Source organism: Rana temporaria, chromosome 4, assembly GCF_905171775.1.
Source record: "Rana temporaria chromosome 4, aRanTem1.1, whole genome shotgun sequence".
NCBI lineage: Eukaryota > Metazoa > Chordata > Amphibia > Anura > Ranidae > Rana > Rana temporaria.
This window is the reverse complement of record NC_053492.1, coordinates 205,598,973-205,728,660: the sequence shown is the minus strand read 5'-3', so window position 1 is coordinate 205,728,660 and position 129,688 is coordinate 205,598,973. Positions and strand designations below refer to the sequence as shown.

Here is a 129,688-nt window from a genome sequence, read left to right as displayed (position 1 = left end):
GTGAATTGTCCACTTGCCACGTCACCTGCCCATATCACCTGTCCATGTCACCTGGCCACAAGTTATGGATTGTCCACTTGCCACGTCACCTGACACAAGTTGTGGATTGTCCACTTGCCACGTCACCTGGCCATGTCACCTGACCACGTCACCTGCCACAAGTTGTGAATTGTCCACTTGCCACGTTACCTGCCACAAGCTGTGGATTGTCCACTTGCCACGTCACCTGACACGTCACCTGCCCATGTCACCTGCCACAAGTTGTGAATTGTCCACTTGCCACGTCACCTGCCCATGTCACCTGTCCATGTCACCTGGCCATGTCACCTGGCCACAAGTTGTGGATTGTCCACTTGACACGTCACCTGACACATCACCTGGCCACGTCAACTGCCCATGTCACCTGCCACAAGTTGTGGATTGTCCACTTGCCACGTTATCTGCCACAAGCTGTGGATTGTCCACTTGCCACGTCACCTGGCCATATCACCTGGCCACGTCACCTACCATCTCACCTGGCCACGTCACCTGCCACAAGTTGTGGATTGTCCATTTGCCACATCACCTGACACATCACCTGGCCACGTCACCTGACCACATCACCTGCCAAAAGTTGTGGATTGTCCACTTGCCATGTCACCTAGCCACATCACCTGCCACATCACCTGGCCAAGTCACTGGCCATGTCACTTGCCACATCACCTGGCCACGTTACCTGCCACAAGTTGTGTATTGTCCACTTGCCACGTTACCTGCCACAAGTTGTGGATTGTCCATCTGCCACGTCACCTGCCACGTCACCTGGTCATGTCACCTGACCACCTCACCTGCCACTTCACCTGGCCACGTCACCTGCCACAAGTTGTGAATTGTCCACTTGCCACGTCACCTGGCCACATCACCTGCCACGTCACCTGGCCACTTTACCTGCCACAAGTTGTGGATTGTCCACTTGCCACGGTACCTGCCACAAGCTGTGGATTGTCCACTTCCCACATCACCTGGCCACGTCACCTGCCACTTCATCTGGCCATGTCACCTGCCACATCACCTGGCCATGTCATCTGGCCATGTCACCTGTCACATCACCTGGCCATGTTACCTCCCACAAGTTGTGGATTGTCCACTTGCCACGTCACCTGGCCACGTTACCTGCCACGTCACCTGGCCACGTCACCTGCCACAAGTTGTGGATTGTCCACTTGCCACGTTACTTGCCACAAGTTGTGGATTGTCCACTTGCCACAAGTTGTGGATTGTCCACTTGCCACGTCACCTGCCACAAGTTGTGGATTGTCCACAATGCAATGCAAGCAATTACAGTTTTCTTTTATTTTTTTTGTGTTTTTTCATAATTTGCCATAATTTTTGAGATTTCTAATGTAAAAAAATAGGTCACCTTTAAAAACGCTTATAAACTAAAATGCGCCAAAACGCCGGTACCGCGTTTAGCCGCGTTTTGCGTCTGAAACGTGGAAAACTTTTGCGTCTGAACCCATTTAAAAAAAATGCCTAAAAACGCCAAAAAACAAGACTGTGTGCATGGACACATAGGATAACATTAAATGCATTCAGGGGCAGTTGAAAAAAGTGTCCAACTGCCTCTGAACACGCGTTTAACAGCGTCTCGTGTGCATGGGGCCTAAAGTGGTTGTAAACACTTGTATATAGCCAGTGAAGTGACTGGCCTCAGGTGATACAGATACAGATGAAAAAAATTCTCCTACATAAGTTGTACCTGTTTATTTACAGACATCTTTTATTTACAGCCATTCAAAGTGCAGAATTTACACAGGACCCCTTAGCTCTGAAAAGCAGCAGATGGGGAGCTGAAGTTACATCAGTAAGGAGAGGTCTGAGAGCTGTTTGGAGGAAAGGGAACCATTGTAAGAATCCCTGTTATGCCGCGTACACACGGTCGGAATTTCCGGCAGAAAAAGTCAGATGGGAGCTTTTCATTGGATATTCCGACTGTGTGTATGCCCCATCTGACTTTTTCTGCCGGAATTTCCGACTGACTTAGATAGAGAGCAGGTTCTCTATTTTTCCGTTGGAAATTCCACGTTTTTCCCGTTGAAAGTCCATTAGTGTTAAAGGATAAGTTCACCTTCGGGAACATGTTCCACCCATTTTTAGGGTGGAATATGTGACATGATCCCCCCTTTGTCCTGGAAGTTAGTGGGGAGGAAAAGTCTAATCAGAAGCTGCATATTCATATGGCCCTGGCCAATCCCTGGGGGAGAGGTGCCCATTTAATTCTCAGTGAAAGGACTTTGCTTGGACTGTCCAGAAAGAGGAAAATAAAACGCCTCAAGCTGCTACTTCAAAGATCAGTCCAATATTTACTTCTACAAGGACTTGGCCCAAGGTTATGCAAGAAAAGGTGTCCTCAAATCTTTGCTAAGGGCTACTGAAGTATCCTACCATTACCCATTACTAATTCAAGTTCTATAATAAAGCATAAGAAAAAGCAAACCCCTAGATTGGTTAATGAGCCTGAAGAATTATTTCCTACCACTGTACATTTAATGCTGGTGGCAGAATCCTCCATCAGTGAAAGGGGAAGCTACAATCTCCTTATTCATGCTAGGCAATAAGATATCTATAGGATGATGTTTAGCTGCTGCAAAATGCTTTGTCACTAGATGGCGGTGTTGCACTGTCTATAAAGTTACTAAATGACAATAATAATGACTAAATAATAATGAAAAGTTGATCACATAAAAAGAACATTTTGTAACATTTACAAATATAATATGTAAATATTATCACTACTTGGCAGTACTCAGAGATGTATCATTTTATTTTGTAAGTTGCTACATGTTGGTGGGTTGTTCCAGCCAGTAATAATAACAGCTCTTGTTAGGGGAATGAACGGCTTCTACTTAACCACTTCAGCCCTGGAAGATTTGACTCCCTTCCTGACCAGAGCACTTTTTTTGTGTGCTATATACCAAGAAAAGGCCGACAATTTAAAAAAACAAAACAATATTTTTTACTTTTTGCTATAATAAATATCCTCCAATTTAAAAAAAAAATAATTCTTCATCAGTTTAGACCAATACATATTCTTCTACATATTTTTGTTAATTTTTTTTTGCAATAAGCGTATATTGATTGGTTTGCGCAAAAGTTATAGGCCCGGATTCAGAAAGAAGATAAGACTGCGTATCTCCTGATACGCCGTCATATCTCTGAGTCCGGCCGCCGTATCTATGCGGCTGATTCATAGAATCAGGTTCCGCATAGATCTCCCTAAGATCCGACAGGTGTAAGTGACTTACACCGTCGGATCTTAGGCTGCAATCTCACGCTGGCCGCTAGGTGGCGCTTCCGTTTGTATACGCGAGGAATATGCAAATGAGGAGTTACGCCGATTCAGAAACGAACGACCGGCCGGCGCTTTTTTTTACGTCGTTTGCGTTCGGCTTTTTCCGGCGTATAGTTACCCCTGCTATATGCGGCGTATCCTATGTTAAGTATGGCCGTCGTTCCCGGGTCGAATTTTGAATTTTTTACGTAGTTTGCGTAAGTTGTTCGCGAATACAGATGGACGTAATTTACGTTCACGTCAAAACCAATGACATCCTAGCGACGTCATTTAGAGCAATGCACGCTGGGAAATTTTACAGACGGCGCATGCGCAGTTCGTTTGGCGCGGGGACGAGCCTGATTTAAATTTTACACGCCCCCTAGCTGCGTAATTTGAATTCCGCCAGGGGATTTACGATACGCCGCAAGTTTACAGGCAAGTGCTTTCTGAATAAAGCACTTGCCTCAAAAACCTGCGGCGGCGTAACGTAAATCAGATAGGTTACGCGGATCTAAAGATCCGCTAACCTATCTGAATCTACCCCATAGTGTCTACAAACTATGGGAAAGATTTTTTTTTCTTTACTAGTCTGGCGGCAATCTGCGATTTTTAGCAATACTGCGACATTGCGACAGACACCTTTGTCACATTTTTGGGACCATTTACATTTATACAGCGATCAGTGCTCTAAAAATGCACTGATTAAATGTCACTGGTAGTAAAGGGGTTAACACTAAGGGGCTATCAAGGGGTTAAATGTGTGTTCCCTCAGTGTGTTCTAACTGTATGGGGATGTGACTTACTGGGGGGGGGGGGAGACATATCGTCGTCCCTACTCACTGGGAACAAACAATATGCTTCCTCTCCCCTGACAGCACAGGGATTTGTGTGTTTTTCACACACAAATCCCCGTGATGGCGCTCGTGCACGCGATCGCGCGTGAGCACCGCTGGCAACCATGCCCGCCAGCCACGTGCCAAAAAAGGGAAGGGCTTACCCATATGGGATTTCGTCCAGGGGAGCCATTCTGCCATAGTAAATCTGCGCGAGCCGGTCAGGAGCTGGTTAAAGTGACACTAAACAATGTCCTTTTTTTCCTAAAAATATCCATACACATCTATGGCCCAGAATTCTATTGTTTATTAAATTGTTTCTTACTGTGTTTTTCTGGCTCCTTATAATGTTCTCTGTGAGCCCATGAGACTCTCCTTTTCCCCCTTCTGTTCTTTTGGAATGAGCAGTGCATGTTAGCAGGGCCATCTTTACCACAGGGCAAATGGGGCAGCTGCCCAGGGCCCTGTCACTGTTGGGGGCCCAAAGCAACCCCCTTTAAAAAAAAAAATTTGCCATCTGGGGCCCCTAGGGCCCCAGATGGCAACCCCCCTTTTTTTTATTTTTTTTAAATAAAAAGATATATATTTTTTTAATATATTTTTATTTTATTTTTTATTAAAGGGACAATTTTTTTTTTAGAGGTTTTTTTTATTAAAGGGACAATTTTTTTTAGGGGTCCCCATGGGCCCAGAGGCCTCCGGGGCCCCAGATGGCAACCCCTTTTTTATTTATTTTTAAATAAACAAAATATATTTTTATTTTATTTTTTATTAAAGGGACAATTTTTTTTAGAGGTCTGGGGGTCCCCAGGGGCCCGTATTTCCCCAGGGCCCCTGATGACAACCCCCCTTTTTTTATAAAAAACATATTTTTTTATATATTTCTTTATTTCTTTTATTTTATATATATATATATATATATATATATATATATATATATATATATATATATATATATATATATATATATATATATATTATCATTATTATTATTATTATTATTATTATTATTATTAAAGGACCCAGAGGTCCCCAGGGCCCCGGATGGCAACCCCCCTTTTTTATCATTTTTTTCATATTTTATTTCTTTTTTTTCTTTTTTATATATATATATATATATATATATATATATATATATATATATATATATATATATATTTTATTATTAAAGGGCTCAGAGGTCCCCAGGGCCCTGGATGGCAACCCCCCCTTTTTTTTTTATAAATGTTTCTTTTTTATATATATTTTTTTGATTTTTTATTAAAGGGCCCAGAGGTCCCGGATGGCAACCCCCTTTTTTTGTAATTTATTTTTATAAAAAAAAAATATTAAAGGGCCCAGAGGTCCCCAGGGCCCCAGATGGCAACCCCCTTTTTAAAAAAAATATATATATATTTTTTATTTCTTTTTTCTTTTTATTAAAGGGCTCAGAGGTCCCCAGGGCCCCGGATGGCTACACCCCTTTTTTTATATATATTTTTCTTTATTTTTTATTTCCTTTTTGTAAAGGGCCCCCCCTTCTAAATTCGCGGCAGCCCCCCCCCCCCCGCTTCTCAATTTCAGGCGGCAGCACCCCCCCCCCCCCGGTTCTCTGCTCCAGGGGGCCCATGCCTGAAGCTGTGTAAGTGGCCCCATAATTCCTGATCCCTGCCGCCCGTTAAGCCCCTGTGCTGCCCACAAATCAGGCTGAAAATCATCAGCGGCACGCAGCCAGTGACAGTACAGCTTCCCTTCGCAGTGTTTTAAAATGTACAGCACCCCTGGCTTCCCTTTAGACGTGCACTTCTCCCTTCCTGCCACTGGGTGCTGCTTGTATATAAAAGTGAATTAGAATGTGATTTTATAACATCCCCAGTTTGCTCTTCCCGAGGCTGACTTCTTCATGTCCTGCTCCTCAAGGTATGTATGTCACTGTTTGCTAATCTATATTGTAAATAGAAGTTTTCTGTAGAGTGTGCCCAAAGTCTTTATAATATTTGATGATTCACTGCAGGTCTGGTCAGTGTTTTAAAAAGTTCCTCTATTTTACACATGGCATGGCATGGGGGTCACAGCACCGTCTGTCCATTCTGCTTTAGCACCATGGGACCCCATGCCATGCCATGTGTAAAATAGAGGAACTCTTTAACCAGTTCCCGACCCCCGCATGTACATATACGTCCACAATATGGCACGTACAGGCACATGGGCGTACACGTACGTCCTCGCCTATTAGCTGGTGGGGGGTCCGATCGGGACCCCCCCCCGCTACATGCGGAGGTCGGGTCCGCTCGGGGAGCGATCCGGGACCACGGCGCGGCTATTTGTTTATAGCCGCTCCGTCGCGATCGCTCCCCGGAGCTGAAGAACGGGGAGAGCCGTATGTAAACACGGCTTCCCCGTCCTTCACTATGGCGGCGCATCGATCGCGTCATTCCCTTTATAGGGAAGACACGATCGATGACGTCATTCCTACAGCCACACCCCCCTACAGTTGTAAACACATACTAGGTGCACCCTAACTCCTACAGCGCCACCTGTGGTTAACTCCCAAACTGCAACTGTCATTTTCACAATAAAGAATGCAATTTAAATGCATTTTTTGCTGTGAAAATGACAATGGTCCCAAAAATGTGTCAAAATTGTCCGAAGTGTGCGCCATAATGTCGCAGTCACGAAAAAAATTGCTGATCGCCGCCATTAGTAGTAAAAAAAAAAAATTAATAAAAATGCAATAAAACTATCCCCTATTTTGTAAACACTATAAATTTTGCGCAAACCAATCGATAAACGCTTATTGCGATTTTTTTTACTAAAAATAGGTAGAAGAATACGTATCGGCCTAAACTGAGGATAAAAAATGTTTTTATATATGTTTTTGGGGGATATTTATTACAGCAAAAAGTAAAAAATATTGCATTTTTTTCAAAATTGTCGCTCTATTTTTGTTTATAGCGCAAAAACTAAAAACCGCAGATGTGATCAAATACCACAAAAAGAAAGCTCTATTTGTGGGGGGAAAAAGGACGCCAATTTTGTTTGGGAGCCACGTCGCACGACCGCGCAATTGTCTGTTAAAGCGACGCAGTCCCGAACTGTAAAAACACCTTGGGTCTTTAGGCTGCATATTGCATATATACATTAACTGCTTGATGGGCTTATTTTGGGCCCGGCTGGTTCACATGTATGTGTTTTGGCGGCCCACATTCATTTGAATGGGCCGCCATGCCTGCGTTTCCTGCAAAGAAAAGCGCATGCCTCATGTAATAGGCTGCGCACACGGCACACCTATGCCCATCAAGCACTGAAATACAGCACTGTCTGTCCATTCTGCTGTCTGCTGTGACTTATCTGCAGTTCCCGCACTGTCAAACTTGCTGCATTTTTAGACGTTTAGGTCACGCTTTTAAAAACACAGTGCGTTTGTGTGTGCAAGAACTGCAGGTAAGTAGCATGGTGCAAAAGCAGAATGGATTTCAAGGCAACTGTATTTTTAAAATGCTGAATGCACCTTTTTTTCTGCAGGAAACAAAGGCATGGCAGCCCATTCAAATCAATGGACTGCTGTACCTGCACAAATGAGGACCTCCAAAACATACATGTGAACCAGCCAGGCCCAAAATAAGCTGGAGGGGGGCCCAAAATAAATGTTTGCCCAGGGCCCAAACCATATTAAAGATGGCCCTGCATGTTAGTTGAGGTCATGTGTACTGCTCTATGCACACTACAAATCTCATAGTCCATAGGTTACAGTCCATAATATATCTCAGGAGGGAGCAAGAGAGGGTGGCTTTGTTCCTACATACAGTGGGGCCATAAAGAACAAACTAAGCTACCCTTCAATAGGAAGTCAGGTCACAGCAGCAAAAAATAAAAAAAATTGGGGGGATCCAGAAGAGACTGAGCGTAATAGAAGGTACTTTTTTTGAGGGAAGAATACATACTTTATACAGCGTAGAATTTTTGTTGAATTTTTTTAGTGCCAAACTGACAATTTAAGGCTTCACGCATATGAACATTTTCAGACATCTTATATGCCTGATTTAAGGTGCTTTCTGTACCCAGGGAGAACCTCAGTTGATGCATACAGCCTCCCATACAAATTAATAGATGATATGGCTGTAGCCGTGGAAACGCTGATGTTTCTGTGCATGAATTTTAACCTGCTCGTGCGTATACTATGTATTTCCTAAATGCAAAAACTTTCGGTTTGGGAAATACATTGTATGTGCATTCAACAAGTAAACATACTCCCAAGCTGGGAATTGTACTCTACTGTAAATTGCCTAGATTAGGGGTCTCCAAACTTTTTAAACTAAGAGCCAGTTTACTATCCTTCAAGCTTTAGAAGGAGGAGTAGTGCCCCAAAGTTGGTATCAATGAAAGGAATAGTGCCCCATGATTGGTATCAATGGTAAGAATAGTGCCCCATAGACTGTGTCTGCGGTAGGAATAGTGCCCATTATTGGTTTTAGCAGTAGGATTAGTGCCCCATCAATGGTGTCAGTGGACAGAATAGTACCCCATTAATGGTGTCATTTTGGGGAATAGTGTCCCAAGGGCTGGAGAGAGGCAAAAGCAAAGAGCCGCATCTGGCCCCCAGGGTGCAGTTTGTAGACCACTGGCCTAAATGTCTAAATGTGTGAGGCCCTTACTAGTAAAATGAGGTGTCCCCACCATTATGATCATGGACATTCATTACAAAACATCTATAGAAATTAGTTTATCATGGTTGCCATTTGAGTAACTGTGAGGCAGTGGTGCTGGGGGACAAGACAACTGATCCATCTGTACAACTGTGTTGCTGTCAGCAGTGTCTCCAAAATCAGTGCTTACATATCCTACTCTAGCCGTCTTTGACTTTTCTACCAAGAAGAAGAGAGAGACAGCTGTAAGTAGAGCATTTTGTGTCAAAAGTTTGCTTTCTTAATGTGTTTCTGAACCCACAACAGTAAAATCAGTCTGTATATGTAGTAAAGCATGCTTGTTATACTCACTGTGGAACCTAAGGGGTTACTTCTGCACATTGTGTAAACAGACTGTTTGGTCTTGTCTTCTCTGATCTTCCCCTTCTTCTACAGTCCCCAATCCATCCCATGATAGAACTGAGCCTTGGGGACACTAGTGTGTGTATTGCTAGAGAGATTTAATTTTTTTTCTTGGGAAGGTACATGTGATCAGCACAGTGCCAATCAGCGCTGTCCAGACAGAGGGTCGGGGATCATGCAGCCCCATAGGACAGTCAGAGGAGAATGAAAACTCCTCCTACAAGCTTTAACCAGACACTGATATAAGTCACAAGACTGCTATATACTGCTAATGAGAAAGGGTATTTAGCAGTTTATATTTACTAAAATAATTGTCCTGTATTTACATGTTCTGTTTACTGTGAGAGACCAGATATAGTGAATGCAAGGTATTGGGTTTAGTAACACTTTAATTATCACATGATTTATTTATAGTTTCATGTGGAAATGTGTGTGAAAATAAGAAATACTGGCAGCCACCAACACCCCCTTCTGATTACAGCCGTGCTGCTGAAATCTTACCTTACAGTGATGTGGTGACTCCCCAAACTTGAATAGAGCCATACTCGTAGTTCCGTTATAGTACTGCCTATTTTAAGTTGATGGGGAGTTACTGCAACGGCAAGAGCTGTAAACACAGGATGAGGCATCCAAACGGAAGTAGCCACATGGGTGGGAGAGGGGGTCTAGCTGATGATAGGTAAGAACCAGTGGTGACCCATCCATATGGGTTGCCACCCCCCTAATCCATGCACCAGGCCCCTAATTTACATGCAGGGCGCCAGATGCATTTATTCCAATGGGGTTCTTTTCTTTCTATTTTAGAAGCATATGGATAGAGCCTGAGGCTCTAACTGGCTTAAAAAAAAGGTGGGCTCAGGGCACCCACATGTATGACAATAGCGAATTAATATTTGCTATTGTCTTCCTGATTCACCTCCCAACCAATCAGGAAGAGGGTTCGGAGACCCGATTGGCTGAGAGGAGAATCACTTGTATTGGAGAAGAAGAGTTAGAGGAGGAGGAGACACAGGTGAAGCTGCCATGAAGCCGAGGAGGTGGACACGCCTGGTGAAGCCGCCACCCGGAGGAAGCGCTGCCCGCGACCTAGATGGGGTAAGTTTCGGGCTGGTGACCAAACCACCAACAAAGGGGGGGTTCGTCGGTAATACATCCGACCGACTTACCGACCGGGGGTGTGTGGTGGGTGGATTGTTTGCCACCCCCCCAAAAAAAATATAATACCAGCCGCCACTGGTAAGAACCCTAGGAAGGATGGGCTGTTTTGTTTTTGTTTTGTTTTTTTGTTTGTTTTTTGTAAAGATCTAGTTATTCTTTGAAGTTTTGTAGTTGACTACAAAACAGGGAAGCCATAATGTTGGCAAAATCAGTGGACGCAATCAACGACTGGATTAATTAATGACAACTGGCATATTTATTTATACTGCACTCAGACACTGTCACCCCAGAGATTCATGCCTTAAAATAGAGGTCAACTAGGAATTGTTTCACTGAAAAACTGTGGTATGTATTTGTCAGCAATTGCTAAATCTAGCTAAGGCTGACAAATTGTACAGTGTTTAGCAGGGCAAGCCCTCCTGATATGGCCAAGCCTATATTTAGGTATTGCATCATTACCCATCCTTACTAAAGCTTACATTTTTAAGTTTTGCAAAGTATGTATGGTATCTGATTCCATTATGATGGCATATGGCAAAATGTGTTAAAGATACAGTATATTTCTTGGGCTATTAAAGATACAGTATATTTCTTGGGCTATTAAAGATACAGTATATTTCTTGGGCTATTAAAGATACAGTATATTTCTTGGGCTATTAAAGATACAGTATATTTCTTGGGCAGGGGCGGACTGACCATTGAGTCACTCGGGCACTGCCCGAGGGCCCCATGCCACTAGGGGGCCCCATCCGGGTTGCCAGGCTCAGTAAAACCAGGGACAGTATGTAAAAATCTTTGTTTTTTTTAGATCTGTCCCTGATATGTCCGAAAATGACATGCTTTTAATGTGAATATCCCAAGATTTTAGCTGCCCGCCTCTGCACTACCTCCTGGCGTAGTGGCCATCTGTAAGCCAGAGGGGCCCCATACTCTTCTATTGCCCGGGGGCCCCATGAGTTGTCAGTCCGCCCCTGTTCTTGGGCTATTAAAGATACAGTATATTTCTTGGGCTGTAACTTTTCTATGCTAGAAAAGCAATATTGTTACGAAGGAAATCAGATCAAACCCCCACAATAGACTATTGGGAAACCCTGATTAAAGTTTTACTAAACCCTGCTGTTTCGAGGCTTAAAATCTCCATATGATTTGATGCCCTCAATGGTAACAACTATAAAGGCATGGAGAGCAAGTTTAGCGGGGGGGGGGGGGGAACACTCCAAGATGATCTTATCTCCAAAAATTCCACTGTGGAAGAAATGTCAGCTGCCGCATTTAAACTCCATCCAAGATCCAGGAGCCTGGACCAGATTTAAGGTTAAAAAGCTATCTCAGGTAGTGCAGGGAGAAATGGTGATATCCTTTGCAGGAATGATAGACTACTGGAATATTCCAGGAACCTACTTTTTTAGCTATACCGTATGCAATTTGCACATGCTCTTTCTTCTCAGTTTCCTCAAGATTTTACGCAACTAGTGGAATCTGGGCTGGAGGAGATAACTAGAAGGGGAATCCATCAAGAAAATTGGTGGCAGAGCTTTTTTGCCGAAGGAAAACGGTTATGTGTATGTTTTTCATCGAGAAAACTGTCGTGGATCTCGACGAGAAAAAAGGAAAACATGTTCTCTTTTTTCTCGTCGGGAGTCTCAATTTCCTCGTCGTGTTTCTCGTCGGGCTGGTTTATGACGAGAAACAGTTCGTGTGTATGCTTAGAAACCCACGCATGCTCAGAATAAACTATGAAACGGGAGCGCACCTTCGGTAAAAGTAGCGTTCGTAATGGAGATAGCACATTCGTCACGCTGTAACAGACTGGAAAGCGCGAACCGTCTCTTACCAAACCTTTACTAACACGCGGCAACACGAGATTAGCAAAAGCAGTCCCAAGGGTGGCGCCAATGGAATCGAACTTCCCCTTTATAGTGCCGTCGTACGTGTTGTACGTCACTGCGTTTAAGAACAACGAGATTTTGTCTTCACAGTGTGTACGCAAAGAAAGCGTGACAAGATTCTCGACAAGCCTGACAAGAAACTCATCGAGGAAAACGATGTTTCTTTTACGACGAGATTTTCGGTCGTGTGTACGAGGCCTCAGAAATGTTGGAGATGTGGGAACATTCCAGGAAATTGTATCCATATATTTTGGTCCTGCCCCGATATCGTTACATTTTGGACAAGGGTCATAAATGTAATAGCTATAGTGACGTAAGTTGTTTTGGAACAGGATTCAGCGACCTGTCTTTTGGGTTTGATGGGGAATAATATCGCTGCTACTATAGCAAAGAGAACTCAAATAAGCCTATTGATTTTCTATGCAAGAAAAGCAATAGTATTGAACTGGAAAAAAACAGAGGCTCCCTCAATAGCTTTTTGGATGCATTTAGCAAACGATAACCTGCCTTTCTATAGAGAAACATACTGCAATGAAAAGAAAAATATGAGAGTTTGGTCAAGCTGGATAGAAGAACCTACAACGGCCTCTGAGCAATCTAAGGATTAAACAACCGGAATAGGAAAAAATATAGAAATATAGAAAGAAAGTAACAAAATGTGGGTAAAGAAAGCAACATCGCCGGGGTCCGTTGGATGCGCGCACCCTAAAGGTGGATGCCGCACCAGGAACCCGCGGAAAGAACCACACAAAATGGCGTCTGCCACAGATATACTCTCCCCCAGCATGCTCCGTGAGGGAAAACTCCTCCAATTGGCTGCTGGGGAAAAGTACAGGGAAAGGAGGAAAAGAAGAAAGGACAGAATGTAAAACATTGCATTACAATATTGACATTAGTTAAATAACAGGAGACATACAAACATACACAACCCTATCTATCTAGCTGCCCATTCTCCGCAGTGTTGATAGTAGGTGGGTCCAGAAAAACCTGTATAGGAAACATATAAAAGAGTATACAATACACAATATACATCCTGATGTATCAATATAATTTTCTATATACAACCTCCAAGGTCAGAATTGAAACTGCACGCTCACGCCTGAACGCAAAATTTCCCTTCCTCCCGAAGAGTCCTAAATGTAAGTGCTTGAGCATATTACTCTGTTTGCAAGAATATAAACAGTAAAAGAACTTAATATACATTTCTGTCCTGCAATGTAAACATTGCAGAACACTGCCCCTAGCGGTCAGTGCGCTGGTACTGCGGCAGTCCAGTTCAAGTGCAAAGAAGTAGCAGTAAAAGGGAAGTGAAAAGGTAAAATAGTTATTTTCTTGCTGTATCTTCCTGAACTGCTGTGGAGAAGTTGGCAAGGACCCCCCTTCTAACTGACTGAATCCAACCCCTCCCAAGAGTTCTTCACAAAAATGTAAATGTGGATCTGGAGGAGCAGGGGGGAAGGGGAAAACTGGAAAAAAAAACAATGTGAGTGGGGCGAGAATCCTTGTCCAGAACTTCTTTAAAGGTAGCAAGCTATGCAAAGCCTACATGTATTTTACTTATAAAATTGGGGATCAGGCAAGATGATGATGGTGCCATCAGCAGTGGTTGTGGTGGTAGAAAACACCTGGTCTTCTCTTCCAGGCGACTTCAGCACGACTCGATCGATGTAAATGTGACGGCCCCAACTCCAAGCTCGGAGGCAATCTTTGAAGCGCTTCCCCACACAAACAGTGGCATAGGGTGTTTCTCGTTCCTTTTAGGGACGTTCAAGCGGTCCCATACAGCATCGCGACACCATCCCTCTCTTTCCTGGTCAATCTGGTACAAGAGTTTGGGCGGCACATATGGGTATTCGTACCCGTGGAGAGCAGCAACCCTCTGTACCACCAAACGCTGTAGCTTAGACAAACTTGGCAAATTGTGCGGGTAGCCGCGTCCTGGCAGCACTATTGCGTTCGGTGCCCTCTTTAGTGGGGGAGCAACAAGGGCCACAGGGGTGCTGAGCGTGACAGGAACAACATTTAACTCACGACTCCCCAGGTCAAACACTGGAACGTCCATGGACGGCTGCTGGGACCCACGCAATCCGCTCCGGCCGGAGCGTTTCTTCCTCCTTTGAGTATCGTGGAAGGCACCGGATCCTCCGTGACCCTGCGACTCAGAGAACCGGGACTCAAAGAGGCAATCAGGAAGGTCGCCGTCATTAGTTATCCGATAAAGGGTCAAAGTCCGACAATTGTAACTCTTCTGCTGGCAGGTAACCGCAGGGTTTGGCTGTTGTAGAGTCTCTCGGCCAATCCGACAAAGAGCGTTGAATAGATAGGCCTCGACCGCGGCTGCGGGAGGCTGGAGCAGACCCTGCTCCTAAGGAGGCACACCAAATGGAGACTGTAGAAGTGGTTGTCTCCGACGTGGTTTCGGCCTGTGTGCAAATCACTTTAATTGAACTGGTCACGCTGGATGGGTCACCTTCTGGGTCCGGCCGTCCACAGGGCTTACCTCCGATGAGCGAGGTGGCGAGGCAGCCGAGGGTAGAGTCAAGGTGGACGATACTGAGATTATCTCGGGGTCCCGGACTTCTGGTTCCACGATAGCTACCGACGAGGATGGCTCTGGCCACACGATCTCCTCCTCCGCGGTAATGGTGGCGTTGACAAAATTCACCCGATACTCTTTCGGAGCTTGTGTGGGCGATGTGGCCACAAACAAATAGGCCCGGCAGCACTGGCATCGGGCAAAGGGCTGTATCTTCACCGATAAGTCCCCGCAGCGGGACAGGTCAGGCCCAGCATCTCCGTTTCGGCACTGGACAAGAGCACGAACTGTCCTTGGGTAACACCCCTGAAGCGCAGACTGACCTACAGGACAGTTCAGGAACGACAGCAGCCCACAATTTAGCAACTTGTGAATGGGAGCAAAGTAACTCTCCCATTCCTCACTAACTTAGCGTAGTGCCCATACTGAAAGTAAGGGGGCTCTACAATACCTTATTACTTACTTTTGCAGGCTTCCTCCTAGTTGCACAACTTTTCGTCAACAGCTGCTTCTCTTCGCTGTTCCTTTAGTCGCTGTCAATTTGATTTGATGTCAAGACATGCCATTCAGGGCCAGCAGTCTTGCATTGTAACTAACTGAGGATGAAAATGAGCATTAAAAGCTTGCAGTGCGGGGGAAATCCCAGTGCAAGGGACGTTTTCTATTTTTCCGCCTTAAACTTTTTATTGGTATCTCATATAATGTATACACTGTGAAAATGTAAAGTAATGTAAAGTAACTTCCTTTTAATCAAATTATGACTGTTGTTTTATGCTGTGAGTTGCCGTTTGCTGGCCATAAGCCAAATATAGCCACATATAGTCACATATAGTCACATATGACCAGACCTGTATATCTATGATACAATGGTTGTCTCTTCAACATTTCCTTCCACCCTTTGGTACATAAATAAAACCCTTTTAACAAACAAATTGAAAGTGTAATGTTTATTCTTTATTTTTAAATGTACTAAATTTTATAGAGTCTCTCTTCACCCACTACTAAGTCTCCCCAAGCTTCTTACTGCTTGCTGGGTTGTACTTGTACCTCACACATTTCCAGCTGGTGCAGGGGAGGAAACTGATCTAAATGATTAAATAAATATGGATTTTTCTTCAGCTACAGTTTTCAGCTCTGCAAGGCTTTCACTCTTGGGTGAACTATTTTAGGAACTAAATTTAAACTGAAAATAGATGTTACTTGACTGACGGCTCCTTTCTCTGACAGCAGTCCAGTAAATCAATCATGGAATTGCTGCAAAGCAGTCTGCACTAGATGTACTAATTTCCCAGAGTCAATAGTTTTGAGATGGTACCTTCTGAAACATTTTTGGCATGACTTTAAATATTTGAGCTTGAATATGTCACTGCTCTTTTCAATGTTAAAATGGAAGCAGCATTTTAAAATCACTTTTTAAGAATATCCCACTAAAATACCCCAAAATTTTAATTAATGTAAGTGAATCCCTAACTTTCTCTAAAAGTAGCTCATCTTTCCAGTACGAATGGTCCCACGATGCACAAAACGGGGGTTGACATCTGTTAGATGCACAGTGGACCAAGGGGAAGGCAGCTTCCCCTTAAATGGTACCCCACTTCTTGCACTGAGGGCACCATCACTGCCCAAAAAAGCATTGTAATGGCAACATTATGTTCACACAACATCTTAACATAGGTAATGTCATTGCACCTAGCAGAGCTGGAGATGCATGCATGCGCCCAGCACACAAGCTGACAAAGAGGGTAAAAGAGGTGTTTGTCTGGCACCATCCAGGTAGCCAATAGCCTTCCTCACAGACACTGCCCCCTACAAGCTCCCAGCGTCATGGGCATAAAGAATGCCCAGGAAACAACCCCAACAGTCATCAGAAAAAGGCGGAAGGGTTTTATCCATATCAGGTGATCAGAATTTCCATCCCCTCATCTGACCACCAGGGGGTCCCTCATACTGAGACAACCAAAGCCAGCAATACAATCATATATACAACATGTTATTCCTGTCATAATGGTTATTTGCTGTATAAACAAACATATATTGGTGTAATCATACAATAGTATTAGAACTGGCAATTGTGTTTAAATATATAAACTTATATCATATGTAGCACCCTTTAGTGTGCTAGTTTTTAAGTACAGGCACATTTATTTGACTCATGGTAAGTGTGAGTCTGGAATCTGGGTCAGGGTTTATTGCAGGTGAGGCTAGATGACTCATACAAGCAGGTTTCTGGTGCTGTGCCTCCCCCTGATTCTGGAAGTTTGGAGACACTTCTAGAAGTTAGTCGGCTGAGGCCAGGAGGATGGATCTGCATACTTAGAGGAACCTAGCCAATCCCCAGGTGTACTGTCCTGGCAGCAGATGAGTCATGCCAACAGGGAGTTGGGTGAAAGATGGAGTTCCGAGGACACTATCGGTGGCCTTGGAGGGGTTTCCTAGGTCTAGGGGAGATCCCAGCTCATGGCTGGGTTAGGGCTGGCTTAGGGGGATCCATTCAACAGAGTGGAATGACTCCCAACTGTCCCTGATTTCGAAGGACTGTCCCTGATTTGGAGCAATGTCCCTCTGTCCCTCATTCCTCCTCATTTGTCCCTCATTTTGGTCTGATCCATATAGTTGTATATAAAATGCACTTTTTATCTATCAAAAAGTGTTTTCCATTACTAAACCTTACATCTGCATGGGTAGGGAGGTTGGACAGAAGTGGATCTACTGATCGATATCTGTACAACCGTTCTGTAAGATTTTACCCACTTAATGAGCACCGCTGGCAATAGCCCTCATTTTCTGATCAGTATAATAGCTTAGTGGGGAGGATTCCTTCATCCACATCGAGTGTGTGGATGGGGGAATTTAATCTTTTTTTTTGCTGGTTGAACAAAAAAAATGAATCCTCTATGGGCTGCCTCAGGCCCCGTACACACGGCCGAGGAACTCGACGTGCCAAACACATCGAGTTCCTCGGCCAGTTCAGCACTGAAGCCGCCAAGGACCTCGGCGGGCCGAGAGCTCCCATAGAACAACGAGGAAATAGAGAACATGTTCTCTATTTCCTCGCCGAGGTCCTCGTCGGCTTCCTCGGCCGAAAGTGTACACACGACCAGTTTCCTCGGCAGAATTCAGCCAGAAACTCGGTCGGAAGCTGAATTCTGCCGAGGAAACTGGTCGTGTGTACGGGGCCTAAAGCTTTATTACCCTGAGGACGGTCGGGTCATATCGGTGGGCAGCATGAAAATCAGACATTGAATGGCATGCAGAAATTACTGTTTGTCTCGGCTAACGTTATCTCGTTTCCCCAAAGTATTTCTCCTCTGTTTTAGAGTATTTAATAGGCTATTGTTCATTATTTTTGTTTAAACTGTCATTACAAGCAGCCAAAGGAAAACTCCCTTCCTGCTGTGTGATTGAGGTCTTAAAAAAGCAGAGTAACTAAAGGCAACATTAATGCGTGAATGGCTCTGTTACCGCTGCCTTGCATCGGATTTGGATGATTGTATAAGGCTTCTTTCTGGGGTGATAAAGTAAGTGTAAATGATATCAAAGATGTTGGTGTGTAATCTATTAGTGGGGAGTTTATAGTAATCATTTTTTATATACACAGTTATTATTTCTACTGTATTGATACATTTTTGTAATTTTATTTATTTAAAAAAATGACATAGACGTGACAATATATAGCACTGCTTAGTTTTTTTTTTATTAATAGAATTGTAAATGACAAATATGTGCAGTGATCTATAGCCAATTAAAATACTTTACATTTGTTAATCTGGAAAAACTGGAAAATTGTTGAAAAAAAAAAACTGTACTGAAAGAAATACAGAGGCTGACCTCCTTCTAAAAATGATGGTTACCTGGCTGTCTCTGGCTTCCATATTATCTCAGTCACTGACTAAGAACAAGAAAACAGAAATGTCAGTAAAACATTAACGTAAAACTCTAATTAGTTTGGGTGTTTCACAACTGTGGTTCAGAAAAGCATTGAGGTAACAAGATCAGCACATAGGCGTGAGCCAGAGCTGTATCTTGGCCTAGGCCGACAAGGCCTAGGCCTAGGGCGGCACTTTGCGGGGGCGGCGTTTTGACTTCAGTGGGCAGGGGCGCTTTAAAAGCGGTGTATTCACCGCTCCTAATGCGCTGCAAAGAAGCTACTGGCAGGACAGGGTGGGTCTTAAATAGGAAGGGGTGTGTCCTTGACAGGAAGGGTGGTTCGTATTTAAATTAGGAGGCGCATGAGTTTAGTCAGGCCTAGGGCAGCACAAAACCTAAATACACCTCTGGCGTGCGCATGGGGTGTGCCAGGTGTGTTTGGGCACATCCTAATTACTATGTGTGGTGCCAATTCCCCCTTCTTGCTTGGGCTCCCCCTCCCCTTGTTGGCCCCTGCCCGCAGTTCTGCTGGCTCCCCCCTCCCCTCTCCCCCTGGCTGCTGCGGGGGATGTTTAAAAATGGAGAGCGGATGAAGGGACTACTAAATAGGTAATTTACCGGTACCTTTCTTTTCTAAATGAACACAGTGGACACACTCACTGTGTCCATTCATAACTGAAGCATAGTAAACTATGTTTACTATGCTTCAGTCTGTGAATGAACAGGAAGCCGCTAAGAACAAAGCAATCCCTGCCCCGTGCTGCTGAGGCTGCAGAGAAAGGCATCTGTGTTTGAACTTTGGGGTGCACACCCTAATGCAGTAGGCTGGGCACACCTATGGATCAGCATGACAGCCAGGCAACTAGCATTTTCAGAAGAGGAAGTCAGTAAAAGCAGCCTAAATATACAGTACAGGTTATCGCTAATGTTAGAAGTCAAGTGTCAGCACTATACTAACTCACTGACCTAAAAAATATTCATCATCTTACTGATGTCTTTTGGAATAACAAGTGTGTGTTGCATACAAAGGACAGGAACTCATTGTCAGGGCTATTATCTCACATCATCCTTTTTTTTCCCTTCCAGCTTTTATTCACAAATTAATTCATAAATTTTCACAGCTCAGGCACTCATCCCACTTATGTGTTCACAATTTTATCTTGGGTTATCTTATGTTTGGATTCATTAGGAGTAATTGATTTTACTCTGTTTTGAGGCTTGGCATGACAACATTTAAAAGTCATAGAAAAAAATAGGGGCAGTTTTTAGTTTTAATCAGTTTATAGCAGTCAGAGTAATGGAATAAGCATCTCTTTATAATTAAGCTCCTATTGAGTGAAATACGTGAGAGGAGAAACAAGCTGGATTGTCTGTGTGCCACGTTTGAAGTGGATGTAAACCCACTCTCATCCTTTCTAAACTACTGCCATAGTGCTGATCTATAAGGATATAGATGCCTCCTGTCAAATGTCTCCCCTGCAGATTCTGTGGGTGGGTCTGTTGTCCGGAGCTCAGTGGGTGGAGTCGTGATGTCAGTAGACTCCCCGCCCACCTGTACACTCCCCTTGTCAGCATGCATTTTCTCCTGTATATTTCTTACACTAAATTCTGCTATGATCACTAACATCCAGTCAAAACCCAGAAAAGTAACTACATGACTTCAGCATCAGGGGTCAAGTCCTGGGGGAAAAAGTGTGGGAACTCCCACCCAAGATCCACTCCCCCACCAAAAAAATAAAATTATACGCTCATTTGCATAATTACTAAACCGCATGTTTTTTTTTCTTCGATCCACTGTACCTTAGTAATCCTTTGTTACTGGCCGCTTCCTGTATATGGATTCATTGGGTATTCCGTCACTTCCTCAATGCCGCAATGTCTCCTGGGAGCTTTTGTCATTGTTCCCAGGAGACATTGCGGAGGTCTGCCCCAAGTTATCGCGGGATTTAGAAAGAACTTTAAGCAAGTTCTTTCTAAATCCCGCGATAACTCGCGGCAGACCTCCGAAATGTCTCCTGGGAACAATGACAAAAGCTCCCAGGAGACATTGCGGCATCAAGGAAGTGACGGAATATCCGCACACTACCCGATGAATCCATATACAGGAAGCGGCCAGTAACAAAGGATTACTAAGGTTCGCCTGCCCCTGACAGTGACTCGAGCCGGGCATCGCCGCTTAGTGAAGAATTGGCTCGGCTGCTCACAGGTGCTTTAGTCCTGCAAAGGGAACTGCGTTCCTGCTGTGAAAAAAGTGCAGGAACTCCGTTCCCACGCGTTCCCGCAGGACTTGAGCCCTGTTCAGCATGACCAATCATGCTTAGGTGTGGAACAGCCAATCCTGGGAGAGCTGCAGAAGAAAGAAGTGGGGGTGGGAATTAAAAAAATAATGCCTGTCTCAGGCTAGTACATGAGATATGTAAATCACCTGCCACTCACAGCTAGGGGCGTGTACGCTGATTTACGCCTAGAATATGTAAATCAGCAAGATACGCCTATTCACGAACGTACGCCCGGCCGTTGCAGTAAAGATATGCCGTTTACGTAAGGGGTTTTCAGGCGTAAAGATAAACCACCAAAAAGATGGCGCAGCCAATGTTAAGTATGGACGTCGGAACCGCGTCAAATTTTTCAAACTTTACGTCGTAACTCTTCCGTGAATGGGGCTGGCCGTAATTTACGTTCACGTCGAAAGCATTGACGATTTGCCGCCGTCATTTGGAGCATGCGCACTGGGATACGTCCACGGACGGCGCATGCGCCGTTCGATCGAAATGTCATTTACGTGGGGTCACACTTAATATGCATAAAACACGCCCACAGCTTCAACATTTGAATTAGGCGGGCTTACGCCGGCCCTAATACGCTACGCCGCCGTAACGTCGGCGGCAAAATCTTTGAGAATACCATACTCGCCTCTCAAAGTTACGGCGGCGTAGCGTATAGGAGATACGCTACGCCCGCCTAAAGGTATGTGAATCTAGCCCTATGCCTCCAGGTTGCTGTGTTGTATTGAATTTGACAGAAAATTACAGCGCTGCAAATTTAAAAGGAAATGTAATTTTTAATACCATTCAAATGCAATATGATTCAAGGAGTAATTTTTTTTTATTTTGCTGTATTTTTTTCTAATGCAAGTGGAATTAACCTTAATACTAATGCATACAGTAACTGATCCAGCATTGGGCTCTTTGTGTTTTGTAATAAAATCAAAAAGTCAGCCAATGTGCAATAATACTTAAAGGAACACTAAAGGTTCGTTTTTTATTAGATCAATTGATTGCTGTAAGCTAGAGCATTTAAATATCACTTACCTCGTTTTTCCTTTTGACCTCCAAAATACAGTAATCCAGGTTTGAAAATGCCATTTCCTGTCACTCCTCTTCTTGCTTTCCACCAGCATTTGAGCCGTTTTGCATGGTGGAAAGCAGAATGTGCTCACCCCCTCCCTATGACTACAGCCCTGCGTGAAGATGCTCTCTTATCCCTCACAGGCATGGAGGCTAAGCCTAATGGGAACTGTAGTTCCCATTAGGCCGAGACGTAGCAAGAATGAATGCGCACCGCAAACCAGGAAGTCAGTGAGAATAATGATTCAGGAGTGACGGAGGTGAATAAAACAGCTCGATTTCAACAGGTATCAAACTAGTTATAATGCAAAACATTACTTTTTATTTTATCAGCTACTGTCAGACTTTAATTTAAGAGGAAAATATTTTTGTCTTTACAACCCCTTTAAAGCGGAACTTCAGTCATTTTTTCATCTATCCATCTATTAACACTTCTGCCCTTGTTTTAGTCAACTTTTTTTTCGGCCAGTAAATACCTCATACAGCCCACTTCCTGTTTCTTGTCTGGTAAAAAGCCTAGGCTTATGACATCATGCACAGCTCTCTCAACACTCTTGTGAGAGTTTTCCAGGAAGGGAGGGTGGATGAGTCATAAGAGGGCCAATAAAAGTTGCAGAGATGGAGGTGTGCCTCTGTGTGTCTGTGTAAATCCAGGAAGTGAACAGACAGCAGCTTCAGCTGCCCACAGTTAAAATGGTTGCAGCCAGACTTAGTAGAGGGAGATTTCTGCAGCATATTTGGCAAGTACAGAATCACAATATATATAAAATAATATGCAAAGTGATTGGAGGGAAGCTTCAGAATGGCAAAGATGTTTTTATTACAATTTATTTGAGCAGACTGCCGTTCCTCTTTAAAGTTATTTATTACCCCAGCATTTCATATTCTTGATATGTGCCTGCTGTACCATGTACTTGTGTGAAAAAGTGTCCTGTTATGTGTATTTCTTCCTTTGAGAGAAATCCCTGGTGTACCTGCCAGTCCCAATGCTTTCATAATAAAAACTGACCACACTAAGCAGGAGAGAACACCATTCTCTGGCTATGCTGGGAGCTCAGCCTGATCTCTTTCAATGATTGGACTTGTCCTAACCCCCCCTCCGCTTCTCCTCCCTTAATCTTTTATGCAGCTGACAAATAAGGGGGCAGAGGGAATGTGATCACTTCTAAAAAGGGGGGGGGGGATTTATAATGTTTTTTTTTTTTATATTTATATATAGATGTTATGCCTTTTGTTTCAAATTTAAACTGAATGAGCTGCTATACAATATGATTGTTTACAATCACTTTAACTTTGATAACAGAACACAAATTCAAACCTGGAGTCAATGGGGTTGAGTTATTAAAGTCAAATAGACTGTGTTCCTTGCAAGTGCAGTTGCACTCGTTTTCCCCAGTGCTTGGTGAAGGTGGTAAAGCTCTACTGATTTCCATCATCCAATCCTGTGCAAGCAAAAATACTTTTTTAATAATTTTCCTTGCACCTGATTGGGTATTCTTCACAAATTGAAGCTTTACCACAATACACTTATTAAGGAAAATTAGTTTTATTTGCCTTTAGTAAATTAGCCCCAGTGAGACATTTATGCCAATTTTCCTATTGGCTGCCGAGCCAGCGTGGCATAATAAATGCTATGCTCACCCAACATTCAGTGCACATGGAAGTAATAAAGGATTCTCCTGAGGGTCTGACAGTTCCAAATTAAAGATCAACTGAGTTCTTTTAGCGGCATGATTATACCTATCATGCCTTGTACACACAACGGAATTTTTTCATCCGATATTCCGACCGTTTGTGCCCCATCTGAGTTTTTCCATCGGAAATTTCCGACAGACTTAGAAAGAGAACATGTTGGCCCGGATTCACAAAGCACTTACGCCGACGTATCTCAAGATACGCCGTCGTAAGTACAAATGTGCGCCGTCGTATATATGCGCCGACCCACAAACTAAGATACGCCTAAAAATAGGCTTCATCCGACCGACGTAACTTGCCTACGCCGGCGTATCGTGGGTGCATATTTACGTGGCGCTCCCATTGATTTTCTATGCACATATGCAAATGAGGGAGATACGCCGATTCACGAACGTACTTGCGCCCGGCGCATAATATACGCGGTTTGCGTAAGTCGTACGTCCGGCGTAAAGTTATTCCCCATATATGAGGCGCAACCCATGCAAAGGTATGGACCAGGGAACATAAGACGTCGTATTGCATGTAGTTTACGTATTTTACGTTGGATGTGAATATGACTAGGCGTAGGTTACGTTCACGCCGTAGGCAGTGATCCGGCGTATCTTAGGCAGTTGTTTCGAAGTGATTCTGAGCATGCGCACTGGGATGCGTCCACGGGACGGCGCATGCGCCGTTCATTATACGTATCTGTCTGAGACTCAGCCCAGCATTTGCATGGGGTCACGCCTCATTTACATGGCTCACGCCCACTTCCACATATGCCGGCTTACGCCTTAGAAACCCAGCGCAGATTTGGTAGCACTGGCTTTGTGAATCCAGTGCTTGCCTCTCTGCGCTGCGTCGGCGTAGCATATCAGAGATACGCTACAGCGGCATAAATATGCGCCGATGTACGTGAATCCGTTCTCTTTTTTTCCCGATGAAATAAAATTTCTATTGGAAATTCCGTTCGTCTGTATGGAACTCTGACATGCTCAGAATCAAGTCGACGCATGCTCGGAAGCGTTGAACTTCATTTTTCTCGGCTCGTCGTAGTGTTGTACGTCACCGTGTTTTTGGACGGTCGGAATTTGGTGTGACAGTGTGAATGCAAGACAGCTTGAGCGGAATTCCATCAGAAAAATCCGTCTGAGTTTATCCCGACGGAAATTCCGATCGTGTGTACGGGGCATAAGAGGTTTGTGAGCTTACATTATATACATTATATTACTACAGCATGTAGAAAAGGGTTAAGATAAGCCTAGATGCAGATGTCTGCCTCACCCTTATTCTGATATAACCGTAGGAACAGGTCCGGAGTATCTCCATTTATACTGTAGAAGAGATTATAATATTGTCACATTCTACCTTTTTATCTGTTTATGTTTTTTTGTTTTTTTCTTGGCGTCTTTTTCGTCATCTGCCTCCCACCATTTTAGTACATAGAGCCGCACTTTCTTTTCCTCTTTACAAATTAGCCATAGTGTGTTTTCTTGCTCTCCCTCCCTCCCTGTAACATCTGATGCTCTCCTGTCCTTCCTGTTGAAGGATACAATAGGGTTTTGTCATGGTAACCAGAGCATTCCCAGTTAGCAGCCCCAGCTTCACTCCCTCCCTCCTTCGCCCTGCCTCTCCCTCCCCCTCTCTCAGGCCTTATCTCCCTGCAGTTTGCCAAGGCTGGCTAGGATCTGTAGGGTGATCCGGGGATGGGCAGCGGGTGCTGTATCCCTTGGCTCCTGGGCATGGCTCTGGATTCTCTGTAGATGCTGCTGCTCCATCATTACCAGGATGAACGTTGCGCTTCAGAATCTCAGCAACAGCGTGAGTGCCAATGGGGGGGGGGGGGGGGGGGTCTATTTTTATTATTGGATGCAAGCTCTGTCTCATCATACATGTACACTGATGTGTGCAAGCTGATTACTGGCCTTGTACGTACCGCCGGACTCTTTTTACATATCAGCTGCAGAGCTGATTTGCTGATATGCTTGCATTCAGATTTTGCATACACAAACATATAACAAAAATGGCATACATCTCGACACACATCATGTGATACGGCATAGTATAGGCCACAACTACCCATCATTTAAACCGTAATGTGTCCATCTATATTCTTGTTTTTTTTTTTTACGATGCTTTAAATCCTGTTCACATCTTCGAGCAGGCTGCTCCATGTATCCGTACCATTGAGTAGTATTGCTTTCATATAGTGCAGTTGTCATCCCTATAATAGTTTTTAAAGTTTTTAATAATTTAACTGTCCCATTTCGGCACAAATTGATACTCATGTCTGTGTTTCTGGAAAAGAAAGGAACACTTCCTACGTTCAAGCGTAATTCCTATAAATAAATGCAAATCTTGGCTTATCAAAGCCAGTTCTGGCAAACTTTGGTAAACCATTGTGCACGGCACCCGGTGCCGGGACAAGGTCAACTAGAGCTCAGGGCAAATGTGCCAAAGTGCTCCCCCCTTCCCCAAGATGCACGAGCATTATGCGTCGGCAAAAGTCAATCCCCCCAGAGTGCTCAAAACTCATCACTAATCTGCATGATTACCCCCTAAGCATGAATGGCTTCTCTTCCATTACAAATCCGCACCCCTGCTGAAAACGCCCCTCCCAGTACAAATCTTTGCCTCTTACCCCATGCCCTCAACACAACACATCTGCTAGTACACATCCTCTCACCCCACTCCAAATCCCCTTCTCCCAACACACATTCCCCCTTAGTCCCCCCTTCTAGCACAACCCCCCCCCCCCCCAATTTCCCTCCGATCATCCCTACTAGCACAAATACTCCTACCCTAAAAAAGTCCCCATCTAGCACAATTCCACCCCTCCACCATATCACCTCTTCTAAAACAAAACCCTCAATCCCCTCTCCTAGCACAAATACTCTTCCCCCATCCCCCCCTCCCAACACAGATCCCCCTAAATCACCACTCCTAGCACAAATATTCTTCCCCCATCCCCCCCTCCCAACACAGATCCCCCTAAATCACCACTCCTAGCACACCCCCCTAAATTTCCCTTCTCCTAGAACATTTATTACCCACCTACCGCCACCCAAATTCCGCCTTACAATACAAATCCCCAATCTCCTCACAGCGCCCTCCCAATTCACATGATACCAAAGTGCCCAGGGCAGCCGTCCCTCCTGCCCACCCCTTGTACCGGCCCTGATGGCACCTAATCACTTCCCGATTTATGAGATGACAGCAATCAGAATAGTGACAGATTGACACTGATTGATTTCTTTGGATTACATCACTTTTATACATTGCTTGTTATCTTTTCAAACAAGCATTACGGTCTTTGTTTTTTTGCTCCAGATTTGTACTTATGACACGTCTATTATTAATAATTTATTACATAGATAAAATGAACGGCATCTAAGCCAAGAATCCATAGTAAATGAAATGTAGTCTTAGTTTAAATTTTCTCGAGGGCACTTGGTGTGTGGCTTGCTTCCTGTTTAATCCTCAAATTACTTTAATACGAGGGGAGTGCTGCTTAAAGTGCCCCCCTAGGGCAATTTGTCAGCTCCAACTAGTAACAAGGTTAGCGACTATCAGAATCACAGGGGTTCATCAATAACGGCAAAGGATGACATCGAGGCTGGTCAATAGCACCATGATTATGGTCTGCATGACCTGTGTGGTGTGTGATGTATTGAGCAGTGTACCTCTCAGCTTAGGGTGCTGGTTCATTATGAAAGTTTTAAGCTTCCTACAGGCACCAAGGACCTCTGGAAGCTTGTTCGTGCATTATCTGGCCCAGAAACAATTTTTTTAATGAAAGAACCATGTACGGACATACAAGTTTGCACTGGGGACATGTGCAGGTTTGTGCCTATGAAGAGGGGTGCACTCTACAGCCATCTCCATTTTTTTGAGGGAAAAAGTAGTAGTAGGAAAAAAAATTAAACCTTGATGATCGACAATCCCCCCAAGAAGGCTCAGGCAGATGATTTGTGACGCAGTCAGGGAAGGGCTTAAGACATACAAATGTCCCCCAGTTTGGCTGGATTGGGCAAACATTTTCTTTATCCTCTATTATTATTATTATTATTATTATTATTATTATTATACAGGATTTATCTAGCGCCAACAATTTGTACAGTGCTTAATACTTTATAAATTGTAATTGATGCAAATTAAAAACTGAAATGTCAGTATATATATATATATATATATATATATATATATATATATATATATATATATAAAAAGCTACAGACTATATTATCTGAAAATAAAGAGAATTCTCTGTTTTTGTTGCTTTAAACGTTCCATCCTTATTGGCACATCACTATATTTGTCTAGCACGTAGATGAGTGATACTCAATACCTAGATGGATACAAAAAAATATAATGGATATTGTCACAAATGTGGATAATGTTTAGACACCATGAATAATCTCAGATTATCCTAGCAGGGTTCCTGAATTTCAAGTACAGTTGCAGTGTGGTTAAGTGCAGTGAGGCTGCGGGTTATGCGGTCTTTAGTTACAAAGCCTGAGAGATAAACAGGAATAAATAAATGAGTCTCCACCCAGCTCACGGTTTAAACCGCACATGCAATCTGAAATAAATGCATTTCAATGTAGAAAGTTGTTCTGCATATCTTAGATATGTCCATTGATTATAAATGCCTATTTTTTTAAAATTATAATATCTATAATGTAAGCAAATTTTCTTTATATCCCAATTCTTAATTTATTGTAGAGCACACAGAAAACAGTTTACATCATTACTGACCTAAGCAGGATGCAAAGTATAATTATGAAGTCATTTCCTGTGTATGACATAGTAAATGACCAGCTTTTCTAATAGGATGCTAAACTATTCTGCATGCTTTTTCTCACATCACTGAAATAGCAACCTTCAAAGACCACTTTATAGTGTTGCATTTATAGCAATTTTTTTTTACTATTATGGTATTGGTACCATGGTACAAATATTATGGTATTAAGTACCATGTTATCAATGACATGGTCATTTGCATAGAAGTGGACGTAATAAAGAAAGACTGACAATTGTGCATCTAAACATAGCCATTTGTAAATGTTCATTTATTTTTCATTGCCTTATGCATCTTAATGATGCACCTTATAGCCTCAGGGCCAGATTCACAGTCAGCGGCGTAATTTTGTGCGGGCGTAACGTATCCGCTTTACGTTACGCCGCCGCAACTAAGACGGGCAAGTGCTGTATTCTCAAAGCACTTGCTCCATAAGTTGCGGCGGCGTAGCGTAAATCGGCCGGCGTAAGCCCGCCTAATTCAAATTTGGATCAGGGGGGCGTGTTTTATGTAAATCAACTGTGACCCGACGTGATTGACGTTTTTGCCGAACGGCGCATGCGCCGTCCGTGGAATTTCCCAGTGTGCATTGCTACAAAATACGCCGCAAGGACGTCATTGGTTTCGACGTGAGCGTAAATGACGTCCAGCCCCATTGACGGATGACTTACGCAATTCTGATCGTCTGTATGCAATTCCGACGCATACAAAACACGCATGCTCGAAATCAATTCAAAGCATGCTCGGAATCATTGAACTTCATTTTTCTCGGCTCGTTGTAGTGTCGTACGTCACCGCGTTCTTGATGTTCGGAATTTCAAACAACATTTGTAAGGCCATGTGCAACACAAGTTTAATCCCCCTGGCGGTGTTCCCCAGTCTGACTCGGGGTGAGATTTTTTGGCTAAGATCGGTAACCCCGAGTCAGACTCGGGCTCGCCTCGCTGAATCCACAGGCTTAGTTTACTTACCTTGTCCCTGGATCCAGCGATGCCACTGCGCTGTGTGAGCGAGCGGCACCTCGCTCGATTCACACAGTGTCCTCCTGTGCCGCCGATCTCCATTCCCTGCGACGTTACGACGCACGGGAGCGGAGAACGGCGCCAAATTCAAAAAGGTAAACAAACACATTACATACAGTATACTGTAATCTTATAGATTACAGTACTGTATGTAAAAAATACACACCCCCCTTGTCCCTAGTGGTCTGCACAGTGTCCTACATGTACTTTTATATAATAAAAACTGTTCTTTCTGCCTGCAAACTGTAAAAGTGTCCCTTTATGTCAAAAATGGTTTTAGAGCAGCTAGAAAAAAGCGATAATAAATTATAATCACTTGCAGAATTGTGCGATAGCGATTTGTGGGGAAATTCGTCATAAAAAAATAAAAGTAATGACAGCGACAATTCTGCAACTGAGCAAATTTCAGTGATTTTGAGTTGATTACATTATTGAATAATTTTTATTATTATTTGTTATCATTATTTATTATTATTTATTATATTATAATTTATAATTTTGTTTTTAAAAAAATGTCATACCCGGGATGCCTACTAGACTCTTGTTTGGTCAGATTTAAGTGAGTTATTCCTAAGAATTACAGGCCTACAGTATAAAACGCCAAATTTCCTTGCAAATAATGGTACCGCTTTCAGCACCTTTTTTCTGAAAGAATCATACCGCCAGGGAGGTTAAGCCAAAATTCTGTCGGAAAAAAATCCACAGTTTTCTTCCAATCTTGTGCACGCGGAATAAGGCTCCATGCACACTGGGCTTAAAAAACATCTGTTCTCTCAAGAGTAAAAAACTTTTATATAGAACATTATTTGTACAAAGTGTAGACAAGTTTAGAAGAATTTTAATTTTTTTCTGCCTCCAAGCTCCAATCAGAAACATTTTTCTGCCTCTAAACGTTAAACTCAAAATATGCCTTTTAACATCCTAATGTGCATGGACCCATAGGATAACATTGAGTTGCTTCTACAGGCAAAACACTAAGGGCCAGATCCACGTAGACCGGGCGCAACTTAACTTTCCCGATTTAAGTTACACCGCCGCAATTTTTCCAATTTAGTGCCCGATCCACAAAGCACTTACCTGGAAATTTGCAGCGGTGTAACTTAAATCCGTCCGGCACAAGGCGGGCCCAATCGAATGGGGCGAGTCCCATTTAAATTAGGCGCGCTCCCGCGCCGGACGTACTGCGCATGCTCCGTCGGGTAAATTACCCGACATGCATTGCGCTAACTGACGTCGCACCGACGTCATTTGCTTAGACGTTAACGTAAATGGCGTCCAGCGCCATTCACGGACGTCTTACGCAAATGACGTTGATGTTTAAATTTCGACACGGGAACGACGGCCATACTTAACATGGCTTAAGAGAACTAGGGCTCAGCCCTAGTTTTACGCGGCGTAACTCGACGGAAACTACGTAGATTTAGATCGACGGGCCGTTCGGGACGTTCGGGGATTGCCGTAAGTCTTCATTTGCATATTCTACGCCGGCCGCAATGGCCTCGCCACCTAGCGGCCGGCTTAGAATTGCATCCTTAAGATCCGACAGTGTAATTCAATTACACCTGTCGGATCTTAGGGCTAGCTATGCGTAACTGATTCTATGAATCAGTCGCATAGTTAGAAACAGAGATACGACGGCGTATCAGTAGATACGCCGTCGTATCTTGTTTGTGGATCTGGCCCTAAACTCCTGTAGAAGCAAAATTATTTAAGCCAGTGTGCATGGAGTCTAAATGGTTGGGTCTTTATATCTTACATTTTTTTTCTATTGATGTGTATTTTTTCTTTGTAACATTCTTACCCTGCTATTCCAAGAATTAGCAGAGCCAATATAAACTGAACCTAATAGTAACTGACAGGCCAACTACAATTAGATCCACATAACCAGGATAAATTAGTGTAGTTTGGCAGCAATTTCCAGACTCAGTTCTGTTTTGTTTCTCCCTAAACCTGCCTCCTATTGTGCAAACATCATACTGTACTTTTCTGAAGCATGGAGTCGCTTTGAAATATGCGTGCAATAATTGGGGCCCCAAAGCCAAACAATAATGCCTCTGTAATAGCCAGCAGGGAATTAGATATAGTCATTTCTTCAGAACCACAGGGCCCTTTTGCATTCTATATAGACTTGTATATATGGATAAAAAGCTATAACATAGAAGATAAGTTAGTGGCCTACAAACACATTACCTGGGCTAGAATCTATGCTACAATTTAAAATATAACACCCAAATGTGTACAATTTATAGATTACAACAAACCAAATACATATGATTATTACAATTACCAATCATGTGTAAATATTATCTCAAATATACGTAAAACAGAGACATGTCAAGATTATTTATTGTACACAGATATAAGACAATAAAATAACATGGTAATAAATGACCTTATATAAAAAACATGGACCTACTTAGCACCCTGAAAACCATGGGAGAGCTGCCCTGTGTTTAGTAAATTATAACATTGGTAAAGTATATGTAAACCCTCACCTTGTAAAACAACCCATTCAGTTTAAAATAGAAATGAAAGGCAAAACATTTGTGTATACATATTTAAAAAAAGCAACATTATAAATACCTTATAAATAAGTGATTACATAATTCTCAGCTGTATAAGGAGCTCAGAGAGCTAGGGGAGGAGAAACAGCGGTACACTGGTCTTCCCAGTGACTGGCTGTGCCACATCTCCTATTTTTGAACAAAATAACCAACACAATTAGTGGAGTGCTCTCTCCTAAATACTATGCGGTAGATTCATAAAGAAGTTACGCTGGCATATCTATTGATACACCGCGTAACTTCTAGGTTGCTCCGGCGTATCTTTTTTCTGTATTCAGAAAACAAGATACTCCGGAATTTGGCTAAGATCCGACTGGCGTAAGTCTCTTATGCCGTCGTATCCTAGTTGCATATTTACGCTGCCCGCTAGGTGGCGCTTCCGTCGATTTACGCAAGGAATATGCAAATTAGGCAAATACGCCGATTCAGAAACATACGTCCGCCCGGCGCATTTTTTTACGTCGTTTACGTTAGGCTTTTTCCGGCGTAAAGTTACCCCTGCTATATGAGGTGTATCCTATGTTAAGTATGGCTGTCGTTCCCGCGTCAAAATTTGAAAATTTTACGTCGTTTGCGTAAGTCATCTGTGAATGGGCCTGGACGTCATTTACGTTCACGTCGAAACCAATACAACCTTGCGGCGTACTTTGGAGCAATGCACACTGGGATATTCCACTGACGGCGCATGCGCCGTTTTGTGAAAAACGTCAATCACGTTGGGTCATGGTTAATTTAAATAACACACGCCCACCTCTTCACAATTTGAATTAGGCGGGCTTACGCCGGCCTATTTACACTACGCCGCCGCAACTTTCTTTTGAGAATACGGCACTTGTCTGTAAAAGTTGTGGATACGTTACGCCCGCACAAAGTTACGCGCATCTACGTGAATCTACCCCAAAACCTCTAAAAACGACTAAAGAAAGAACAAGGAGAACATATGCGCACTCAATTATCAAAAAAACATTATTACCAAAAATATAGATACTTCTTACCAACATAACCAACCACCCTCCCCTTTTCTAATTAACACAGACAATTGTCTAAAAATTCTCTTGGAGAACACTTAGCCTGTGCCATTAGACAAAACTCTTCCATACATGGGATCCACACGCCTTCCGCCCATCACAAGCTTTCTCTTTACGCGGATGATCTTTTGGTATACGTACAGGACCCCTTCTTTTCCCTACCGTCCCTCTTCGCGGAATTCCGCCGTTTTGGCTCATTCAGCAATTTTAAACTCAACGTTTCCAAGACCGAGGCCCTCAACATTTCCCTCCCCCCTGCCACTATGACCATGTTAAAAAACAATTTCTCCTTTCAGTGGCAAGCAAGGGGGATTTCGTATCTTGGGGTCATCATCCCGTCTAATCTCGCCAACCTATTTTCCCTCAATTATGTACCCTTGCTCTCACGCGTCCGAAAGGACTTAGAGGAATGGGGAGGGTCCTCTCTGCCGTGGTTTGGCCGGATCAACACACTTAAAATGGACACTCTTCCCAAACTTCTATATCTTCTTCAAACTATTCCAATTGTAATCCCCAAATCCTTCTTCACTTCCCTACGCTCTCTTGCCATTAGATTCTTATGGAGTCGTGGGTTGCCCAGGGTGAAGTACAACTTGCTCACCCGCTCGAAGTTGCAGGGTGGAGCCGGTCTCCCTGACTTTGAAACGTATTACAAGGCCACCCATGTAGCACGAGTACTGGAATGGTTCCCTCGTCCGTTTTTAAAGGCCTCTGTTGCCATAGAACAGGACCTGGCCCACGTTGATCTCCGGTCCCTATTGTGGGGATATAGGTCTGACTTGACACGCATGCCTCCTCCATCCCCACTTACACTGGCTTCCCTCAGGATTTGGTATAACAGGGGGTTGTGCGCCCTTTTATCCTCGGACCCCTCTCCACTGACCTCACTGTTTGATAATCCATCCTTCCCTCAGGGTATTGGGGTACCGTTGTTGGGTCCCTTTAGAAGGACCGCATGGCCTCAGGCACGCTCGTTTGTTCACCCGACACTGGGGACGCCGGTGGTACCGGATGGGGCGCACGATTGGCTAACTGCTATACATCTCTCTACACTCACTAAGCACCTACACTCTTCTTCTCAAATACACCGTCCTAGTACCGAGTTTGAACGTCTGTGTTCTCTCTCTGAGACCCCTAGACACCTTCTATCAGCCATATATAGTCTTCTCCAGTCACTCACACACTCCGAGCTCCCGTCTTACACTAGGATGTGGTCCGCAGACCTGGGTGAAGACATCCCACGTTCAGACTGGCAGACTTCGTTTCACTTTACCCATAAGTCCACGATCTCCTGCTACTCGCAAGAAAAGAACTACAAGATTCTCTCAAGGTGGTACAGGGTCCCCTCCATGTTGCACAAAATATTTCCGTCCACCCCGGCATCCTGCTGGCGATGCTCTGCAGCTACGGGGTCATATCTACACGTCTGGTGGGAATGTGAGAGGATCCGCCCCTTCTGGACTCAGGTATTTGAGTGTTATAATAAGACTTATAATGAATCGTTGGTTCCCTCCCCCAAAATTGCTCTCCTCTCCGTTCTGCCTGGCTCCATTGCATCGCAGAAGCGGAGTCTCCTCCGCTTCTTTATGTCATCAGCGAGGCAGCTCATACCGTCCTACTGGAAGTCGACCACCACTCCTCCCTTGTCACATTGGGTCTCAATTATGAATGACACTATGAGAATGGAGGAGATGTTAGCTCTGGACAATGATACCTACGAGAAATATAAACAACTGTGGCTCACCTGGCTCCACTTCTCTTCGTCTGATACTCTGTTGAGCATGTTGTCTCCCGCAACATGATCGTTAGTGTAATGTTTTATGCCCCGGGACAGGTTGGGGCCCCGATGCGGGACCTTCCGCTGTAGATACACCCTCCCTCACCCTCCCTTTAGATTGTCCTGTCGGCAGCCCACGCACTCCCCCCTTCAAATCCCCTCTCACCTGTGTCTCATTCACCTCCTCCCTCTCTCCTCCTTCTCTCTCCTTCCCCCTTCTCATTTCAACTTTCTCTACACTCTTGTTCCTCTTCCCTTCCTTGTTTCTTTTTTTTTTTTTTTTTCTTTTCTCGTCCCCTCCCCCCCCCTTTATTTCTTTTTTTTTTTTTCTTGTTGTATCAATACCGTAGTTTACAGTCGCAGCTCCGCTAAGAAGCAGAGACCTTGTGGTCACGCATAATTTCCTTTATTATTGGTTCATTTTATATACAGTTGTTGCCATGTCTATTGTTATGCTTATTGGTGAGAGTCTAGCTGTAGGCGATAGCCACTTGGCTGATTCTTCCCTCCAATCATTATTGTGACTGTATGCGGACTGTGCCTTCTAATGTTTATTGTCTTTTATCTGTTTGATATGTCGAAAATTTCCAATAAACATATTTTCAACTCTAAAAATTCTCTTGGGAAACGAATCAGTTAGTGATACCATGGGGCATGTATCCACTAGAGAATACAAATGTATTTCAAGCTTCCATTCCCTAATTCATGCCAAACGGGACACCTATATTGTACAAGACAAATTGGCAGATATGTGGATTAATCTGCACAACATAGCAATTTAACATTCCCAGTTCTGAGGGCTGGTTCACACCAGAACACAATGCATGAAGCCTAGGAATCCCCTTTACATCACAGCCCCCCTTTACATTACAGTGCCCCCTTTACAGTGCAGTCTCCTTTACATCACAGTGCCCCCTTTACAGTGCAGTCTCCTTTACATCACAGCTGCCCTTTACAGTACAGTGCCCCCTTCACAGAGCAGTCCACTTTACATCACAGTGCCCCCTTTACACTGCAGTCCCTATTACAATAATGTAAAGGGGAACTGTGATGTAAAAGGGACTGCACTGTAAAGGGACAATGTAAGGTAAAGGGGGTCAGTGACATGAAGAGGAACTGAGGATACTGGTATTAAGGGGGGGGGCTGTGCTGTCAAGAGGGGGTTGTGGTGGGAACTCGGGCTGAAGACAGACATTCTAATCTAATTTCTAGTAGATGATCACCAGTTCGTATAAAGGTAGGTACAAGCTACGGTACTGCAAATGTTGACTCCAATACTGAGTATAGACCAATATATTATCAATGTAGAGACAGTGAGTCCCCCTTCCACATACATTCACTGAATCCATGTACGTTTACAAATATATCATTCCTTAAAGGGGTTGTAAAGGTAAAAGTTTTTTTCACCCTAATGCATTCTATGCATTAAGGTGAAAAAACATCTGCGGATTAGAGGCCCCCCGAACCCCCCTACTTACCTGACCCCTCGAAAGTCCTGCGCCGTGAACGTGCAGGCTTTTCTGCCGTCTTCCTGGCTCATTTATTGGTTGATTGAAAGCAGCGCAGCCAATGGCTCGCGCTGCTGTCAATCATATCCAATGACGGGGCGAGTTGGGGGCCGGGCCGAGTGATACAGTCGGCGGCTATGGCCGCCGGCTGTATCACAGGAGCGTGCACACAAGAACTCAACACCATGTAAGCTCCCATAAGACCAAGTTCGGGGCCACCCTGTGCAAAACGAGCTGCACAGTGGAGGTAAGTATAACATGTTTGTTATTAAAAAAATTTTTTACTTTAGTGATCCTTTTTTTTTTCACAAGAAAAACTTTAGTGATCCTTTAAATCAAGTGGAGCCAGTGCTTCTAGATCTATTCATCATACAGTCATGGCCAAAAATATTGGCACCCTGCATATCTGACAGATAATGCACCACTCCGTTCAGAAAATTGTTGCAATTACAAATGTTTAGGCATTCTCACGTTTATTTATTTTGTTTGTATTAGTTTGACATAAAAAAGTGGAGAAACAAAAAGCCAAATCTGACACGTTCCATGCAAAACTCAAAAATGGAGTGTCCACGATCCTCCACTTCTGGGGTCCCTCAGCGGCGCTGGTAGCTCCTCCTTTTCTCGAGTGCCCCCTCGGAGAAGTGCTCTCCTTTGGGACACCCGTGTGGACGCGCTCCCGAGTCCTGCACCCTGGGAACCGCGTCATTGGATTCGATTGACAGCATGTGGGAGCAAATGGCTGCACTTAATCTATCCAATCAGGACATGAGACACCAGCTACAGCTGGTGTGCTCGTCCCCGGGAAGAAAAAGACCGGGTTCAGGTAAGTAAAACGGGGGCACTGGGGGGCGGCAGCACAAGAGAAGGTTTTTCACCTTAATGCATAGAATGGTGAAGGTGAAAAACCATGAGGATTTACAACCCCTCTAAGTTCTTTTTTTTTTTTTAACCTTTTGGGGTTAAGGTACCCCAGATATAAATCCAAAAACATTCCTTTTGTAACAGAACATTGTCAAAATCACCATGTCTTGAACTAAATTGTAATAAATACTGTAAATTCCCTTCACTTTTAAGCCCTTTGGTGATCCATTATGATACTTAGCAAAAAGGGCTTTTATCTTTTTTCTAAATAATATCTCTTAGATGCAATCCACAGGGGCATTCGATCCTGTAAATCACTCTGCTTAATGCACAATTAATAAAAGTATTAATGTAAAATGAATTGACACCTTCTGTCGACTCAAATCTATCATTTTGTTTCACATACTGACATATTTCACAACCACCACATCTGTACATTCCTTTCTAGCCTTTTCTATTCATTTATATGTCACTAGAGCCCTAAAACTCAATTCTAACTAGACTATCTTTCAGATTCCTAGTTCTTTTTGTTGTCATACAAGGGTGGGGACCAACTATTTTAGCTATATTGGGGTCCATATGTAAAATACCCCACTGTCTCTTTATAATCCCCTTCGGGTGCCCACAATGTATACCAATGTATACCATTCGTAAAAATTTGTTGTTAGTTGTTCTTCTTGATTTCTAGTTCCAATATTTCCGGTCTTCAGCTTTATACACATGTAATGATTATCTAAAACCCTGTGTGAGCAGGTGCAGTCTGCCACTAGGTGGCTCTGTACCAAAATAGTGTGTGGTAACAGGGAATGGTGTAACTGGGTGTTGGGTCTCTTTTAGACAAAGCCTTCTTGTAGTGATGTCACAGGTATAGCCATTGTCCATATAAAATGCAGGGTGGAAGGAGCTCTAGTGCAGTCGGGCATGGGGGCTAAGCAACCCACCAGCATGCAGATGTAGGCAGTTAACACAGAGGCCCTGAGCAGGGTAGAAGGACAGGAGGGCAGGGTGAGATAGTTCTACACCCAAAAGAGCTGGTTGTAGTCGTCCTAACTCTTTATGGTTGGTGGAGGCTAAGGGCCTTTTAGGCCAGGCCTTTTTTTTTTTATGTTGTGACTGCTATTACCCTGGAGGTCCTGGGATAAGTGTACAGAAACTAGAGGAGCAGCTGCATCAGTCCTGTCTCTGGAATGACATGCAGGGAATCATGAGCCTAATGGGCAAGTCTCCTAATGGGCAACCCTCTGAGTGTATACTAATGACCCTGAGCATCAGAGAGACAGTTAATACTTAATAGTGATGTGCACTGTGCTGCTTACATAAAATGACTGCTGCATTACGTCCACTATCTGTGATTGGCAAATAATCCCAAGCGACCCCTGTCTGTGTATTTTGATGTGGTCTATCACTACCATTTTTAAAGGACAACAGTAACTTGTGAAAACAAAAATATTAGTGTTGACATTCCATTTTTCTGAATATAAAGTCTAACGCCCGGGGATATCGTGGAAAGGCCTCTGGCAAAGAGTTAAGCACAACAGTCAGCCAATCACAAGCCCCCATACACACTTATATGAATATCCATGTGCTCAAAATCTATTGTATAGATTGTTGGCTTCTGCTTGAAAGCTGCCATTGTGGAGTAATTCCTTCTAGTCCCAAAGAACTCACCCACTGGAATTGATGATATTTGTGTTGGTAGATGTTGGCTTGTAGCATGGAGGAGAGCATTGCCCCCAGTGGAATTCCTATATGTAAATAAAATTTTGGCGTGCACATTACTCCACATATGTGCCAATTTGTTCTGTACAATATGGGTGTCCAGTTTAGCATGCATGCAAAGGATGGAGGCTTGAAATACATACTACATTTATTGCCTTCTGGATTCATTCCCTGTAGTATCATTAACTGATTAGTGTTTTCCGGGATAATTTTTTGACAATTGTCTGTTTTAATTATAATAGGGGAGGGTGATTTGTTATATTGGTAAGGAGTATCCATGTTTTTTTTTATATATTTGAGTGCACATGTGCTCTTGTTCTTTCTTTAGTATTTTTTTGTGATCAATATGTTTAAATATGGAGCTTGACAAAAAAAATCTGAGAGAAAAAATTCTACAAGGCCTTGTAACAGAAAATGCAGGTAGTCACAGTATTTTAAATACTAAACTTGGGGAGTGAAAAATACATTTCTATACAAAACTGAATAACATGCCTGGCATATAATATTTAGTTGGTTCACAAATCTCAAGAAAATACATAAAGGAAAGTATCCTGAATCAAATGTAGATGCAGTGTTCATGCATAATGTCCATCTCAAAGAAGTAGCATACACATTTTGCCACTGGGTGAAAATACGTCCATCAAGGCATATTCTTCCATAGACAAAAGGGAATGTAGCCCTTGAGGGTTTATTTCATGCAGAAGATATAGTAAAAATGTCATCCCCGTTACAAGACCTGCTGTGGGTGAAACATTTTTGGGGTGTGCCTTTGGGTGGAGTGGTGTGCTGTCATTGCAATAAACTTTGGCTGGAGTTAGACATCTTTGGTGTGCGTCCCATTTCTTGGATTGTGGTTTACATTGGAGAGAGAGTGGACTCCTGGGTCTTGACACCTGACTGATCTCAATGAATCAAGGAGGTCAAGGAGGATACAGGTTGACCTTTAAGCAGTGAGAGGGGCGGAGTTTGTCAAGTAGTAAGTCTTCTGTTTTTCATTACACAAGCGTAGTGCAAATGTCACACTGTCCACAAGCTCTTATATCCTGCACCCTTGGATATCTAAATTCTCCTTCAAATTCATAATCCATATGAGCATATACTCACAGTGTCTTTTTGCTTAGTGTGGTCATTACTTGGCAAATGCTCACATGAATGCAGAGTTTTCAGGGTGATGTTAGATACTCCCATGAATTTACCGTGGATTCATTTAGGGCATGATGCATGAGCATGCTTGACTTGTTAGCTGACACTCTGTAATTGGGGGGCAGACCTGAAGAACAATTTGCACCTCACTTCAACACAGGAAACACAGCTGCTGGAAATGCTTGCAGCACACTGTGGCCATTTCACAGGGAAACCAGGGAAGACATGCCTTGTATTATGCAGAGTATTGAATCATGCGCAAAAAGCTTCTTGTATACAGCAGAATACTTTCATGGAGAAATATATTACATGCCTTTTATCATCATGGGGACAGACAGGAAGAGAACACAAAGGAGTGCATTGAGCATAGATAGACAATACATCCTGTTATATCATAGAATATAACCCTTTCACGCCGACGGAACGCATATATGCGTCCTCGGCTTTCAGGGGTTATACCGGGATGATGCCTGCAGCCGCAGGCATCATCCCGGTACCGTTGTTTAGAGCGGGCGATCGGCTTTCCAAACATAACAACCGATGCGGCTAAAAGCCGCTCGGTTGTTATGCCGGAGGAGCGGGAGGGGACATCCCCCCCCTCCCGCCGCCTCTCGCCGCTCTGACCGGGCCTCCCGTCCCACCGGGAGACCCGATCCACGATCCAGCGCCTCCAGCGTCTCGGCGCGCTCTGAAACAAAGCCGTAAATGGCTTTGATTCAGTGTCCGCATTGAAACCACGGAAGCGGCGTCATGCCGTCACTTCCGGGTTTCTCAGATGCCAATGGCGCCGGATTTAAAAAAGTACACAGTATTCAGAATCGCCGTTTTCGGCGATCTGAATACTTTGAAGTGCAAAGGAGGGCTCGGAGGTCTTTTAGACCCCCGATCCCTCCATAAAGAGTACCTGTCACGACCTATTGCTGTCACAAGGGATGTTTACATTCCTTGTGACAGCAATAAAAGTGATCAAAATGTAAAAAAAAAAATAAAAAAATTTAATATTAGAAAAAATAAATAAATAAATAAGAAAACCAAAAAAATTTTTTTTAAAGCGCCCCCCTCCCCGCGAGCTTGCACAGCAAAGAAAGCGCATACGGAAGTCGCGCCCGCATATGAAAACGGTGTTCAAATAACACATGTGAGGTATCGCCGCGATCGTCAGAGCGAGAGCAATAATTATAGCACTAGGCCTACTCTGTAACTCTAACCTGGTAACCGTAAAAAAAGTTTAAAGCGTCGCCTATGGAGATTTTTAGTTACCGTAGTTTGTCGCCATTCCACGAGTGCGTGCAATTATAAAGCGTGTCATGCTTGGTATCTATTTACTCGGCATAACATCATCTTTCACATTATGCAAAAAAATTGGGCTAATTTTACTTTTTCATTTTTTTAAAATTCATGAAAGTAAATTTTTCCCAAAAAGTTGTGTTTAAAACACCGCCGCACAAATACCGTATGACATAAAATATTGCAACAATCGCCATTTTATTCTCAAGATTCTCTGCTAAAAATATATATATAATGTTTGGGGGTTCTAAGTAATTTTCTAGCCAAAAATATGGATTTTAACTTGTAAACACCAAATGTCATACATAGGCATAGGCATGAAAGGGATAAGAACTATACACTATATTACCACAGCGCCACCTGCTGCATAGATAGGTATAATGCATACATTATTGTCAGTTTATTAACAACTTTACATTACATGATGTTGTTCTTTTCCAACGCCCCTACTCAACAGCATGTGCTTTGTCAAATTATATATAGCTTCTTCTGGAAATAACAATGACGTTCCTTCAACAAAGGTTTGCTGAGTGCATCAGCAGTCAACTCCTCCGACGGGCAGTATTGAACGTCAATAACAGTTTGCTCTTGATTGTCCCTCAGTAGGTGATACTTGACATCGATGTGTTTGGTCCTAGGTTTGACCCTTTCTGATTGCATAAGCTTTATACAACCCTGGTTGTCTTCAAAAATGGGAATTGGTTTTGACATGCTTATCCCAATGTCTGCAACACAAAATCACACCGCTCTGAACAGAAAAGCCAAATGATGAGATGGACAGTGGCACACCTAGTCCAGGTGCTCTGGCTCAGGATGTCCCTCCCACATCCAGAAACTAACCACATTTGTACATAGAAGAGCCGGCACCACTGGAAATTCAGTCTTCAATTTTATTTTTGTCTTATGACCATGATAAAAAGAACACGCAGATGTGTTTCGGCACACAGGCCTTGTTCACAGCACTTTTTAGAGTGACACACATAGCATTCATATATGTACAAGGAAGTTCATCTCTACCAATCAGATGTTATCTTCAATCAAGGTAAAGGTGTAACATCCATGTGTGTGTGTAATCTTTACACAGTGCAATATACATCATTTTCTAAAAACAGACAAAAAAGACATATACAGTGCCTTGAAAAAGTATTCACACCCTTTGAAATTTTCCACATTTTGTCACGTTACAACCAAAAACGTAAATGTGTTTTTATTGGGATTTTATGTGATAGACCAACACAAAGTGGCACATAATTGTGAAGTGGAAGGAAAATTATAAAATGGTTTTCAACTACAGCAAGCCACCCCACCTATAATGAAAACAATGATACATGCCAGAACAACAAAAATAAATAACAGGAGGGTCTAGTACAGTGTTTCTAAACCTCTTTCATTCAAGGCACCCTTCTTTCAGTCAAGGCACACTCTGGGGGGACCTCATTCTAAAATGTAACAAAGAAAACGAATACAATTACATAATGCAGTAACATCCACACACATAGGACACCCAACAGTAGAGGTGATTTATTTTTACAAAGCAAATACACCTTTGCACACTTGAACTGACTAGTATGTTAGGTGACTGGTCCACACAGTGCCCAAAGTTAAAATGCTGCACAATAACCACCTGTGGCTTAATCCACTCACCAGCCTGTTGACAATGTTTAGGCAAGTTGGGGCAATGTTTAGGCATTTTGCCACAGCACTCCTGAAGAACCAGATGGCACCCCGGTTCAAAGGGGTTGGTCTAGTATTCCACTTGCCACAGACAGACCCCTATTTAGACTGCTCACCTGGCAAATGCTTGAGTCTGCTTATAATCAGGGTCTTGAGTGCTAAAATGGCCGAAGTTGGTGACTTACAGGTGTTTTTTTTTATATATAACTAGTAATGCCCTTCCAATAACCTGATGTACAGTATATTTAACTGTTTAGAAATGTGCTAAATGATATATTTGATTATATTTCACAATTTAAAGTCCTCTAGGTCTCATGTTGACTTTGTCTGTTATATATATATATATATATATATATATATATGTGTCAGCTGTGAAATCTGCTCCATCTAGGTTATATATTCTAAGGCCCAGATTCACAAAGCACTTACGCCGACGTATAACAAGTTACGCTGACGTAAGTGCAAATGTGCGCCGTCGTATCTGTGCGCCAGACCCACAAACTAATATGCGCCTAAAAACAGGCTTCACCCCGCCGACGTAACTTGTCTACGCCGGCGTAGGGTGGGCGCACATTTAGGCTGGACGCATGGTGGCGCTCCCATTCATTAGCCATTCAAATATGCAAATGAGGGAAATACGGCGATTCACGAACCTGCGTGCGCCCAACGCAGGCTACGCGAGGTGCGCGTAAGTTGTACGTCCGGCGTAAAGTTATGCCCCATAAAGGAGGTGCAACCCGGCAACAGACATGCACAGGTCTGCACCAGGGAACACAAGCCAACGTATATTGCATTGGACGTGTGTCTGGCTGGGCGTACGTTATGTTCACGGCGTATGTAGTGATCCGGCGTAGCCTAGGCAGTTGTACCGGCGTGGTTGTGAGAAGGCGCATGGGGGTGCTGTGTCGTCACGGAGAATTCGCAGTTCGTAATACGTACCTGTCTGGCGCTCGGCCCATCATTTGCATGGGTCACGCCTCATTTGCATGGGTTCTCGCCCACTTCCACCTACGCCGATGTGCGCCTTCGAAACCCACGCCACGCTGGCGCTCCGTTGGAAGCACTGGCTTGCTGAAAGCAGTGCTTGCCTCTCTGTGCTGCGTTGGCGTAGCGTACATTGTTTGCCCTACGGCAGCATAATGTGCGCCCTGCTCTCTGTGAATCTGGGCCTAAGTATCTCATATAGTTCAGGCTGTGACAGGCATTTGCAGTTTATTGCTTTTAGAAGAGTAAAAGAAGGAAGATGTGTGGTTATTCGATGGAAAGTGACTATCTTCCTAAAACGTCTGGTTAACGTCTCATTTTTAAAGAACTGATGTGGTGTTTCTTCTAAGAAAGGGCATTCAACTCCTCTGGCTCTGAAAAGCCAACAGCAGAATCAGCTTTGACGAAAGTTGAGAAATGTCTGCTCTCCAAATGACTCATAAATGTTTAGAACTGTAAATGCTGTCAGGATGTAAAATATTTAATTGTCGCCATCATATGTAAACATCCAATCTTTCTGCTTAGTGGAATGTCTTAGAGGAGTCATGCTGAAGGTCTATTTCCTTGCCATCTTGTGAAAATGTAAATGAAAATCTGTTTAATAGAAGAACTAAAGCCCTGTGCACACGATCGGAATTTCCGATGGAAAAAGTCTGACTGACTTTTTACATCGGAAATTGCGACTGTGTGTATGCGCCATTGGAGTAATTCCATCGGAGTTTAGATTGAGAACATGTTCTATTTTACTCCAATCGAATTCCGTTGGAATTCCAATGTGATTTTGGTCCGACAAAGGTCCGATCGTCTATACAGGGCTTTACAGATGAGGGACTATTCTAGATTGTTTTCTAATTTCCCAGGAAGTAAATGTTTCAAAATGACACTGACCTGCAATAAACAAGATTCAGATACAGTGGGCTAGATTCACATAGAGATACGACGGTGTATCTCCTGATACGCCGTCGTATCTCTGACTTAGGCTGGTTGTATCTATGCGCCTGATTCATAGAATCAGTTACGCATAGATATGCCTAAGATCCGACAGGTGTAACTGTGTTACACCGTCGGATCTTAACTGCAATTAAAAAATGGCCGTGGGGGGCGTTCTCGCTGATTTACACTGAGAAATATGTAAATCAGCGAGATACGGCAATTCACGAACGTACGCGGACCCGACGCAGTGTTGTTACGACGTTTCCTGTAGCGGTTTTCCCGGCGTATACTTATCCCTGCTTCTATGAGGCGCAGCCAATGTTAAGTATAGCCGTCGTTCCAGCGTCGATTTTTGTTTTTTTTACGTCGCTTGCGTACGCCGATTCAGAAACCCGCGCGCCGCAAGTTACGCTCACGCCGAAACCACTGACGTCCTAGCAACGTCAGTGGGAGCAATGCACGCCGGGAAATTTCGCGGACGGCGCATGCTCATTTAAATCGGCGCGGGGACGCGCCTGATTTAAATAGTACACTCCCCCTAGCCGCGGAATTTGAATTCCGCCGGGGGATTTACGATCCGCCGCCGCAAGTTTGGAGGTAAGTGTTTAGTGAATTAGCCACTTGCCTCTCAAACTTGCGGCAGCGGATCTTAAATCACATAGATCACGCGGATCTAAAGATCCGCTGATCTATGTGAATCTAGCCCATTTACTTTAGACATAATGGCCCGGATTCACGTAGATGCGCGTATCTTTGCGCGGGCGTAACGTATCCTATTTACGTTACGCCTCCGCAACTTTTACAGGCAAGTGCCGTATTCTCAAAAGAAAGTTGCGGCGGCGTAGCGTAAATAGGCCGGCGTAAGCCCGCCTAATTCAAATGTGGTAGATGTGGGCGTGTGTTATGTAAATTTTATGTGACCCCACGTAAAAGACGCTTTTTACGAACGGTGTATGTGCCGTCCGTAAAAATATCCCAGTGCGCATGCTCCAAATTAACCCGCAAGAAGTCAATGCTTTCGATGTGAACGTAAATGACGCCCAGCCCTTTTCGCGAACGACTTACGCAAACGACGCAAAATTTTCAAAATTCGACGCGGGAACGACATCCATACTTAACATTAGTACGCCGCATGTACGCCTCATATAGCAGTAAACGGCGTATCTGTACTGCGTTGGCCGGGCGTACGTTCGTGAATTTGCGTATCTAGCTGATTTACATATTTCTAGGCGTAAATCAGCGTACACGCCCCTAGCGGCCAGCGTAAATATGCAGTTAAGATCCGATGGCATAAGAGACTTACGCCGGTCGGATCTAATACAAATCTATGCGTAACTGATTCTAAGAATCAGGTGCATAGATACGACGGCTCAGACTCAGAGATATGGCGGTGTATCTGGAGATACGCCGTCATATCTCCTTTGAGATTCTGGACCAATGTCAAAATTCCCTATCCAACCCTTTTGTGTCAAGAATATATAGATACGTTTACAAAAACATTATACTGTAGCTAAGCTGTGTAGTATGAACACTGTTCATCTTGGTATACAAAAGTTATTGCTAGCCTAACCTAGTTTGAGGGTTCTGTTTATATCGTGGCTTGTTCAACTGTCTGATTTCTTTCAAATTTGTGCTGGATGCCCTAAAGGGAACATGTGATCAGCTGCACAACAAAATCGATCTTAGGAAATTCAAAGCAGGAAACATTCATTTAGTAGAGAGAACAAATAATCAAGTTAGGTCTTATGGTCAATTACGGTACATAGAAAAGAGCTACACCCTTTTTTTCAATTGCAAGACAAATCATAATCTGATTACACATGTTTACAAGTTTTTGTCCATGGTATAATAATATAGTTAAAAGCTAAGTCCATCTTTATGACGTTTCATGTTACATCTATATATACGGTGTAACATGAAACGTACACTATATTGCCTTTACACACACATGAACTTTAATGCCAGCTCAGTCTTAATCTGTAGGGATCAATATCAGTGGTGGCTGGTGCTGAATAATTTGGGACACCAGAACCCCCCCCCCCCCCAGTGCTCTGCGCCCCAAGCCCACCCTTTTTTGAAGCCTATTAGAGCCTCAGGCTCTAATCACGTGCTTCAAAAAAAGAAAACATTGGAAGCCATGCGTCAGGCACCCTGCCTGTAGCTTAGGGGGTCAGGCGCATTGGATGGGGGGCGGCGCCCATGAGCTCCTAATGGACAGGCCGCTTCTGTTGAATATTGAGTTGGCCCACCCTATGCAGCTATATCAGCTTCAACTCTTCTGGGAAGGCTGCATACAAGGTTTAGGAGAATGTCTATGGGAATGTGTGACCATTCTTCCAGAAACACATTTGTGAGGTCAGGCACTGATGTTGGACGAGAAGGCCTGGCTCACAGTCTCCGCTCGAATTCATCCCAAAGGTGTTCTAATCGGGTTGAGGTTAGGACTCTGTGTAGGCCAGTCAAGTTCCACCACCCCAAACTCACTCACCATGTCTTTATGAACCCTATGAACTAAGACAGGGATGGCATTAAAGTTCATGTGCGTGTAAAGACAGGCGTCGGAATACTTTTGACAATATAATGTAGTCATATAGCTGGATTCAGGTAGGGCGGCGTATTTTTGAGCCGGCGTAGCGTATCGTATTTACGATACGCCGCCGTAAGTCAGAGAGGCAAGTGCTGTATTCACAAAGCACTTGCCTCCTAAGTTACGGCGGCGTAGCGTAAATGGGCCGGCGTAATTTGGGCCTAATTTAAATTGTGAAGAGGTGGGCGTGTTTTATGTAAATAAACCATGACCCGACGTGATTGACGTTTTTAACGAATGGCGCATGCGCCGTCCGTGGACATATCCCAATGTGCATTGCTCCAAAGTACGCCGCAAGGACTTATTGGTTTCGACGTGAAGGTAAATTACGTCCAGCCCTATTCACGAACGACTTACGCAAACGACGTAAATTTTTAAAAATTTGACGCGGGAACGACGTCCATACTTAACATTGGCTAGGCCAGCTATTTGTTCGACTAACTTTACGCCTAAAAACGCCTTACGTAAACGGCGTATCTTTACTGCGACGGGCAAGCGTACGTTCGTGAATAGGCGTATTTACGCATTCTAGGCGTAAATCAGCGTTCACGCCCCTAGCGGCTGACGGAACTAGACAGCTAAGATACGACGGCGCAGGCCGTCGTATCTTAACTACATTTAAGTGTATCTCAATTTGAGAATACACTTAAATGTACGACGGCTTAGATTCAGAGTTACGACGGCGTATCTACTGATACGCCGGCTTAACTCTTTGTGAATCTAGCTAATAATCCTATTTCCCCTTGCAGAATTGTGGGAAGAGGTGTCCGCCGGGCCCTTTGGCTAGGTAACCCAGAGTGTGCCTTGCCCCTGTCAGGAGTCTTGCGGAGGGCCAGTTAAGGGTCCTACACTTTACCCTAGTGCACTTTTTTGTATGTGTTCGCAAACATTTTTTTGGTTCACTTTGGTGTTTGTCTTTGTGCACCAAAAGTTGGCTGCCATGCAGTTCAATCTAAATCAATATGCCCCCTTAAAGCAATACACATGTACTGCATGGGTACCTCATGTTAGTGTGCATGCAGTAATGTGCGGCAACAGAATGGGCAGGTATAAAGGGGGACCAAGCGTAATATAATTCTATTACTTGGGCTTGAACCAGACTATAAATTACCTCCATTGTTTTATATGGAAATTTAAAAAAAATGCAATTCAATATCCTAAGCTACAGAGAGAGGGTTTTCTACCAAGATATTCACCTATTCCATCCCAATTCTGTCAGGATACTTATTTTGTGTTGTTGGATGAACCCACAGATAAAATCTTTGATGTAGACTGACACTATAGTAATAGATTGCATATTTTTTGAAAAGCTAAAGCTTTTTGTAAGAGCTGCTGTTTAGGATTCCTCTTCTAGCAGAGAACACCAGCATTGAAAAATCTTCACATTCACGCAGAACAGCGGCTAATCAAAGTGGCCTTTATACACTTTATACTTATTTGCCAGTATACTGATTTTGATTTGGTTTCTTTTGTTCTCAGATGTCTGACTATAAACGTGCAACATTTCATGATGACGAAGTCCAGGATCCTACTGGGGAGACTGCTTCATCTCCTGATACTGTAGAGGTAAGAACATTTTGTCTTTCTATCTTGCTGTTAGCTTTTAAGTATAAATCAGCAAGAGAAAACATAAAAGATTCTAATGAATTATCCAAGCGACAGTGGATATTAAAGGTATATTCCACCATTTCTAAAAAATAAATAAAAAAAAAGAATGCACCAGTATTGCATGAATTAAAAATGTTTTATTTTGTATTTTTCTGCATTGGAGCCTGAATTTCGATCAGTGGGTCATGGGTGCAATACACAGCCTTCTGCAGACTATTTTCTCCAGCCCTAGGTCTATACGAAAGTACAGACTTTAATTTATGGAGCTGGAGGAAGTAAACAGTGGACTTGGTGACAGAGGCAATGTTAGTGCGTGATGTGACTAACAGCATACTAGTTCCAGCATGATACATTATAATACATTATGATAGTTTAGCTGGTATCTTATACTGTATATACTAGTGGCATTTAGGGGAAATAAAAGTTCTAATTTGTAATTCACTGTTTCGAGAAATCTCAATAACACTAAAATTTATAGCTAAAAGGGTAACTCCACTTGGTTGGGGGGAAGAAAAGGAGCAAATTAAAAATAAAAATAATATTATCGAATATACTGTATATGCCAAAGGTTTTCATTGCATATTTACTGTAAGTTATGTAATAAGTATATTGAAGGGTAACAAAGAAGAAATATACCGCAATGAATAAATGGTAGGAGAATTACAACTCAATGGATTAAGCAGTAAGACCCCTTTCATGCCTCGTACACCTGACCAGTTTTTCTGTCGGGAAAACTGCCATGACAACTTTTGGCCGGGAAAACTGTATGCTCCATGGCAGTTTTCCTGACAGGAAAACCGCTGGGAATCCTGGCAGGAAAAATAAGAACATGTTCTCTTTTTTTCCTGCCGCGATTCCCGGCGGTCTTTTTCCCGTCAGTTTCCCTATGTGGCGGAGCATACACATGGCCGGGATTCCCGGCCAAAGCTCTCACCGCAGTTTTCCCGACGGGAAAACCTCTGGTGTATACAGGGGGAAAGTTACCGAGCAGGTTCTCGGTTTTTCTCCTGGGAAATCCTGGTCGTGTGTACAGGTCTTGAGGCGTTTTTCAGGTGCTAAAGGGCAAAAAATAGTGCCTGTAAAGCACCTGAAGAATGCCTCCCCTTCCACCCCAATGTAAAAGCCAGAGTAATTTCACACAGGGGCGCTGCGCTGGCAGGATGTTTAAAAAAGTCCTGCAAGCAGAATCTTTGGGGCGGTGGAGGAGTGTTGTATACATTGCTCCTCCACCGTCCCTGTCCATTGAAATTAATGGGCAGTGCTACCGAACCGCCTGCAAAACACTTTGGCAGCGACGCTACACAGGCTCTATTAACCCGTTCTTCGACGGTAAAGCACCGCTAAAACTAGCAAGCTATTTACCGCTAATGCGGCCGTGCTGTTAGTGTGACAGGGCTCTAAGAGAAATATATTACAACAATTGAAGAAGAGCTAAAGGTAAAACGTTTCTGTTTATTTTGGCTAGAGGAACGGAGTGTTATAACCCCTGTCAGTTTTTTTTTTGATGTGTCTCATTGGGGAAATTTACCTTTACTTCCTGTCCCATAACCACAACAGGAAGTGAGAAGCAATCCCTTGTTCTCACCATGGTCACCAGAACTAGTGTTCCCTTTGGAAGATGTTCCCTCTATTACTGTTCTAAGGACAAGCCAGAATTTGGGATTTTCGTTCACTTTCATTTAGATGATAATGGTAAATGTAACAAATAGAGAGGGTGAATTAATAGGAGTAATACGATTATCATTGTTATAAAACACAATTCCTCCTCAAGCCTGTACTGGGCAACCTAACCTAGGGGAAGATGTACAGTGGGGAAAATAATTATTTGATCCCCTGCAGATTTTATAAGTTTGCCCACTTACAAAGAAATTAAGGTTCTATCATTTTTATCATAGGTGTATTTTAAATGAGTGCCCTCAACATGGGGAGGGTGCTTTGGGGTCCCCTCCAAAGCACCTTGCCCCCATGTTGATAGGGACAAGGTTAGGGTTACCACCTTTTCGTCAAGCCAAACCTGAACACCTTAGCAACCTGGGACACCTGCAGTGCACATAGTGTGCTGCAGTGAACAGTGGGTATGGCCAAATTGATCTTACTGACATCATCGCCCTGCCCCCCAAGTGATGCCAAACATGCCCCCAGACAGCTGCCTGCAGCTCCTGGATGGCAACAGATTTGTGTGTGACTACCTTGGTTACTTGGGTAGCCACAGCCCAGTCTGAATAATGTGTCTGGGTTTCAGTCCACCTGAAACCCGAACACATGATTCAAAACATGGACTGTCCAGGTGAATCCCGGACAGGTGGCAACCCTGGACAAGGTCCTCATCCTCACAACCCTGTTGTTCAGGAATGCCTGCCACTGTGTCTCTCACTCAGGTGCAGCAGCCCCCATGCAGCCTCTGTAAGTTGTCCTTCCTTCTCCTCAGCCCAGGGAAGTTATAATACTCCCTATTCTCTGCACCACAGTGCCTTTTGGAGCTGAAGTCTTTCCTCTTAGAATCTAAGGCCAATTGAGTACATAAAACGACACCTCCCCAAATCAACTCAACTTCTCTCAATAGTCTCTTGCAGTCAACATCCTCAGTGCATCCCCTAGTGGATGGAGGGTAGCTTGATACTGGCTACCCTATGTTCTGCAACAGAGTTCATTCTGCAGCTGTGTCTGTGTAAAAGTCTCCTCTGAAGGAAAGACATACAGTCCTTTTCCTGACAGAGCTGCAGACTAGGTTACACAATGTTAAAATCCATACGTTTAGGAAATATTTGACATCTCTCTTCGAATTATCCGATCAATGTGGTCGAAAATGCCTGTAGAATCGATCCCAGTGATCATTAAAAGATCGGACAAATGTTCCTAAAACTATTTTTGAACAAAAATCTACTAGTCTATGGCAAAATCAATTCTCATTAGGGCAAAGCTGACAAGGGGGATCTGTGACCAGGGGCAGACTGACCATTCAGGCACTGCCCGAGGGCCCCATGCCACTAGGGGGCACCACCAGGGTTGCCAGCCTCAGTAAAACCAGGGACATGTAAAAATCTGTGTTTTTAAAAAAAATCCCAAGATTATAGCTAACAAGCCTCTCCAGTACCTTTTCAGTGTGTATATGTGTATTTTGTGTGTATGTATACTGTTTGTGTATAATGTGTCTCTATACTGTGTATGTATACTGTATGTGTGTGTATACTGTGTGGCCCCATAATCTCCTATTGCCTGGGGGCCCCATAATCTCCTATTGCCTGGGGGCCCCATAATCTCCTATTGCCTGGGGGCCCCATAATCTCCTATTGCCCTGGGGCCCCATACTCTCCTATTGTCCAGGGGCAATATGAGTTGTCAGTCCGCCCCTGTCTGTGACTAACTAAAATGTCACAAGGGGTAGAGCAGGGGTCTTCAAACTACAGCCCTCCAGGTGTTCAGGAACTACAATTCCCATCATGCCTAGTCATGTCTGTAAATGTTAGAGTTTTACAATGCCTCATGGGATTTGTAGTTCTGCAACAGCTGGGGGGCCATAGTTTGAGGATCCCTGGGGTAGAGGGTCAGTGACAATAGCAACTTCTGCAGTCTTTAGTAATGCAGTGATGGGTATGTGTTATCTTCATATACTGTATGTACACACGTTTTCTATGTTTAAATTGACCCAGTAGCACCTCTTAATGGGCACCTTTCACCCCATGCCGCATAGAAGCTGCGTGGACTGCTAGGGCTATTGTTACACCACTGTTTTGTACATTATTGCTGAAATAGTTGGCTCTGCCGATGATATCTGGTATTTCCAAGAAAATTTGTTTAGCATGAACATCCTTCCAGGAAAAATGAGGGGTTGTAATTGAAGCCCCTAATTGAAGCAATCTTTTTCCACTTAAAGTGGAGTTCCCATCCCCAATTTTTTTTTTTTATTATTGTGCTCATTAGACCTAAAAAAAAATAAAAAAAATAAATAAATGTTTTACTCATCTGGAAATGCCTGTTGCTATGCAGTCCCACAAAATCTGCCTTTGGAATCACCTAGGATCCTGACATAATCTCCCTCTAATGCTCCTGGGAAATGTGTGTCATAATTTCCCAGGATGCAGTGCGCTACCCAATTATCACTCCCCATCCAAGACTTCCAGGAAGTAAGTGCTTGTGGGCTTCACAATGCCCACAAGCAAAATGACAACGGTGTGGACATAATTTTATAAACTATCTTTTTTGAATAACTATGCGGAGCGGCGGCGGATTGTAAAATAGTAAGTGACCGGATTTATATTATAAAAACGCAGGATGAAAGGACATACATTTAAAAAATGCTAATTGTGGTTGGAACCCCGCTTTAAGGACAGCATTCAATGTATGTGAATGCATGAAGGGCCGCATTCACCTGCTTATAAATGGAGATCATAATCTGGGCCCCTTTACATTACACAGCCCTGCTCCTCTGGACCCTATTACACAGCCCTGCACCTCTGGACCCCTTTACATTACACAGCCCTGCTCCTCTGGACCCCTTTACATTACACAACCCTGCGGCTCTGGACCCCTTTGCATTACACAGTCCCTGTACCTCTGGTCCCCTTTACATTACACAGCCCTCCCTGCATATTACACAGCACCCCTGCACATCACACAGCCCCCTTGCATATTACACAACCCCCCCTGTACATTACACAGCCCCGCACATATTACACATCCCCCCTACACACACCCCCTGCATATTACACAGGCTCTCCGCAGCTCTGCCCTTTCTTACCTTGCCCTATGCAGCGAGGGAGGCAGAGCATAGCGGAGCAGGGAGCAGGAAGCTGAATGAGAACACAGGAGAGACACACAGCAGCGCTGATAAGACAGTGGGAGTTAATTTTTCATATTTACAAGCTGGTGATTAGTTGCAAGGACCACCTAGCAACCAATCACATGAAAAGTTAACTCTGAAAGCTCCCGCTGTCTTATCAGCGCTGCTGTGTGTCTCCTGTGTTCTCATTTAGTTTCCTGCTTCGCTCTGTTCTTATTAAAAATAAATACAAATAAAATAACCCAAGTGACATATTTCTATGCAGCTTGATATTGATGGCTTTTACAGCAGCTGCTTTGGAAACTGGCCTAATTTGAGAATACTTTAAAGGATCACTTTACCTAAAACTGATGTTTTCATTTTTAGTTAATGCCAATATAATATGCACTGGCTGGTCTTATTAAAGCAATGTGATGAGAAGATTGACACTGATCACCAATGTAACTGAGACATTTAGGGGCAGATTCTCGTAGATTGCCGCATCTCTGCGGCGGCGTAACGTATCTCATTTACGTTACGCCGCCGCAAGTTTTACGGGCAAGTGCTTTATTCACAAAGCACTTGCCTGTAAAGTTGCGGCGGCGTAGCGTAAATCCCCCGGCACAAGCCCGCCTAATTCAAATGATCTGGGTAGGGGGCGTGGATCATTTAAATTAGGCGCCGTCCCTAAAATTTCCCGACGTGCATTGCGCTAAATGACGTCGCAAGGACGTCATTGGTTTCGAGGTGAATGTAAATGGCGTCCTGCCCCATTCACGGACGAGTTACGCAAACAATGTAAAATTTTCAAATTTGGCCGACCCGGGAACGACGGCCATACTTAACATTGGATACGCCACCTAGGGGGCATGTTTATCTTTTTTACGCCGCGTATCTCTTACGGAAACGGCGTAAATTTACTGCGACGGGCAAGCGTACGTTCGTGAATCAGCGCAACGACTAATTTGCATATTCTAAATATTGCACCCTAAGATACGACGGCGCAGGCCGTCGTATCTTAGGCATGTTTAAGTGTATCTCAGTTTGAGAATACATTTAAACATACAACGGGCTTAGATTCGGAGTTACGTCGGCGTATCTACTGATACGCCGGCGTAACTCTTTGTGAATCTGGGCCTTAGTCTGCGTTGACATTTGTGTGTGTCTGGAATACATGCAAAATCGCTTTCCTGACACCACAGAAACATGCTGCATTTTAGCATATACTGTACACACAAGTGCCATTCAATGTTAATGACACTATCATGCATCAGCTAAGATGTGCGTATTGACATGCACCAAAATTCAGTGCATGCTGTGGCACCATGTTATTTTGAAGAAGGGTTCCACCTCAATTTGCTTACCTTTGCATAATGGGCTGATGTTAGGTTTAAAGGGCCAGATCCTCAGCCAGCGGTGCAAATTTAGTTTGTCCTAACTTATGTGATTTAAGTTACGTTGCCCTAAGTTGGTGTCGTAAGTGCCGTATCCACAGCGCATTTGCGTCTAAATGTGCGCCAGCGTAACTTAAATTCAGAGGCGTAAGGCGGGGTTTTTGCAAGTGGGAAGGAAGTGGGCGTGCTTCATTGTAATGAGCCGTGACCCCATGCAAATGAGGCGCCGGCCGTACTGCGCATGCGCGCACGAAACTGGACCTCACTGGGCATGTGCAGAACTGATCTCGGCGCAATCAGTGAGATAGGTAAAAGGCCAAGTGTACTTAGTTTGAGGATCGCCCTGTGTCTAAAAAGCACCACACACACACACTTCCCTTGCTAAAGTATATCCCATTGTTCCCCTTCCATGAGCAATTTGCTTCTGCTCTGTTTGTTTGTGTGTTGGTAAGTTGTGTTTGTGAGAAAAGTGTTTGAGGAGTTGGAGAGTCTAGTTGTTGTTTGTGTTTGAGAAGTGTATTTATTTAATTTGTTTGTTATTGTTTTTGCTGATTGTTTTTTGGTGTTTGTTTTTTGGTGTTTGTTTTTTGGTGTTTGTTTTTTGGTGTTTGTTTTTTGTTTGTTTGTTGGTGCGTGTTTCTTTTTGAATTACTATTAGCTGTGTCCTTGTGTGTTTAGATTTTCTTGATTTTTTTGTGGTATAGATTTTTGTCAGGTTTTTGGGTGTGTATTGTCGATTGTTTGTCGGGTGTGTTTGTTGTTGCTGGGTGGTGTATGAGATGCCCCCTAAACGCAGGAAGCTTAATTTCACCCTGGGAGAGAAGCAAATTCTTGCTCGGGGCATTGTGAAATATGGGCGATTTCTGCATGGCCCTGAGAGCCAGAACACCACCCCGGCCAGGAGGAGGCAGCTTCTTAAAAAGATCACGGACCAGATCAATGGGGGGGGGGGGGGGGGGAGACTAGGACCCCCGCTGGCATACAGAAAAAAATAAACGATCTGAGAAGCGTCGTCCGGACTAAGATGGCAAGGATCGACGCCCATACCAGGGGCACTGGAGGAGGGGGACCCTGCCCAGTCAGACTGACGGAGGAGGAATGGGCAGTGGCCCAGTGTTTCCACCCACAGCAGGTGGTGGGCCTGCCTGGCTATACGTCAGATGTTCCTAGGAGGACAGGTAGGTTTTTTGGTTTATTCTCTGTTGATTAGCATGTGTGGGTGGGGGAAGGGAAGATGTGCCAAGTGTGTGGTTCCTCAAACATGTGATTGTTTTGTGTCCTCCACAGATGGCCAGGAGGTTACACGCCAGGAGGTTGGAGGCCAGGAGGTTCCACGCCAGGAGGTTGGAGGCCAGGAGGTTGGAGGCCAGGAGGTTGGAGGCCAGGAGGTTGCAGGCCCATCGGGCCAGGCTGCAGCACCACCCCCAAGACAGGCAGATGATGAGTCCCAAGAAGGGCAGGATTCCCCAGGGGAGGGGATTGGCCAAACCTCCACTCATGTGGAGGTTGAGGGGGAGGAGGTTGAGGTTGAGTGGGAGGAGGATGATGAGGGGGAGGAGGAGGAAAATATGCAGATTGGCCGGGAAGTCCTCCTGGCCACTGATATGATAACCTTTGAGTCTTCCCCTGAGACTACACCTGAGGCTGGCACCAGTCAGGCCACCATCAGGGGTAGCCCCTCCCACTTCTCCCCCAACAGGCCTCCAGTCACCAGGGTCACTCTCTCCCCTCCTCCAGGCCCGCAAGACTCAGCGGCAGCCAGGGGGACAACCCAGGAGACCGTGACTGTGGGCGAGCGTCTGTCGGCCAGTGTGGTGAAGGACAATGCCCGGCAGACCCGCATTCTTGGAAAAATTCTGGAAAAACTGACGCAGATGGAGCACAGCCAGGGTGAAATGATGGAGGCACTCGGTGATGTGGCCACCAACTCAACGGCGGTCATAACATGTTTGAATGACATACAGACCGCCACAACGCGCGTGGCCCATGAGCTGAGTGCCCTGACCCAGGCTGTGCAGGACAATACAAGGTCTGGCCAGGCCAATGCGGCTGCCCTCATTGCCTGTCTCACTCGCATTGCAGGGGCCATGGAGGGCAGGCCAGCAGGGGCGGCTCCTCCTTCCCCAGCTCAACCCCCCCAGGAGGCTCCTCCTTCCCCAGCTCAACCCCCCCAGGAGGCTCCTCCTTCCCCAGCTCAACCCCCCCAGGAGGCTCCTCCTTCCCCAGCTCAACACCCCCCCAATGGACATCCTCCGCGACGGCGTGGCCGTGGCCGTGGCCGTGCCTCTGCCCGTGCCCGTGCCCCTGCCCGTGCCACTGCCCGTGCCCCTGCCCGTGCCCCTGCCCAGCCAAGGCGTAGCAATCGCCGCCGCTAATAAATTTGCTGGGATACTTTTTTTTTTTTGTTTATGCATTTTTTTTTTTTTTAAATTTGGTCTTCTGTACTTATGATTTGGTTTATGTGTGTGAATGATGTGTGAATGTGGGGGGGTGGCATTCCTAAGAAATTAAGGTTGTCACCCTCAGTTTTGGTGGAGAAGGGATCCCCAGGACCAGGGAGAAGTGCAATCCCAGGTTCCTGAATGGTGTATGAATGCACAGTGACATAATTGGAGCCGTGGCGTGGCGTTACTGCTCCCAAGTCCCAAGGGGGGGGGGGGGACTTGGATCTAATCCAATTCGATGTGCATGTGATGTGTCTGTGCAAGGAACCACAGTGGTGTGCATTCATGCATTATCATTGTGACTTTATTGATGTGCATTTACAGTGAAAAAATACATACTTATTGTGACATTAATCATGTGCATTTACAGTGAAAAAATACATACTTATTGTGACATTAATCATGTACATTTACTGGGAAAAAATGCCTTCTGCAAGGCGTCTCCTAGCTGTTGTGCCCTCAGCAGACCGGGTAGAGTTGGTTGGGATAGTATTGCCTGGGTCAGGGGTCAGGTCATTACATAAGTCAATATGCAGTCCCCTTCTGAGGGCAAAGTTATGGAGTATGCAACATGCCCCAATTATTTGACACACAAAGTCAGGGGAATACAGCAGGGTACCCCCAGACTTATCCAGGCATCTGAAGCGGGACTTCAGAAGCCCAAAGGTCCGTTCAACCACTCCCCGGGTTCGTATGTGCGCCTGGTTGTAGCGTTGCTCTCCTGGGGTTTGGGGGTTCCTGAATGGGGTCATTAGATGAGGTCCCAAGGCATATCCTGAGTCACCTGTAAGGGAAAAGACAGGAGGATATTAGTCATGCATGTGCCCCTTGTGATGTCAGCATCATGGGGGGGACATACCTGACACACATGTCACTCACCAATCAGCCAGCTGTCTCCATACATGTTCTGGTCAAAATCTCTTGAGATCTGTGTCTGCCGGTAAATGTAACTATCATGGCAGGATCCAGGAAATTTAGCACAGACGTGCCAGATGAGGCCATGGGCATCGACGATGACTTGCACATTAATGGAATGCCAGCCTTTACGATTCCGGAACATGTGCTCAGTATCATGGGGTGGTTGTAGTGCCACATGGGTACAATCAATGGCCCCGATGGTGCGTGGAAATCTGGCAATGTTGTAAAAGTCGGTCATTGACTTTAAACGCTGATCCTCCTGGGTGGGTTTCTGAAACTGATTTCCCATGCGCAGCAGGATTGCAGGGACCACTTGGTGCACACACCTGCTGATGGAGGATTGTGCCATCCCAGCCACGCCTCCACTTGTGCGTTGGAATGAGCCAGTGGCCAGAAAATGCAAAGTGGCCAGTACTTTGGTGAGTGGCTGCAGGGCATGGGAGCGTTGGGTTGGGCTGGTAAGATCATCCTGAAGTATTGTTGTTAATTCCAGGATGGCCTCACGGGTAAATCTGTAGTTGCGGTAAACTTCACAAGCAGGCATGCCAAACAAATCTTGCCGTGGGCGGTAGACCCTCTCCTGTGCCCTCATCCTCCTCCTCTGTGCCCTCCTCCTTCTTTGTGTCTCTATATCAACTAATGCAGCTAGTATCATTGCTGGTCCTGGCATTTTGGCAGAGAGATTTCAGTCCTGAACGTGTGTGTGCTGAGCTCTTCCTGAATGGTGTTGCTTCAGCAGACATTCAGACGGCATGTGTAAAATTAGGGCTGCTTTTATAATGTGTAAAATCCCACCAAAAAACTAACAGGTGCGCACAGGGCGTAATCTACGGCGCACACACTTAATTCTGTGGATCGCCCTATCTCCCTCATTTGCATCTTTGCCTATCAAATAAAGCGGCGTGCCTAGCGTAATTTGCGCACGAGAATGCGCCGGCGTAATATTTTTAGGTAGGACGGAAAAGCCCGAATTTCAGGCGCTTCTCGTTTTGAGGATCGGGCGCAAAGATACACGCCGTGTAAATTTAGAAAAATCGAGTTAAGTCGGCGTATCTCTTTTGTGGATCTGGCCCAAAGACTATAGTTGTAGTCCGGACTTTCACGCATGCTCCTTTACCTCCCCAGTGGGCAGCATTCAGCAGAAGTGATGATAGATATGACCTCAGGGAGACCTGATATACATATGAATGCCGTGGTCCACATCTATTTACATATCAATGCCATGGTTCACAACTATTTACATATTAATGCCGCCACTATTTACATATCCATGTAGGTTATTTACATGTAAACACAGGGTCTGGAGGTGAGTCATCTGTACACTGCAATAGGGCAATAGGACATCTTAGGGAATCTAAACTGGGATAGTTGGCAAGTATGAGGCAGCTGCTTTGGACCCCACAACAATGATGGGGTCCAGGGCAGCTCCCCCTTTTGCCCTGCCTTAAAAACAGTCCTGGGACTTACACCCCACCTCTTACTTCACCCAGTAGCTCAGGATGCCAGGCTTCAAGGCCCACTGCTTGTAACAAATATTATATTATCCCAGAACTTTGTAACCGCTCACCATTGATTTTAAAACATGGACAGCTTTTGAAAACAGGTGCCATTGTGGTGACTCTCTGTGGAGCGATATCCCAGAATTATATAAACAATTTGTTAATCTCAGCGGTATTGTCCCACATGCATGCATGGGAAAAGGACCTGGGAACGGAGATAGATAAGGGAAACTTGAGGGATTGGTCAATCAGAACTTATTAAACCATTATGAATGACTCACTTATAGAAGTTACTTATAGAAGCTACACTTATAGAAGCTACAAGGTACTCTCTCGATGGTACTTGGTACCTGAGTGTCTATCAAAAATGTACCCGGGTTCACCACTCTGTTTCTGTGGGTGTGGACAGGTGGGCTTGATGTACCACACATGGTGGTTGCGTAATAAAGTAAAGCATTCTTGGACAAGAATTCATACCCTGATATACTCAGTGACTATGATAAGTACAGTTAAAACACCAGAGTTATGAATCAGTTGAAGGGGTTCTTAGACACCCCCAGACCTTAATCCATTTAATGTTTTTGGAGGCAAAAATAGCAATCGCAACTGCCTGCAGGAGCCCAGTGGTTTAACTGGTGGTTGATGAAGCTTATGACTAACGAAAAGATGGTTAGCATTTTGTGAGATACTTCTTCACAGTTCAAGAAAGTTTGAAACCCATGGATATCTTCAATCTACTTAATGATTGTCAGAGTGGAAAGGACATTTGGACTGGCTGTGGCTTTTTCTCCATTATTCTCTTTTTTCTCTTTCCTTCTTTTTATTATTGACTGATGATGTCTTATTTGCCTTTCAATGGATAAAAGCCATCTTCTGTAATGATGCCTATCACTGTTACATTCATTTAATGTGCCTTGGTGAGCATATTACTTTACAAGTTTTGGACTTGTCCTTACCTGATTGAGATACTTACCGTATTTATCGGCGTATAACACGCACAGGCGTATAACACGCACCCTAACTTTAAGAGGGAAGTTTCAGGAAAAAAACTTTCCACAGCCCCCTGCGTATAACACGCAGGCACAGTTTACCCTCTATTTTCAGGGTAAAAAAGTGAGGGCCAGATTCATGTACAAATCCGGCGGCGTAACGTATCCCATTTACATTACACCGCCGCAAGTTTTCAGCGCAAGTGCTTGATTCACAAAGCACTTGCCTGTAAACTTGCGGCGGCGTAGCGTAAATCCGTCCGGCGCAAGCCCGCCTAATTCAAATGGGGCGTGTATCATTTAAATTAGGCGCGTTCCCACGCCAAACGTACTGCGCATGCTCCGTTTTGTAATTTCCCCCTTGTGCTTTGCGCGAAATGACGTTGCACCGACGTAATTTTTTGAACGGCGACGTGCGTTACGTCCTTTCCTATTCCCGGACGACTTACGCAAAAAAAAAATTCAAAATTCGACACGGGAACGACGGCCATACTTTAACATGGCTGGTCTAAATATAAGCCATTGAAATAGCATCCGTAACTTTACGACAGGAAAAGCCGACGTAAGAGAATGCGACGAGCGCGCGTAGCTTCGTGGATCGCCGTAAACAGCTAATTAGCATACCCGACGTGGAAAACGACGCAACCCACCCAGCGAATGCCGAAGTATTGCATCCTAAGATCCGAAGGCGTACGAAGCCGTACGCCTGTCGGATCTTACCAAATGCCGTCATATCTTGGTTTGAGAATTCAAACTAAAGATATGACGCGGGAAATGTGAAAATACGCCGGCATATCAGTAGATACGCCGGCGTATTTCATCTGTGAATCTGGCCCTGAGTGTTTTACGCCAACAAATACAGTACATTTTGTACCTATCTTAATCAAACCCAGTGACATTTCTGACTTATATATTGACTTACTTATTTGTTATCAAGGACTTTTTCATTTGCCTGTCTGTCATCTATCCCGCCTGTGAGGTGAACCTTGATTTTAACCCGTGCTTGAATAATGGCTACACGATTGTTATGGTATTTTGTAACCTTTAATAAAAATATTGAAACAGGAAACAGCACAAAATGGAAAGGGCCTTTGAATTCCAAAAAAAAGCTCTTTCCAATTGAATTTCTGAAAGAAATAAGAAGCCAAAGGATAATTCAGCCCACCAGTGGCTACCAAAATCGACATATCAGTTTTGGGTGGATAAATAAATTAAAATTAAAATATATATTATTAACATATATTAACACTACGTCTCGGTACCCAAAGATTAGAACGACATCATAAAAATATATAAAGTTTTATTTATCCATAGTTAAAAACAAAGACACATGTCATCATGCGTCATGTATAACAATTAGAGAAACAATACAAATATTTTTAGTACTATTCCAAGCTGAATAGTATTCCAACTGCCAATAAGATGCAGTTACTCTTCTTTTGATGGGTCCTTGAGATGTTTTGCGTTGAAAAAAAAAACACTTCTTCAGGAGGAATTATAGACACTTCTATAACACTACAATAAAATATCAAAGGAATTTAATGATGGGTAAAAAATATTATACAAGAGGGAAAAGGAAAAAAGAACTTTGGTTGCTTATCCAAAAGAGCAGGTAAACAGATGCAGCAAAGATAGTAGAGGCCTGAAGGCACCTGGGAGGGGGGTGGGGTAGAGGCCCAAAGGCACCTGGGGCAGAGCTAGTTAAACCAGTGGTTCTCATTGTACCACAACAGGACAAAGGGGAGAGGGAAATAAAAAAAGAAAAGGGGAAAAAAAGGGGGGGGGAAGGGGAGCTAGAAGGTAGGAAAGGAGGCAAAGAGGAGGGAAAAAGGGGGAGGGGTAAAAAGGAACAAGGGAAGGGCCAAGAAGGGTGGGGGATATAGAAGGGGGGCATAGAATTGAGGATAAGAGGGAAGGAAGAGAGAGGGAAAGAATGGGAGAGGGAAAAATAGGGGGGGGGGGAGAAACGGAGGGGGAGGAAAAAGGGAGGGAGGGGTACCTGGGCGAGAAAGGGAAAAAAGGAGGAGGGTAGAAAACAAAGGGGTAATGAAGGGAATGGGGGAAAGTAGGAAGAGGTAAGAGAGGAAAGGAATGAAAAGGAGAGGAAAAAAAGTAGAATAAAGGGAAATGAGGGGGGAGGTGGGAAGGCAGGAAGGCAAGAAGGGAGTAAAGAAGGGAGGGGAGTGAATAAAAATGTAGGGCAGCACAGTGGTGTAGTGATTAGCACTCTCGCCTAGCAGTAAAAAGGGCTGCTGGTTCGAATCCCGACCACGACACTACCTGCCTAGAGTTTGCATGTTCTCCCTGTGCCTGCGTGGGTTTCCTCCGGGTACTCTGGTTTCCTCCCACACTCCAAAGACATGCTGGTAGGGTAATTGGCTTCTGCCTAAATTGGCCCTAGTATATGAATGCGAGTTAGGGACCTTAGATTGTAAGCTCCTTGAGGGTAGGGACAGATGTGAATGTACAATGTATATGTAAAGCGCTGCGTAAATTGACGGCGCTATATAAGTGTCTAAATAATAATAATAATAATAAAGAACCAGTTGCCACAAACAATGATTAGTGGCAAACTAAACTGAAAAAAACCTGGTTGAAGATAATTTAATCCTGGGAGGAATGAGACCATTCAGCCCAATTACTGGACATGCACTCAGTAAGCAGCAAAAAAGCAAGAGGATTTCTCACAATAGTGGCACAAGGAAATAGGAACATAAAGGTAGATAATGCTGTCCAACAGGGGTCAAGTCCTGGGGAAAAAAGTGTGGGAACTCCCACCCAAGATCCACTCCCCCACCAAAAAAATAAAAAATGATACGCTCATATGCATAATTACTAAACCTCATGTTTTTTTTTTCAATCCACTGTACCTTTGTAATCCTTTATGTTACTGGCTGCATGTTTTTTTTATATGGATTCATCGGGTAGTGTGCGGGTATTCCATCACTTCCTCGATGTCGCAATGTCTCCTGGGAGCTTTTGTCACTGTTCCCAGGAGACATTGCGGAGGTCTGCCGCGAGTTATCGCGGGATTTAGAAAGAACTTGCTTAAAGTGGAGTTCCACCCATAAATATAACATTACATCAGTAGTTTTAAAAAAATGTCATTAGTCCTTTACGAATTTTTTTTTTTTTTTTAGATGCTTTCAAAGTGTTGTTGCTAGGCAGAATAGTTAATCTTCCCACTTCCTGCACCTAGGTGCTTAATGCTTCCTAACCTACACCGCACAGACTCCTGGGAATGTAGTGGGTGTAACTTTTCAGGAGTCTGTGCATTCCCCAGTCTCAAAGAATCATGTGACTTGGACAGCACAGGTGCTGAAACCTGATCTGACACTGCTTGTGCAGCACTGAGCATGTGCGAGATTTGCAAGGCTGAAATCCAGGAAGTCATACAGTCTGGCTTCATGATGCCCACACTTAAGATGGCCCCAGTCAATTTCTATTTTATAAAGTGTCTAAATGCTGTAAAAACCTAACAAAACGGACCTTAATTTACAGACTAACTTTACTAGAATACATTAAGCTTGTGTATTACAGGGGTATTTATATTTAAAAAGTGAAATTGTGGCCGGAACTCCGCTTTAAAGTTCTTGATAAATCCTGCGATAACTCGCGACAGACCTCCGCAATGTCTCCTGGGAACAATGACAAAAGCTCCCAGGAGACATTGCGGCATCGAGGAAGTGACGAAATACCCGCACACTACACGATGAATCCATATACAGGAAGCGGCCAGTAACATAAAGGATTACTAAGGTTCGCCTGCCCCTGACAGTGACTCGAGCTGGGCATCGTCGCTTAGTGAAGGATTGGCTCGGGCGGCTCGGCTGCTCTAGTCCTGCAAAGGGAACTGCGTTCCTGCTGTGAAAAAAGTGCAGGGACGCCGTTCCCACGCGTTCCCGCAGGACTTGAGCCCTGCTGTCCAACCAGTAATGAAGAGAGGTGCCCTAGGACAATATTAATGGTTAAGCTGTTAATGTTAATGGTTATCCCCTCCTTAAAGATTTTGCAAGTATAGAAAAATAGATATTGCTCTCTCAGACTCTCAGAAATTCACCCAGTTTCTAAGACCTATTCTGGGATGACAACACACAGCTTTTTTGTGGACTAAGTGTTGTCAGCTTTCCCTGTTGTTTCTTGCTAAACTTTTTAGCCATTCCCACTCTCAGATCTCTACAACATAATCATTCTGTTGTCCAAGATAAGAACCAGGGAGACTCATGCCCCGTACACACGATCAGAAATTCCTACAGCAAAAGTCTGATGATTGCTTTTGAATGGAAATTCCGACCGGGTGTATGCTCCATCAGACTTCAGTCGAAATTACCGCCAACAAAAGATTGAGAGCTGGTTCTCAAATTTTCAGACAGAAAAAAATCCTATCGGAAAATCCAATAGTCTGTCGCAATTCCACCGTGTAAAATTCCGCCGCATGCTCGGAAACAATTTGACGCATGCTCGGAAGCATTGAACTTAATTTTCTCGGCTCGTCATAGTGTTGTGCGTCACCACGTTCTTGGTGGTCGAAAGTTCAGAGAACTTTTGTGTGACCGTGTGTATGCAAGCCAAGCTTGAGCGGAATTCCGATCGTGTGTACGCGGCATCATACTTTTATGAGATAGCTACTGAAAAGAGAGACACGTGTGCTGCTGGCCTGGAGAATGTGTGACATCAGAGGTTGGAGTGTTTTGAAGGACATTCTGGAAGGAGGAGAGATCCATTAGAGCACTTTCTGGAAGAAGGCAGCAGACTTTAGAGAGACACCATAATGGATTCTTCCTGTAAAAATCCTGTTTGCTCATTGCACAGAGAAGGTAGAGCAGATTCCATCTGTTTTTCTGAAGACTGGGGATAGCTGACTGCTGGAATCTAAGCACCATATGGTCTTCACAAGCAAGTGCTGTGCTACAGCGACTGTCTCTCAGACTTCAAGAATCGCCATACTTTGCTGCAATTCTGAACTGCTTTGTCTTCCAACTATCTGCTCACCTCAACAGAAGCTAGTGTGAAAAACTATATTCCATAGTCAAGGAAAGTCTGTAATCTAAATGCAGAAGATAAATCCAGATACAATAATTGCTTTATATTACCGTGTTTCCCCAAAAATAAGCCCGGGTCTTATATTAATTTTGGCAACAAAAGACACAGTAGGGCTTATTTTCGGGGTAGGTCTTACCATGTAATGTGATGTTTTCTCTCCGCCACTCTCTCCCTGCCCGTCAGGACTCCCCAGTGTGAAGTGAGTTAAAATGCTTGTAAAATCCTATAATCCACTCTATTACAGTATTATATAATGTACAATGTGTGTACTTCTGTAATATAACTGTGCCAAATACCTTTGTTATAACGCTGCTCTGCGCTTCTGTGACCCGCCTGAGCTCTCTTCCCCGCAATTATATTACAGAAACACACACATTATACATTATAAACTTCTGTAATAGAGTAGATTATAGGATTTTAAAAGCATTTTAAACTAGGGCTTATTTTTGGGGTAGGGCTTATATTGCAGCCTTCCTGGAAAATAACACTAGGTCTTATTTTCGGGGTAGGTCTTATTTTCGGGGAAACAGGGTAGTGTCTGCTTAATAAAGTAAACTGTCTGCAAGTGAGATCATCTTAAAGGGACTGCACATCTGTTGCTTCTTCAGTGTGTATTATCTTAAGGAGACAATACATTTGTTTCTACCTTGTTGTCGTGGAAAGAAATCTGTTGCTGTGCAATTGATCAAGGCAGGGCCGTCTTTAATATTGATTGGACCCTGGGCAAAACATTTCTTGGCCCCCACCATGCAATTTCGCTCTCCACGTGCTCCGAGACATACAATAAATATCAGCTAGACTTAAAATCAGTTTACTGTATCGGATCAGGCAGCGATTGCGATTGGTTGCCAGAGGTTACAGCATATCATTACCACTTACTAACTGGTTGCTAGAGGTTACAGCACATGATTTCTGCTTGTTGATTGGTTGCTAGAGATTACTGTACAGTAATACTGCTCACGTATTGGTTGCTAGAGGTTACAGCACATCATCTCCTCACTGCAGAGGGGCATAATATACATATGAATGCCGCATTTATTTACATATTAATGCCACCTCTTGCCGCTATTTACATAGTTCCCGTTATTTGCATAAGATTGATGGTTATTTACATGCAAACACAGGGTCTGAAGGGGAGTCATCTGTACACAACAATAGGGCAGAACTGGGCAGCATTAGTTGCAGCACTTTCCACTGAGATATCGGGACACAGCACAGGACTAAAACTTCAAGGGACAAGGGAATTTAAACTAGGATAGTTGGCAAGTATGAGGCAGCTGCTTTGGGCCCCACAACAATGATGGTTCCCAGCGCAGCTGCCCCTTTTGCCCTGCCTTAAAGATGGCCCTGGATCAGGGCCAAAGACAGGTCCATGAGCTCACCAATGGACAAGTTTTGGATTTAAATTATAGTTAGCTTAGCCAGATGGGGGAAGTGAACTGCTATATCCCACGTGTTGATGTTCTAATGTCAGTACTATGATTCCATTTTAATTGTTTAGCTTGTTGCCCTATTTGCATTAACGATTTCACATATTTTCAGTGTGCAGATACTGCTGATAGTAGGACACACAATCACAAAATATTACCCAATTGTTTAAAAAAATAAAAAATAAAATCATATTGCAACAACTAAATAGATACGCAACATGTGAATTCTTAAAGTGTTACACCAAAATATATTTTGTATATACATAGGTCCATGCTTAAAAGTACTTATTTGCCCCTGCAGGGGCGGCGCTTGTCCCGGGTGATATCTGACCCTGGAGGACACTAATTCGAACCGCTCAAGTTTGTTTATTGCTGGGCCTGCCCTGAGGATGTGCCTTATAATTGTCATGGTCTTACCTCTCTCCTGTCTCCTTCGTTTGACATGTGCTGGCGGCCATCTTGGTTTCTAGGTCTCTTGTAGCCTCCCACCCTGCGGCTCCTCCTTCCCACTGGGAGGAGCTGGATACCTGGCTCACATATATAGGAGGTCTGTGACTTCAGTTCCTTGCTTGGTCCTCCTGTGTGCACATGCTTCTAAGACTGCTGCTGCTTCTGGTTCTGATCCTGGCTTCGTCTGACTTCTCTGCTGGTTCCTGATCCTGGTCTCGTCTGACTTCCCTGCTGGTTCCTGATCCTGGCTTCGTCTGACTTCTCTGCTGGTTCCTGATCCTGGCTTCGTCTGACTACCCTTCTGGTTCCTGACCTCTGGTTTCACCATCCGTTGGACTTTTGCTTTACAGCTTGATTTTCAATAAAGCCTTCTTATTTTCACTTATCTCTTGTTGTACGTCTGGTTCATGGTTCCGTAACATTAGGACCAAGCCATGAATTTTGACGGTACAGAGCCATCCTCGCTACCCACGCTGGTTGCCAGACTTGTTCAGCTGGAGTCCCTGATGAGTCAGTTCGCCGTGGCGTTGCAGACCCTGCTTGAACGCACGGCTCATTTCGCTCCCGTTGCCGATGGGTCGGTCGTCGCTCCTGGGCCCGCTCCTACGGCCGATCCGACTGTTGCGCCAGAGTCTACCTCGACACCTGTTGTTGCGCCTGCGGTGTTTCGGGGTATGTCCGGTTCTGCCCCCCTTCCACAGCGATTTGGGGGAGAGCCAACTCAGTGCCGAGGTTTCCTTAACCAAGTGGGCATTTATTTCGAGTTGCTGCCACATGCCTTTCCCACTGAGAGATCAAAGGTGGGGTTCTTGATCTCGCTGCTCTCGGACAAGGCCTTGGCCTGGGCCAGTCCTTTATGGGAGAACAACAATCCGGTGGTTGCCGAGTTTTCCGGTTTTGTTGCTTCTCTTCGGAAGGTATTCGATGTGCCGGCTCGCGCCGCCTCTGCTGCGAAGCTCCTTATGTCCGTCAGACAGGGTTCACGATCCGTAGCCGAATACGCCATTGAGTTTCGTACCCTGGCAGCAGAGGTAGGTTGGAATAATGAGGCCCTGGTCGCTGCTTTCTCTCATGGTCTCTCGGATGCCTTGAAGGATGAGGTTGCAGCTAAGGATCTACCAGTGGAGCTCGAGGCTCTTATTTCTTTCCTGATTTTGATTGACACCAGACTCAGGGAGAGACCTTCCTTTAAGGTGAGCCTGCGGAGGCCTCCTAACAGTTTGGCGCCTACGTTTGCTGTCCCACCCGTGCCCTCCCTCTCCTCCCACGCCTCCTGGTGTTGACTTGTCTGGGGGTGAACCCTCGCAGCTGGGGTTTGCTCGCTTGTCCGAGGGGGAGAGGGTACTCCGGAGACGCGAGGGCCGATGCATGTACTGTGGTCTCGATGGGCATTTTCGGTTGGCATGTCCGAACCGTCCGGGAAACGCTCGCACCTGAGATCCTGTCGGGGGCAGATCTTGGGTGGAGTCTCCTCGTCCCCGGTTTCCCGTGTTGATAAACCACTGATCACTGTTGTCCTCTCCTGGGTCGGGGGCTCGGTGACGACCCAGGCGTTGGTGGACTCTGGTGCTGGTGGTTTTTTCATTGATAGTGAGTTCGCTGCCGCCAATTCCATTCCTCTACAGGCTCGAGGTTCCCCGCTGGCTCTAGAGGCGATAGACGGCAGACCCCTCCAACCGTCACACGTGACTCATGAGACCCTTCCAGTGGGGGTAGCCATTGGTGCCGCTCACAGAGAGTCGGTCTGCTTCCAAGTTATTTCGTCTCCACACTACTCGGTGGTCTTGGGGTACCCCTGGCTCCAGAAGCATAATCCGACTTTTGACTGGAGATCGGCCGAGATCCTCTCATGGTCACCACAGTGTGGGGCTAAGTGCATCCATGGGTCTGTCAAGTTGCTGTGTACTTCCTCGGACTCTCTGTTGCCTCCTGAATACGAGGAGTACCGGGATGTATTCGATAAGGTACGCGCAGTTGCCCTACCTCCGCACCGCCCATATGATTGTGCCATTGAGTTACAACCTGGTGCCGTTCCTCCTCGCGGCAAGGTCTATCCACTGTCGGTTGCGGAGAATGAGGCCATGGAGGAGTACGTGATGGAGGCGCTGTCCCGTGGTCACATTCGCAAATCCTCGTCCCCGGCAGGGGCTGGATTTTTCTTTGTGAAAAAGAAGGGCGGTGAGTTGAGGCCTTGTATCGATTACAGGGGTCTCAATCGCATCACGATCAAGAACGCTTACCCGATACCCTTGATTTCCGAGCTGTTCGATCGCCTTAAAGGGGCCACGGTCTTTACCAAACTCGACCTGAGGGCGGCATATAACCTGGTAAGGATCAAGGCGGGTGATGAGTGGAAGACCGCCTTTAACACCAGGACCGGTCATTATGAATCCTTGGTTATGCCCTTTGGGTTGTGCAATGCGCCCGCAGTCTTTCAGGAATTCATCAACGATGTTTTCCGTGACCTGTTGCAGCAGTGTGTGGTGGTCTATTTGGATGACATCTTGGTATATTCTGAATCCAGGGAGGCCCACATTCTGGATGTCAAACGAGTGTTGCAACGGTTACGAGAGAACAAGCTGTTCGGTAAGCTTGAGAAATGCGAATTTCACCGATCCCAGGTAACCTTCCTAGGTTACATCATTTCCGCTGAGGGGTTCTCCATGGATCCTGAGAAGGTTTCGGCTGTCTTACAGTGGCCTCAGCCCAGTGGTCTTCGTTCCTTGCAGCGTTTTTTGGGCTTCGCCAATTATTATCGGAAGTTCATCAGGGACTTCTCCATGCTGGCCAAGCCTCTCACGGATCTGACCAGGAAGGGCAGTAATTCCCAGGTCTGGCCGCTCGAGGCCATCCGGGCTTTTGAGGCCCTAAAATCCGCCTTTGTGTCAGCTCCGATTCTGTCTCATCCCAACCCTGGGTTGCCCTTTGTCCTCGAGGTGGACGCGTCCGAGACGGGAGTAGGCGCCCTTCTGTCTCAGCGTAGGACACCAGAGGGTCCGCTGCTTCCTTGTGGGTTTTACTCCCGGAAACTGTCACCCGCGGAGTGCAACTATCAGATTGGTGACAGGGAGTTATTGGCCATAGTGCAGGCTCTCAAAGAGTGGAGGCACTTGCTCGAGGGCTCGGTGGTTCCGGTTCTCATCCTGACGGACCACAAGAATCTGACCTACCTTTCTGAGGCCAAGAGATTGACACCACGTCAGGCCAGATGGGCTCTGTTCTTGTCACGTTTTAATTACGTGGTCTCCTACCTACCTGGTTCCAAGAACATCAGGGCGGATGCCTTATCACGGCAGTACTCCGAGCTGTCCAGGGAGGAATCTATACCGACTTCGGTCATACCTCCGAATCAGATCCTGGCCGCCATTCGCACCAGCCTGACCTCTCCCCTTGGTGTGCAGATTTTGGCGGCTCAGTCTGGTGCTCCCTCTGGGACACCCAACGGCAGATGTTTTGTGCCTGAGGAGTTGCGCACTCGGTTGTTGCGAACCTACCATAACTCCAAGACCGCGGGGCATCCTGGTAAGAATCAGCTGTCCTGGGCTGTTTCACGTCTGTTCTGGTGGCCTTCCCTACGTTCCGACATCGCCGCATATGTAGCGGCATGCTCCGTTTGTGCCCAAAGTAAGTCCCCTCGGCACCTTCCGTTGGGCCTGCTGCAACCCATAGCCACCGGGGAGCGCCCATGGTCACACCTGGGGATGGATTTCATTGTGGACCTCCCTGCATCCCGAGGCCATACGGTCATTCTCACGATTGTGGATCGGTTTTCCAAAATGTGCCACTGTGTTCCTCTCAAGAAGTTACCCTCTGCACAAGAGTTGGCCATGATTTTTGCCCGGGAGGTCTTCCGGTTGCACGGTTTGCCCAAAGAGATAGTGTCGGATCGGGGGAGTCAGTTTGTGTCCAGGTTCTGGCGCGCCTTTTGCTCCCAGTTGGGGATTCATCTCTCCTTCTCCTCGGCCTACCACCCTCAGTCCAATGGGGCCGCAGAACGATCCAATCAGGCCTTGGAGCAATTCCTTCGTTGCTATGTCTCCGATCACCAGGACAATTGGGTTGACCTCCTGCCTTGGGCTGAGTTTGCCAGGAACACGGCTGTGAACTCTTCCTCTGGGACGTCTCCCTTCATGGCCAATTATGGGTTCCAACCTGCCGTGTTACCGGAGGCATTCCCTCCCCAGGATATTCCGGCTGTGGAGGATCACCTTTCTGCTCTACGTGCTTCTTGGGTACAGATCCAGAGGTCCCTTGAGGTCTCTGCGCAGCGCCAGAAACTCCAGGCTGATCGCAGACGAGCGCCTGCTCCTTCCTACCAGGTCGGAGACCGTGTATGGTTGTCCACCCGCAACCTCAACCTTCGAGTGCCCACTCCCAAGCTGGCTCCTCGCTTTGTTGGTCCCTTCCGAGTGCTTCGCAGGGTAAACCCGGTAGCCTATGCCCTTGCGCTTCCACCTGGCATGCGGATCTCCAACGTGTTTCATGTCTCCCTGTTGAAGCCACTGGTGTGCAATCGCTTCACTTCCTCGGTTCCTCGGCCTCGTCCGGTCCAAGTGGGCAATCACGAGGAGTATGAGGTGAGCAATATCCTGGACTCACGCCTGGTCCGCGGTCGGGTGCAGTTTTTAGTCCACTGGCGTGGTTATGGTCCTGAGGAGCATTCCTGGGTTCCCTCCGCAGATGTCCATGCTCCTGCCTTGCTCCGAGCCTTCCACGCACGCTTCCCTCAGAAACCGTTTTTTGCACCGCGGAGGAGGGGCCCTTGAGGGGGAGGTACTGTCATGGTCTTACCTCTCTCCTGTCTCCTTCGTTTGACATGTGCTGGCGGCCATCTTGGTTTCTAGGTCTCTTGTAGCCTCCCACCCTGCGGCTCCTCCTTCCCACTGGGAGGAGCTGGATACCTGGCTCACATATATAGGAGGTCTGTGACTTCAGTTCCTTGCTTGGTCCTCCTGTGTGCACATGCTTCTAAGACTGCTGCTGCTTCTGGTTCTGATCCTGGCTTCGTCTGACTTCTCTGCTGGTTCCTGATCCTGGTCTCGTCTGACTTCCCTGCTGGTTCCTGATCCTGGCTTCGTCTGACTTCTCTGCTGGTTCCTGATCCTGGCTTCGTCTGACTACCCTTCTGGTTCCTGACCTCTGGTTTCACCATCCGTTGGACTTTTGCTTTACAGCTTGATTTTCAATAAAGCCTTCTTATTTTCACTTATCTCTTGTTGTACGTCTGGTTCATGGTTCCGTAACAATAATGTTTGTTTTTGCCACTTGGGCCGCAGTATGCTGCTCCTGCGGGATCACTGTCATTTTGTTAAACACACTTTGTAAATGTAAAGTATGATCTTGTACACTTGGAAATTCTTTAATAAACACCATTGAAACCAAAAAATACTTATTTGTAACTATATGCTGTTGTATTTTCATTTCTTCCTTAGCTGATAAATACCTGCTGATCCCCTTATTTTCTCTTTCAATCTGGCCACGCTAAGGACGGAAGCAGATCAGTCCTAGCATGGTCAGTTTGTGTCTCTGTTTTCTAAATGGGAGTCACAGGATGCTGTGCATACTTGGGGCATTCCCTGAACTCCTGTGGTCAGATTGATGCTGGCACACCTCCTCAAAAATAGGAATCAGTGTTTCATTTTGGCAGTTTAGGATTTTTTCCTGTAGAAAACATTTCATACATCAACCCTATAGATTATTAAGGCCACCCAATGAGCACATGAGTCAACCAGGTATAAACATTAATTAAGTATAGTCACAAACCAATGAAGGTTGCCCTATGTTACTTTGTCTCATTAAATAAAGCATTCCATGTTCAGCTATTGTTACTATCTTTCTTTACCCTTCTTTTCTTATCATGTGTTTATTTTGTATAGATTGGATTTCGGAAAGGAAGAGGACATATGCTTGGCTCACTTGGTGGTAGATCTCAGCCAGAAGTTTTTCTAGGAGTCCTTAGTGCTGTTCTAGGATTGCTGCTCCTTGGATGTCTTATTGCTTTAGGAGTTCAGCAAGTCTCAGGTGCGTCAGATTCATAATTTTACCATTCCCAAATGTTGTTCTTTTATCAATTCTAAAAGCTCAAAGGCAGAAGGAAAGTACAAATTTTTAGTAAATGTACCAATTTACCTAAGTATGTCTATGGAAATTATATTGTTGTGCACCTGCACCATGAAATGAGGAGGGTATATTCAGGCATTTTAAATTTTAAATGTGGTTGGTGGATTATGTTGCCAGTTCTTAAAGTGACAGATTATAAAATATAATAGAAGAGTACTCCTGCGCTATCACTAAAATGGTGATGAAGTGAAATAACTGCTGCAAACACCGATAGGTAAATCCAATGACCAGTGATGTGTAAATAGGTAATGAATGGTGTTGCGCTGTTAAGTGTAAGTGTACACAGTGGAATCAGGGGATATTTTCCAAACAATGTAAAATAAATGAAGTTGATGAAATGAGCGACACACTATAAAAAGTGCAAAGTGACTCAATCCTTAGAAACTCCCCACAAGTTATATATATACTATGACAATCTCTGCATATGTGCTCATTTTGGGCATTACAACAGTGCCATAGCTAGTGAAAAAAAGCAAAGTCTATCTGTGAAAATGTAAAAAGATGCAAAAAGTCTATAGAAAGTCCCAGAGCTGTTCTGGTGGACAAGATAGAGGAGTGCTGCAACATTTTATTAGTGCTGATATATAAAGAATGGGACAGGTGTCCCCTGATGAAGTCACGTGGTTTCTTCATATTCATATTCTTCATATTTAATGTGATATCACACTATTTAGGCATCCCCTTCCTTCCTCTACACGCTTCTTGAATAAACTTGGGAGAAATACCAGACAATTGAGGAGAAACTACCACCTAGTACAGAGTGTCAATTACTGAGCTAAGAAGCTAAGGAGAGGAGGACCCCTAGAGGCAGTGGGGATTGTATACACCTGAGAGCCAACAGCCAGTGTCTTCTCGAGCTAGTTCCCCTATCGATATGGTTCCCTGCTTGACTGCGCAGGCGCAGATGAAGCCCACGGAAATCTCCGAACATGATCAGCTAAACACGGCGCATGCACGGCATCCAGGCTCATTCCTTACCATCCCTGTGGACTTGGAGGATGTTAAAAAAAGAGCCAGGAGGCCGAGCGAGCGCAGCGAGGCGTCCGAGCAAAGCGAGGACGTGAGTATGACTGGCCACTTACAGTGAATTCCACATCATCCTGTACCTGTTGCTACAGCTGATCAGGTTTGGTGATTTCCGTCGGCTTGGATGGCCCCTGCGCAGTCAAGGGGGGAACCATATCGATAGGAGGAATCATATCGACATAGGAGAATTCATAGAGACAACTGGGAAAGTTTATGCTGTTACCTTACAGCAGTAAGATGAGAGGCCATCTCACACAGAGGTGTCACTGCATGGAATTAAGAGACACCTGTCGCATATTTGATATATCTGCATATTAAACATTTCCAGCACTTCTCTATACTGTTCATCAAAACAGCTCTGGGACTTTCTATAGACTTTTTGCATCTTTTTATATTTTCCCCGATATTCTTTGCTTTTTTTCACTAGCTATGGCACTGTTGATTTGCCCATCATGAGCACTTATGTTATTTATCTATTTTATGATACGGAAATTTTCATATTATATATATCACTCGTGGGGAGTTTCTGAGGATTGAGTCACTTCTTTGCACTTTTTATTGTGCGTCGCTCGTTTTATCAACTTAATTTATTTTCTGTTGCTTGGAATTAATCCCCTGATTCCACTGTGTACACTTTTAACAGCGCAACACCATTCATTACTTATTTAGATTATAAAATATGCTTATTCTCATGAGAATCCCAGAGCATCCTCCAGAATTGTATCACACAGTTTTAAAGGGTGGGGGATGGAGACAGGGGTTGTTGGTGGCACCGCAGAGGGGGATGGAGGCAGGGGACTATTGAGACAGGGAGTGATTGGAGGCAGGGGACCTGGGGGAGATTGGAGGCAGAGGGAGATTGGAGGCAGCGGGAGATTGGAGGCAGGGGGAGATTGTGGCACCGCAGAGGGAGATTGTGGCACCGCAGAGGGGGGTGAAGGCAGGGGGTGTTGGTGGCAGAGGGGGATGGAGGCAGGGGGTGTTGTGACGAAATAATTTGCCCTTATTATATCGAAAATAACAAGAATATGTTTTTTTACCTTAATATCTACCTTAAATCACATTGCTATTTGCAGGGCATACTTGTTTGTAGCCTAAATACTGAAATTTGCACCTATAAATTTAATTTAGTAACTTTTGTGAAATGCCAGTAAAAACGTGGCTGCGCCAGTAAATTTCGGGTGTCGTGCCAGTAAATTTCAATCTGGTAGGTTGGCAACACTGTGGTGTGGTCAGTTTGCATCTCTCAGCTTCTAATCAGAGCTACAGGATGCTGCACGGACGCACAGTGCGCCTCTACTCCCATAGCCAGCCTGGATGACACGCTCTCCCCCCTGTCTTATTGTACTTGGCTTTATTTGGGAGCAGCTCCTAGTGAGAGCCTTGCTGTCAACACCAGCAGCAGACAGGAAGCATGCCGCTGAATGTAGCCACGGCTCTGCTTTCTGAAGAAAGATGGGCTGAGAGTCCATGCAGTCACGTGATTGCTGAAAAAGGGAAAAAATTGTATAAAGCTGCTTTTTTCTTTTTTAAGAAGAATTAATTATTATAGGAGAGATAGCAATAGTGTGTCAATGTAATCACTTCCTTTTTGTTTAGACTTTACATATATACGATTCACCTTGTACATGAGCAAAAAACACATTTGTAGACATGTATCCTTTTTTTTTACGGATCTGAACACAGGAGCATTGTTATTTACGGAACAATGCATACAGGTACATAAAGATTTATAATGTAGCGATGCATTCAGAGCCACAAGCAAGATCTTATGCATAAATATCAGAAAATTATTATCTGTGTGCAAGAGGAATTCATGTTATAGGCATTGTAATTGACAAATAGGGAGGTTTAGGGTGCAGGAGGTCTGATCCCTTTGTTTTGTATCTTCTTACACCTAGACAAGACTCGCTCCTTGTGTCTCTCAGAGGCCTGTGTTTCTGTAGCTGGCCGTATACTCGATTCCCTGGACAGAGACATAGAACCATGTCAGGATTTCTACCAGTATGCTTGTGGAGGGTGGATGAAGAGGAACCCTCTACCTGATGGCCGGTCAAGATGGAACACCTTCAACAGCATCTGGGATCAAAACCAAGCGGTGTTAAAACATATACTTGGTAAGAAAGATAATGGTGGAAAGAAAGTGAGGGGGAAGGAAGCGGAAAGGTGATAAAATAATAGTAATCAAGTAAAATAAGTTAAGCAACATTAAGAGCCGGTTCACACTGGGGCAACACGACTTACAGCACAACTTTGGGAGGCAACTTGGACACGACTTGAGTATGAATCATCAGGCAACTTACAAGGCAACTTCAAGTCCCCTCCAGGACAGGAGGCTTTCCAGTGGCCAATCAAACAACAATCAGCTTTGTAGGAGGGAGGGGTTTGCCTGAGAAATGTATGTTATCTTCCTGTATTGTTGCTTCAGTTAAGACAGTGATCAGACTTCTGAGGCAACTTCCATTGAAATCAATGGGTACAAGTTGCCTACAAGTCGGATTGAAGTAGTACAGGAACCTTTTCTGAAGTCGTACATTAAGACGGCTCCATTCACTTCCATTGATTTTCTCAACCACGCAACTTGGGACGACATGGGGCAACTTCAAGTCGGATCCCAGGTCGCCCCTGTGTGAACCGGCTCTTATAGCTAGATTCACAAAGAGTTACGCCAGCGTATCAGTAGATACGCCGGCGTAACTCTGAATCTAAGCCATCGTACATTTAAGTGTATTCTCAAATTGAGATACACTTAAATGTAGCTAAGATACGACTGCCTGCGCCGTCGTATCTTAGCTGTCTAGTTCCGCCGGCCGCTAGGGGCGTGAACGATGATTTACGCCTAGAAGGCGTAAATCAGCGAGATACGCTTATTCACGAACGTAAGGCGTTTTCAGGCGTAAAGTTAGTCGAACAAATAGCTGGCCTAGCCAATGTTAAGTATGGACGTCGTTCCCGCGTCGAATTTTGAAAATGTTACGTTGTTTGCGTAAGTCGTCCGTGAATGGGGCTGGACGTAATTTACGTTCACGTCGAAACCAATACGTCCTTGCGGCGTACTTTGGAGCAATGCACACTGGGATATGTCCACGGACGGAGCATGCGCTGTTCGTTAAAAACGTCAATCACGTCAGGTTATGGTTTATTTACATAAAACACGCCCACCTCTTCGCAATTTGAATTAGGCGCGCTTACGCCGGCCCATTTACGCTACGCTGCCGTAACTTAGGAGGCAAGTGCTTTGTGAATACAGCACTTGCCTCTCTGACTTAAGGCGGCGTAGCGTAAATACGATACGCCACGCCAGCTCAAAAATATGCCGCCCTACGTGAATCCAGCAGTCAATGTCTAGAAATGCACATTTGCACAATCTTTTGAGATTTCTATGATTCGAGGTATCAGCAGTTGAAATGGCCTGGTCTTAAATAAAACTGTGTGTGGTTGTGTTGGGTATGTGCAGATGGGTGGGGGTTTTGCCATAGGTATACAAATGTTTATTTTATCATTTTAACTGTTACTGAAATAAAATGTTATATGTTGCAGAGAATGTTACATTTAACTCTAGCAGTGAGGCAGAGATGAAGACACAGCGGTTTTACCTGTCTTGCCTCAAAGAACTGAAAATTGAGGAGATGAAAGAAAAACCCCTCACTGACCTGATAAAGAAGGTGAAAATGCTAACAACCTCTTGTTAAAATAGACTGAAATCCTAACTGAGTGATATTTAGTTAGCAAGAAACTAAATAATTGTACCACGTAAGGGTAGGGTGCTGGGGTGGTTGTCATGTCTTCCATATTTCCCTCCTCGTTGGGCGCAAAGCAAGGGTCACATGAGAGGTTTACCCGGGGTAGGTTCTTCTGGCCTATGCAAGGCATCTGCAACAGGATCACCTCTTCCTCTGTGCCATTTTCATCAATGTCCTGGAACAAGGCTGAGGCTGCTTCTGTAGGACCTCTACTCTCAGAGATGAACATACATCAAATACACTTGCACCATAACTGCTATCCAGTAAACTCTCGGGTCCTGTTGACAATGTACACCTTCACTCTAACTTGCATTTAGGAGAGACACACTGAGACTTGTCCACTTCCACCCATCCAACGTATTACCGCTATTTTAATCCCAGTAACAGTGTGGGGTCCCGCCATGCACCTAGCATGAACTCCATGCGTGCACTTCACTTATATCTTTCTTTTCCATACCTGCGTACAGGTTGAGAACCTCTGCTACGCAAGTCTGCTCCCATTGCTATGGGAGACCGAGTGCTCATGAAGAGAGTGCTGACAACAACTTCCTCGCTGCAAAAGGCTGTCCCACCTGTCACAAGCATATTATTCATGACAGGCTGCTTGGTATACCTTCCTTACCCTTGGTAACCACTGTATCTTCACACTGCAATAACTTTTAGTACTGATATCTTCATACCCCAAAGTGTTTTAGTGACCTGAGCTGTAGATTGTGCCAGCTACTTGCATTACACCCCTTGAGTAACTTCACACCAGGTAAAGACTCCAGCTTTACTGGAAAAAGGGCAAAAACATCACAAAATCCAACAGCAGCATGCCTGCAAAGGTAGAGTCCTTGTATAATAAGGGAATCCATCAGTGGCATTCCCCAGTGGCTTTTGTCTTTGAGGACATACGCCAGGTCCTGGTGACCTCCTACATTACAGCAGTTGCAGAAGTTAGTAAAATTCTCTCGCTCCTCATTAGTGCAGTTTTTTGGGCTCTCTCCCATTTGGGCTTTCTGCTCTGGAACCACTGTCCCTCTCTTATAACACAGGATCATTGGGTCGGACCCAAGAAAACCCACTAAACAAAAGAACCAGGAAAAACTTTAACCCTCACCTTCCCGTCTGGGGCAGCAACTAACTAGCTCAACATCAACCTGCTTACATGTATAACCACTGCTATCCTCTAGCAGCTTGTCACTGTCTACATACATAGATTCCAGCAACTTCTGCACATGAATTCTAATGGTGGATTTCCTAATAGTGAAAGCAATAAATTATGTCTGGGCTATGTAGATCAGCATAGCTGCTTCTAGAATCCATTGGGAGTGTATGTAACAGGAGCCAATGTAGGAGAACTTTGGGAGACTGAGACAGGACCCTGTCACCCTATAACAGGAAGTACATTGACAGGATCACCAAGTATTATTTTAGTAAGTTTCATATTTAAAAAGATTGAAAATTAGTTTGGAAATTACAATTTTCATGCTGTAGACTTGCAGATCTCTTGCAACTTTGCTCTTGCTAGAGACTTGTCACACAAATTTTCTTCAAATTGGAAAGTGTCAACTAGAACGTGTGCTTCAAGTGATCTGCAAGTGTACAATTTGCCAATGAAAATGTGCAGCATTATGCCCTGTACACACGATCGGTTCATCCGATGAAAACGGTCTGATGGATTTTTTCATCAGATATCCGATGAAGCTGACTTTCATCAGTCTTGCCTACACACCATCAGTTAAAAAAAACGATCGTGTCAGAACGCGGTGACGTAAAACACAACGACGTGCTGAGAAAAATGAAGTTCAATGCTTTCCAAGCATGCATCGAGCATGCGTTGACTTGATTCTGAGCATGCGCTAACCAATGGATTTCCCCACAGACGATCTTTTTTTTCTATTGGTTTTTTAACTATCAGATAATTTTAAAACAGGTTCTAAGTTTTTTCACCGATGGGAAAAAAACTGATGGGGCCCACACACGATCGGTTCGTCTGATGAAACCGGTCCATCAGACCGTTTTCATCAGGCGAACTGATCGTGTGTATGCGGCATAGCAATTCAACAATGCCACGAATTTGTGGCAAGTAATTCTTGCTATCTGGGTAACTTCCTGCTGCATCGCTAAGACAGGAAGTGAAGTTAAAGTGGTTGTAACCCTAGACAAGCATGTTAAACAGAATAGTCCTTGAGCAGTGTTATTTGTCCCTTTCTATGCTGTAAAATACCTGATTGATCATGCCTGTTCCTGTGTCCTGTTATGTGAACTGACCACGGTAATAACAGTTGCTGATCCATAATACTGTGGTCAGTTTACGTGCCTCCATCATACTGCTCTATGCTGTGAGTCTCTCCCCCTCTCCTCCTGCCGCTATTTCGTGTGGCAGTAATGTTAGTGATTACATTTACTGCCAAACCCTCTGTTATAACAAGTTATATTACACAGTGTGTGTTTTTTTTAGTTCTGCAGCTAAATACCTTATTTCACATTGCCGTTGTGTGGTCACGTGACTTCCTGGCTGATGTCAGAGGGGAATCTCAGTACCTCCCACTGTAGTCCTCAGATTAGGGAAGGAGAGCAGCGAGATGTCACATGACTGCACAGAGCTCTGAAATAAGGTATTTAGTTGCATAATTAAAAAAAACATGTACACTGTGCAACATAGCTTGTTATAACAAAGAGTCTGGCAGTAATTTAATCACTGACTTTACAACCCCTTTAAATCTCCCTGACTGGACACAAAGATAAAAGAAAAAAAAACCTGACTAGGTCTTTACCGTTCCCTGTTCTATCTAAAGCTAACAAAAAAAGAATTGGCTTTGCATAAATTTAAATATTCTTGGAATATATTATATAGCTTTAGCGGCTATTATTGACAGTGTTACCCAACTTGTTTTTGCATTGTATCCCAATACCCCAAATTCCTTGTTTTGCACTCCAGTACTTCTGTAGACCATTGTAGTAGCTTTGTCATAATTGTGTTGGTAACAATAAACAATGTTTCTCTTAAGGTTGGTGGATGGAATATCTCAGGTACCTGGAGAGGGGATAACTTTATGGCTGTGCTAAAGACTGTCTCAGGGACGTACCGGGCGACACCATTCTTCAGTGTCTTTGTAAGCGCGGACTCCAAGAGCTCAAATAGCAACATTATCCAGGTATTAGCATTAGACTACACAGTAAATATATACAATATACAATAGAACAATATAAATATATCATGTGGAGGCATGTTTTTGGCACATAGAAATAGTTGACCTACTTAGGGGGCTATTTAAAATGCAAAACAGATACTGCTATCCACTATCCGACAGACACTGCAATGTTTACTCAGCACTGCTCCTACAATTTACATACCATTTATAAATGAGATGTATAGAACCACACAACCTTGATAGTGAGCCCTCATTAACACCGGTGCGATTTGTCATGCAATTTGGAACTTACTCACTTGTCGGCAATGGAAACGTTTATATCGCATTATGTCGCACAGATTATGAAAAAAGTTCATACACTACTTTTTTTCTGATTTCATTTGCAATTTGCAAAGACTTCTGTTAAATGAAGTTGCAAGCCACAATGAAATCGGCGGTGCACATCACACTGATCTGAAGCTTTGAAATCGCGTGGAAGTAGCATGATTTCAAAGCTGCACCAGTGTGAAGCAAGACTAAAGCCCTGTACACACATGCCGAGTGTCGGGAGGTAACGACTGGTTAAAAAAAAAACGAGCCAACATTTAGCGCGTGTGTATGTCCCTCTGTTGGATGTGCATACTGAAAAACTAGCAGCCCACCGACTCTCGATCAGCGCTCTCAGCCAATGGCGGAGAGTGCTGATCGGAGTGATCTGGTGGGGGGGATGGCCGCCACCCACTAAACACAATTTATACATATATAAGAGCAGACAGTGAAACCTTTGTTTCAAAGACCTTTTATCCTCAAAGATCACAGCAAAATGAATGTATTCATTTTGTAATCCAGAATGATATAGGGAATTTTTTGGGACATTCCCCAAAAATAACTCAAAAAATTTGATGCACGTTATTATACAAAATTATTTCAAAATCGCATATAAATTGTTAGAAAGTTTAACCACTTCAGCCCCGGAAGAATTGGCTGCTCAATGACCGGGCCTTTTTTTGAGATACGGCACTGCGTATAATGACGGCGGCTGGTCAGCAAGTGGTTAAAGAACTTTCTTTTTTCTTTAACTTTTTAACAATGTATCTGGGTAGTCCTATGAATTAGATATACAGTGTTCGTGTTTTTGAAATCATTTTGTAAAACGTTGTAATAAAGTTTTTGTATTTAAGCTTTTTGTTTATTTTTGAGGAATGTCCCAAGTGTTAAAAGTTTTCCTATATCACATTTAATCTCAAAGTCTTGGCATTCGCATTTGTATTGCTGTGTTTTTTTGTTTTATTAGGATTACAATGAAAGAGCCATAATTACTTCCCATTTTGGAAGTTTGTAATCCAGCTCAATTTACTCATTCTCCAACAGTGATTCAGCAGCCTTTTGGGCACGAGTGGCCGGGGCAGTAAAAAAAGGTGATAGAATCACAGGTTTACCACCTCCTGGCCATGCACCCAAATTTTTAGCACCTTCAGTAGTGCCTACTGAAAGCCTGTCACCTGCTACCATACCACCCTCCAAAAAGCGATCCACCAAAATGGTAAAAAAAATGGAATTGTTAAAATTCATGTACGTTTATTTTCTCTTTCGTTCATGGACGGACACAGCAGCCTTTGACCTTAGGGTATTATGCACCTTCCTTCTAGGAGAGATTAGGCAGAAAACAGCACTTTTAAGTGTTAAAACACTTTCCTCAGCACAGCTCCTCCCAGGGGGCGTGGTCACCCGGGTATAACCCACACTCTGCCTCAGCAACTCCAGTTTTTTTCTGCCTAACGTCAGAAGAGACATGGCCTTCTGGAGTCCCTGTACTCTGGAGTTTTTTTGCGATTTTTTCGCTTTTATTTTGTTTTGTTCCTGCATTTTTGAATCCTGAGATTCTACTATCAACTGCCGACTGGGTGACAGGCTGGGTCTTGACTCTTGTAGTCCCCCCATGTTCGGCCATCGAGCGTGTGCCGGCCCTCAGCTCAGCTCTGGGCCATTCACAACATGCCCCGTTTGCTCCAGGGGTGGCCGGGGAACTACATGTTCCAGGGCGCACATATGACCGGTCTCTATGGCCTTGTCACAGTGTGTCTGGCCGACAGCCATGCCGTTTAGCGGACGTTGGTTCTGTCAGGAATGCCTCCAGCCGGTGTTCGCAGGACGGGTAAGTAAGCCCCTTGCCTTGGCAAGGTGGTATGGCTGGTGCTTCCCTGGGGAGGTCGAATGAGGGTCCGCCCTGCTTTCCTCTCTCCCTTCCTCTCCCTCCTTCCCCATGCTGGGTGGCGGCTGTAAGGGGGGGCCCTCCTGGGGTTCTATCGCTACCGGAGACCGTGTGTTGTGGGGTGCTGTGATTTTTTTTGGCGTTTGGGGAGTTGCTGTGTGTGCTGGCTGTGTTTTTTACGGTGTCACTGTCTTTTTAAACTGTGTATGGCCGTCATTTTGCCGCGGACTCGGTATGCATTGTTCGGTGGCCATTTTCTTGTAGTCGCATGGTGTTTTTTTACCTCAGATGGTGGCCATCTTGGAAAAGTCTTGGCCTCTAGTGCCTGAAATACCGCAGCAAAAGACCACGAATCTCCCCCTGAGGGACAGCGCAGCCAGCTCTTCTCAGCACTTCTCAGTGCTTCAACTCACACTGCAACCGGGTGGGGTGGTGAGTTCCCTGGGGGCCCCCTGCCTTTTGTTTTGCAGCCGGGAGGTGACCGGTGTGTTTTTTCTGCCTTGCAGTGCCTGGGTGGCATAGCAGTGGGGACAACATGGAGCCTGAACCTGGAGCTTCTGCCTCAGCAATGCCTGAGTTAACCCTTAGTGCCCCTGCCGCCTCTGTAGAGGCTATGACGGCAGTCCTTGAGGCGTTTCTCGCCAGGATTTAAGCGACTAGTGGCCAGAAGGGGGGTAAAAAGCGCCCCCTCCCTGAGCCTGCTTCTGGGGATGTCTCTGACACAGAATCAGGCCCTGCTATTGCGTCTGGCTCTAGTTGTGTCATGTCAGATGATGCAGGCTTAACCTACGCGGACAGTGAGGATGACTCTGCTTCAGGGTCAGTGAATGATAAGGAATTTGTTGGAGCTCCTATCCCTGCGGTGCGGGATACTCAGAAACTTGAGGATTTGGCGGAGGCATCGGATGTGCCGGTTCCTTTTGGGTTCCGCAAGCCACCCCGCACCGCAAGAGTGTTTCCTTGTATTCCATATTTGGACAAATTGTTATACAAGGAATGGGATACGCCGCAGAAAGTTTTTGCTGTTCCAAAATACTTTGCGACCCGTTATCCCTTTGAGGAGGACTTTTTGAAAAAGTGGGTCTATCCTCCGTCAGTGGACCCTCCCGTGTCCAGATTGAGCAAAGCCACCACGTTGCCGGTGGAAGGGGCTCCCGCCTTTAAGGACCCCGCGGACAGGAGAGTGGAGGCTGTGGCCCGCTCCATGTTCACAGTAGTTGGTTCGGCAGTAAGACCGGTTTTGGCCGGGACTCTGGTGTCGCAGACACTTACCGAACGGGCAAAGTTTTTGCTACAGGAGCTGGAGGCGCAAGGTGCTTCCGAGACCTGTGTGGACCTGACTGAACAATTGGTTCAGGGTCTGAAGTTTGTCTGTGAGTCGGCCCTGCATACGCTTCCCTTGCTTTCCAGGGCCTCCGCCTACGCGGTGGTACTACGCCGCCTTGTGTGGCTTAAGTGCTGGTCTGCGGACCAGTCCTCCAAGAAGGCCTTGGTGGATTTACCCTTTAAGGGTGAACGGCTTTTTGGGGCGTCCCTGGATGACATCATAAAGGATGCCACAGGTAGTAAGAGCACACTGCTCCCACAGTCTGGGAAGGGCAAGGAGCCATGCCGTAAGCAAGGGCCCTCCTTTACTACCCCCAAGCGTTTTTTTCGCCCGCCCAGTGCGGCAGGAAAAAGTTTTCAAGGTGCTAAGACCCCCGCTACAGGGCAAAAGCGCACCTGGTACCGCAAGCCTAAGAAGCCTGCGGACAAACCTGCTTCCGTATGAAGGTCTGCCCCTGCCCGTGTCTCGGGTGGGGGGCCGACTTTGCGAATTCGCGGCTCGGTGGAGGTCTCTTCTTTCCGACCGTTGGGTTTGCGAAGTAGTTTCCTCGGGGTACAAGATAGAGTTTCTCTCTTGTCCACCAAACAGATTTTTTCCTTCCAACCTCCAGCTTCCTCCGGATCGCCGGAAGGATCTGTCAGGGGCTGTCCAGGATCTTCTGGTCAGGGGAGTGATTGTGCCGGTTCCCTCGATGGAACGGTTTCAGGGGTTTTACTCCAATCTGTTTGTAGTTCCCAAGAAGGAAGGGGTCCGTCCAATCCTGGACCTCAAGGCCCTCAATTGTTTTGTCAAAGTGCAAAAATTCAGGATGGAGTCGATTCGCTCGGTGGTGGCAGCGCTCCATCAGGGGGACTTTCTGGCGTCCTTGGATATCATGGACGCATACCTGCATGTTCCCATATGCTCAAAGCACCAGAGGTTTCTGCGCTTTGCGATCGGGGAGGACCACTTTCAATTTGTGGCCCTCCCGTTTGGCCTGACCTCGGCACCACAGGTTTTCACCAAGGTGCTCGCCCCAATCCTGGCCCTGCTGAGGCAGCGCGGGATCGCTATCATAGGATATCTGGGCGAGCTTCTCCTGAGAGCTTGCTCAAGCTCAGAGTTAGAAGAGGACGTGTCTATTACGTGTCAGACTCTCCGAGAGTTCGGCTGGCTTCTGAATATCCAGAAGTCAGTCTTGGTTCAGTCTCAGCGACTGGAATACCTGGGGTTAATCCTGGATTCCGCGGAGGCGAGAGTTTTTCTCCCAACAGAAAAACTTCAGACACTGCAATCTGCGGTGCAGCAGTTGTCGACCCAGAAGTGGTCATCTCTTCGATTCTGCATGAAGGTTCTGGGTCTGATGGTGGCCTCTTTCGAGGCAGTTCCGTATGCCCAATTCCACACCCGAGTGCTACAGAAGGAAATTCTGTCACATTGGGACAAGCTCCCTTCATCTCTGGATTATCAGATTCAGATGAGTCACCTAGTCAAGTCCTCCCTGGTGTGGTGGCTGACGTCTCCAGTGCTTCAGCCGTGGCGTACATCAATCATCAGGGTAGCACACGGAGCTCAGCTGCAGCGATGGAGGTTGCGCACATCCTTCGGTGGGCCGAAAGGTCCGTTCTGGCTCTGTCGGCCGTGTACATTCCGGGAGTACAGAATTGGCAGGCCGACTACCTAAGTCGCCAAACACTAGACCAAGGAGAGTGGTCACTCCACCCGCAGGTGTTTCAGAGTCTGTGCCTAAAGTGGGGCACTCCAGACGTGGACCTTCTAGCGTCCCGTCTCAATCGGAAGGTGCCACGGTTCGTGGCCAGGTCGAAGGACCCGTGGGCGGACTCGTCAGACGCGTTGGTGGCACCTTGGGGTCACTATCGCCTAATTTACGCCTTCCCTCCTCTGAAACTTCTTCCTGGCCTTCTGCACAGAGTGGAAGCCGAAGGGATTCCAACAATCCTGATCGCCCCAGATTGGCCGCGCCGCTCCTGGTACGCAGACCTGGTGTGTCTAGTGGCAGACGTCCCTTGGCGTCTACCCCTGAGAGAAGATCTTCTGTCGCAGGGTCCGATCTTCCACCCTGCTTTACAGTCGCTGGCTTTAATGGCGTGGCTGTTGAGAGCCAGGAACTTAAGGACCGGGACCTGTCAGGCTCGGTGGTCTCTACCATGCTGCGTGCACGGAAGTCTACTTCACGAAAGATTTACCATCGTAAGTTGAAAGCCTACATCTCCATGTGTGAAGAGATAAAGTGGCACCCCCGTACATACGTGATGTCCCGGATTCTGCTGTTCTTACAGCGTGGAGTGGATCAGGCTCTCGCCTTGAGTACGGTTAAGAGTCAGATTTCGGCTCTAGCTGTTTATTTTCAGCGACCATTGGCGGCGCACTCCTTGGTGCGTACGTTTGTGCAGGGGGTCCGGCATGTGGCCCCTCCTGTGCGTCCTCCACTGCCCCCATGGGACTTGAATTTAGTCCTCTCGGTGCTTCAACAAGCCCCCTTTGAGGACATTCGGAAGATCCCCTTGTTGACTCTGTCACAGAAGGTGGTTTTTCTGGTAGCTATTACCTCTGTCAGACGGGTGTCTGAACTGGCGGCCTTGTCCTGCAAGGCTCCCTACTTGGTCTTCCATGAGGATAAAGTGGTGCTGCGGCCGCAGCCACCTTTTCTCCCAAAGGTTGTTTCGACTTTTCATATTAATGAGGACATTGTGTTACCATCCTTGTGTCCTCGGCCGAAAAAACCCTGAAGGAGGTCACTTTACATTCCCTGGATGTGGTTCGGGCCCTACGTGTGTACTTATCTGCTACGGCTCCGTTCCGGAAGTCGGACTCACTGTTCGTGTCGGTGAATGGTCCTAAAAAAGGTCTGGCGGTCTCGTCGGCCACCATTTCTAGGTGGATCAGACAGGTTGTGCTTCAGGCCTATGTCCTGAAGGGGCGGGCGCCTCCCTTTCAAGTTACGACGCATTCGACCAGGGCGATCGGTGCCTCTTGGGCTTTCCGTCATCAAGCCTCTGTGTTACAGGTGTGTAAGGCGGCGACCTGGTCGTCAAACCACACCTTCTCAAAATTTTACAAGGTGGATGTGAGTGCATCTTCGGATGCCTCCTTCGGCCGCAAGGTGTTACAGGCGGCAGTTTAAGGTTGGAGTTCCACCGTTGAGAAACTCTGGTTTTTGTTTGGGGTGTAGCTTGGTTTGCTGTGTTGTTTTCCCACCCCTCAAATTTTTTTGACACTGCCTGGGGACGTCCCTAAGGTCAGAGGCTGCTGTGTCCGTCCATGAACGGAAGAGAAAATAAGATTTTTGTACTCACCGTAAAATCCATTTCTCTGAGTTCATGTATGGACACAGCACCCACCCCTCCTTTCTGTTTGTACTGCTTGTTACGAACTGGAGCTGCTGAGGCAGAGTGTGGGTTATACCTGGGGGACCACGCCCCCTGGGAGGAGCTGTGCTGAGGAAAGTGTTTTAACACTTAGAAGTGCTGTTTTCTGCCTAATCTCTCCTAGAAGGAAGGTGCATAATACCCTAAGGTCAAAGGCTGCTGTGTCCGTCCATGAACTCAGAGAAATTGATTTTACGGTGAGTACAAAAATCCTATTTTTACAAACAACAAAAGAACACCGCTCTAGGCAGACATCTCATAATGCATCCCACCTGCTGATGGAAACAGGTGCTGGCTCTGCATGTAGGAATGAATCAAAGAAAAGGCTGGAAGGCCGCACTCTGTTGACACCTTTATTGAAGACTGTTTAAAACATCTTCTGGTACAAAGATATCAGAGGCACAGGATCAATGAAAAGCTGACATGTTTCACACCACTAGGGGGTGCTTAGTCATAGCTTGTAATTGATCCTGTGTCTCTGATGTCTTTGAACCCAGAGAATTTTTTTTTTTCCATTTCAAATATTTTATTGAATTTTATAATTATCAACAAAATTCCATTAACAGAGCATGTACAATAATATAATATAAATAGATGTTCCATTAATGGAACATGTACAATAGTAGAAAAAGGCATAATCATTCAGAAAAGTACCTCTTATAAATGTAAATGAAAATACATAACCTAGCGGATTGTTGGATAAGATTATGTAACATGAAGTGTCATAATCATAGCTTCATGGCAGCTATTTGACGACAAGTAATTGAGAAATTAAGTTGATTGAAAAAATAATATAATATAATTATGTCATCTATGAAGAGAATAGAATTGAATGAACCTATAAAGAAATATAAAGTTAATGTGTTGTAGATAGCTGGGGGAATAAATTAGGCGAAACCAGGGCCAAGTTCCTTCTCTTGGATTGGTTTAATCTGGTGTGAAGTTCAAAAATCCCAACTATGCAAACCATTTTCTATTACAGTTGGTATGTCAGATAATTAACAAACCCTAGAAATGTTTAAACCGTCTTCAATAAAGGTGTCAATAGAGTGCGGCTGTCCAGTTTTTTCTTTGAATCATAAGTTGATTTTTACCTCTGTCTCATTGGAAAGATTTCTCTGCATTTCCTGTTCCAGGGATGCAACAGGAAGTGAGAGGTAATCTGTAGAGGGGAATTCTCCTCTTAAGCCCTGTACACACAAGTGGAATTTCCGCCAGCAAAAGTCTGATGTGAGCTTTTCATCGAATTTCTGAGCAGTGCGGTTGAGGTGCTAATTCAGGCCCATTGACTTCTATAGGAACGCATCTGAATCGCACAGGTCATTCAGTTGTGAACAGTATAAAACCCTGACCTAATCCTGAGGTAAACCTGACCTGATCCTGAGGTAAAGCCCTTTACAGTTACATTGCCCAGAATGTCTTTTTACTTCACATTGCTTTCTACCACAGGTGGACCAGTCTGGACTCTTCCTTCCATCAAGAGATTATTATTTGAATAAGACAACTAATGGAAAGGTTAGTCAGTATAATTTTTCCTAGCTGGGGTCCAAAGACTTTTAAATGTTACACAGCTGTTGACGCTGCTAGGTTTTACGTCACTTAGCGTAAAGGCATGTGTTTATTTTAAAGGATATTTGTTTTCAAGTCCACTTTTAAGACCATATTTACTGTTTTAATAACTTTTATTCTAATATATGCAGTCAGGATTTAATCCAATTTAGTTGATTCATATTTCATGAATGGGCGATATGGTGCGTGATGTATTTTGTATTTCAAATTTCAAAATCCCTCTTTCCTCCTCCTTTGTCCCTCATTTTGGTCTGCTCTATATAGTTGTATATACAATGCACTGCTTATCTAGTGCTAAACCTTTAATCCATTTTCTAAATTGCTGCCTTTGCAAATTCCAAAAGCCAGTATAAAAGAATAGTAGTGGTAAAAAAAAAGCACTTGTGGGTTTAACCAATCGTTTTATTGGACAATTCTCCTTTCAGGGGGTGTAGCAGGGGGTTGTGTCCTATTCCTACACACTTTTGCTAATAGATGTCTTAAAATGAATGTTCATTGAGCTTAGTAAATAAGGTGAAGCACCGTTCACTTCAATCATATCCAGGCTCAAATCAAGTGTTTTAGGCTAGGTTCACACATATGCGAATCGCATCCAATTCGCATGACATGTGAAAGAACACTGCTTTCAATTGTGCCTGTTGATATATGTCCATTGCAACCGGAGTGCGGATTCTGTGCAAATTGAAAAAGAATCCTGTCAGTTTTCGGAGCAGTGCGGTTGAGGTGCTAATTCAGGCCCTTTGACTACAAGAACGCACAGGTCATTCAGTTGTGAACAGTATAACACCCTGACCTGACCCTGAGGTAAACCTGACCTGATCCTGAGGTAAACCTGACCTGATCCTGAGGTAAACCTAACCTGATCCTGATGTAATCCTGACCTGTTCCTGAGGTAAACCTGACCTGATCCTGAGGTAAACCTGACCTGATCCTGATGTAATCCTGACCTGATCCTGAGGTAAACCTGACCTGATCCTGAGGTAAACCTGACCTGATCCTGAGGTAAATCTGACCTGTTCCTAAGGTAAACCTGACCTGATCCTAAGGTAAACCTGACCTGATCCTGAGGTAAACCTGACCTGATTGTGATGTAATCCTGACCTGATTCTGATGTAATCCTGACCTGATTCTGATGTAATTCTGACCTGATCCTGAGGTAAACCTTTGTTAAAGCCCAGCTCTGGGAAGCATTAAAATGACCCCTTGCAGTGGGGCTGTGCCTGCACTGCAAGGGTTCATTGCTCGTTTAGGTCACAGAAAACAAAATGTACTTACCTGATTCCCCACTTCTTTGTGCTGTTAAACCAGGCTATACAGCAGCATCTTTTCCTCCCAGGCTCCAGCAGTCTAAGGTCCTGACATCATCAAAATCAGTGCATACATTGATACATAGCCCTGCACTGAACATGATGAAGCCAAGGGACTATTCACAGCTGGAGTGCTGGGGAGCGCCCTCTGCCAGGGAGCAGATGATCAGGTAAGTTAAAGTTCGTCTACGCTCCCCTAGACAAAACAAAGAGTTAACCGTTGCAGTGTGGGCGCAGCACCACAGCAAGGGATAATTCCAAAGTTGAGTTTTAAAGTGGAACTCCAGGAATTCAGACAATTTCTAAAATGAGCTGGCTTTCTTTGGGTTAAGTCTATTGAGACACATACCACCTCATGGACTTTTCTCTTATTTACACCTGACAGTTTTACTGAGTGCCAGTATTAAAACTACTCTTGGCGCTCTGACGAGAGATGCTACTTTCTGATACAGCAGACGCTCTGCCTGCCCCTCCCTTCTGCCATCTGTTCAGAGAAGGCTTTGCATTTTTTGAATAGGTTCACATAAGACAAAGTGCTCTATGATTGAGGAAGAGGGCAGGAGTTGTAAGTAGAGCGGCTGCACACTGAAGCCCTGTACACACGGCCAGGAATCCCGTCAGGAAAAAAAACGTTGGTTTTCCTGATGGGATTCCTGGCAAGCTTGCCTTGCAAAGCCGCGTATACAGACGGCCACTCAAAAGAACCGCCGTTCTTTTGAATGGCAAGAACGCGGTGACGTCATCAACTACGACGAGCCGGTGTCTCGTCACATTCAATGCCGTCGCCACCATCTTGCTACACCCCACACTAACCTTGTATGCTACCACGCATGCGTCAAAGTGTTGTCGAGCATGTGAATTTTTTCACTGCATACAGACGACCGGTTTTCTCGGCAGGAAACACTCTGCCGGGAAACCCGACGAGAAAATAGAGAGCGGGGTTCTCTATTTTCCCGTCGGGATTCCCGTCTATTTTCCTGCAAACTGCTAGGGAGCATACACACGGCCGAAATTTCTGGCCAAAAGCTCTCTTGGCTGTTTTCCTGCCGGGAAAACCAGTCCTGTGTACGAGGCTTGAGACTTGAAGGTCCAGCTGCAGGAACTGAGACCTGAAGGTCCAGCATTATAGTGCCAGAGGTATAGCAATAGCTGTACTGCCAGTGCTTAGTAAAAATGTAAATTGTAAATCAAAGAGATAAACCCATGATGTGGCATGCACCTCATTGGACTTAAAGGGGAGTTCCAGGCTTTTTTACTGTTTATTAAAAGTCAGCAGCTACAAAAAGTGTAGCTGCTGGCTTTTAACCCCCCTGGCGGTATCCCCGAGCGTGACTCGGGGTTGGTTTTTCATGTTACGATCGGTAACCCCGAGTCACGCTCGGGGTAGACATGTAGAGCCTGCAGCGTGCGCTGGCTTACCTTCTCCTGGATCCAGCGATGTCACCACGCTGTGTGAGCGAGCGGGACCTCGCTCGATTCACACAGCGTCCTCCTGTGCCGCCGATCTCCGTTCCCTGCGACGTTACGACGCACGGGAGCGGAGATCGGCGCCAAATTCAAAAAAGTAAACAAACACTATACATACAGTATACTGTAATCTTATAGATTACAGTACTGTATGTAAAAAAAACACACCCCCCTTGTCCCCAGTGTCATGCATGTCATTTTATATAATAAAAACCTTTTTTTCTGCCTGAAAACTGTAGATTGTCCATAGCAACCAAAAGTGTCCCTTTATGTCAAAAATGGTTTTAGATCAGCTAGAAAACAGCGATAATAAATTATAATCACTTGCAGAATTGTGCGATAGCGATTTGTGGGGAAATTCATCATAAAAAAAAAAAAAAATGACAGCAACAATTCTGCAACTGAGCAAATTTCAGTGATTTTGAGTTGATTACATTATTGAATAATTTTTATTTTAATTATATTATTACTTGCTATAATTATTTATAATTATTTATTATATTATAATTTAAAATGTTGTTTTTAAAAAAATGTCATACCCGGGATGCCTATTAGATTCTTGTTTGGTCAGATTTAAGTGAGTTATTCCTAAAAATCACAGGCCTACAGTATAAAACACCAAATTTCCTTGCAAATAATTGTACCGCTTGCAGCATGTTTTTTCAGACAGGATCATACCGCCAGGGAGGTTAATAAACAGACACTCACCTGCTCCGCTCCTCCCCCCCTCTCCGGCCGGAGCTCCGCTCCTCCCCCCCCTCTCCGCCCGGCGTCTTAATTCTAAGTGTGGGTATCCGGCCGTGACAGCTTTCGGCTTCCCGGCCGGGCACTCACTGTGGATGCGCGAGCGACGCTGCGCACTGTGATTGGTCAGACGATCGCCTGGAACCTGTCACCTGTCCCAGGCGATCGCCTACAGGGAGGGGTCGCTGTAGGCGATATGACGTATCGCCTAGGCGGTCCCTGGGCGGAAGAAGGAAGTGGGACAGGAAGTCCCACTCCTCCTAAAGCCCCCACCCCCCCCCAAAAAAAAATACGTAAGGGGGAAGGGAGTAGATTAAGCGGAAGTTCTACTTTTGGGTGGAACTCCGCTTTAACCTATAGTAATCTGGCATAATTTAGGAAGTGGCTGAATTCCTAGAGTTCAGCTTTAAAGTCACATCAAACGTTAAGATAACACTTCAGTAATAATGTAAAGCATAGGCTCGCTAAATATATACTAACACTGTTGGCAAGGGTTAAATGTGCTGACTGTGCCAGACTGACCTTGTTGGGTATAATTTAACTAGTCCCCAGTTGCCTTTTATATTTTTTTTTTCCTGGAAACCAGATTTGGATTACTTTTACAACATGCTTGTATGAATTTAGTGAAAAGATGATTTGGTTTTATTAAATGATTACTTGAATGTAAATCTTTAAGCTCCATGTGCCTCTTTGAAACCAAATTAAAAAACAAGAGTACAGCCCATACCCTATTAAACCTAAAATGTACAGACTTCCATTGCCTATATATGTATTAGAATAAATTATTCGTTTGGGAAAGATGGTTGTAAAAAGAATCAGTATCTATAATCAACTTGCTTCCTGCTCGTGATTACCCAACTGGAGCCAAGATGCACTGCCCCTTTGCCCTTACAGACAAATGGGATATTTAAGTTGATGACCTTTTCTTCATAATAGTTTCATCATGTGGATTTACTCCAAAATTACTTGCAAATATACTGAATGCAATTGCATTAAAAACACAAATATGACATGCCTTGGTAAGAAGCATGATTGCTTCAAAATGTATTCACATTTCATATTGCTGTAACAGGTCTATTCACAGTCATTGCTTTTCATTTTACAGCGGTGGCCAAAAGTTTTGAGACACACATATTAATTGTTACAAAGTCTGCTGCTTTCCGTGTTTTTAGATGTTTTTGTCAGATGTTAATGTGGTGTACCAAAAGTATAATTACAAATACAAACATTTCATAAGTGTCAAAGGCTTTTATTGACAATTACATGAAGTTTATGCAGAGTCTATATTTGCAGTACATGGTACAACAGACACATATCAGGAGTATGAAGTGTTGGGGTAACATATTCTTTCATTTACTACAGAAGGAAAGTTAGGCCCCTTTCACACAGGGCGGATCAGCGGGGATCGCTCCGTTGATCCCCGCTGAGCCGGCGGATGACAGGGCCCTGTCTTTTCTCCGCTCTCCCCTATGGGGGGATCGAATGAACACGGACCGTCTGTCCGTGTTCACCCGATCCGATCCGCCAGAAGGATGGGAAAGTAGGTTTTTCCTCCGTCACACTTTGGCGGGTCGGAGCGGGTCGGATGTCAGCGGGCATGTCACCGCTGACATCCACGGCTCCATAGAGGAGCACGGAGCGCCCGTTCAGGTCCGCCTAAAAAACTGGCAGGCGGACCTGAACGGGCCGCCCGTGTGAAAGAGCCCTTAATGTGATGGTTCACTTTCCATGCATAGTAACCCATTTTTCTGCGTTGTATTGCATAAAAATGCAGGTGTGTTTTCTCAGTGTCCTTACATTTGGCCCACAATGATCAATGCAGATCACTGCATCCCAACGCACCTGGTCAAAACGAGTGAATAGGGTAAATTCAGCCTCAGTTTATCCACTAAGCCAAGTGCACATTCACTTTGCAAAGTGAATATTATCTCCTTTTTTCTAGTAAAGCAACTCCATTGTGTGAACGTACTTTTTTGCTGTCTAATGATGCAACGTAGCATACTTTAAAGTGGATGTAAACCCAATTCATGAAATTTTAGCTTGGCACATATATCTGCAGTATTTTGTCAGCTCTCTCCTGAACAGTTCCTCTGTTATCAGCCAGATAACTCATGACAAATTCTCGGACACATCAGATAAAAGCAGCCTGACATTTCTGTCTGGGGAGGTTGCTATAAATAGATTAGCAGGGAGCTGGCCCTGTTACAAAGCACCTCTAAAGCCCCATACACACGATCGGACCTTTGTCTGACCAAAATCACATCGGAATTCCATCGGAGTAAAGCCTCGTACACACGCTCGGTTTACTTGGCAAGAATCAGCAAGAAAACTGCTGGCAGAGCTTTCTTGCCGAGTATACCCAGCGTGTGTACGAGGCTTTCAGGTTTTAGGCAGAAAACTGCCTAAAATCTAGACGAGAAAAACAGAGAACCTGCTCTCTATTTTCTCGTCGTGATTCTCGGCAGTTTTTCCTGCCGAGGAACCCGAGAGTGTGTATACTTACCTGTCACCGTGGAAACCTGCGCATGCTCGAAATGACTTTGGCGCATGCACGGTAGCTTCCTAGGCATAGGTAGGGTGCAGCAAGATGGCAGCGACGGCATCGAATGTGACGAGCGCATGCTCGTCATTCGCGATGGCGTAACTGCATTCTTGCCATTCAAAAGAACCGCGGTTCTTTTGAATGGAGTGTCTGTACACTCGGGTGGCAAGAGATTCTTGCCAAGAATCTTGTCAGGAAAAACTATGTTTTTTTCCTGACGAGATTTTGGCCCGTGTGTACAGGGCTTAAGAGAGAACAAGTTCTCTATCTAAACTCCAATGGAATTCATCGGAATTTCCGATGGAATTACTCCGATGGGGCATACACACGGTCAGAATTTTTGATGGAAAAAGTCCATTGGAAATTCTGATCGTGTGTACGGGGCTTGAGAGTCTCAGCTTATGTGCAGAGGTGGTGTGTGCCTTTTCTCCAATCAGCAATTTTAGCTATCTGGGCATACGCCCAGACATCACACTCTGTGTTAAACAGGAAGAGAATATTTTTAACACGATCTGAACTTTCTAAACAGTATATAAATAGCAGATATGGATGTAAAACTTATGTAGGGAGATTTTTTTCATCCCTGTGTATCATCTGAGGCTGTTCACTTCACTGGGTGTATGGAGGGTTTACATCCACTTTAAGTTTAAAAAAGAAATTGGTAGACCAGCCTATATGTTAAAAAAAACATTACAGTCATAGAAATATTTCTTAATTTCCTTAATTTAAGGAGGCATAAAATAGTACATTTAACATTATTTTTTACATGCTCAACATTGTTTTTTGTATCTTTTACTATGTTGTAGACAGGGGTATACACGTATCAAAATTTGGCTGGTTCAGCCAGAACCAAGTGAATTTCAGTCCATGTGTACCCCTCTCTGTTCAACAGAAGCCAATTGTTACACCAGCATCTGATGAATGGTCCTGCTGGGAAACCAGCATTCGATCAGCCGCTGCAGCCAACATCGGCAGCACTGATCAGTGTATTCTGACAGCGAGGGAGTCCTCGCTGTCAGAATACAATAGCGCAGCAAGGAAGATCCCTACATCCAGATTGCTTGTGTGCATACAGAAATCTGTAGGTTCTTTTTTGTTCAAACAAGCTTTACTTACTTAGGGGTAACAACGTTTTTAGTTGATTTCATATGGGCAATTTGATCTGTTGTCACCTGCAGAATTGCCTGGTAAAAACTTCTACTTGCCTCTATGGGATCACTTCCTTGATGACGTGGAATGCTGCCCTATGTACCTTGCTAGCAAGGGAGCAGTGAGGGCAGGACATTTTACTTTTAATGCTAGCGAGGTAGCAACTCCATAGAAACAGTTAGATAGTAAGTTAGAGATTTCATCACTGGCAAGTTGTCTCCAGTAAAAGGATCGCTCTTGTGACATCAGCTTTAAAGCTTTCTTTTAGGATCAACATTTCCCTGCCTGTACGAATTTATGGGTCAGTTAGCTAGGTAGCTAAGCATTATAATGCATTGTTGTTGGACATTTTTGCAGTTAATAACAAATCTTTTCAGATGGCAGTGACTGATTTATAATTATCATAAACTTCTATTAAACATTGAGTGTAATAACATTTTTTGGACTGTATCTTTACTAAAGTTCCCCTTTAATCTCTTTGTTCACAGGTGTTAGCTGCATACCAGCAATATATGGTGGACATGGGCTTACTGCTTGGGGGTGCCATAGGTTCTGTTGAAGTCCAGATGGCGCAGATTGTGGAACTTGAGACCCAGCTGGCTAATCTCACAGTTCCTCAAGATGAGCGTCGGGATGAGGAAAAAATCTACAACCGCATGAATGTGGCCGAGCTACAGGTGACCACAGACTTATGCTGTAAATACTGTGGGCTGTGGGGTTGATTTACTAAAGGAAAAAAAGCTCTGTTGCCCTCTTAACGGGCAGTTGCTACAGAGCTTAGTAAATGAGGTAAAGCTTCACTTTGCAAAGAATACCCAATCACGTGCAAGGAAAATAAAAAAAAACAGCATTTTTGCTTGCACATGATCAGAGCAGAGCTTCTACTTATTTACTAAACTCTGGAGCAACTGCTTTTGCAGAGTGCAACTGCACTTTGCAAAGAGCGCAGTCGATTTACCTTTAGTAAATCAACCCCAGTATCTCAGAGCAACATTGTCAAAGAGAAGTGATAAATATTTTTTTATTAAAACCACAAAAATGAAAATGCTGAATTCTAGGTGGTCAAAAGTTGATTGTCTTTTGGCCTCATTCACATGGGTGCTGAAGCCCCTGCACAGCGAATGGGCTGCCAGGTGCTGTATGCAGGCATCCCATGCAAGTGAATGGCAATGCAGCGTCTGCACCACACAGTTGTTTGTACCAGTGTGACAAGCATGCATGTCACATGGTCTGCCTGCATGCAGCACCTGACGACTCACGGAGTACAGGCCTCGGCTCCTGTGTAAATGAGGTCTTACTTGTAGATAGATACTAGTAGAAATTCTACACATTACTTTTAATGTACACTTTCATGTATTGCTTTTGTTTTTTGCAGAATCTTGCACCTGTATTTGATTGGTTGGATTATTTAAATTTTGCACTGTCACCCTTGGAGATCAATGACACAGAGCCTGTGGTAGTATATGGCAAGGAATATCTACAACAAGTGTCAGACCTTGTCAACAGCACAGACCCAGTGTAAGACATATATATTTTTTCTTTATTCTAATAAATTATCTTCCAAAGTTCATATCATACCTGTATAATATTACCTTAGTATTTCTCTATTCTGCTGATAACTCTATGTTCTTTTGCGTAATATCAACACTAGCAGCTGAGCATTGAAAGAGTTGGGTGTGACAGGCTTACCTATTAATCGCCCCCAGCTCAGTACTTCTCCTTTAGTTCCTAATTTGAGGAGTATCAGCCATCACGGGAAAAGGGGGGGGGGGTGTGTTACTTTCCATTACACCCCAGTTTCCACCCTTCGCTGCACTTATCAGCGTGTGCGTGGGAGTATGCATGTGAGCCCTTGTTATCTGTTTTTCAGTATGTGACAATGTTGCCATTCTGGGTTTTAATGTGTGTGGTGAAGGTATGCTGAATTTTTATATATTTTGTGATTAACAATTTTTCATTAAACTTTATTTTTTTTTAAGAGATACTGCAGTTTTTTTTCCTTTTTGGAGCCCCTTTCATGGGCGCTCTTTTGTGCTTTCATCGCCCTTTGCCCTTCCATTACCTGTTAGTGGACAATAGTATAATTCTCCAGTAATCAATCTAGTTAGCCAGAACAAAGATCAGTAGCATGTCATCTGGAATAAGCCCAGCCCCTTTAGGGTTACAGAAACACAGAAAGAAGTCCAGAAGTGGGCTAATGATCCCTAGTGTGCAAGAGTAGAAAAAATACAATGGTTTTCTCATTAAAAAAAATAATGATGATAAATACACCAAGAATATAGGTGCAATTTGTAGGCATACAGAAGTGGTAATGAAAAGATAAATTGGGGGACATTTATCAATTATTTCACTCAGCAAGCCAATGTTAAAAAGGAGCAGTGAGACAGATTTTTGGGTACAGATTTATTTCAAGGTAACAGCTTGATTCATAATTTCCTCCCTCAGCTGCTCTAAAGTGGCACTGCCACCAAATGAAACTTGACCCTGACCACTTTCTAAGTGTGCTTCTGTAAAAAGTGAAAATCTGTCCCATTTACATTGAGAAATCACATACCTTTCAAAATTATTATTATTATATAGCCAAAAGTTTGTGCAGAACTTTACAATATAAAGGGAGACACTACAGTTACAATACAATAAAATATGAGAGGGTTAAGATGCCCCTACTCATAAGAGCGTACAATCTAATAGGGTGGGGCAAGTGGTACGAAAGGTAAAAACTGTGAGGATGAGCTGATGGAAGAATAAAAGTTCAGTTGTTAATACTAACCATCACACTAAACCTTCCTGTGAGCCTGACATTAGTCTTTACAAAAACATGTAACCCTCACACTCATTATCACATTCACCTTACCTGTAACCCTAATATTAATCCTTCCTTCTGTAAATTTAACTCACTGTTTGCATATTTATCTCTCTGCACTATGATCATCTGTGCTGAACATACCAGAGGTCTCTTTGCCAGAATACACTGATTTAGTGTGGTATAATGAGTTCAATGGCATGGCCCAATATAGACTACTATAAAATGTAGTGTAATGATGTGTTAAGATTTAAATAGTTACATAGTTAGTCAGGTTGAAAAAAAGACACAAGTCCATCCAGTTCAACCACAAAAAAAATAAACAAACAAACAAAATAAAAAACACAGTACAATCCCATACACCCAACTCCATACCCACAGTTGATCCAGAGGAAGGCAAAAAACCCCAGCAGAGCATGATCCAATTTGCTACAGCAGGGGAAAAAATTCCTTCCTGATCTCCCGAGAGGCAATCAGATTCACCCTGGATCAACTTTACCTACAAATCTTAGTACTCAGTTATATTCTGTACATTTAGGAAAGAATCCAGGCCTTTCTTAAAGCAATCTACTGAGCTGGCCAGAACCACATCTGGAGGGGAGTCTGTCCCACATTTTCACAGCTCTTACTGTGAAGAAACCTTTCCGTATTTGGAGATGAAATCTCTTTTCCTCTAGACGTAAAGAGTGCCCCCTTGTCCTCAGTGTTGACCGTAAAGTGATTAACTCAACACCAAGTTCACTATATGGGCCCTTATATATTTGTACATTATGATCTTATCCCCCCTTAATCTCCTCTTCTCAAGAGTGAATCAATTTAGTTATTCTAGTCTTTCCTCATAGCTAAGCTCCTCCATGCCTCTTATCAGTTTGGTTGCCCTTCTCTGCACTTTCTCCAGTTCCCCAATATCTTTTTTGAGTACTGGCGCCCAAAACTGAACTGCATATTCTAGATGAGGTCTTACTAATGATTTGTACCGGGGCAAAATTATATCTCTCTCTCTGGAGTTCATACCTCTCTTAATACAAGAAAGGACTTTGCTCGCTTTGGAAACCGCAGCCTGACATTGCATGCCATTTTTGAGCTTATGATCAACTAAAACCCCCAGATACTTCTCCACTAGTTGTACTCCCCCTAGTATGTATGACGCATGCATATTCTGGCCCCCAAGTGCATAACTTTACATTTATCAACATTAAACCTCATCTGCCACATAGTTGCCCAATTAGACAGAGCATTGAGGTCGGCTTGTAAATTGGAGACATCCTGCAAGGACGTTATTCCACTGCATAGCTTGGTGTCATCTGCAAAGACAGAAATTTTACTTTTGATGTCAGACCCAATATCATTTATAAATATATTAAAAAGTAAGGGTCCCAACACTGAACCTTGGGGTACACCACTGATAACCTTAGACCATTCAGAGTAAGAATCATTAACCACGACTCTCTGAATTCTGTCTTTCAGACAGTTTTCTATCCATTTACAAACTGATATATCCAATCATGTAGACCTTACCTTACACATTAATAATGAAACTAACTAATTAAACATTTTTGGAAATATTTGAAACCAATAGTGCATTTTTTAAAGAGTCCAAGCTTCCAAGATCAAAGCTGTACCCTCCTATCAGAAAGAGAACAACCAGGTACCCATAAGATATGTATGGGTGGCACAATCTGAAAAAAAACTAAGCAACCTCTCCCCCAGCAGTGGAGCTCTTTGCTGATTTCTTGGTTAAGTACTCTCTTGAGGGATCCTTGTTGGCATCCTGCCTAGTACAGGTAGTGTTAATATCCATACTAGGTTGCAATCAGAGGTGGCTTTGGCATCCTATAATAACAAAAGATTTGTTCCTCCCAGAATGCAGGGACACTAAGGATAACTGGTTCCATGCCATGGATACTGGGATACTTCGAACATGCTCTCAAGCTACAGCTTTGTTCAGAGTTTTAGGACATTGTCACTCTATCTAGCAAAATCAGCCGGACAGAGATATCATCAAGAATTATCGCTGGATGGGTCATTACAGCTAGTTAGGAGGCTTATAGAGCTAAGGGTTTGGTTCCTACGGGAGCAGTGACAACACACTATTTTTTTTCAAGATCCCATTCTTGTTTTTTTTTTGGGCTAGTTGGTTCCCCAATGTATGCTGCCATGGAATCGGTCAGGAAAACTGAAAATTCCTATCAAATACTTACGGTAGTTTTTCTTTCCTGATGGACTCCAATGCAGCAGGAGTTTCCTCCCATACATTTAGGTATATAGCAGGTTAATGCACTATGCCAATGAAACAGCCACTCCATACTTACTTGAATTCTATGCACATACAGTACATCCGGAAAGTATTCACAGCGGTTCACTTTTTCCACATTTTGTTATGATACAGCCTTATTCCAAAATGGATTCAATTCATTTTTTTCCCCTAAAAATCTACAAACAATACCCCATAATGACAACGTGAAAGAAGTTTGTTTGAAATGTTTTCAAATTTATTAAAAATAAAAAACAAAACAACAAATCACATGTACATACAGTAAGTATTCACAGACTTTGCTCAATACTCTGTTGAAGCTCCTTTGGCACCAATTACAGCATGAAGTCTTTTTGAGTATGATGCTACAAGCTTGGCACACCTATTTTTAGGCAGTTTCTCCCATTCTTCTTTGCAGGACCTTTCAAGCTCCATCAGGTTGTATGGGAAGCATCGGTGCACAGCCATTTTCAGATCTCTCCAGAGATATTCAATCAGGTTCAAGTCTGGGCTCTGGTTGGGCCACTTAAGGACATTTACAGAGTTGTCCCCTAGCCACTCCTTCATTATTTTGGCTGTGTGTTCAGGGTTGTTATCCTGTTGGAGAATGAACCTTTGCCCTAGTCTAAGGTCCAGAGCACTCTGGAGCGTTTTTTTTTTATCAAGGATGTCTCTGTACATTGGTGTATTCATCTTTCCCTCCATTCCGACTAGTCCTCCAGTTCCTGCCGCTGAAAAATATCCCCACAGCATGATGCTGCCACCACCATTCTTCACTATAGGGATGGTATTGGCCAGGTGATGAGCGATGCCTGGTTTCCTCCAGACATGACGGTTGCCATTTAGTTCAATCTTTGTTTCAGAAGACCAGAGGATTTTCTTTCTGATGGTCTGTAAGTCCTTCAGGTGCCTTTGGCTGTCATGTGCCTTTTACAGAGGAGTGGCTTCTGTTTGGCCTCTCTACCATACAAGCCTGATTGGTGGAGTGCTGCTGAGATGGTTGTTCTTCTGGAAGGTTCTCTTCTCTCCATAGAGAAAAGCTGGAGCTCTGTCAGTGTTCTTTCCACCAGACTTATATTCTGTTTACCTGTATCTGAGTTGTTGAAATAACATTTAAGGTTTGTAATTTACATAAGACAATCATATGTGAAGTGCAGACTCAATCTAGTGGTTATTTTTTTGGTATTGCTTCAGTTCTATTATTTGATTCACTGTGTGTGTAGTTAAGGAAGCTGTTAGTAAGCAGGGAATTCTGGGTAGAATCTTCACAGGAAGTGAAAACAGCCACCATGCTATGAGAAGACACTGCAGGGAGCAGGACATTTCTTGCTCAATCTATCACCATCACCCCTTAGAGAACTTAAAAGTAAGTTTTTACTATCTCATCTTGTATAGTTGTTTCTGCTATGTATGCTGTATTGTATGCAATAGTGTACTTATTGAGGTCTATTTCTGTTATTTTGTAGTTTCACCTAGCTTGTTCTAATAAACTGAGATCAAAGAAATATGGTAACTGAAGTTTATGGGATAAGAAGGTTCAGCTGTCTGCCGTAGAGACAGAACAATCAGAGTAACCATCAGGTTTTTGGTTATCCGCCTGACTAAGGCCCTTCTCTCCTGATCACTCAGCTTGGCCGGGCGGCCTGCTCTAGGAAGAGTCCTGGTGGTCCCAAACTTCTTCCATTTACGGATAATGGAGGCCACTGTGCTCACTGGGACCTTCAATGCTGCAGAAATGTTTCTGTACCCTTCCCCAGATGTGTGCCTCAATACAAGCCTGTCTCTGAGGTCTACAGAAAATTCCTTTGACTTCATGGCTTGGTTTGTGCTCTGACATGCACTGTTAACTGTTGGATGATCCATGGAAACATGATGCACCTGAGCTCAATTTTGAGTGTCATGGTAAAGGCTGTGAATATATATATATATATATATATATATATATATATATATTGTGACGCTATGCGAGATGCGATACATGATCATAGGTACATTTCACCTCGCATACGTTCTATCATGAGAGACTGAACCGGAATCCATTCCGGGTTTTACAGCCTCTGGGCCTGGCTAGGGTTCCGGTCCGGATGTTTGGGTCCACTGGAGTCCACAATCAGCTGGACTTTAAATGTCCAGGAAGAGAGCACAACAGGGCTCTGGCTTGAAACTCAGGAAGGGACCTGAGTGAGGGGAGCGCTGAGTGCTGGACTGAAAAGGTTTGCTTTACTGCATGTTTTGTGGGTGTCAGGGACTAGCCCCACACTGTATAGAGAGGAGATCCTGTTTGTTTAGTTTAGCGCCGGACGGCAAGGATTTAATTTACTGTTTTGTTTATTTTAATCTGCAAACCGTTTATAAATAAAATCTGGCATCCGCTAGACTTAAAAGAAAGTGCCTGCTTACAGACTGATTTCAGAAAAGGTGATCCCCACGAGCTAATCCCTCACAATATATATATATATATATATATATATATATATATATATATATATATATATATATAATGCTCATGTACATGTGATTTTTTTTGTTTTTTTATTTTAAATACATTTTAGCAAAGATTTCAAACAAACTTCTTTCGCTTATTATCATTATGGGGTATTGTTTATATAATTTTGAGGAAATTAATTAATTGAATCCATTTTGGAATAAGGCTGTAACATAAGTAAATGTAGGAAAAGTGAAGCGCTATTAATACTTTATGTAAGTGCTATGTTGTAATTTTAGGTAGATGTCCACTAGGTGGTATGTGGTAAGGCAATGTAGCTATTTCTATCTTCATTACTATGTTCTACGGTACGTCAGATTTATGTGTAACTGAAAGGTCTTTATTACTTGGCTTTTTTAGACTGGTTTGCCTTTAACCACTTGGGATCCGCCTGCCGTCAATTGACGGCTACAGTGCGGATCCCAATTTCCAAACTGCCGTCAATTGACGGCCGCCCCTTTGGGCGTTCCCCGCGCGCGCTCCAGAGCGCGCTGCGGGGAAAATCTGTGTTGGCCGTGTCCCTCGGACACAGCCAATTACAGATCGCCGCGAACGGCCAATCAGAGTGGCCGTTCGCGAGGCGATCTGTGCGGCCAATGAGAGAGGATCTCATATGTAAACATATGAGATCATCTCTCATTGCCGTTTTACACAGAGACAGCGGTGCTGTCTCTGGAGAGGAGACCGATCTGTGTCTCTTGTACATAGAGACACAGATCGGTCACCCCCCCAGTCACCCCCCCCTCCACCTACAGTTAGAACACTAAGCAGGGATACATTTAACCCCTTCCTCACCCCCTAGTGTTAACCCCTTCAATGCCAGTCACATTTATACTGTAATTAGTGCATATTTATAGCACTGATCGCAGTATAAATGTGAATGGCGCCAAAAATGTGTCCGATGTGTCCGCCATAACGTCGCAGTCCCATTAAAAATCGCAGATCGCCGCCATTTCTAGTAAAAAAAAATAATTAAAAAAAAATAATTCTGTCCCCTATTTTGTAAGCGCTATAACTTTTGCGCAAACCAGTCGCTTATTGCGATTTTTTTTTTTTTTTACCAAAAATATGTAGAAGAATACGTATCGGCCTAAACTGAGAAAAAAAATGTTTTTTTTTTTTTTAAATTGGGATATTTATTATAGCAAGAAGTAAAAAATATTGTATTTTTTTCAAAATTGTCTCACTTCTTTGTTTATAGCGCAAAAAATAAAAACCGCACAGGCGATCAAATACCACCAAAAGAAAGCTCTACTTGTGGGGAAAAAAGGACGTCAATTTTGTTTGGGAGCCACATCGCACGACCGCGCAATTGTTAGTTAAAGCGATGCAGTGCCGAAAGCTGAAATTTCACCTGGGCAGGAGGGGGGTATATGTGCCCAGTAAGCAAGTGGTTAAAGCTGCCAATAGACTTTCAAGGGCAGTTGGACATCTACAGTATGCACATCTGACAGCCTTTATACACCAAAATTAACCGCCAGACAGACAAACATAACCCCGGACCAGAGATAAGTGTCATGTTTTTATGTATTCATGACATGATTTGTAACCTACCCAATCAGCTGTTTCCCTAGATATTAACCATAGCTCACAGACATAGGATTATGTTCTGATCTAGCTCAAAACATAGAGATAAAAAAATATCGGGTACCCCAGCTTTTTGCACATTGCCTGTTTTTGTCCTGTTGGCTTGCTCCTGGTTTTGACTGGAATGGGATAATCACACACCGCTATACCTCTGTATATTTTACATATTCCAGTAGGGAACTGAAGGTTTTAAACTTCCTGTTTTTGGTTTGTATAAATTAGTCCATAACTCCTAAATAAGACATTATTTTTGATGCTTTCTTTCTCCTTACCCTATAACCTTCTATGTTTTCTCTCTTCTCAAAATTTTTAGGATCTTAAACAATTACTTAATTTGGAATCTGGTCCAAAAGATGTCACCCAGTCTGGATTCCCGTTTTGAGAAAGCTCAGGATAAGCTGCTTGAGTCACTGTATGGTGCCAAAAAGGTACTTTTACAAAGTAATTTTTCCCTAGTTTCCTCCGGCTGGGCTTGCCCTTTTTTATGAAAGTATAAGACGCTGAACACTAAAGTGCAAATGCAGTTTCCACTGCATTGCACTGTCATTTGTTCATTTTCTTCCTCTTGATTGCAGTCCTGTACCCCTCGCTGGCAGACCTGTTTATCCAATACAGATGATACTCTTGGATTTGCTCTGGGATCTCTGTTTGTTAAATCGACATTTGATAAGAACAGTAAAACAATTGTAAGTGCCCATGATTGGATGCAACCCCTGAAATAATTGTATATTGGTGTTCAAGGAGCAGCAATAATTTGCAATTCAATTACTTTTAGGCAGAGCAGATGATTGCTGAAATCCGAACAGCCTTTGAATTCACTTTAGCAAGTTTATCATGGATGGATGAGAAGACAAAGAAAACAGCTAAGGAGAAGGTGTTGTACTTCACTTTTAATTCTTTCAGTTATCGCTCCACAACCAGGCACTTGAGAATGTCAGTTATTTAAAGCCTAAACCCATCGATTTAACGGTTTCATTTTTTTTTTCGTTCAAACTCCCGCTGAGGTATTATGTTCTGACAGCGGGGAGACTTCACTGCCTTCAGAATACACGTGTCGATCATTGGATCGTCTTCTGTACAACCAGCCTGTCCATACATGGATCGAAATCCGGCTGATGCTGCTCCGTGGAAATATTAATATAAAAAAAAAAGAATTATATTTTGTCATGAGGTTTATTTGTGTCTGTGAGTCCGTCAGTTGTGGCACAGTAATTAGTATTCTGTGTTTACAAGGACTGCGGTATATGTGTGTATTGTATACAGAAAGCACAGATTCTGTTCAATTCCCCTACTGGTCAACCACAGCACTTTTCTGTTCTGTCCCAGGGTGCTTCATGTCTTCCATAATTCTAGTCTTACTCACATCTTGTCATTCTGTCTTGACTTTTTATTTGTAAAGCCAATATTGTAAAGACAATATTGCTAATATTGGCAATGTTTACATATTAGTTATACTGTTTAAAGTCTAAGTTTTCCTTTAGGAACAAATTAAACCTCCTCTGCCCTGCTGACCCCTCCCCCCCCCCTGTACACTCCCCTGTTGACCACCCCTCTGCCCTACTGAACCTTGTCCTCCTCCTTGCTAACCCCTATCCTTGGCTTTGCTGACCCCTGTTCTCCACCCTACTGACCCCTGTCTTCTGCCCTACTTACCCCTATTCTCTGCCCTACTGACACTGTACACTCACTTGCTGACCTCCCATCCTCTGCCCTGCTGACCCAGTACACACTGCCCTGCTTCCCCCTGTCTTCTGCCCTGCTGACCCCCTGTACACTGCCTATTGATTTCTGTTTCTGTACAATGACCTATTGATTTCTGTTTATGTACACTGCCCTGTTGGAGAGAACAAACGTTGTCCACAGATTCTGATTAAATGATAACTAGCTGCAAAAAGAATGAGGTATAAGGACCACATATGTGTGTACATTTAATCAAAATATTTGCTGACCACCAATCATTTGAATTCAGTAAACCTATTTAACTAGGAAATAAAGGATATGGAATTTTTATTTTATTTATTTTTTATTACAAGGGGGGTAGGAAAACTGAAGACATCCATGTATAATTATGCAGGGCTCTACAATGATAATCTTTGTCTGGTGTTTTAGGCAGATGCCATATATGACATGATTGGATTTCCTGACTTCATTCTGGACACAAAAGAATTGGATGAGGTGTATGATGGGGTAAGAAGATATTAGATAAAAGGGAAAAACTCAAACGTGAATTTTATAATTGAATTAACAGTAATGTTGTTGTTTTTTTCCTGTCTTTTTACTCCCAGTTTGAGGTGGCTGATGACTCGTTCTTTCAGAACATGTTGAATTTCTATAACTTTTCAGCCAAACTAATGGCTGAACAATTAAGGAAGCCACCAAACCGAGAACAGTAAGAATGCTTTAAGATTTGATTCTACAGACAGATTGATTTACACATGCTTTAGTTTCACACTTTGCTGGTTTCCCAGCAGCCGTGTTTGCGCGGGCACAGCAGCCTATTTTTTTTTAATGGGCTGATGTACCTATGGCAAATGTAGGGAAAAGGTCCCTGCATCTTTCTCGAAATCACAACCACAGGGAAACCGCATAATGTTATCCAGTTCCCAGCACAGAAACAAATGAAAAATAACTTGCTTGCCCCATCTGACTGTATACTCCTGTATGTATTGTTTATACAGCTGTCATGTACTGAAGCACAAAATGGGCATTTATGTTTCTAATATTTTTGCAGATGGAGTATGACACCCCAGACTGTCAATGCCTATTACCTGCCAAATAAGAACGAAATAGTCTTTCCAGCAGGCATACTTCAGGCTCCATTCTATGCTCCCACACATCCAAAGTACGTATGTTGATCTTACAAGCTGAATAATGCCTATTGTCACATACTACACAGGTAACAGAAATCAGCATTTGGTGCCACTAAAGAGTCTTTACTTGCTTTAAATATACATATAATTTTCCTTTAATTTGTTCATAAACGACCTGGAGGATGGGGTAAACAGTTCAATCTCTGTATTTGCGGACGATACTAAGCTAAGCAGGGCAATAACTTCTCCGCAGGATGTGGAAACCTTGCAAAAAGATCTGACCAAATTAATGGGGTGGGCAACTACATGGCAAATGATGTTCAATTTAGAAAAATTAAAAAAATTTAAAATAATGCCTTTGGGTGGCAAATATATGAATGCAATCAATACACTGGGGGGAGAACCTCTGGGGGAATCTAGGATGGAAAAGAACCTGGGGGTCCTAGAAGATGATAGGCTCAGCAATGGCATGCAATGCCAAACTGCTGCTAACAAAGCAAACAGAATATTGGCATAAATTAAAAAGGGGACTAACTCCAGGGATAAGGCGATAATTCTCCCACTCTATATAGGCCCCGTACACACGACCGGATCTGTCCGTTGGGATTTTTCCGCGGATCAGTTACAGCAGACAAATCCGGTCGTGTGTACGGCCTAGCGGACATTTTTCAGCGGACATTTGTCCAGCCGACCGGTTTTCAAGCGGATAAAAATTTCTTAGCATGCTAAGAAATCTATCTGCTGGAAACCTGTCCGTCGGACTGATCCGGTCGTCTGTACAGACTCACCGGATAAGTCCAAGCGATCCCCATCCCTCGCATGCGTCAAAGTGATTCGACGCATGCGTGGAAGTATTTACCTTCCAGGGTCGCACACGTCGCCGCGTCATCGTCGCGGCGACGGCACGGCCACGTCACCGCGTATGTTTTCCGCGGGGATTTTGATCTGATGGTGTGTACAGCCCATCAGATCAAAATCCGGAGTAGAAATGTCCGCTGGAAACGGTCCGGCGGACCGTTTTCAGCGGATATCCGCTCGTGTGTACAGGGCCTAAGGCTCTAGTCCAGCCGCACCTAGAGTATGCCATCCAGTTCTGGGCATCAGTCCTCAGGAAGGATGTATTAAAAATGGAGCGAGTACAAAGAAGGGCAAAAAAGCTAATAAATGGTCTGAAGGATATTAGTTATGAGGAAAGGTTGCAAGCACTGAACTTATTCTCTCTGGAGAAAAGACGCTTGAGAGGGGATATACAAGATAATATTGACATATAATCACACACATAGGTTGGACTTGATGGACTTGTGTCTTTTTTCAACCTCACCTACTATGTAACTATCATAGAAGACAAATATCTGATTCTCTAAACAGTAGATTAAACGTATTTTAATCTGCAAGCATGTAAAAGAGAATCAAATCAATACAAATGATTATGAATCTTAGCATACAATCTATCTGGCATTTTAGTGCTCTAGCTGCTTTTAGTGCTGCTGCTTGGGGCACATTATTAGGTAAGTATGTTACTATAGACATTGGTTCTTTGTTATAAATTAGGCTCATGTTAGTCAGGTATTTGGGGAATTAAGGTTACGGTTTTCTGGGTTACAGTGACCCTGTCAGCAAAAAGTCACTTGAAGCCCCATATCATTTTGCAAAGTGTAGTCAGTATCGCTCCAAGTGGATTTGCCCTTCCCTACAATAAGTAGCCTGATGATTGTCCAGATCAGTGGTCTCCAAACAGCGGCCTGGGGGCCAGGTATGGCCCTTTACTTGCTTTTATCTGGCCCTTGGAGCATTATTTCATCCACTAATACCAACAACGGGGCATAATTCCCCCCACTGACAGCAATGAAGGGGCATAATTCCACCCACTGAAAAAAATCAATGGGGTACAATTCCTCCCACTGCCACCAATAATGGGGTACAATTCTTCCCACTGCCACCAATAATGAGGCACAATTCCTCCCACTGTCAATAATAATGTGACACAATTTCTCTCAATGACACCAATGATGGGGCACAATTTCTCTCAACGACACCAATGATGTGACACAATTTCCCCCGACAACACCGATGATGGGGCAACCATTCCTCCCACTGACACCAACGATGGAACACAATTTCTCCCAAGGACACCAATGATGGGACACAATTCCTCCCGATGACCCTTATGATGGGGCACAATTCCTCCCACTGACACCAAAGATGAGGCATTGTTTTTTCCCACTGACGTCTGGACCTTTTCTACTCCAAAGGGCCACAGTCCGGCCCTCCTGAAGCCTGAAGCACAGTAAACCGGGCCTTTATTTAGAAAGTTTGGAGACCCTTGGTCCAGATCATCATTGCATGCAATAGTCCAAACATAATAGTGGATGATGGAACAAAAGCATATATTCTTTAATGCATCAGGTTAAGGTTCATACAAGAAGCTGCAAGAGTCTTACGTGTTTCATGCTAAGCAGCACTTACTCATGAGTCTTCCACTGTTGTGTTTGAACTGCTGCCAAAACCATACCTCCTAAAAGAAGAGGAATACAGTATACATACTTTTATATTGGCCTAGGCTGTGAAATGCTGCCACTTTGCTGGAGGTAGTGTATGGGGACTTCACCTGTTTCCCCCACCACATGTAGTGGTTCCTCCTACCAGCTTGTATGTCCTGTAGCGACACATGACCCAGAGAGAGGAACCACTGTGTGTGGTGGGGAAGGTGTTATTCTGCACACCCAGAGTTGTACAATACTTGCAGCTGTCTGTGAACAGTGAAGCAGTAGCATTTTAAGATACTTACAACTTCTGTGGAACTGTCCTGCTGGAAAAGCAGCATTCCGTCAGTGCAAGCGCTGATCAGTGTATTCTGCGGGCGGGGGAGTCCCACTTTCAGAATAAAAAGACACAGTGGGGAAGATTTCCTCATCCATCCTAATTGTGTGGATAGAGAAATTGGCTTAATTGTTTTTGTTCAGCTGGGTTTACGTTGACCAATTGGCTTCAATACATCAAGCAATCAACCTGAAACAAGAATACAGATCAATGACTTTATAGAAATTGTCCATATCTGCATGATTAAGGTAAATAATGCAATGAATTGAAGCCAGAGGGTCAGTAATTCAGTCAGGCTCCTAGTGTTTTCAGAATAAGTCAGCAATGGCAGCCTCTATGTTTCTCTCATTACAAGTTTACTTAAAATATGGGGAGAACAGTGGCGGAACTACCGCCATAGCGACCCACGCAGGCGCTATGGGGCCTGCAGCCGAGTGGGGCCCGCCGATGGGGAGGCAGATCGGTGCGCTGTGACAGTTACAGAACCGATGCTGTGTTTCTCTCCCTCCTGTCGGCAATATTTCTGTCACAGCGCACCGATCTGCCTCCCTGTTCTAACCACATGTGATCCTCTATGTCCTATAGGTGCCTGGTCTCCCCCCAGCGCTGCCTGTTTTCATCTCCCTAAGAGCTGGGGGATTCGTCAGGACACTGTGAGAGCGGGGGAGAGCTTGCCTGTCTTAATGCACAGGCACTTCTGTGAACTGCCCAGGGGTCCTAGGTGCATGGGGGGCCTTTGAAGTTTCCTCCCAGCAGGTTCGGGCAGCAGTGGTAACAGGTCTCCTCACGTTGGCTCTCTTCTGCTACAGTGTACAGGTCAGTTCTGTTATCTGGCTGTGTCTGCAATGTTCTCTCTCCCTGGCATCTTCCTCCCCTCCTCAGACACTATCTGGCCGTCCTGCTCCCTGTCGTCCTCACACAGATCCATTCATCTTCGCCTGTCACACTGCTCCTCTCAGATGCTTGTTATCTCTCCCCCTTCCCTGACTTTTCCCTGCAGACACTTTACCTTCACACATGTGTGTGTCCCAGGATCTACAAACATTACAAATGTCTGGAACCCCCCCCCCCCCACCTTGCACACCCCCAACACTTTCTTTACTAGGCAATGGAGATCACTCCCTCTCCCCTTCCTGCCAGACAGCCCATTTACTTTTTATACTATGGCTATTTATTACCAGCTTAGAGTATGCCCCATGCCCATCTCTGATTATCCCTCTCCAGTCTCCTTGACAGCGATCTATCTGCCCCATCTCATACCCACCCCCACTTTTACCCCCCCCTTTTTCTCCCCTACCCCATGGTTCTCATTCCCACCCCATTTTTTTTAGGGCTTAAGGAAGGACCCCGAGGTGGAGCATCTTACTACTGCTGCTTGTGTGGGTGAGATGTGTACTGTGTACTGCGCCAATCCCTGCTGACCCTCTTCTCCTATTCATCCCATGTGATTGGCGCAGTACATATCCCACCCGCACAAGCAGCAGTAGTAAGATGCTCCACCTCGGGATCCTTCTTTAACCCCTGCAAAGCACCAGAAGAGAGACAGAAACTCTGATGGGGAAGGAAGAGGGGAATTGTCTTTCCTGTTGTATATTTAGCCCAGTTCCCCTGTAAGTTTATAATTTTTTTTTTGTGCTTGTGTATGTTAAAAATGATTTTTGTGGTGTATTGTTAGCAAAAATATTTGTTTTGATATTTTTTTAGGGGGGCCCTGTCAGGTAGGCTGTACGGGGCCCCGTGATTTCTAACAGCAGCCCTGGGCGCTGCGGCAACACAGGGGTGAAAAAATCCTCTACTGTCACTTGTCAATACAGAAGCGCTGCTGTATTTACAAGTGACAGCGCTCTCCTCCCGACAGCCGTTTAGAACCCTCTCTGCTCTACAAAACACATTGTCTATCTATCTCTATGTGAAAGCAGAGAGGGGAGGGGGGAAGGGGTGGGGGGTGTACACAGACAGGAGCTGCTCCTCTAGGGTGACCACATTTCCAAACTACCATTCAGGGACACCCCCCCTCCCAAAAATCAGGTGGGATTTATGATTTCTCCAATCACAAGAAGGGGGCGGGGATTGTGCTCCTCCAGGCATTCCCAGCCAGGGCAAGTACCGTCAGTGAGTAAAGCGGTGATGTGACGGCCTTTTTTGGGGTCATAAGATTGGCCGGGGGGGTGGCTGTGTCAGTTTCATTCCGGGACACTGTATTGTCCTGGAATGAAGGTGCCCGGGACAGACCTGCAAAATGTGGGACTGTCCCGGGCAATCCGGGACACGTGGTCACCCTATGCTCCACGGACATGCAGTGAGTTACAGCTTCTCTTCTGCAGCCCATCTCTGATGTTAGTTGGGTGACCGGAATGCTCACTACTGAAAGGGGGAAGAAGGGGGGTTGATGCCAGAGGAATGTGTATTGATGGAGGGTGGGCTCCAAACTAATCTGGGGAGAGGAGAGCTCTGTACTTGGGAAGGAGGGTACTTGCATGTGCACAGATCACCCCTAAATCCTGCACACCGTACACAGATCACCCTTAAATTCCCCCATACACAGCTCACCCCTCAATCCTTATACATTTTATATGTAGGTCCACCCGTATGATTTTTCCGTGCACTTTCAGGGTTGGGGGACTTTTAGTTTTTTTTGGCGGGGGGGGGGCGTCATTGAAGGACCCGGCCTTGGGGCGGCAAAGGAAGTAAATCCGGGGGGGGCCCCATACAACATTTTGCTATGGGGCCCTGTGATTTCTAGTTACGCCCCTGGGGGAGAAGGTAAAATTTAAGGGTCAGGTTAAGTGTTGGTTGAGGCCTAATTTACGTGAAATTGACTCTGCCAGTAAGTACACCAAATTGAATTAAACCAAGACTGTAAAAAAAGATGATGTATACCCTGCCACATGCTGTGATTCATATGCTGTGATTCATACTGCTAGCTCCTACATCCTGGATGGCAAAGGTGCCAGTAGATATTTGACATACCTTGAAGTGTTGGTTACATGCAAACTCCTGGATATCTGCAACACAGTAGAGCTTTAAGACATGGGCCCCAGAAAGGTATACATCAACTTTTTTTCAAAGGCTAGGTTTAATTTATTAAAGAACTTCAGCCTCACCTATTTTGGCCCATCTGCTTATGCCTCTGGTGCATGGTAAAAAGCTATGTGACTGTAATCTTCTACCATCATCCCTGTGTGTCGCAACATTTTCATCAAAAAGGTGTTGCAGCAGGCACACTTCCTGTCTGCAGATGCCCAGTCTCCCGCAACACCCACTGTAGGTTCAGGGGATTTCAATCACAGCTGTTGCATACAACTTCCAAAGAGACAGTTTCATTTGGACCAGAGTTACTACTGAGCCTATCCCCTCTGTACAGTCATTCCTACCTTGAACTGAGGATCTGCAGCTAACAACAATTACAGAGATTATAATCCATTATTATCATCCATTTCATTTATTGATTATTATGTAAACCCTATTCTTTATTCGTTTATTTTAAACTCTGTACAACTTACCAATTTTACCAATGTGCCTTGTGCTATAGATCTAATAATTTTAGTGGGGTTTCCCTGAGACCTGAAAACAAATTTCATGGGTTCCTCTAAACAGGTTGAAAAGGCTGCCTTAGGGTTTCCTTTTGTTCTGTTTTTTTTACGGTTAGGGATATTTTAATGTTAGAAACACTTAAGCAAATGTTAGAATTTATTTTTTCCACAGGTATTTAGTGTAAATGATATCAAAGCAAACACCAGGAACTATGTTCAAATTAGTGGCATGCTTGGAAGGGGTGTAAAACAGCCACTGGCGTTTTTTGCAGTACCTAAAGCCATGAGAAAAATCCAATTTTTTATCAAAACTTCTCCATTTTATGAACCGGGTATTCGCTCTGCGATCCACTCACGATATGCATGTTCCAACCTCTGTTTATCTGAAAAAAGTTTCAGGTGGAAACAAATGCAACAGGCATATAGTAAACATAAAGACAATTTAAAATGTTGATCATTTCATTGCTGTCTTTCTATGGTAACTCTATTTCAGAAAGCAGGGTCTAATCTTTAAATTAGCACTCACTTTTTTCAGCACTATTCTACTGACCTTTATTGCCATTAGGATCTAAACCACAACACTAATACCATACAAAGCTTGTTCTTTTTGCATTTCTAGTGCATGTCTCCTCTCACTCATGCTTTTGTTTCCTCTTCTTCTTCAGGGCTCTAAATTTCGGGGGTATTGGGGTGGTGATGGGACACGAACTGACGCATGCATTTGATGATCAAGGTTTGTGACAAATTTGCAGTCAGATGATCTGTAGCTAGAAGTGGTGTTCAGGGTGATTGATAGATGTCATTGTTTTGAATGTTATATCTGGCATTTCTGATTTTGCAAACTGATTTAGCAGTTCAAGGTAATAATAAAAACTGCACACATTAGGCTTAATTTACACATTTTTAACATAAAGCTAAACTTATTGTGAAAGAAAAAAACACTATCAAGCTGTGCAAATAGTATGTTGTCCAAAGTAACATAAGGTAACAGCACTTCAAATCCCTGAAATTCCTATTTAGCTACAATGTCAGATACAGGTAAGAGTACTAAATAACAACTAAGGATGATAAATCAGTATACAGTATGCTGAAGTAATGAGCATATGAGTAATAAAAAAAAGAAACATGTTGGGCATCTGAGGTGCTGTTGCCTTTTGTCACCATGTGGAGTGTATAGAGGAGAACTGGGTTTACCATCTTGGTTATCGGTTATAGCAGTCTGCAGTGATCATTGTATTCTGCCAGTGGGGATGGCTCCCCACCAGAAAGAACACAATAGTGCTATGGGAGGTATTCCCTCTTCAACACCGACTGTGTTGATGAGGGAATCACACATTTGTTCCCCCTTCAACCTGTGGCTGAAAGAAAGAAAGAAAATTGTATACTGTATGGCCTACCTTATAATTTACAAATCTAGATAGATAAATAAAATTATCTATCTAGATTTTTAGAAGTATAAAGTATGTCATGAAGTATGTTCCATTATGTGCATATGTCATCATGAAGTATGTCCAATGACGTGCAGGCTGTCGCATTTTGTAGAAATCTTCCCTGTCCTCTTCCTCCTGCTGAATTTTCGGCACTGTGGGGGTTAACAGCTTCGGGTCTCAAGGCTCAACTGTACTAAAGGTGATCTAAAGGAGACATGCCCCCTTCATGGGGACGTGCTCCTTCATTAAGAAATATCCTATTCTGGTCACACTGCCTACAATATGATCTGTGAATGGGGAAGTCTGATCAGTCAGAGGATTTTCTCCCCCATTCACAGATCATGTTACGGGCAGTGTAATCAGTGAAAGAAAATTTCTCAATGAGGCTAGGTTTGCACTTGATCTGATTTTCAATGCGAGCTCCCTCTTTCGGTCAGATGTGCCTATCAGGGCTCCTTTCTTATATCAGGTGTGCCCACCAGCGCTTCCCCTTACTTTAGGTGTCCCCACCAGGGCTTCCCTTACATCAGGTGTCCCCACCAAAGCTCCCTCTTACATCAGGTGTGCCCACCAGAGCTCCCCCTTACATCAAGTGTTCCTACCAGAGCTCCCCCTTACATCAGGTCCTCCTACCAAAGCTCCCCTTACAGTGGGTGTCCCCGCCATCGCTCCCCTTACATCAGGTGTCCCCACCAGGGCTCCCCTTACATCAGGTGTCCCCACCAAAGCTCCCCCTTCCTTCAGGTGTTCCCACCAGAGCTGCCCTTTACATCAGGTGTGTCCACCAGAGCTCCCCCTTACATCAGGTCTGCCTACCAGAGCTTCCCTTACAGTAGGTGTCCCCGCCAGGGCTTCCCTTACATAAGGTGTCCCCACCAGGGCTCCCCTTATATCAGGTGTACCCACCAAAGCTCCCCCTTCCTTCAGGTGTGCCCACCAGAGCTGCCCTTTACATCAGGTGTGTCCACCAGAGCTCCCCCTTACATCAGGTCTGCCCACCAGAGATCCCCTTACATCCGGTGTCCCCACCAGAGCCTCCTCTTACTTTAAGTGTCCCCAACAGAGCTCCCCTTCCTTCAGATGTGCCCACCAGAGCTCCCCCTTTCATCAGGTGTACCCACCAGAGCTCCCCCCCTTACATCAGGTGTGCCCACCAGAGCTCCCCATTACATCAGGTGTGCCCACCAGAGCTCCCCCTTACATCAGGTGTCCCCACCAAAGCTCCCCCTTCCTTCAGGTGTGCCCACAAGAGCTTCCTCTTACAGCAGGTGTACCTGCCAGAACTCCCCCTTACATCAGGTGTAACCACTGGAGCTCCCCCCTTACATCAGGTGTGCCCACCAGAGCTCCCCCTTACATCAGGTGTCCCCACCAAAGCTCCCCCTTCCTTCAGGTGTGCCCACCAGAGCTTCCTCTTACAGCAGGTGTACCTGCCAGAACTCCCCCTTACATCAGGTGTGCCCACCAGAACTCCCTCTTACATCAGGTGTGCCCACCAGAACTCCCCCTTACATCAGGTGTACCTACCAGAGCTTTCCCTTACATCAGGCGTGCCCACCAGAGCTCCCTCTTACATCAGGTGTGCCCACCAGAGCCCCTGCTTAAATCAGGTGTGCCCACCAGAGACCCCCCTTTTCCCCTGTACTCACTTATCACTAATTGCAAAGAAGCTCCTAATTTATCTCTCCAGTATCCACACACTGTCTTCAGTACCGCTGAGACCGAGTTCTCAGTCTTTGCCGGCTCTCTATTGCCCCCTGCAGGCTGGAGAATACCTAATCCTCTCTCCAGAATAGAGATGGAGAACATTTCAGTGATCCTCATTGCTCCCAACTGACTCTGGTATGCCGACTATGGAACTGGTATGCCGACCTACTAAAACGTATTCTTGTTAATTGAGAGACAGAGAAAGACATAAAGTGTAAGTTCACCTTCACACACATTTTCCAATACAGTTCACATGCACCACCCTTCCCCCAATATATGAAAACACAAACAAAAGTCCACCTCTTCAGCTGCTGACACCACTGTCCTCCCCAATCCTTCCTGCAGATGGCTGGATGTATCCAGTGCCGGATGCACAGCCCCGAAAGTCCATGAATGAGCACTCCCAGCCTCCCTTCTCATTCATGCATGCACAGTCCACTCTCCTTTACTGAGTGTGAGAGCAAGCAGATTGCACGTGTCACTTAATACATGTACCAATAGAGGATTTTTTCAAGTTACTCCTGTGCAGAAAATAAATATTTGCCTGTGAGACAATGGTTGTGTAGATGAAAGAAACATGAACTATGAGTAGCAATGCAATATGTTTTTGTTGGTCAAGGTACTAGTGATTTACATGGGTTACCTTTGAAGTACACTTAAGCCCAGTCACCCACTATTATGTTCCATTGCAGGCCGAGAATATGATGAGGATGGAAATTTGCGTCCTTGGTGGCAAAATTCTTCTTTGGAAGCATTTAAAAATCGTACTGAGTGTATGATCAGTCAGTACAATGCTTACACTGTAAATGGAGAGAAAGTCAATGGAAAACAAACACTGGGGGAAAACATAGCAGATAATGGAGGACTGAAAGCAGCATACCATGTAAGTGACATGTTGTATCATCTTAATCAATGTTCAGATTTTATGAATACTAATGTAGCATTTTTTGGTCTATAAGCCTAGCATCATGTACTTCTATATGTCATATGGAAAAATTCTTTTATTTTAGGCTTACAAATCTTGGCTACAAAAACATGGTGAGGAGAAAAGATTGCCTGGAGTTAGGCTGTCCAACCACCAACTCTTTTTTGTAGGATTCGCACAGGTAAAAAGAGAAAGAACTGGCCTATATATACTGTCCTAAATTACAGTAACTGTTCCAAGATTTGTTTGAACATTCATGTTGACACTGAGCTTTCTCTGCAATCTTTTTTGCAGGTATGGTGCTCTGTACGGACTCCGGAGAGTAGCCATGAAGGATTAGTCACGGATCCCCATAGTCCTGCAAAGTTCAGAGTGATTGGAACCTTGTCAAACTCAAAAGACTTTGCCGAACATTTTAACTGTCCCAAAGGGACCCCAATGAACCCAGGGAAATACTGTGATGTGTGGTGAAAATCTAGATGCACATATTAGTATGGCTGCTTGTTCTGCATATACATGAGGTTAACTTTAAATGGTAATTCTACCAAAATGGATAATTCATTTATGGGAAGTGTTGGTAGGTTGAATCATCCCCTGTCTTGTATCTCTTAGGAACTCCAGTGGTTTGATCTCTAAAGTTTCAAGGTCTGCCTTTACTAAGTGAAGGTCTCTTGGGTTCTTAGTTCTGTCAGCTTGTAAAGACGCAATCTATTATGTTACCAGCTCTAATCTACATATTGATTCTTGCTTATGCTGCATTTCATAGTATAAAGTCCCTTATGTAAAAATGCAGCAAAGAATGTGAGATCATTTGGAATAGCTGTGGCAATTAAGAAACAAAGTTATCACCACCAGAATCCTCAAAATATATAAGAAGAGGGTTATTCAACCTGTTATGCCCTGTACACACGATCGGACCTTTGTTCGACCAAATTGACATCGGAATTCTGATAGAATTCCATCGGAGGAAAAGAGAACATGTTCTCTATGTAATCTCTGATTAAATTCATCGGAATTTCCGATGGACATACATACGGTCGGAATTTCCAATGGAAAAAGTGTGTACGAGGCCTTACACATAAATTTGGATAAACAAAACAATTCAAGTAGAACCCTAGCAAAAGTTTTCCTTTTTTCTTTGATTTAAGGTAGTGTGGGAAAGGGTTAGACCCTTGTCAGGTTTCATTGCTGTCTGTTCACCTTTTAGTAGATTTCCCTCACTTCCTGTTCTGGTGACATATTAGAAAGAAAAACATTTTCCCCACCAGAGACATACATGGCAACAACAATGTCAGAGAGGTTATACACTTTACCCACTCACCCAATAAAGGTGCACTTATTTTTGTCATGTCTCCCATTGGATAGATTCAATAACAAAACAGGAAGTCAGGGGAGAATTCCTCAATGGTGACTAATACAATTTTAAAACCATTTCCTATTCTATCCAAATGAATTTAAGAAATAACTGGAGTTCTACATTAGGGGAGTCATGTAGTGAGTCATGTAGTGAGCATGTATTGAGGTTTACGTTGATTACCTCTCCTTTAGAAAATGTATGATAGTTCCTTGACTGCCATGGTAAATTCATAGCTTCAGAACTTTCTGAGGTGCTGACCATTACGCATGCAGATTGCTTTTATCTTCACTAAGACTTTTTAATCTGCATGGTTGTTCCAGGTTTGTGACTCAGAAAGTACAGATGTCAGAGAATCAATATGAAACCAGCATTTTCACAAGGAGGTCAGCAATGGCAACCTCTGTGGTTCCCCCCCCCCCCCCCCAAAAAAAAAATCCTTTAAATCTTAAGTTAAAGTTTGTGAGATGCTGGTATGAATGTAATGATATATTTTATGTGATTTGTTATGTTATGTATGATTGGTGAATCAATGTGATCGATGTACAAACGTGGATGTGATCTGTTAGTGACAGACAGGATTTGTAAAGGTTTATATGAACAGTTTGTTTTTATCATGATGACGTAGCATAATTATGACCAAAGATAGAAGCAGTTCAATAAATTAAGTGCCAAATAGAGAAAGTAATTGTCTCTTATAGAATGAAAAGAAACATCATTGGATTATATCCAATAGTTTTGGCTTATTCACCTATGATATTTTTATCTACAAAACTAAGTATAATTAAATACCTTAAAAGTCTTTAAAGATAATATGGCTATATTTATAAGACTTTCATAGGGTCAAGGAAGTAAGGGAATTGACAATTAACTATGTGTAGGTATATAAATCTATTAAGCTGTGAGAGTATTAAGTCACTGGTTACACTGTTTAATTGCCTATAAGGCTGTTCCAAACCGATGAGAATGGTCCGACCTTGCCATTTCTATCGGTTCACCGCTGAAGTGGCCTGATGGTCTGATGTGCGTACACACCATCGTTCCAAAAACCGATCGGGTCAGAACGCGGTGACGTCAAACACACGACGTGCTGAATAAAACAAAGTTCAATGCTTCCAAGCATGCGTTGACTTGATTCTGAGCATGCGCGGGTTTTGAACCGATGCTTTCTGTACTAACCATCGGTTTGGACCGATCGGGCAGCGGGCCATCGGTTCGATTTTAAAGCATGTTTTAACATTTTGGACCGAAGGACAACAGACCGATGGGCTATACACACGGTCGGTTTGGACCGATGAAACTGAACCTCGGTCCATTCTCATCGGTTTTGTCGGACCGTGTGTACGCGGCCTAACGCCCCCACCAATTTTATCAGTTTATGTCAATCTGTGCAATGAAGGAAAACTTCTGATTGGTTGCTGTTGGTTAATATAGTTTAGCTTTATTACTTTGTTAGATCATTATTAGCTTTATTAGAGCTTAGTACAAAATGCTTTCTTGGTTACTATTTTTCCTTATTCTGCCTAGTTGGACTGACAGATCATAATTAATAATCCTATTAGACTATCAATGGAAGGTGACTTCCCAAAATGTTTGTATTGTGGCATGGTTGAAACCCACATACAAACATTGATATGGATGGTGTGAATAGAGCATTTTGTTATCACAGAGCAAATCAAGTGCCAGAACATATAACCATTAATATGCCTTTTATGAAACCCCTACTATATTAGCGGCTCTAACATGTAAAGCAGTGTTTTAGCAATGAATGACTGATATGCGAATGTAAACTGACATGGGTAGTTTAAATTGTATTAAGAAGTGTGTAAGGATTATCTCTAGTATAACACTGAATGAATGACAAGTGTAGAATGGTGACTTTGTGTGAATGTCCAAAAAATAATCCTATAATAAAAAGGTATACTTGGAACATGATTTGAGCACAGGCACATAGAACATACTCTGTGCATATGCAGTCTGTGCGCTGATAATATTAAATTGACTATGTGCTACCTAGCACCCTAGAGCTATTCAGATCCTGTCATCGTACGATGCAGCCTTTGGGTTGTCACTTTTTACTAAAGAAGAAGTAAAGGCTCTTTCTTTAAAATAAGATTGTTGGAAACTGACCAGACAACTGAAGCAGGAAATACGTAGTAATGCTTTTCTATTCCTTACAGAGCCATAGCTGGTATTTAAAGAGTGATGGGTGCAACCCCCAAAACCTTACTGGCATCACCACGGTGGCACCCGGTGCATGCTCCACTGTTAGGTTCCTGGTTATCACAATTGCTTTCAGAGCATCAGGAAGAGGCTATGTGATGTCACAGCATCATAGAAGTTACTATAACAGATTGCTGTATGAAAGTGTATGTATACAAAGTACTGTATGAATGTATTGAGAAGGTAATACAAGTGCGGTAGCTATTTGTATGAGTGGGCCATCTGAGATGACTGTGCTTTATGAGACTATACTGTCTGTGTTCTAAGTGATAAAACCAATATGCTGCACATGTGTATACTTATAAAATATGCTGTGTGTTGATGTTGCTGGTGCTAAATGCAGTGTCAGCTTTACTTCACCACACTTCTGACCGTCTGCTGTCATGGGGGTCCCTATATTGGGAGGGGTCTTATTGCCCCATCAATCCTCCTCTTTTGCACTGTATGGAACACATATCACGCTGGCATCATGCTTTTGAGACTAGAAAGAGTTACCGTCACATGGTGTTCTGCCAGGCTACACTGGGATACCATACAATCATTTTAAAGACATCTACTGTCCTTCAATGCCCGAAAATGTAGCAGGAAAAAAGGGTTTATATAGAGATACCGTATCAAGCTTGCTGCATGTATTAAATTTATTGTGGCATTCTAGATGATCCAACAATGACAGACCTCAACCTCCCAAAGATACGACAGGGGATCCACAAAACACAGGAGACTCTAAAAGAAAAAAAAATGAAAACCATGCCTTAATCGCCAGCACACCCACATAGAGATTTATATTAGAGATTCTAATTCAGTTAGAAACTCAAAGCCACATAGCGTGAACCAGTTAAGTTTTACATTGTTTTAGTGAGTTATGCAGTTCTCACTTTTAGGCAAGTAGCCTATGTCAGGGTAAATATGTTTATTTTCCTCCTATGTATTACATGTACTGCAAAGAGAGTGCTATTGCCAGTCTGTGGGAGAAGTAATATGAATATATTCTTAGAGACAAAGGGTCATGAATGCTTTGAAGCCCTAGAATAGCTATATGCAGCCTGAGGACTGTCATTTGGCACCTTACTGCCACCTTTGAGGACCATGCCACTACTATAGGACACAAGGCCTAGGAGAGCCTGTGGAATAATGTCATTACTTTACCTTTCTCCCTGAAGTCCTGTTCAGACAACACCTGTTAGTATGATGTCCAGAGTCTTGCACAATGATGATTGCATGGCCCTAATTAAAACAATACTGGCTTTGAAAAGTACATGCTGAAAATCTGCACAGTTCAGCAGCAGACAAAACCAGCAGTAAAGAAAGTACTCTAGGTATGCCTGATTGGGAAATCATGCAAATGTACCCTAATTTTACTAGAGGCCTGCAGATTTGTCATTCAGTGCCCAGTCTTACCCAACATGTTCAGCCAGTAGCCATTTGTAGGATTTACAAGGCTGCATAAGCATGTTCTAGGTAAAGAAAGCCAGTGGGCACATGCCATTCAATGAGAGGGATTGGGCTATGTGCTGTTCTATTGATAGACCTGTTGTCTGCTCCCTCCACACCTACCTCACACTGTGACATCTGCTGTTTCTCCCACTGTTACACACAATCTGTGTGCTGATATGAAGGACACAAGGCGTTTCACTCAGGAGGCAGCCATCATAGATGATCTACTGGAAAAGATGTGGATCAGTATAAGATGGCTTGAGATTTCAGCACAAAACACATTTCAACTATTGACAGCTTCGCACCTGTGATATGTACTGTCTGCTCAACCATGTACCATGTAAGACTGTCAAGCAGTGCATTGTGGTAAGTGTAGTCCTTGTGTAGCACCGTTAGGTAGTATTAGATCTGGTCATTAAAACCATGAAACTTCTCAAGTCTCAGTGAAGCACATGGGTTACAATCCTCAGTAATTTAAATACAATACAGGGACACCTGTGTGTGAACTATCACTTGGCTGTACTAAGCTTCACATTATTCTACTTGGTTTCATGCAGTAGGATATTTCACAAATAATGCAATGTTTGCATATATTTCCACTGATCCTATACTTTGACTCAGTGGGTATGAACTACACATCACCTCATTATATAATGTTACTGTTTACTAGATGCTTGTGGCTTCTTCATTAATGTGTATCTGTGAAAAGGTTTTATTTTTTCATGTCTATTAAACCCAAAAGAATCTGCTTGCATTTCTGTTTGAGAATTCTTTATTTGGGCAATACACTGTAATTATTCTTTCAATGCGGACAAGACATTAACATGGGTATACGTTATAACGTTTTTTTTTAGCACTATAGCTTTGGATAGAGTGCCAGTGGTAAATGGGCTTTTAGGGTTCTGACGGCTTTACGTGGAGTTATCAATTTCACTGGGATGGATATCTAGAGAGTAATAGAAAAACTCAAATACATTGCCAGGGGAAAATTCTGTACTTTCTAGTATTGACCATATGTGAAAACCTTAGGCCTTGTACACACGGTCGGACCAAACTGATGAGAATGGTCCGACGGACCGTTTTCATCGGTTCACTGCTGAAGTGGCCTGATGGTCTGATGTGCGTACACACCATCGTTCCAAAAAACGATCGGGTCAGAACGCGGTGACGTCAAACACACAACGTGCTGAATAAAACGAAGTTCAATGCTTCCAAGCATGCGTCGACTTGATTCTGAGAGTGCGCCCATTTTCTGTACTAACCATCGGTTTGGACCGATCGGTCAGCGGTCCATCGGTTCGGTTTTGAAGCATGTTTTAAAATTTTGGACCGAAGGAAAACAGACCGATGGGCTATACACACGGTCGGTTTGGACCGATGAAACTGAACCTCGGTCCATTCTCATCGGTTTTGTCCGACCGTGTGTACGGGGCCTTAGGCTCTTGGTCACATTTACTCAGGGATATATTAAGATCTCCTTAGTTGGCTTCTGCTTAAATACTTCTTAATATTTGCCTGCTTGCCACACCAATCCTGTGACTTCAGTGTTTCTGAATTGGACAAAGCATGCAGACCGGAAATTCTGACTTCACACGCTTATTCCTGGATCAAAGAACTGATAACACACTACTGCAATGCAACCAGCATTTTTAGAAGGAAAAGTCAGCAGTGTTGACCTAAAAATTTCTCTTAGCACTTGTTTTGAACCTAAGCCGTCAAACATTTGGCAGGTGCTATAGGGAAGCAGCATTCTTTTCAATACAACTATTTCAGACTTTCCTTTACACTTTCAGGAGTTGATTTACTAAAGGCAAATAGCTCTATTTTCCTTTAGTAAATCAACCCCTATGCTCCCCATCCCACCAACACAACCAGTATATTATCAACACAGGATAACAAGCAGATTGATCTTTAGCACATTTGGCTATGCTTAGCTATGACGAAACCTGAAAATTCAGTCATTTATCAGCTAAGGAGAACTTTCACATTTAATGGGGGCAATAAAACTGCCAATACAATAACCACACACATTGACAGATAAATTATTGTTGACCTTACATCCCACCGATATACTCAGCTTGGGAGTGCTCTTGTTCAGTAATATTTGTGATGGAAAAGGATGTACTGTCAGAAGTGATGTGTTTTCCTTTTGTAACTTACTTAGGTTCACACTTGCAGATATGAAGGTTGCTGCTTTCCCTTGAGTAAAATCATTGCATGCCACTAGGGACACGTTGTTAAAAGGCCCTTAAAATACCTATTATTTTTAAAGACGAATGTCTATTGAGTTCAACCTTAAAGTGTCCTTCAAATCTATGCATGTGCCAACATGTGTTTTTTCATGTGTTGATGTAAGTTGTGTTATTGAGCTCCAATGCAAGCATTGTATCACATTGCAGTAATAAAGAAGGAAAATGTGGAGAGACCCCCTAAATGGGGCTTTTAAGGCAACGAAAGTATATAGTAGTCACGGTAATCAAAAAATTGGGTATTTTAATATACAAAGAAGAAAATTATACACAATTATACACATATATCACATATAATTGTTTAAAAACAATACATAAATGGGTGTCATTGAAAAGCAAGGTCCATGAAGACATACACGGCCGTGTATGTCTTCATGGACCTTGCCTTTTAATGACACCCATTTATGTATTGTTTTTAACCAGTTCCCGACCCCCGCATGTACATATACGTCCACAATATGGCACGTACAGGCACATGGGCATACACGTACGTCCTTGCCTATTAGCGGGTGGGGGGTCCGATCGGGACCCCCCCCTGCTACATGCGGAGGTCGGGTCCGCTCGGGGAGCGATCCGGGACCACGGCGCGGCTATTTGTTTATAGCCGCTCCGTCGCGATCGCTCCCCGGAGCTGAAGAACGGGGAGAGCCGTATGTAAACACGGCTTCCCCGTGCTTCACTATGGCGGCGCATCGATCGCGTCATTCCCTTTATAGGGAGACACGATCGATGACGTCATTCCTACAGCCACACCCCCCTACAGTTGTAAACACATACTAGGTGCACCCTAACTCCTACAGCGCCACCTGTGGTTAACTCCCAAACTGCAACTGTCATTTTCACAATAAAGAATGCAATTTAAATGCATTTTTCGCTGTGAAAATGACAATGGTCCCAAAAATGTGTAAAAATTGTCCGAAGTGTCCGCCATAATGTCGCAGTCACGAAAAAAATTGCTGATCGCCGCCATTAGTAGTAAAAAAAAAAAAAATTATAAAAATGCAATAAAACTATCCCCTATTTTGTAAACACTATAAATTTTGCGCAAACCAATCGATAAACGCTTATTGCGATTTTTTTTACTAAAAATAGGTAGAAGAATACGTATCGGCCTAAACTGAGGAAAAAAAATGTTTTTATATATGTTTTTGGGGGATATTTATTACAGCAAAAAGTAAAAAATATTGCATTTTTTTCAAAATTGTCGCTCTATTTTTGTTTATAGCGCAAAAACTAAAAACCGCAGATGTGATCAAATACCACCAAAAGAAAGCTCTATTTGTGGGGGGAAAAAGGACGCCAATTTTGTTTGGGAGCCATGTCGCACGACCGCGCAATTGTCTGTTAAAACGACGCAGTCCCAAACTGTAAAAACACCTTGGGTCTTTAGGCTGCATATTGGTCCGGGGCTTAACTGGTTAAACAATTATATGTGATATATGTGTATAATTTTCTTCTTTGTATATTAAAATACCCAATTTTTTAAATTACCGTGACTACTATATACTTTCGTTGCCTTAAAAGCCCCATTTAGGGGGTCTCTCCACATTTTCCTGCTTACCAGGGGTGTTGGCAACTTGTGTAAATCACACAGAGATGTTCCATTTATGACATTGCAGTAATATGTTACATTTGAGTCTTAATGTGCATCACTATGCATAAATTGGTGCTTGGCCAGCCCTAATAAGTATCATGTTTTCTGAAACCCCCCAGGTAATTCAGGCAAAGGGGAAAAACCTGTGCTAAAACATGACCCAATTTGTTATTTTAAAGAAAAATCTCCATTTTATATTATATTATGTACACTCACTGGACACTTTATTAGGTACACCTTGCTAGTACCGGGTTGGACCCCCTTTTGCCTTCAGAACTGCCTTAATTCTTCGATGCATAAATTCAACAAGTTGTTGGAAACATTCCTCAAAGAAAAGTCCATGTTGACATGATGCAGATTTGTCGGCTGCACATCCATGATGCGAATCCCCCCATTCAATCACATCCCAAAGGTTCTCTATTGGATTGAGATCTGGTGACTGTGGAGGCCATTGGAGTACAGTGACCTCATTGTCATGTTCAAGAAACCAGTGGTGAGATGATTGATCTTTGTGACATGGTGCATTATACTGCTGGAAGGAGCCATCAGAAGATGGGTACACTGTAGTCATAAAGGGATGGACATGGTAAGCAACAATACTCAGGTAGGCTGTGGCATTTAACCGCTTAAGGACCGCCTAACGCCGATATATATCGGCAGAATGGCATGGCTAGGCACATCAACGTATATGTACGTTGATCTTAAAGCCCAACCGTGGGTC

At 44.1% G+C, this 129,688-nt stretch overlaps 1 protein-coding gene across 2 annotated transcripts; it reads left to right on the top strand.

Annotated features, from left to right (window-relative positions):
* Positions 1-18,196: 18,196 nt before the first annotated feature.
* On the top strand, positions 18,197-121,890 carry ECE2 (endothelin converting enzyme 2). Of its 2 annotated transcripts, none has more exons than XM_040349774.1 (19): positions 18,197-18,274; positions 49,012-49,098; positions 73,943-74,087; positions 77,114-77,329; positions 78,753-78,877; positions 81,952-82,098; positions 90,431-90,496; positions 98,248-98,436; positions 99,135-99,277; positions 107,202-107,316; positions 107,464-107,574; positions 107,664-107,762; positions 108,998-109,075; positions 109,174-109,277; positions 109,620-109,730; positions 116,717-116,784; positions 119,881-120,071; positions 120,199-120,294; positions 120,408-121,890. In XM_040349774.1, exons 2-19 carry the CDS (start codon positions 49,012-49,014, stop codon positions 120,582-120,584), a joined length of 2,268 nt encoding a protein of 755 aa, XP_040205708.1. In that variant the 5' UTR covers positions 18,197-18,274; the 3' UTR covers positions 120,585-121,890. The 2 variants fall into 2 exon arrangements, with proteins under 2 accessions (XP_040205708.1, XP_040205707.1); XM_040349773.1 differs by lacking the exon at positions 18,197-18,274 and adding an exon at positions 25,264-25,465.
* Positions 121,891-129,688: the final 7,798 nt, after the last annotated feature.

Coding starts and splice junctions, on each gene's coding strand:
- ECE2 (XM_040349773.1), top strand. CDS start 25,433: ATGAACGTTGCGCTTCAGAATCTCAGCAACAGC. Junction 78,878..81,951: donor TCACTGACCTGATAAAGAAG/GTGAAAATGCTA, acceptor GTTTCTCTTAAG/GTTGGTGGATGGAATATCTC. Junction 109,278..109,619: donor AAGCCACCAAACCGAGAACA/GTAAGAATGCTT, acceptor ATATTTTTGCAG/ATGGAGTATGACACCCCAGA.